A 144,179-nucleotide genomic window follows, 5' to 3' on the forward strand; every position below is an offset into this window, starting at 1 on the left:
CGACTTTTTGGCCTCAGAAAATGTGATAGAATGAGTCATACCCTTAAGGTTTTGAATTATCTCAGTATGGAAAACAGGAGATTCCTCTATGCCGCTGTCTTTTTCATGAAGATAATCATGACTAAGAATCCACCTTAACTCTATAATAAGATCACCTTTTTTCTGTGTAGCAGGGGGAAAATCTGCGAGACAGACGCACACACCCTCTCCTGAGGGGAAACAAGTGTGGGGATTCTCACTCTCCTGAGCTCGAGACCCACTAAAAACCCTAAACTGCTTCTCCATAGGTTCCGGACATTTTGCCTATTAACCAGTCGACTCTTATGGTTTCTGGACCCTCACACGATCATAGTCGTGTTGATAGTTGTATGCTGCCTATATCTTTTATAGGTTAAGCTCTTCTTTGGTTACTTTTTAAATCCTTAACTGATATCTCGGTCTTCGGTGGTAGGTTCTTGACCTTCTAGCTTCTTCTGTTTGATCGTAGTCGACTAATCTTCGTAGTTCCTCATTTGGATGTTGTTTGGCTTTGTCGAATATCCTTTCCGCCTTTCTCTTCATAAATTCTGTAACTGATTTCCATTCCAAGTCCTTGTAGATTTGTTTGTTCCTAACAAACCAGGGTACATCCATCGCTATTCTAAGGAGTTTATTCTCAGTTGCCTGTATTCTCTTTATGTGGGTCTTGGCTGCGATCCATATGTGAGTTGTGGTAGCGCGATAGTTTTAATCATCGTCAACCTGATGTTCTTATTCATATGACTCCTTCTGCCTATGAGTGGATAAAGTGTACTCATTGCGGCTTTTGTTTTATCAACTGCACATTTGATGTGGATTTTCCATGTTAGTCCTCTGTCAAGCTTCACTCCTAGGTATGTTGCTTAATTTTCCCATTCAACCTCTTCTGCATCAACTTCAAGGTTTTCTTCCATCTTCAATCTTCTCTTTTGCAGTAATATTGCTTGAGTCTTTCTTCCATTGATTTGGATTTTCCATTTGATGCACCATTAGAGTAATTCATCTATGGCTTCCTGCAGTCTCTGGTGTATGATCTCTGGGCGTCAATGTCTGAACGCTATTCCTGTATCATCTGCGTACAAGGTGAGCATATTTCTAGCATTCTTCGGGATATCATGAACGTATATTACGTAAAGCAGAGGTCCAAGTACCGATCCTTGAGACACTCCCGCTCCCAATTGTCTGATTTGAGAGGGTACTCCCTCTATCTTCACATAAAAGTTTCTTTTCCTCAGATAGTTCCTTATAATCTTGCACAGCTTGGTCGAATATCCTGCTTTTTTCATCTTGTAGATTAGGCCTTCATATAATACCATACTCTATCAAAAGCTCTCTCGATATCCATTAGAACTAATCCTGTGGCCTGTTTGGTGAGCATTCCTTCGGTGACGTATTCTATGAGCCGTGGCAATTGGTGGAATTATCTTCAACATTTCTGTTTCCTCATTCAGCCTTTTAGCGATAACCCTCTCGACGATTTTTGCTAGTGCTGATAGTAGGCTGATTGGTCTACAATTTTGAGGAAATTTCCGTTCCTTTCCAGGCTTGTTGAAGGTCACCGTACTGATCTTTATATTTTGAATATTCGCTTCAAGGGAACTCTTACTCCACCTTCATATTCTACTCAGTATTTCCGGAGATCTTATTCATATCACATAACATCTTGTATCAATCGTCTATCCGTGAACATCAGAGTTGTTTCAAGCTTGAGCCGTTTCAGAGTTTTGTTGTTCAGAAACACATTTTTGTTTTACTTTTATTGTCAGTCTGAAATGTAGCTATTGGGCTGGGCTATCGTTTGTGTTCGATGAATCTAGAGTTAGATTGAACAGTACACATTTATAGTGTGCTGGAGCTCGCCTTTTCACAATTCTAACTTTTTCTTGATATGTAGACAATCATGTGAATGAAGAACCCATTCTTATTACCACTATTTGTGAATGAGGATAGATCAGAGCACTATCCATCGACGTGTTGAATACAAATGACAACAAGCTACTAGATGGACACATTAAAAAGAACATAGATCTCGAGAAACAAACCAGAAGACAAAGGAAACTGAAAGATATCAAGACAACCCCTATAATCATTTCAGCTACTGGCTTGATTTGAAGAAACTTCAATTGGACTAAAATTTAGTTCTGCAGAAGCGCAACCACATCCAACTTCAGTTATTTTCATAGGTAACGAAGAAATCACACTTTTCCGGGAAATTCTAATCAGATTCAGGAAAATTTTGATAATTGGGTTGATGACTGGTTCTTTCACCTTACATTTTGAATTCAACTCAAGTTATCATTAGTAGTTTCGTAATGGAATCAAATAAGTTCAGAAACCCTCTGATTTCAAAATTTACGGCACTTATCGATCTAAAGAAACTAAACGACTCAGAAAAGTTCGCCTCGTCAACAGTAAATTTCCACTTGGAGGGAACGAATGGCCGAACTACCAGCGAAAAATAAACTTTCCACATTCTCCAAAGACCTTCGCACAAGAATATTTTTTGTTCATCTTTACGCCCTATTTCCCCCGGCCTCCCCCAAGACCCCCTTCTCGAAATCAGAAACTCTCGGGCGAGAAAATGGGCGATTGGAACTGTTAAGGTTATTTCCGCGAAAAGATTCGCTTATTGTCTTTTGCTCGTGTGATTTCATTCTTTTTCTTTTGTGCCGGAGCGCGGAACAACCGCAAGGAAAACATTCGGCCGCTGTGTGGGGTGCATAAGGGGGTGAAATACGGATATGGATGCGGGAAGGCGTTGATTCGTGACGGTTTGAATAACGATTCCGATTCGTACAAACGAACGTGGCGCGTTTCGTTGATGTTTTCATGTGTTTCAAACATGGAGCGCTGGAAGGGGCGGCAGGGCAATGGGGCGGCAATTGGGGTTACGTGGGGCATGGATTCGGGGTAGCGGGATGTTTGCTCGGCGAATTACCGATCCACGGGAGCGTGATCGGCGACATATTCGAATATGGGTGAAGTGCGGATTTTTTTGCGAGTACATTTCGCAGATAACAAGGCGCATGCTTGGAAAAGTTTGCTGCTTTTCATTCGAGCAAAGGAAGAACTGGGAAAATGGTGAAAATGTCGAACTCCAAGGGAGGAACCTCGATCCTACAAATTTCTTGGAGGGAGGACTGAGAAGTGCTCTGGCGACAACCAAAATAAAGGATGTCTCAACAGCTAGTTGTACAAAAAAGCTCAGAGATATATGGAATTTACAGTTGTAGAACGAAGTTTATGCTACGAACAGCTTGGCAATCCTACTCTCACCGACTGTTTCGGAGTAGGGGTGAAATTCTTAGTTGGGTAGCCGACGATGCTAAAATCATGGGACGCCTAAAAGTACCCGAAAAATTCTTAGCATTGTGTAAAAGCCTTCATACCTACAACAACGCTAGAATACAGCGTAATGGCTCTACAACCGACCATTTCTCAACCAACTCTGGAATAAAACAAGGCTGCGCGTTAAGGCCTTTACTCTTCAATAGTTTCGCCATAGCTGTCTCGATAATTGCTGACATGAGTATGCCTGTAAGAGGTGTTGGAATAAGATTCAGATTTGATGGAGGCCTATATAACCTGAAGCGCCTCAGAGCAAAAACCCGTTCAAAGTTTATCATGGAACTTCAATATGCAGACGACTGCGCACTTATCGCTAGCAGCCCAGAGGATCTACCGATAATACTGGACACCTATAAACATATATACGAAGCTTTAGGCCTTAGACTCAATATCGACAAAACCAAAATCCTGGTAAGTCCGCCAGAAAGCCTTCAAACACATATCAGCCTGGAGAATGAAACTCTAGAACAGGTCGAGCAGTTCAAATACTTGAAAAGCTTCATAAATACTTGGGCTAACCTAGACACGGAAATACAAAATCGTATCAATTCGGCACTACGAGCATTCTGGAAGCTAAAGGTCAGAGTTTTTCAAAATCACGACCTCAATCTGAAGACCAAGACAGCTGTTTACAAAGCAGTCGTCTTCCCAATGCTTCTTTACGGAAGCGAAAGCTGGACTCCCTACAGGCGACATATTAAACAGCTTGAACAAACGCAATAACGTCATCTAAGACAGATAATTATGATTTACTTTTGAGTAGAGACGGCTTGAATGGCTTGAAATATCGACGAGAGTGTCAATGCGTTGTGTTCACACACAAATTGTTGATTGGTATAGTTAAAGATTCCTGCATTCTTGGAAAGCTTAATTTTGCGGTACCTAGACTAGCCTCTAGAATCAAAAACACGTTTTATATGCCAACACCATGTACCAATTCATTAAAGTATTCACCCTCTATAATTTATGTCATACTGTTTCAAATATCAAGACGTACCTACTACTTTAGCCTACTTTGAATCACTTTTATTGTTTATTTATTTCTATGAATTGTAATTTTTTTACTCCTTGTTCTATAGTTGGGTGTAACCTGTTGAACATTGTAAATTGAATTAAATAATGCACATCAGATGGTTCCACAAAGTTTCGAATGCAGAAGTCTTGCAACGCGCGAGTTGTAGCGAGCAGTGGTCCTCCCAACGCTTCTTCATGGAAGCGAAAGCTAGACGCCCTACAGGTGACATATTAAACAGCTTGAACAAACGCAACAACATATGTGTATGGTTCCACAAAGTTTCGAATGCAGAAGTCTTGCAACGCGCGAGTTGTACAACAATTGAGACTCAAGTAACGAGGGCCCAACTCAGATGGAGCGGCCACATTCTGAGGATGCAGTACACAAGACTTCCCAAAATAGCTCTGTATGGCGAATTGACAGAGGGAGCTCAGAAACCAGGAGGCCAGTATAAGTGGTTTAAGGATATACTAGATCAATCCCTAAAATCAGTTAATGCCAATCATAACTGGGAACAACTAGCGTTAGACAGGTCACAGTGGAGGTCTATGGTGCACAGTTATAATAGAGACTCGAGAAGAATACAGCGGCGGCCTGATCTGGTTGTTGACTCTATCCATGCCCGGACTGTGGAAGGATCTGTAGGTCACGGTTGGGTCTCTTCAGTCACAGGAGGGCACACAGTTGCAATTTACCCTAAGGAATTATAAGTCTGTTCTTTTTTTATGTCTTTTTGTAGATTTATTCCCGGTAACGGGATACAGCAATGAATGAATGATGTTAAATCGGGTTTCACTCGAGCGTCGTGGAGACCTAGTGGATTTTGGAGATTATATGGTAGGAAGAAAAAAAGCTATATAAGGTAGCAAGACAAAAAATAGAAAATACACTAGCTATCAAAGTATCGTAGTACCGCAGAAGTTTTGGATGACTATTTCACCTTGAGCCGGCAATTACTTCTACTAATTTTCTTCCCTCATGGCTGATATCTCGAACCTCCCACGATTTTATCAATTCGAGCACGGATCCATAACGGAAATGAACGGATAATAACCTCTTAACTCGGACCGAAATTAATGCTGTTATTTCTTCCATGAAATAGACGCGTGAGCCAAATTTCACGCACTTCCGCTGCCCGGAAATTGAATTATTATATTTTTCCTCTTTCCCGAAACTTGGAAAAACTCTGAGGAGTTGAGCGATGCGGTATATTGTGATGGAACACCCCATGAATCAGGGATGATTTTCGTCATTTGTTGGCGGGAATATTCTGGGACAAGTGCGAACTTGACAGCTGCGCTTAAAATTCAGGAGTTATTTTCATACAGAAATGTCACGTGCGCCTCAGGTCATTTATAAGAGCAACATCCACAGTTGAATGAATGGAGCAGGAGGAAGAATTGCATAGTTATTTCAAAGTGCGAAGTGTAATATTCGAAAGATTCTTGACATTCTATGAGTAGGTATATTTTTCGACAAATGATTCATTGAAATTTGTTCTTCAAATTCGTAAATAGACGTTAGACAAACGCCCTTGGCTCACATAAAAAATTCAACAGAGCAATAAACCAAAAAAAATTAGTCCTGATCAAAATGAAAACCAGTGCTTGAATTTTAATAAAACGTTTCGTAGATTCTTGCAAGATTTGATCATGCTTAACGTACAGTGTGTCAATTTGAAAGAGTTTCGAAGATTTCTGAACCAATTTTTCATCTGTTCAACTATTAGGTTTCTTCTTTATAAAACTCCAAGGAATTTTGAAAATACCTTACTCGCTTAAGAAGGCCTGAAATTCTGCGAAGAAGAACCTTCAGTACATATGTCGATCCTTACAGAAATTCGAAAAGAAAAAACGTATTATTTCGCATTTTTGCGAAGAATATAAAGTAGACGTACCGTGCGAAGAGCATTCAACTTAACTGATATGTTCATCATCATCTTCAAGCATCTCCCCGACTCGTCCTATAAAAAAAGTAATGCCATCCTATTTCATCACTTTACGACCTAGCAATGCGAAGCCAGAAAGAACATAATATTCATTACACCATGCAGAAAGAAACATTATTTTTTGGAGACGAAATCTCGACATTATTCTGAATAACATCGTCAGCCGGTGAAATATTTTCATCGTTTAGGAGACTTGGGATGGAACGCAAGAAAGTGGGAAGAAGGTAAATAAAATAACTCGCATCCCCCAAGAGCCACCCTCATATCTCCAATGTTTAACCATGCTCTATACTCAAATTGTTCGCTTGTGTTTGCCTTGAGGTTTCGGTGGTGACAAGAGAACTTTTTCATCTCATACTGTATTTGGTCGGTTGATGGAAAATGAGGTATGGTTATTTGACATTCGAGTGGGAAGGTTTTTCGGCTGAAAAGGTGAGACCATTTATTGGAAAAGTCTCAAACGAAATCGCTTTTACTGCCAGTGAGAAGATATTGGAATCATTACTTTTCAGGATATTAAAGAACCTAGAGTTATAAAAATTGATGCGAAAAAAACCAAATAAAATGTACCTGATCACACACACAAACTCTCTTTCATGTTCAATACCATTTTGTTTTATAATTTGTTACTATTTTGCAGGTAGCTTCTTAATACTTTCATGGAAGTCTTTGTTCTTATTTACGGAAAACTCTTGTGATCATTTTTCACAATCTTCTCTTGATGTCAATTTATAACCACTCGTTCTATGAGTATAGATTTCACAAATATCTAAAATCAATATAAAATGTGCTCTGTTTTTCGATATCACTTTAGGATCGTACAAACTTTTCTAGTGTAGACAGCCTGTACGTAAAAGGTAATAATGTGTCGGGACAACAGAAACGTAATAAGCTGGCATATTTTCCCCCAGCGTCTGGAAGCCGTAACCCTCCATTAGGATATATCTCAGAATTATTCTTGATTAGCAATCCTCCGTGGTGTCTTCAGATCCGAAGCTTAATGGCCTGAGAAATGGACGAAGTATTTGTATTACCGACAAGTTATGCGAACTCCAAACGTATAATCTGAGATGAGGGAGCTTTTCCTTCGTTTTTCTCGAAAGACAAAACATATTTCCCACGAAAATTGTCCCCTGAAAATGGTAAGTTTCGAGAAAGTATAGTAATTGGGAAGGAAGATTTCTCATAGAGATATTTTCCAGAGGATGAATCTGGGGAGTTGGTTGCGAGTAGAAGACTGAAAGAAGCATATTGCTCGCTCCACTTCGAACCTTAGACGAGCACTCAGAAAAAAAAACTTCACCATTATTTTTCGAATGCATTCGTGTAATGTTCGCCAAACCAATGTGGCTATTACCGTACAGAGGACGTATGTGGAAAATAAAGTAGAAAATAAGGTGGATGAACATCGTGCTTTGATGTTGGTGCAACGTCAAAGCTTTGATGGAAATTTATTCTCCATTTGTTCGATTCCAAAACAAAACGGTAGAGGTAATCCTCGTTCAAGGTTTCGCAGATTTTACCGAACTGATGGATCAAACGAAAGTTGATCTGGGGTCCTGAAAAAAAATTATCTGAAAGGATTGTCTCTACGCGCTTTCGAAATTTCACGGGTTTTAAATGAAGCACACAGTTTCTGTTGAGTCATCACTATCGGATATTTTCCGTATCGGTCCACATATTCAGATACTGACAATTGGCACTGATTGAACAACAATGTTTGGATAATCTGATATGGATTTCTGAAGTTACACAGGTATAGCACAATGATATTCCAAAATGTTCCGGAAGATGAACAAACAGTAACATCACATAAATCTGTAAAAAAATTCAATGGAGCAGGAAATTACTCCTATTTTGATTTTAATTATTTGCACTTTCTATAACAGTTCCTTGCATAAAAAAATATTGCGTTACCATAGCAACGAACAATAACTCATTAGAAGTGTCAGTTTGAAGTTTGAGATCATAAATTAAAAGAAAGAAGATGTCCACCGAAATTGTGAAAAACGAAAAATTAGCCTATCGAGCCATCATCAAGTGCCTTTATTTAAAAGGGTTAAAAGGTAAGCAGATTTACGAAGATATTAATACCCTTGAATAATGCAAGCTTCAAAAGAGGTAAATTTTCCATTGAAGATGATGACCGATCGGGAAGGCCAGTTTCTATGTCAGTCCCCGAAAATATCGATACAGTTGATGACATGATTTTATCAGACCGTTGAATAGGGCTGAAACGGATATCTGAAGCACTGAATATTTCATACGATCGCGTTCATCATATAGTTCACGTCAATTTGGACATGAGAAGAATTGCTGCAAAATGGATCCCCAAATGTTTGAATGTTGACCAAAAGCGTGCAAGGATAGATGCATCGCGTTCGATCTGTGCTCGATTTGAAAACGATGTAGACTTCTTAAACCGAATTGTCACTATGGATGAGATTTGGGTACATTTCTACGTTCCAGAAACAAAGCAACAATCGCTGGAATGGCGACACTCTGGTTCTCCAAGACCTAAGAAGTTTCGTGTCCAAAAATCTGCTGGAAAAGTTCTTGCTTCAGTTTTTTGGGATTGCCATGGAGTAATCATGAATGAATTTTTTGGATAAGGGTAGAACAATAACCGGAGATTACTATTCGACATTACTTACCACTCTACGGAAAAAAATTAAAGAGAAAAGATGCGGAAAGCTATCCAAAAGTGTTTGTTTTTGCAGGACAACGCCCCTGCACACAAATCTCATGTTGCCATGCAAAAAATTCTTGATTGAGGGTTTGAATTACTAGAACACACCCCTTATTCACCAGATTTGGCTCTATCCGACTATCATCTTTTTTCTGAACTGAAAAAAAGTTTAAAAGGTCGTAAATTTTCATCCAACGAGGAGGTAATAAAAGCTGGTTTGCAGTGTGAAAGAAGAAACATTTTTTTTGAAACGTCTAGAGACGTTGCAGGTTTGATGTATTAAATGTATCCAATCAAGAAGAGAATATGTTGAGTAATAAAATATGTTGACATTGAAATTTTGTTTGGTTCTATAGTAGGTTAAGAATTTTTCAATATATCCTCGTATATCCCTACGTTTCCTAGAATTCTCTAACCAAACTTCACTATAAATAAATTCAGTAAATCAAAGACAAGTTTCTTTGTTGCAAATAAACTTGGACAAGTCGATTAATATTTCAAATTATACTCCTTTTGATGTGAATGAAGTAGGTGACCTCAATTCAGATCACCTTGATTCAAGAATCCAGAACTCAAATCCTGCACTCGCCATGCAAAATCCAATCGTCTTCCAAGAGTTCCTGTTTTCTTTAGCGAAAATTAATTTTTTTCTACGCTTAAGCAAACAAGTATATTAACTGTGCTCAGTATAAGCGGCACCATTTGCGAGATATCCTCGGCGATTCATTTAAATTAAAAGTTTTATATATACACTGGTTCACCCCTCCAGAATTAAGACTTCCAGACTATGTAAGCACTACGGAATGTGCCACGAACAACTGAATATTAAGATTCCTGTTCCAATTTCCGGAAATTAACTGTAACTTTAATACGTTCCTCGGAGCATATTGCACCGAAAGGACGAAATTTAAGGATAAAATGCAACTTGGTGAAGTTTGCAGGAAAAACAGACTCGAGTATGGATGTCAACTCAGACTTCTCGGGTGCAAAGTGTGAGTCTTGAAAGTTTGTTCCATCGGGATATTAATTCAATACACTGGGGGAGGAAATTCAGAGTAAAACACCACTCTCATCACACTACCAGAGGTCTTTCCAACAGATTTGATAAAATTCATACACGCTTCAGATGAAAATTAATTTGAGTTAATTCTTTCAATTGATAATGATTAGGATATGTGTATGATGATTACATATTAATGGTTGTATTCTGCTTTTCATCTGTAGATAAGTTACAAATGTGTAGCGTACGATCGATCTGTCTGTGTCCGGTTGACAGAGTCGTAAATAATGCAATTCTTGAAAGGTTCCTGTAACTATCTTCTTTACAGTGTTAGTTTTGAACTACTTATCGTGAATAGATACGGATTCCTGTAAGCTACAGATCACTAAAAACGTCCACAGAAATGCATAATTTTCCAGCAAGTTATGAAAAGTTACAGATTGACTCACAGATGAAAGCAGAATACCACCGTTAGTTAAATATGACGCTTATCTTTGACTCCTCAATTATTGAGTTATCTCTTGATTTATTTCTAATTTTATGGGATCAATTGGTGTGGAAAATACTGAAAATAGAATTTATTTAGCAGGCTGAATTGTTGATTATATGAAGGTCAACAGTTCACTAAGTTTCATATTGTGAACTGGAGGTCTAAAGATCCATCTCATCGAGAGAAAAAACCTCGGCTCCCCACTGAAATATATTTTTGGCCCCATTATGAATATGGCCCACATCCCCTTGTGACATTCAGAGTGGTTCATGAATTCAATTCAACTCTGCTATTCGGAGCTTAGAATGAATAATTCTATTTGGTCGCTTTCAAGTAAGATTGGTCACACCAGCAGTTTGTTGTTTTTCGCTCCATGCGGTTGGCACTATAATCATGAATATTCCCAGCCCAAATTCATTCTTTACGCAAGGCGCAACTTCTTTTGTGAATTATAATCTTATAGAAGGACGATCACTTTATTACAGGATCTAAGTTGCGCCCTGGTTGGATTTTCATTAAAACTGCGAGATTTCTCTCGCTTCATGGCTTTATGTTTGACTTATGCAGATATTTACTGAGAAGATTATGAGGGCTTTTGTTAGAGCAATGTTAACGGACATATCAGATGCCGACGAACCTTTTTCGCCAACAAGGGCGACCGGAACTTTATTGAAATTTACATCTAGAAGGGGTATAACAGCAGATTTTGTGAGATTTATGAATCTCGGAAGGAAGTTTTTGAAATTAACTCCACTATGAGTCAGATCGTAGTTAGTTAATTGTTGCTTCGTCGCTTCAAGATGATTTTCGTTTAATTTTCTGATTTTCCCGGCTGCCTGGACCATTTTTTATTGGCAAAAAAAGCCTAATTAAGGAAGGATAACGACTTGAAGATCATTCTGATTTTTTCCCTCATCAGTATTTTTTTCTTTCTTCTACACCATCTGACATTACTATTGAAAATGTTTTTAAGTAAGGAAACAGAATAACACTGCTCAAATTTGATAAGGATCACGTGCAAATTTTTCTTTATTCGTGGTTTTAGTTAAAAGCCATCTGGAACTTCTGTTATACAGGTTTTCTTCTGGGAAAAACTGATATTTGTTGCTAAACCTGCTTTTTTCTTGTTTGAGTGTATAAATTCGAAGTGAATTGAGAATAAGTAACGCTGGAATAATCAGCCAAATATACAGAGTGAGTCTTTGACTCGTAGAAATATCTTAACAGTAGATTCTTGAGGTCAAAAGAAACACTTTTTTCCTTTACCATTTTTTCCGAATCGGCTCGTCTTAAAAGAAACAGGCTGTGGAAAAACCATAAAAAATGTTATTTTCAGTTCTATCTCACAAACGGTTTTATCGAATGAAATGAATTACGGAATACAGTTTCTTATTGATTTGAAGAATCTTTTTCGAATACAAGATATCACTCACGTCTTCCAGGTTTCTCATCATGACCATTACGTACCATAAAAATGCCAAAAAGTAAAAGAACCCAACTCTTGAAACTAAGTTGGACGATATCTAATGAATATTTGAAAGTTTTGTAAAATAAAAGTATTTTCTCGTATGATACGCCGTTTTCGAGTAATTGGATTTTCAAAAATCAAAGAGTATGTGTGAAATTTGGAAAACTGGGTACTTTGGTTGAATACAACTATGTTTAACAGATCCACAGATGTGTAGGTATTTGAAACATTGCCTACGCTACGCCACTGCTAACGAATGTTGTTCTGTAAACTTATCTTGTCATTTCCAGCCAGTACGTCTTTATATCGTCTTGATGAAACTGAAATAATCTATTTGTAGTTCAACGATTTAATATTAATAGCCTATCTTTATGTCTTTTTGGAAAAACTCTTGTTCCTCATATTTTATTCTGTTTTTGTTGTGTCCCTGGTCTTTTTTGTTGCTATGATATATTTTTTCTTGTTATCTAGATTTCGTGGTTGAGTAGGTACTCAATTTTCAACGTTAAATTGTTCCAAATTCGCCAATTGGTGCGGAAAAAAGGCGACGGACAAGTCACGAAACAAACAACTTCAACTTTCCAATTTATTCCCGAGCAACTTTCATCGTATCCCATTTGCGACCCGACACATATGTTGACTCCTGATGAACATATCCTCGAGATAATCCGCTGGGTCCCGTGGGACCCCCTAGCCACAATGGCCATTCATCTGGCGCCCTGCGGAAGTACGACGTCGTGTCATAATTTGTCGAACTTTCCATAAAGTTTATTCCTAAACATTTCACCGCGGGCGAATTCCAACGTTTCCGCATAAATCATACTTGAAAAACCTTTTAGCGAGATGAGGAAGAATTGCCAACACTTCTCGTTTCACAATTTGGAAAACCGCGATGAATGAAGAGTCATTTCCTTTATTGAAGGCTGACACGACGCCAGTCGTACATGGGGCCGTCTGTATTCTGTATTATTGAATACGCCCAGGAATTTCAGATGAACGCGGGGTTGTTTCCGCTACATATGACCTCCGACTGGGGTGAGCAAGGGGAGAAGCTAGACTGGAAGGTCATCTCTCCGAATATGATTGTTGGATACATTTCGGATTCCTGAGTGAAAACTCATCAGTCTGAATGTGTTTTTAATCAGGAATTCAAAACGTGGGAAGGGATATACCAAGTGACATGGAAATGAGAACGACCAGTTAGAATATTTTAATAATTTTATCCCTCTGAAAGAGCCTTATAGTCTTTGTGAGCGCCCTTTCATAGAATCATGAAAAAGGCAATAACTTTCCAGCTATTTGACCATTTTCTCATTTCAATCTGACACTTTGCGTGGTGGGGCTGGCCGTGGAGTTGAAAATGGTACAAACAAAATTTCGAGAGTGCCAGATTTTTAGAAGATATGTTGATTGGGCCCAACGGAAGCTACTTGTCAAGAGACTGACAATTCGGACGTGACGCAAGGTCACAGTGATCCTTTGAAAATGCAAAAAAATCGTTACTTGTACATACTCGAGCATGTCAGATTTGTATACAGATGGTTAATCTCGATGTTGCAGACAAGTTGGCCCATTAACCTGACACTAATCAGAAGGGGTTTTCTTAATCTGACAGTTTAAAGATGATAACAAAGCATTTTTTTAGATTATCTCCCTTCCTGTAGCTCTAATCGTTTTTGTATTCATTATGAAAGTTGTATATAATAAAATTCTATACAACTTTTGTTTGAAGAAATTTTACATAGTCTTAACCGTTTTCGAGTTAGAGGGCGATAAGGGCGAGGAGCTTAGCTCACATGCGAAAGGCCAAGGTCAATGCAGAAACCCAGTCTAATGTACATTTATCGTCATATAACCCAAAAACGTTCAAACGTAGAAAAAATTGCTTCGGACAAAATTTGTGTAAAATGTTATGCTCTACAACTTTTATAATGAATGCAAAAACAATTTGAAGCCCAAGAGAGGAGATAATTCAAAAAAACAGATTTTTGTGACCTTTGAGGACAATTTTGATTGTTTTGGCTGGCTTAAACTGTCAGATTAAATTTGTCCCGTTATTTTTGAATCATCAGCGTCAAAATAAGAAAAAAAGCCACCTCGGTCGAGAATGTACACGTGACGTTATTTTTTTGCAAGTTTGGCGCCCTCTCACACATTTTCGTCACGCTTAAATTGTCAGAGTAAGAGAATGTATACTTTTCATGTAATTAACCACATTAGAGTCATTTGGGGTAACTGAGCGCAGTGGGTAAGTGTGCGCAGTGCGTATCTCGACTATGCAATGTATGAAAGAGGGGTTCATTTGGGTGAAGCAAGGGCGCAGAATCGCCATATTAGTTTTTCATTGGAGTGCGCTGTGCCACGTTTCTTTTACTTTTTATTTGCAATCAATCAAATTCACTAGTTATCTTGTTAATTTAGAGCATCTCTGCAAATTCTGCCAGGTCCAAGTTCCGAGTCCCTCAGTGTTAAACAATATTTTATTCGATCATGGGCATATTAATCTAAATATATAATAAAAAATTTTAGGTTCTCTTAGCTGCTCAACTCTATAAGAACGTCAATTCAAATTTTGGCTTACTGGGGAAAGTGTGCGCGGGTAAGTGTGCGCATAGATTCATTATATGGGCATTAGTTCAGAGAGGAATAAATTATGACATTGTGGATTTTCTTGGTTAAGACTCCTTCAATATTGTCCTATTCGTTCAGAAAAATATGAAGAGTCACCAACAGGGGAATGTATCAAGTGTTGTGTTCACCAAGAATTGTGGCACGAACAATAATGCACTGCTTGTAAAAAGGCGCTTCTGTATTGACAATAAACAGCATTTCTCTAATATTGTAACATTTTGATGATATTATTTTGTAATTTGTTTTGATTGTGTGGTTCACAAAGCACTGCGTTCACTTACCCCGTGAGTGTGCGCACACTTACCCGCAATACGGGGCATGTGAACGCACTCCGACTTTCTCTATTAAATTCTTTTTTGCGGAAAGAAAACGTTTTGTTTGTTTGCTTTTCGATGTTTTTTTATAGATTAGAAAATTCTCTATCTTATGAATATGTTTTAATTTTCCTAGCTTCAACATTTGAAACAGGGTATGGCTTGAAAGGCAAAAGTGCGCACAGTTGCCCCGAATGACTCTACATATATCTTAAATTAACACGCTCGATCATGTACAATTATCGTTTTTCTTTTACTATTCTTACAAGCTGTCCTAAACAATTCCCCCTATATACAGGTCTAATTTTTGGTAGAGGTACTCTGCAGGGTCCAAGGTATCTCCTCTTATATTAATCTTACACGCTCGAGTATTTACCCGAAGTTCTATTTCTCTTTTCTTCGTTCTCTATCTATCGCATTTAACCCAATATGTGGTGAATTATCTTTTTTTGCCTAAATTTGGGTCTCTATAGATTCACCAAACCGTTGAGTACTTTATGTAAAGAAATTCCCGGGATCAACTAAACGGTAGCACATACGGCCCTCTGTTCAACCGCAAGAAACTTCATCCAATATAAAAATCCGAATTCAATTTTGGTGTGAGGCAAGAAGTTTTTTCTTTTAAGGCGACGTTCGACAAATTCATGCAGTGCCATTATTATCGCCCGAAACGTTGTTGGATATTGAATTTGGGCGTCGTAACTTTCTTTTCTGTCGTGGCAAATCCATACAAGAATCGTTTCACCAATTTAATATGACTTTGCAATTCAAATGGGGAGCGAATAGAGCCCGATACAATTTTTCTCCGCGAATTTTTCACATCTCCTCGGCTACAAAATTGGTTTTCTTCCAAAGTCGGCGCTGGATTGATTGAAGGGGATATTACTTTCTTACCAGAAGCTATGAATTTAATGCCATCATGTCATAGTACGTCTCATGAAGGATTTATTCATGGTATCGGTTTATCTGATCGGGGGATGCCTCCCTTAAATTCAAGAATTTCGAATATAACGCAGGAACAAATCATATTTGAGACTTTAACTAGATGAAGCATAATATATGTTACATATCAGCCCAAACTAAAAGATTTACGTGATATTAATAGTTTTGATGGACAATTTTCAGAATAGGTACATTTTATAAGTTTAAGTGAAGTTAAAATACGTAAATATTACTCAGAAATCATATGGATAATATGTTTTTTTTTCTGTCGAAAAATACTTTTTCTCAAGGCGGAAAAATATTTTTCCTTGGATAAAACAATACTTTTGCTTGTGCTGAAGAAACGCTATATCTCGGGTTTGTCAAATACTTTTTCTTGGCTGGAAAACTATATTTTCCTAGGACTGACGAGGTCAAAAAATCGTTTTTTTAGGAAAAAAAATCAAAAGACATCCTAGTAACGATATTGCAGTTTTCAGCTTCAATTCATCCCCTCCAACAAATTCAGTCTGGAACATTCTCGAACGCTGCAAGATAAAAACTGAAAATGCATAACATTTCAAGTATCCCCAGGTTATGATTATCCCTACAAAATATAAACATGCATCGAATTTTATGCTCTCCGATGGCTTCACTCTTGAGCCACGAAATATCGTTTGCAGATACCATTCTCGTGAATACGAAACTTGTATTTATTCGATTCATATTCGTGTGACACGTGATATGAGAGGTCGATCATTTTCTTAAGAGATGTTTCGAGATGGTGAGACCCTACGGTACGTTTTCAATTTGAACTACCTAATGCTTGAAACGGTAGGTATTTTACCTACATAATTCACGATTAGATACACTTTTTAGTTGTTGACGCAAAAAATATAAATTAGGAGATTTGTTGGGTATTATTTCAGAAATTTCTTCAAAACATTTTGGAGATAAATCTATGTGTTATTGATGATATGTTTCGTGAAGCCTGCAAACTCCACCAGGTTGAACCTTTGATTTTTCAATTTTCCATTATGTGGTCGTTATAAAACAGTCTTGCTTACTGTTGCCATTTCACACAGGTTAACCTCAACCGTATACGAGGCTGTATTGATATCTAGTTAGCCTAGACCAGTTTCATGCATAAAAAATATTGCGTTACCATAGCAACGAACCAAAACTCATTAGAAGTGTCAGTGTGAAGTTTGAGGTCAAAAAAATCAACCACAGTTAGGCAATCAATTAAAAGAAAGAAGATGTCCAGTGAAAGTGTGAAAATCGAAAAACTGGAGTATCAAGCCATCATCCTGTATCATCACCTCTATTCAAATGGGTTAAGAGGTAAGCAAATATACGAAGATATGCTTGATAACCTTGTCCTTCGTATGCGACCGTGAATAATAGAACTGCAAGATTCAAAAGAGGTAAATTTTCCATTGAAGGTGATGACCGATCGGGAAGGCCAGTTTCTGTGTCAGTCCCCGAAAATATTGATGCAGTTCATGACATGCTTTTATCAGACCGTCGAATTGGGCTAAAAAGGATATCTGAAGCACTGAATATTTCATACGAACGCGTTCATCATAAAGTTCACGTCAATTTGGACATGAGAAAAATAGCTGCAAAATGGTCCCCAAATGTTTGAATGTTTACCAAAAGCGTGCAAGGGTGGAAGAATCGCGTTCGATCAGTGCTCGATTTGAAAACGATGTAGACTTCTTTAACCGAATTGTTACTATGGATGAGACTTGGGTACATTTCTACGATCCAGAAACAAAGCAAAAATCGATGGAAAGGCTACACTCTAGTTCTCCAAGACCTAAGAATGTGCTGGTAAAGTTCTTGCTTCAGTTTTTTGGGATTGCCATGGAGTAATCATGATTGATTTTTTGGATAAGGGTAGAACAATAACCGGAGATTACTATTCGACATTACTGACCACTCTATGGGAAAAATTAAAGAGAAAAGACGAGGAAAACTATCCAAAGCTGCTTTGTTTTTGCAGGACAACGCCCTTGCACACAAATCTCATGTTGCCATGCAAAAAAATTCGTGATTAAGGGTTTTGAATTACTAGAACACCACCCTTTTTCACCAGATTTGGCTCCACTCGACTATCATCTCTTTCCTAAACTGAAAAAAGTTTAAAAGGTCGTAAATTTTCTTCCAACGAGGAGGTAATAAAAGCTGTGGAGGTCTGGTTTGCAGAGCAAGAATTAACATTTTTGTAATGAAATATTTTGACATTGAAATTTTGTTTGCTTCTATAGTAGGCTAAGAATTTTTCAATATATCCTGGTATAGTTACCTAATTTTATGGGTAGGTACATCAATATATATTTCCATCCATGTATTATCAAAAATGTAAGCAAATTATCCACTTAATATTTTGAGCAGTGTAGGTATTTCCAAATTACTGCAATCAAGGGTATAAATTTGCAAGGAACTCTCGGTACAACCGCTAGAAAACTTTCCCGACATAATCGAAATATGATCAAAAAAACGTTCAGTTTAGTCCCGTTCTTCGAGTCATAACTTTGCCAAACAATGCGGATTTTCCTGCCCGAAGAATGGCCCCAGTTTTTGGGTATTTCCTTTTTCCCATTATCTGGGGCACTCAATGGATGAAACGAGTTCAGCATCTGAATACAAAGCCGGGGTTTTCATGAATGAATTTTTTCGGTTCGATCACTCAATATTGGTCGCTTGGGGTTATAAAAGTCTCTGGGTGATATATACAAGTTGGACGGATATATGCGTAGGGGTTTCTGATAAAGAAAGGTAGACTCCATATTTCTCCGCCCAGAAGTTGGGATGAATAAATAATTATGTCGTGAATATCACTGGAAAGCTTAACGGACCATTTATATGGAACTCTATTGAATCCTTTCCACTGTAATAGAAGAAAAGAGACCACAACAAAAGAAAAGCATCCGTTATAAATAATACACTTCATTTAATCACAGGAAAAATCTGTGACTACAGTCACACTACCCTGCAAAATTTTTTTTCCTACTTTATGAAGTAGCAAAAGGTATTCACATATATCGAATACCTTTTTGCTCGTGTTTCTTGGATTGTCTCTACCTATAACTTATGATAGTAACGTGTCGGTTTGTTCAAACGCGGGAACTTTTAAGGACTGTTATCGAAAGTCCATAAAAAAGGCGAAGGAGTTGGATCGCGTGTTTCTGTTGGATTATGAGGTTGTGAAATTCAGAAATGGAAAAACTTCTGGAGTCCGCAGCACTTTGTTCTTCTCAAGTATAGCAACAGGGACCCCTAAATTTTATATCTCGAAAACGCACGATATATTAGGAGCTACGCTCTTGGAAAAAGTAATTCTACTGGATTTTTATAATTTTGCTGAAATGACGCACGATGTGAAATTGATACGGAAACTTATGATAGCAGATTCCACTATAATTTGAACATTCTACTTATTTATAAGTACCGACTAGTTGAGAGATGGTCTTGTCTGTTAGTAGAATGAAAAACCTCTTGAAATACGAGGATGAATTGATATCTAGTTAGCCTAGATCAGTTTCATGCATAAAAAAATATTCCGTTATCATAGCAACGAACGATAACTCATTAGAAGTGTCATTGTGAAGTTTGAGGTCGAAAAAGTAAAACAGAGTTTCGCAATAAATTAAAAAAAAGAAGATGTCCACCGAAATTGTGCAAATCGAAAAATTGGAGTATCGAGTATCATCAAATACCTGTATTTGAAAGGGTTAAGAGGTAAGCAGATTTACGAAGATATGCTTTATACACTTCGTGATCAATGTTCTTCGTACGCGACGGTGAAAAATTGGACTGCAAGCTTCAAAACAGGTAATTTTTCCATTAAAGATGATGACCGATCGGGAAGGCCAGTTTCTGTGTCAGTCCCCAAAAATATCGATGCAGTTCATGACATGATTTTATCAGACCGTCGAATTGGGCTAAAACGGATATCTGAAGCACCGAATATTTTATACGAACGCGTTCATCATATAGTTCACGTCAATTTGGACATGAGAAAAATTGCTGCAAAATGGATCCCCAAATGTTTGAATGTTGACCAAAAGCGTGCAAGGGTAGAAGCATTGCGTTCGATCTGTGCTCGATTTGAAAACGATGTAGACTTCTTAAACCAAATTGTTACTATGGATAAGACTTGGGTACATTTCTACGATCCAGAAACAAAGCAAAAATTGATGGAATGGCGACACTCTGATTCTCCAAGACCTGAGAATCTGCTGGAAAAGTTCTTGCTTAGGTTTTTTGGGATTGCCATGGAGTAATCATGATTGATTTTTTGGATAAGGGTAGAACAATAACCGGAGATTACTATTCGACATTACTGACCACTCTACGGGAAAAAATTGAAGAGAAAAGACGCGGAAAGCTATCCAAAGGTGTTTTGTTTTTGCAGGACAACGCACTGAACACAAATCTCATGTAGCCATGCAAAAAATTCGTGATTTTGGGTTTGAATTACTAGAACGCCCCACTTATTCACCAGATTTGGCTCCATCCGAATATCATCTCCTTCCCCAACTGAAAAAAAGATTAAAAGGTCGTAAATTTTCTTCCAACGAGGAGGTAATAAAAACTTTGGAGGTCTGGTTTGCAGAGAAAGAAGAAACATTTTTTTGAAAGGTCTAGGGACGTTGCAGGTTCGCTGTTATAACTTTATCTAATTAAGAGGAGAATATGTTGAGTAATAACATATTTTGACATTGAATTTTTGTTTGGTTCTATAGTAGGCTAAGAATTTTTCAATATATCCTCGTACACTGTTCAACCCTTGATAGGAATCACGTAAAAATGTCTTTTTATTCGTGGCTTTTCGTTTACTGGAAAAAAGACTCTCTTGTTCTTTCGATTTCATCAACGAAACCCTAGAAAAGTGTTGTATACACCATGTTTCATAAAGGTATAATCTTAACTGTAGGAATTTAATGTAGAATTGAGGCAATAAATCCTTGTTTCTAGGGAGTATTGTTGGAATTGCCGCCGTTATGACCTGCAATCCTCACCTTCCCCATTTAAAATTCAAATTTCCAAAAAAAAATCACATGCAAACGAGAACCGATACGTTCCAAATCCTCCGACGATTTTATTCACGTTCTGCGAGATCCTCAACCATTTCGACGTCAAATTTTTTCCATCAATCCGGAATTATGCGATCGTCAATCCAATCGGGGCAAACGATACAGCCCTAAGCCCAATCGCGCTCAATCCAGAACGACCTTCATTGGGAGATTATATCAGTAATGTAACTCCGGAAAACGATTTATTAGAATTCCTGAATCGAATTCGGGATCGACCGCACGGACACCTCAGGCCACATCGATAATCTGGAGACTGGAACAGGGTCAAACCGGGGTGAAGCCATTAATTTCATGGCTCTGTCACTGTTCAGCTGTGCGAGGCGACGTGAAAGTAATTTGAGGGATATCCCGGACCATTCCTGCGCTCCCGACGCACATACCTATCCCTATTGCATAGCCATTTCCATCAACGAGCAGTTCCTTTATCACCGTGCTACGTTTCATGATATATGCCCCCCCATATTCGGTGACAATGAGAGTTATTTCGAATTATTTATCGCCGACAGGAATTTATATTCATATTGATACTTTGTGGGTTTATCGTGGCCGACGTTTAATATTTGACCATTTCTTCTCCTGCCATTTCGGCTGGCGTTTTTCGAATCTGAACCATAACACAACAAACAAGGGCACAGCATTGAATCCTACACTAAAAATGTTATACATTCGGGAGAACAACAATTGGTGTTTAAAACTGATACGACAAAACTGCAAGATTTTCGTTCTTGCTTACATGTTTCCCATAATGCCATAATAGAAGTCAGCTGCTAAAACATTTGCCATGGAAGTATCTATAGAAGAGTAAAAGGTCGGCCATGGACAGAGAAACCATCGTCTGGTAATATTTTGGTCGGCTACTAGATGAACAGCCCTTTTCTGTACAGAATCCAGACAGGCTAGCGGATTTGGTACTGCAGAACCCCCAAAAAGCTTTTATTGCCCTTTATACATTACGAGGATATATTAAAAAATTCTTAGCCTACTATAGAACCAAACAAAATTCCAATAACAAAATATTTTATTACTCTACAGTCTACATATTCTCCTCTTGATTGTATACACTTATTACCAGCAACGTCTCTAGACCTTTCAAAGAAAAATTTCATCTTGCTCTGCAAACCAGAACCAAACAAAATTTCAAAATATTTTAATACTCAACATATTCTCCTCTTAATTGGATACATTTATTACAGCGAACCTGCAACGTCTCTAGACCTTTCAAAAAAAATGTTTCTTCTTGCTCTGCGAACCAGGCCTCCACAGCTTTCATTACCTCCTCGTTGGAAGAAAATTTACTACCTTTTCAACTTTTTTTCAGTTGGGGAAAGAGGCGATAGTCGAATGAAGCCAAATCTGGTGAATAAGGGGGAAGTTCTAGTAATTCAAACCCTAAATCAAGAATTTTTTGCATGGCAACATGAGATTTGTGTGCAGGGGCATTGTCCTGCAAAAACAAAACACCTTTGGATAGCTGTCCGGGTCTTTTCTCTTTAATTTTTTCTCGTAGAGTGGTCAGTAATGTCAAATAGTAATCTCTGGATGTTGTTCTACCCTTATCAAAAAAATCAATCATGATTCTCCATGGCAATCCCAAAAAACTGAAGAAGAACTTTTCCAACAGATTTTTGGACACAAAACTCCTTAGGTCTTGGATAACCAAAGTGTCGCCATTCCATTCCATTTGCTTTGTTTCTGGATCGTAGAAATGTACCCAAGTCTCATCCATAGTCACAATTCGGTTTAAGAAGTATACATCGTTTTCAAATCGAGCACAGATCGAACGCGATGCTTCTACCCTTGCACGCTTTTGGTCAATTTTCAAACATTTGGGGATCCATTTTGCAGCCATTTTTCTCATGTCCAAATTGACGTGAACTATATGTTGAACGCGTTCGTATGAAATATTCGGTGCTTCAGATATCCGTTTTAGCCCAATTCGACGATCTGATAAAATCATGTCATGAACTGCATCGATATTTCGACATCTTCTTTATTTTAATTTATTGCGTAAAGCTGCATTCACAATCAATTCACGGGCCGAAGTGCACTTCGGCACGGAAGCTTAGCAGATGGCGTTCTCCGTTACCTTTCACAATGAAATTCAAGACAAAATTTCTTGCAAGTTGCAAACTATCACTTCGGCAAGGAATTTCGTGCCGGCTATAGATGATGCTGATGCTTATGTTTTGATCAGTTACATTTTTGATTCATTTGAGTATTTGGTTCCAAGATTATTGCGAATGGTAAATTTCGTGCCGAAGTGCACTTCGGCCCGCGAATTGATTGTGAATGCAGCTTTACTCTGGTTTACTTTTCTGACTTCAAACTTCACACTGACACTTCTAATGAGTTATTGTTCATTGCTATGGTAACGCAATATTTATTTTATGCATGGAACTGGTCTAGTCTAACAAGATATCAATACATCCTCGTATAACAGGTACGCTAAATATCCACTTCATTTTTTGACCAGTGTATTTTCCAAGTTGAAGAGTGCAAAATTGGCAGCGGATTCTGTGAATTTTGTTGGATAAACAGCGCAACTATCTTTTCCATCAGTTGAAACTCACGAGGTTTTGGACAATCTCAGTGATGATGTAATTCTGAAAAAAAATACCCAACAGCTCTCCGACAGGATGCTTCCGGGCTATCCATCCGTTGCTGATCTATCCGTTGAAAATCTCCCGGACTTAGTTGTTGTTTTTCCGTGGAGTTGAATCTCTTTTTAGTTGAATCGTTAGCTCTACCCTTGCTCTAGATACCTGACCAGGAAACCTTCGTTAATTAAAGGGGAAGTATATCAATCCTTCGGAGATTTCTCAGATTTTCTAAATTGTGGACCAAGCTCCGCCAATTTCATTAGGCCATCAATTCCACCGGACATTGTCGTACGAAAAATAAGGTGAAACGAATTAGGGGGAAATAATTGTCTCAGCAATTGGAGCAAAAGTCAACAAAGAGCAGAATGTTTTGAAGCTAAGCCCTTTAATTGCCAAATCCTTGGGAGTATATAACATGTAATCCTGCATGTTGGTTTCGAATGGATAAGGGCACCAGGCAGACTGATTGAATCTATAATTCACAGGACAGCGGGATTACTTCGAGTAAACACTTCCGGGGTTTTTTATCTTATTCTCTGCGACGGTTGCGTCCTTCCATTCATTCCGAGGACTGAAGAGATCCAGATATAGGATCAGAATGAAGGGAGATTCCCATAAAGAAAGTTCTGAATACCAGGTCAATGTGGGGGAATTCCATTGCCGAAAAACGATCAATTCATTCCCTATAGTATTGATAGTACCAACAATTGAAAAGGTGATTAATATTTTAGTCGAGCTTTTTCTTCACGTCCGTTTGTGAGAAAAACTGGAGAAACGTTTTCAAGGCAAACCTTGAAGGGACCGTCGTTTTGCAAACTATGTGTTCAGCTGTTTTTTTTTTGGATCCACAAAGCCTGAAGGTCGTCTCTATATCTTCCGAGGCGGTATTTGTATCGACATTGTTCCTTCTCTGGTCCTCAGCTTTTTTGGTGTATAAAAGTCTAGAAATGTCCCTTCTGGGGGTTGTTCTTCTGTTCACCTCCCATTGATGAACAATGGTTGACCATATTATCGGAGTGTTACCATGTAAATGGTAGTTTTAATATAAAATATACTCAGCAACTTCCTACACAGACGGCTTCTTCACAAAAAATTTGAAATGTCGAAGAAACAAGATCAATCAATCGAAGTAAATAGGTACTGAAAAAATAGCAGATATTTATATAATCGATGAAGATATAGGTCAAAAGTCCACTGAAAACTAAGCTTTGAATCCTCCAGCTATACAAGTAAAGATTCGTTCGGATTTTGTTGTACAAAGACGAAGGAGAGACAGCTTCACGTTATTTTGTTGAAGATATAGGTCAGATACCTACGGCGGAATCCATTTTCCTAATGGTACATATTTGCTGTAATGGATTAAGCCCCTCATTGTTATTATGAAAAATGAATCCAGGAAGCACGACCTTCTTTCTTTATACTTCCTATCGATTCTCTAGAAAAACAAACGTTCTTTGCTGTTCCCCACAGCAATCTAACTAAAATATTGGAGAATTTTCAATGGTGTATTTCAGTGTTGCCTAGAAGACGATTAAAGCTAGAGGTTTCCATCAAAAATTGTGGGGAATATTTTGTTTCGAGTTATAAAAAGTTCGTTGAAACTCCTGGGATTGAGTACTCAAATTGAAACAACAACAAGACTTTGCCTTCTGTATATTTGGGGCTGAAACACATGGGACACATGGGATCATTGATGGAATTTTCAGAATAAATCAAAAATTCAAATACAGCTCACCTCATCTAAGTCGTTTTTGTGTTCGAACAATAGTATATCATGAAATACAACTCATAAACATAAAAAATCTTAAAATTCCATCAATTTTCATGAGTTTATGAATAAAAAAAGAAGAAAAGGTGTCATAAAGATAGATTTTGAACGAAAGTCAAACTTCATTACAGCGTTCTCGAATTTTCCCCTAACTATTAGGAATATATGGTCAGCATACCCTATACATTCCAAGCCATAGCTTTTGTGGAGATGATCCCTAAGAAAAAATGGGAGTTTTCAATCCAATGCCCAATGATATGAAAAAAACTCTATTCCTGAATCTATTCACCAAAAAGAATAAACCGAAATATGCCTATAGACCAAATCAGGGCCTACAACACCGGAAAAACGGGTGAGGTCTGAAGCAATTTCGTCGTTCATCGGAGAGGGGTTGCACCGTTTCAACCCCACATGCTTACCCTTCATTTTCACGTCGACGAATGTAACTACCGTTTTTCCGAGTGAAAAAACATAGCCCAGTAAATCATCTCCCTGTAAATGTCGACAAAAAAACCTGCATGTATTTTTCACGTCAGATGTTACGAATGTTCATCAGATTTTTCGGGAGTCAAATGAACTCGTCAGAGGGCAAAAACAGAGGGAAAAATTCATCCGTTGGCCAGACATGCTCTTGCCTACGCCATCTCATCATCATGTGGAATATCTGGATTTTCACTCCGGTTCTCGGTTTTTCGAATAATATATTTGATCAGAGGAGCTTTGTGCAGTTGACGAGTTACTTTTTCGATTCAGAAGCTTCAGTTTCATTCTCAAAAGAATTTTTACAATCAAGCCAGACTATATGCTCAACGAAATTGCAATTTTTAATCATAAATGTTCTCTTTGGGAAAATAAGAACTTGATTTGAACAATCTCAGAATGTCTAATTGGTGAAGATGTTTATGAATTATACATTTAGAATTCAGTGGATCTGAGATTCACAAACGGAATTAATTAACAAGAGTAACCTCGGATATTACAGTAGCTATAAGTCAAAGGTCGAAGATGCAGAGAGTTGGACTTGAACCATTGTGGATTTGCATCATCTGACTCAATTTCTCTTGCACTACATTAACTCAACAATTTGAGTGAGTGTACTGCATAGTTTTCAACAAAACTTCCACAGAAACACACTGAAATAATCGTGATAAAAATTAGTAGTACCTAGATTTTATTTATATACATTCGCTCCTGGAATATATTTTCAATTCGCTAAGTGCGTTCATTTGGGAGCTTAACTGATTCAATTCTCATTGCATAAATATGCATATCAAAATACAGCATATACTGTTTCCGGTAGTCCTATGCATTTTGACATCGATATTTTAATAACTCCTCCAGTTGCGTTTCATTGTTAACCTATACGAAAATAATCATGAACAAAAAATCTGTTTTTTAACTCAACAATTGATCACGTATAAATTTTTTTTTAATGATGTCTGGAACATCTGTTTACGTGTGCTTTTTTGGGAAACACGATATTATTTTTTCATAAAAACTTGTCTCATCGCAAGTATGCCTCAAAGATTAGAATTGAGAAATACTAGCTTCACCAATGTATTCAATTTTCTCTTCATTTAATATTTGTTCCTCTAATATTCAAAACTATAAAGAAAATAAATGAATCAATGAAATTCTCAAACAAAACTATCACACGAAAGGAGTTCCAAGAACCTACTTTTCTTATTCTATTCTCCTTTTTCACTTAGAAACAAGAAATAGCTCCAAACATAATTCGAGAAGACATTCCATTTCCCCATTCGAATCCCTAATTGAGACTAATGTAAAAATTCATTTAAATTCTATTCGTATGATAATTAAAACCATCATTCCCTCTAATATTCCACCTCCTCATTTAAACAGAAATATATGGTACACCAAGACTTTTCCTTATCTGAAATTAGAGAGCTTACCACAAATAACTTCTGTCACACAAGGGTCCCTAATATTATCCGGCTAACTAATAATTAAATCTTCGTGTAGGAGTAGAGTCGACCAGAGAATTATCTAGGGGATAATAGATATTGGGAATTCTCGACTGCGTTGGTTTTTCTTGGATGGGATGAGAATAAATTGTTAATATAACTTGATGATAGCTTTGGAACGTTTAATTTGGACTTATTCCTTTATGAATGGAGATAATTGGTACAGGATCATATCTTTTTGGTCTTGTCGTCTTGTCCGTATGCATTTTTCTCCTTTTTTGAATTAACCTGTTCTGAGGAACAGTTTGGTGTTTCACTCTTGAGTTCAGATACCCACTGAAATGAAAATAGTATGTCATTAGGTAATCCAGTTCTTCATGAGAATATACAATTGACTTCTTTAAAACTCGCTAATGATCTTGTGAGTTGGAAATTATAGAGTCTTCCACAGAGTTGTAGAGTAACCCAGAGTCATAGACATAGAGACTATGTCTATATATCTATGCCCAGAGTGAAGTAAATTAATTTAATCTTTAGACCTTTTCGAATAGAAATAAATAGAGCTGAAAGAACAAGAAAGTTCCGAATTCCACCATACTATTTTCTTCGGTAAACAAGGATAATCTCCGATTTGAATGATCGCATTTGGGCGTTCCGAAGAACAAAAATAGTTCTGTGGAATCTTCTGCCTGAATAAATTGAACTTCCACTCCGTGTTTCCATGTCGGAAAGTTTGTTGAGACAATATTGGCGGAACTGGTAGCAGAACCGTAATTGGGAACGGATAAGAGGGTCGGTATTCAGTGTGAATTTTGTATTATCAGCTTGGCGTTATCGTTACTGTTGAGCGCCCTCCACTTGCACATTCATATTTATTGAAACAATAGACTTGAGTAGAGGAGTTTCCACGTTCGCTGCGGTTGTTCGAGAAAAAAATTATGTCGAGTACGGACTGAACAAGAAATATGACGATGTTAAGAATGCGGAGGGGTATCTTTCAACCCTGAATAAATTTGAAACCAAAGTACCTAGGTCTGAGCCTTGCCGGAGAGCATATCTCATGATACAAGCTCATTGAATACACTGCGCAACGCAAAAAAATTTACTCACATTATGGAAATCTCAAATTTATTCTACAACTGAAGGTGTTCTCAATGATAATTTTTTTATCAGAATTATGCATGCATATGTTATCCACTTTCAACGGTTTTCTTCAATACAGATGTTTTTTCCCAGCAGGAATAAAAAGAGATGATATTATCAGATTTTGAATGTATTGGCTCCATTCTAAAATCTGTTGTTCTCGATCAATTTTAGTGATCAATAGTTTTAATTTCGTTTGATTTTCTACACTCGATCGCTATGCAACGCAAAACACGCAATTTGACCCAAGAGGAATGTGCCCAAGCGGTAGTTTTGTGAGAAGAATGGTGGACATACACAAGAATTGCAGAAAGGTTTGGAGTTTCCCATACAAGTGTGTCCAGAATGTTGCAGCGATTCAGGTGAATGTCCGAAGACCAGGACAGGGTAGACCACGGGTAACAACTGCCATTCAAGAACGTTACTTGAGAGTTTCTTCGTTGAGACAACGGTTTGCAACCGCTCAAATTAGCACTCAGACAATAAGAAATCGCCTCAGAGAATATGATTTAAGGACACGTGTCGCGGCAAGAGGCCCAGCTCTTACCCCAGCCCATCGAAGGGCGCGTTTGGATTTTGCGAGAGAGCATATCCATTGGGAAGAGGCCGATTGGGAAAGAGTTCTCTTCACAGATGAGTCTAAATTCTGCCTCTACCATTATGATCGACGTTCCCTTGTATACAGACGTCCACATGAAAGATATGCTCAGTGCAATTTCCTGAATACTACTGGTTTCGGGGGAGGATCGATTATGGTATGGGGTGGAATATCTTTGACTGCTCGCACAGACCTAGTGGTCGTTGATAATGGAGCTATGAATGCTGATAAGTATATAAGGAACATTCTTGAAGAGCATGTAGTGCCATTTGCCCCATACATTGGTGAAAATTTCATTTTTATGGACGATAATGCCATCGTGCGCGCATCGTTCAGGAGTACCTTGAAGAGGTTGAAGTCTCTCGAATGGAATGGCCAGCAAGAAGTCCAGATCTCAATCCGATTGAGCAGGTTTGGGACAACCTCAATAGAAGGCTGAGAAGTTCGGAAAATCATCCAGCTACTCTTAATGACTTAGGAATCCAACTCGGAGAAATCTGGGAAGGATTAGATCAGAACATTTTAAGATCACTCATTTTGAGTATGAACCGTCGTTGCCGAGCTGTAATTAACGCAAGGGGTGGAAAAACCAAGTATTAAATCACTTATCAGCATTTCAGTATTTTGAAAATTGTTAATTTCTCTTCTTCCACATAAGATTCGGTGAAATCCTGAATTTTTCTTCCATTTAATGTGTCTTGTTTCGTTCAAAACCTTACCGAGAGAACATAAAAAATAAGTTATAAAGTCAATGTAGAGTTTACTTTCATTAAAATTGAAATTTTCAGAATGTGCGTTAATTTTTTTGCGCAGTGTATTTATCAGTTATGAAGGTGGTCAAATATACAAAAGTGCTGAGCGTACTTGCAGAAAAAAATATTATAATTGCCAGTTATACATAATGGTTTTAACAGACAGTTATACTCAAGTGCCAGTTCAAACTGAATCTATACAATGAGTAGTTGCCAGTTTGGCGCAAGTATTGGAGAAAAACTTATTTTTTTGGATAAAAACTTTGGAAAAACTTTGTAAATTCTTCTTGTCCTTCGAAACACTATTTGTTTCTTACGGTATGAGCTCAAGAGCCTTCCAATTTCAATAAACCATAAGTTACGAAATATGTTCTCTTCCCAACCCACAAAATAAAATTTTTTTAAAAAATACAATCATTGTGCTTTCGCCAATTTGCAACCATGCATTCGCCAATTTGCAACCACTGCATCCGCCAATTTGTAACCACTGCGTTCGTCAATTTGACACAGCAAATCCCAGAAAAATGATCATTTACTTGTTAGATGAATAAAATCAGAACAAAAGTGGTCATATCCGATTGTCAAATACGATTCCAAATTCTCGACTCCCTATTTTCGAGTACGGCCCTGCGTCATCTGAATAGTAGAAATAATTTCCTGGTTCGGTTTGCCCCGATTTCAATGCTACTCCGGAGTCGTGTTGTTGTTCCTGTTGAAAAACCACTTGACCAGCAAATCCTATTCAGTTTCCTCGAACGCGAAATCACACTAGGACCCACTGCCATCGCCGCCATGTTCGATCACTCTCAACACTTGAAGTTTGTTTATTTTAACGTCAACCCCTATCGCACCTGGGCCTTCATGAAATACGTTGTGGACAAACTTCGAACGGGTGTTCGCCAGTGGGAAACTTGGCGGTTTAACACTGGAAATGCATTGGGAAAATTTGGTTCTCTTGATTGTTTACGTTCGTAGAGGTGTGTACCTCCGTTTGCTGGTTGCCAACTTCGTGGAACGGATCGTATGAATGGGCTATAGATTTCGTCGATAACCTGTGGAGTTTTCAAGCGATTTTGTACGATACGTTTTTTTTCCATGTGATTTCCTGTATCAACTTTTGGATTATTCCCAATTAGTTTTAGAGGTGTGGTTTTCATAAGAACTTTGATAACGCTTCCAATTGTTTGGTTTAAAATAGGAAACTTAGATGCCTCAGGTGTTAAATTCACTTTTAGAAAAGGAAGAACATATACAGGATGACCCATTATCGTATTTTTTTTTAATTTGAGTCAATACAAATTAATTGTTTCCAACATCTTCCATATAATTCTTGAGGACCGTCAGAAACGGATTAACCCTAGCACTTGATGATGAGAAAATGTTTGTGGTTGAAGATATCGTCGAAATATGCCATATATACAGGGGGAGACTCGTAAAAATATTTTCACAGTAGATTCTTGAAGACAAAAGAGACACTTTTTTCTGAATTCACTCGGTTAAAAAGATACAGGCCGTTGAAAAACTATGAAAAATTGTTATTCTTATCTCATAAACGGTTTTATCGAATGAAATGAATTTCTAAATAGATATAGTTTTTCATTTTTTTGATGAATTTTTATGAACACAAGATATCACCCACTTCTTTCAGTTTTCTCATTATGACTATTACGTACCATAAAAATACCAAGAATTCAAAGAACCCAACTCTTGAAACTAAGTTGTACGCCATATAATGAATATTTGAATGTTTTGTGAAATAAGTGTTTTCCATATTTTCTCGTATAATGAGCCGTTTTAAAGTAATTCGATGTTCAAAAATTAAGAAGTATCTGTAAAATTAAAAAAATTGGGTACTTTGGCTGAATGCAACTCTGAAAGATCCACAGATGTGTGGTGTCATAGATTTAGCTTGTTATTCTGAAGTGAATTTTGTTTCTCCAGGTGTGGCATATAGGTTACTATGAAAATTAAAATGGCTATCTCTTTTCATCAGGACCCAATTGTAAAAAATGGTAAAAGAAAAAGTGTTTCTTTTGACCTGAAGAATCTACTGTTAAAATATTTGTACGAGTCAAAGACTCACCGTGTATATTTTATTAACAATTTTGCAATAAAAAGTTATACCGGTTCAACATCCAGAAAGTGCACCGTTTTCGAGGCACCAACAAGGATATATATACTTTTGTTTGCAGAATTAATAAGAAAATATAAATGGAGGAATTTCACCCATACCTTCAACCAATAAAACGTTTCTGACCATTAAGTGCTTGGGTTTTGGGTCCGTTCCTGGCGATCCTGAAGACTTATGGGAAAAGTGATGATAACAAATTATTACTGATATTTGAATTGACTCAAATTTCAACAATTACCAGAATTGGTTGTGTTGTTTGGAATTTATCACAAAAAACTGAATTATAGAAGGCACACCTGAGAAAGAGTCACATATCGGGACATCCTATATAAGGTCCTCTCAAGATATATTGTTGAATCCAGAAACTCTATACTTGCATTAAAATAATATCTAATAATCAATCAGACCCAGATGATGAAAGAATTAACGGAAGAATTCACCCGAAGATTGAGAAGGATAATGAGAACTGGTCTTAACAGCAAGAATCTGATAAAAGCGATTAACACCTACGCTTGCTCGGCGCTAAGCTATTCAGTTGGTATCATCTCTTGGACGACCACCAATTTAGCAGCTTTACAGAGAAAAATAAGGACTATGCTGACTAAACACAATAAACATCACCCCAAAAGCTCAATAGAACGGACAAAGCTGCCACGACATCTTGGGGGGTAGAGGAATTGTTGATTTGTCCAACCGTATGTCCCAGGAAATTAAAGGACTTCGAAAATATTTCCTGAGCAAGCCTGCTTCGTCAGAACTCCATCGAGTAGTTTGTGTTGCTAATAGTTCTACGCCGTTAAAGCTAGAACAGGACCACTTGGAAACCGTTGAACACTCTGCAGAAAGTAAAATGCAGAAACTGATTGGCAAACCTTAGCATGGAAGGCACCAGAACGAGGTCAACCATGATTACGTCGACATATCTGCGTCGAACTACTGGTTGACTTCCGGAAAGTTGTTTCCTAAGACAAAGGGCTTCATGCTCGCCATCCAGGATCAGGTGATTCCAACAAGCAATTATATGAAATATATCGCCAAGGATGCCTCAGTGGCGGACGATAGCTGTCGTTATGGCTGTGCAACACATGAAACTATCCAGCACATCACCGGGGGAAGTTCGCGGGCACGGAGTACAAAAATAGACATGATGCTGTTGCTAAGATTCTTCACCAAGAATTGGCACTAAAACAACTTGTAAGTTCAAAAAAGGTTCCTTATTACAATTACCATCCGGATGCTGTATTGGAAAATGAACATCACAAGCTCTACTGGGATCGCACGGTTCTCACAGACCGGAAAATAACTCACAATAGACCAGACCTCATATTGCTCAATAAGGATGAAGACAGAGCACTATTCATCGACGTGGCAATTCCAAATAATAACAATCTTCTAGATAGGCAAGGCACACTGAAAAAATTTCAAAATACAAAGATCTCGAGGAACAAACCAGAAGACAGTGGAAGCTGAAAGATATCAAGACCATCCCTATTGTCATTTCATCTACAGGCCTGATACCGAAGAAACTACTAGAGAATTTGAGGAAACTTAAGTTGGACGAAAATATCTATAGAGTCATGCAGAAGGCGGTACTGCTCGGAACTGCGAGAACTGTACGCAAGTACATGGGGAATGCAGAGGAACACCGTCTGCTCCGACAGGAAGTGCGGGTGGAGCAGGAATCCAACCTACAGCAGGGAGCCGAGGAGCGACCCGGACCCGACCACCACCACGAGCCCGAAAACCTGGAAAGGGCTCCAACAGAGCTTAATCCTTTTGATATCTGAGATATCTGGAATAAGTGAAAGCCGCAAGGCTAAAGTCATAGGATTATTTAGCATTTCTTGAAAACAATTGCTTAATTCAAAAGGCTCTACGTAATGCGTAGCAGTTAATCAGCTTGACAAGACCTAAGAAACATATCCCCAAATAGCGTGCCCCACTTATCCCCCAACTTCATTAAAAATAAAACGATTTCAATCTTTTCCCCCAACTTGTTGGCTTCCAGTCCTAATTCATCAATTTTCACATATCATAACAAAGTGTAACCGGGCAGGTCGTTCTCACAATTACTGTTAATTTAGTCGTCCAGAATCGGGAAGTAATTTTCCAACTTTTCCCAGCCCTTTCCATGTACTCGAACAACGGCAGCTAGTGTGGATCGATAAGTGGAATGCAAAGCCTCAGCTACAAAAAGGAAATTTGGTCACAACTTTCACCGGTATAACTCCATCGAACAATCCGGACGAAACGAGTTTTGATGTTACCCGTCGAGTTGATGACATGAAAAGCTATACAAACAATAATTTCAATATCGTCGAAATTTTTGCGTAATAGGTTTATGGATGGGGGGGCGGAATGAAATGCTTGGGGCCCGTGGGAGGAAAGTTGGAACCGTGCCATTCACGTTTTAATTTCTGCTGCGTTACCGGCATGAGCTGCACTTTGTGCGATGAAAAAATATTTTCTGTTTTAATCATACGGAAATATCGACAATAGAATGTTATTATGATTTTGTTGCGTCAGGATCACCTTTTTACTTCGTGATTTGCTGTAATGAAAAATATCGATTGCCCGAACAAATAATTTTTTCATTAAGTGGGTAAAATTCAGATGAAAAAATGATTATGAAACACCATGTAGTTATATCGTCCAATAGCCATATTCTGATGATGATAGTCTATGTCGAAACAATTCATGATTCACTCTTCGTATAATATGATAAGAAAAAATAATGAAATAAAGATTCATTAATATGAACCATAAACATTTATTACCATTGTTGTGAAATTTCAACTGTCGAATAAACTGGTATCTCTCATTGAGGCCCTCTGATTAATCCCATAAAACGTTGTGAATTCATCTTCATACCTTTCATTCCAAGTATTCAAATATTCCAAAATGCCTTGGCATTTAAACGCTTAGGGTTTTAGGGTATGAATTTTCCTACGAAATATCCGGCAATATTTTGTGGTCTCTATAATTCCATTACCCCACATGTGAGGTTTCAGGTATATTTATACTTTATACCGAAACCACCCTGTTGAGGAGTTCTTCAATTAACTGAAATGTTATGCAAGCATGGGTTAATTTGCTTTTCGTGTGAAACAAGTCGACAAACTCGACTTACAAATTAATGAACGCATGCACCGAAGTTGGAAATTGTTGTAGATGGGTGGAGAGGTAAACAGGTTACTTGATATTCAACAACGCTGCAAAGTGCCTACCAAAAAAAATCCATTACTTCTGAAATTAATTTCGAATCGACAAACTTCAGTTTCCTTTGAAAAATAAAGGGTTTTGGTCAATCTTTACAAATTCAACGATATCAAGATAGAATTTCTTCATATAACCACAGAAAAACAAAGAAAAAACGCCGATCTTACGATTTCACCGTTTCAAAAATGTGTTTTTCTCTATTCACTTCATCGTACACAAAAGCCTTCAACCTGAGAAGCCTTCTGTGTAGTATTCAACGGACTACTCAACTACTCTATGTTGAAATTCGTAGCATTCATTTTCTCTGAAATATTTCGTACATATGGAGGCTAGTGGTGTAATTATACGAGTCTTTCAGCGTAATCCGAATTCTCAATGAGGCCCCCTTTCAATTAAATCCTGAAATTGCAGAACTCGTCACCTCTATAGGATGTTTTCATGGCGATATTTTAATCCTGATTCATCAGTTCTGATGCGAGTCCCACTTTACAATTCAATCGGTCATTTGCGAATAGCAGATAGAGACAAATCAGCGAATGTTTCACCCTCATGTCAAGCCGATTCGTTTGTGAATTTTCAATTATTCGGCATCAAATCTGCATTTAATGAAGTGTCATAATCCTGGCACTCGGGAATTTCTATTCAGCATTTTCATTCAGGGTTTTTGTCAATGTGTTCCATCCCTTACCAGTCCAGCTGCGTAGAATTCTCCATATGAAAAACAATTGAAATTCTGGAATTCGAGAACACGACAGTTTTGGAATAAAATCAGTAAGGGTTTCTGTAGTTTGTAGTGAGCTCCTATTTTATATAGGCATTATATTTTGCAGAGAAAAGAGGGAAGTGGTCGGCCAGAGAGCAGAACCCCTGAGGTAATCAACAATGTTGAAAATGTGAAGACAGAAGCTACACGATCCTACGTTCTGGTTTTATCCCAACCGTCTGGAGTCCCTGTTGGCACATGTCACACGATTTTGAAAGATTTATTTCCATGTAGATCGACGCGTTATAAGGAAATTGCAGATCATGATTACGCCCCGTATAGGATGGCCTTCTGCCTGTAGTTTCTGAACCAATTCATTGATAACCTTAATCAATTTTTTTGTTTTGATAGAGCCTGGTTTCATCTTTTTAGATGTGGAGCAGCCAAAAACCAGAAAGGTATCACTTCATTCTCAAAAGATTGGAGTTTGGTGTGCTATCAATCAGACCTATTTTTTTCATGGACCTTCAACAGCAGAAACAGAAATTATCATGCTTTTCAAAACTGATTGAATTTGGATGAATGGTCCAATCTTTATTCACAACAGGATGAAGCCAGAGCTACTGTAAGGTAGGTTTTTCAGAATTGGCTCATTAGTATAATGAACAAATGCAACCTTTTTACATTATAGAATAATAATTACTTACATGAATCATTTGAGTGGTATTTCATGACTGGCAAATGTTTTACGAAATACATATTGGGAAATTTTTCACAATCAAAGAATAAATTCGAATTTGTATGTTTTCATCTATATCTCAGAGAAGAAATGTATTATAGGGCATACATTCAACATGCATTTAACAGAAAAAAGGTAACCAAGTTCTCATAACTAGGGTGAATCTACTCTTCAAAAAGACAAGCAATTGTGCTGCTAATCTATCCACACCTATTTCAAACTGAAAAATTGATGAAGATCCTTATGAAAAGTAGGTACTAGTATAATAATTGATGCATTTCGCAAAGTAGCTGATGGGCAATGGTAAAATAAAAGAAAACTCTGACAATGAGCGGAGAAGTATCTGCCATTTTGCAGCAAACTCCATACAAATTGAAGTGCCTCATTTGGCAATTAATACTAATGATAACTGACTTTTCTTCTGAACACTCATTTATCTCGAGTGTAAACCTTGACTTCAGAGTGTCGAGCACCAATTCACAAAAGCTCCACGCCCTTTCCCCTCGTGTCAAAAACTTATTCAACAAGACACCGACGGGGGAGAATATACATAAAATATTGCGTTACACTTGGAGGAAACACCGAGGGACTTTGTCCTTCCCCTCCGATGTTTTTCCCCATTGAGAAACGGGATAATTTAAATAAAACGCAAAAAAACGAATGATTTGTAAGGGTATTTTATGAATTGCGTTGGAGCTGAGTGTGATTACTTATCCCTTTATGTTCTTTGCTCCCCGAGAAGAAGGAGACACTTGACCTAAATTCTGGCGAGGGGTTTGAGTGAATATTTGGGTTATTTGCCGGCGTTCCCGAGGGACGAGGAAAATCGTAATGGGACCCTTTTTTTCACCGAATTCCATCACAGTATCAGACATTTGCGAGGAATCAACCAGACCGTCGTATCGACGATGTCCATTTCCGGAATACCCCGGAGCAATTGTCTTGCCTCGTGAGGAATGCGGGAGACATTGTGCTGCTGTTCGCCAACTAGAATTTTTGTCTTACGCTTAAGTTGCGAAAGGAATTTCATCTTGTTTGAAAGAATGCATTTTCATTAGGTTGTAACGAACTATATATATTCTTTTGAATGTCAGCAATACATTTTTAGTTATCAAACAATATAGCATATGTATGAGTTTTAGCAAAGGTTAGTGTAACGGGGTACCATACAATTTGGAGTATGATACAAGAACTTAGGGAAAAACCTCAGTAAAAAAACCCTGTCTCCCCGTGAGTAGTGTAGTGATGTCAAATTTGTTTACAGAATAAGCTTTTAATACTGAAGGGCTTCCTTTCCATTGATATGAAAATTTCTTTATCCTCTTCCCATTTCGAAATAATATCTGAAACAAAGGAACAGAGCAGAAAACGAGAAAAAGTGAAAAATAAAGCTTTCATCAAGACTTATACGAAGACTTGATGATGACTGAAGAAAAAAATAAATAATCATAGGTACATAACTTGTCCTTCAATTGAACTGGGAGGAATATCATCTCTGCGAAAAAAATCTTCTGCTGATCTTGATGGAGGATCACCCTCGTCGTTAGAAATGCCTTCAGTACTCAAATTAATAATAGCCACATCTTGCTTTTAACTGGGAGGGTTTTTCGACCAGGTCCAGTCTTCCAAGTGATGATTCTTCTGTTCTTCAGTTGTTCGAGGAACGGTACTGGACCCTTATGTTGGTGAATCATCTCCCATAGATATACCAGTGGTTATTCAGTAGAAAATTGAAAAAAACGAGAAAGAAATTCAAAAAACTTCTGACTCCCAGCGAAAGCTATAAATTTCATAGAATGTTTCGAGCTTCGTAACGTTATGTGAAGGTATTGTACTACATATAGTACATGCATACATGAGTCTTTGACTTTTAACAGTAGATTCTAAAGGTCAAAAGAAAACTTTTTTTTCTATATCATTTTTTTCCGAATCGGCTCGGTTTCAAAGATACAGGCTGTTGAAAATCATACAAAAATGTTATATTCAGTTCTATCTCACAAACGGTTTTATCGAATGAAATGAATTTCGGAATATTGTTTTCATTTATTTGACGAACCTTTTTCGAACACAAGATACCACCCACGCTTTTCAGTTTTCTCATTAGGACCATGACGTAACATGAAAATACCAAAAATTCAAAGAATCCAAATCTTGAAACTAAGTGGGACGCTTCCTAAGGAATATTTGAAAGTTTTGTAAAATAAAAGTATTCTTCATATTTTTTCGTATAATAGGTCGTTTTCGAGTAATTTGATCTTCAAAAATAAAAAAATATCTGTACTTTGGCTGAATGCAACTCTGTTTGAAAGATCCACAGATGTGTAATGTCATAGATTCAGCTTGTTATTCTGAAGGGAATTTTGTTTCTCCGGGGGTACATGGCACAGCTCATTATGAAAATTTAAACCTGCTATATCTTTTTATCAGGGCCAAATAGGAAAAAATGGTATAGGAAAAAAGTTTTTCTTTCGACCTCTTGACTCACCCTTTATGAGACCAGTCGGTTGGACATGGAATAATTTTCTCAAGTTTTTGTCAATATTTTTAACCAAGAAGACATAGCTATATATGAAGAAGATATTGCCATATCTTCTTGAATGTCAAGACGACTCTGCAAAATGCCAAACTTGTCTGCCAAAAAGCAAAGAAAAAGCATCAGGAAACACTATTTTGAATGGTATCTGCTCATTTTTAGTACCTATTCATACTATACACCATGAAAAAAAAATTTTGATAGCTTAGTTAACAAACATTTTAATTGATGAATAAACCTGCCCTTACTCTTGTAACTTGTAATTAATGAAAAAAACATATTTTTCTCTGGAATATATGCGAGTTTCAAGTTCTTTAGTCACAAGGAAGGACTTCATCATTGAGCTACCATTAGATTTTCTCTCGTAGTCACAGCAAGCCCAATTTTGAATCAACCGATTTCCAAAATTCCCTCACAGCAAATCATTATGCGAAATCAAAATTCCTCAACCTCAACCTCCTCAACCTCGGCTCCGTCAGTCCCTGATTCCGTTGTTGGAGCGCAACAGGTGAATTTCGGAGAGTCTAATCGTCGTAAACAATAATATTGCTCGTGTTCAGAATGACGAGGGGGTAGGTTTGCTGCGCCCTCTCCTCCAGACCTACCCCATCGAACTGAACCTTTGGCATTCATCGTTCACGCAATTTCTGCCTTGAACATGCGTATTGCCGGAATTTTTGGTGTTAATCGGCTCCACGCAACTGAGGGGAAATGTTATGTGACGATTTGAAATTTTGATATTTCCATTAAAAACGGAATAATTGGATCATGATGATGGGCGTCATTCACATATGGGTTGAATGGGGGTGCGAATAATGCTGTATAGATTCGAATAGACTCTATTAATGTCTCTGGGAACAGTGGCAGTACTATTCAGGAATATCGGAGGCAATTTTGAGTATAACACTCAATGGTGGAAATGAGATGGATACACAGAAGCATGAGTGAGATATGGAAAACGGTGAGACTTTGTAGTCCGATAGTAATAGTAAAAGTTCATTCATGCTGTAACACATACAAAAAATGCTACATACGTCAAACATAAACCGAAGAAAAAAGACACAATAATATTACTCTTGAAAATCAGAAAAATAACAAGAAAAGAATTGCTCCAATGAGTAAAAGCATTTTCGCAGTAATTATTTTTTTCACTGAAATTATTTCAAAGTCGTCGTCTCTTTGATTCGATGGTATTCGGAATAAATGTGCTTTCTTTGACATGTAGCTATATAGAATGATCATTCACATCTTGGTCTGTCCTATATTCATCCACATGAAACTTAACATATACCAAACATTATATAAAAGCATGATTAACACTACATAACATCGGATTCGAAACCATTGCAACCAAGGTTTTAAATGCATGAAAGTAAGATGAAACATACTGGAAAACGTTATCTCCAAGATAGTTTATTAACATTGTGGACACCCACGAACTTAACTGGTCCAGTTGAATCAATTCCCTCAATATCTCTCATATAAAAATACATAAACTCTGTTTGAGTTACATTTGAATTGAGCTGATTCCGAAATGACAGAAAATGCTTCTTTCATGCCATCCACTCAAAGTTCCTTAGGTTTTGCTTTTTTCGATACCGTTTAGTCATCGACGAAAAAGAAGTCACTAACTTTGTTTATAAAGTCTTTTATGTGAATAAAAAAACTTAAAATTTCAAGAACAGATCCCTGGGGTACACCACATTCAACATAAAACATTTCGGCCATGATTTGTTTCCTATCTGCAAGAAAGGAATCAGTAAGATCATTTGCACTTTAATTTAAACTTGTCGAGATACTTTTTTGTGGAGAGACAATCGAAAGCCTTGCTCAGGTTAGATAGAAAGCCAGGGCCGCATTTCATTTTTGTAGATCTTGAGGTCAAAGAAAATACTTTTTTCCCTTACCATTTTTTCCGAATCGGCTCGGTTTGAAAGATATAGGATGTTGAATAACCATAAAAAAATGTTACTTTTAGTTCTATCTCACAAACGGTTTCATCGAATAAAATGAATTTCGAAATTTTCAATTTATTTGAAAAATCTTTTTCGAACACAAGATATCACCCACGTCTTCCACTTTTCTCATTATGACGATCACGAACCATAAAAATACACGATATTCGCCAAATTGTGACTCGTGGGTAATTGTGACACTTACTTCTAAATAAAACTGCTCATTACCGTTATTACTAGATTAATGAAAACTTGAATTTATTTAGTTTTTGGTAGTTTATATTTTTTGTCCAAATAGATTAGCTTATTTTCAAAGAATGATTGGTGTTAATGAAATTCAATGTCACTCGATCACAATAAAACTACTACATATATAGAAACGCCTCTTTGGTGCAATTTTCTGGTCTTTGTGAAAGTGTGTCACAATTTTAATCCGCTGATGTCACATTTACACCTTTTGTAGTGCAAATGTGACAGCATAAACTTATTTGTGCAAAAGTCATAAGTCAGTTTAGAATTTCAAAACTGACTGTTAGAACATACTATAGTGATGCTCATCATAATGAACTCGTAGCTCTATGAAAGGTATAGTTTTCAACAATAATGAACTTGAATTTTGAAAAGAAAGAAATCGTGTCGCAATAAGGCCAATGTACTGTACCAGAAATTCAAAGAACCCAACTCTTGAAACTAAGTTCGATGCTATCTATTGAATGATTGAACGTTTTGTAAAATAAAAGTATTCCTCATATTTTTACGTATAATGCGCCGTTTTCGAGTAATTTTATGTTCAAAAATTAAAAATTATCTGTGAAATTTGAAAAATTGGGTATTTTGGCTGAATGCAACTCTGTTTAAAAAATCCACAGATGTGTAATGTCACAGATTTAGCTTGTTATTCTGATGCTGATTTTGTTTTTCCGGGGGTGACACAGCTTATTATGAAAACCTAAAATGGCTATATCTTTTTATCAGGGCCGAATCGGAAAAAATGGTAAAGGAAAAAAGTGTTCCTTTCGACCTCAAAAATCTACTGTTGAAGTATTTGTACCTCATCTGCCTCATAGCCCTCATATGACGAGCCGCCTCTGTTCTGTACCAGAATACAGATACCGCAACAAATAATGCATTGCATTGCGACATACGAGATCCCGTCCCAAAACCGAAAATGTATCCCTCAAACACGTGAAAGGCGAGAAACTCGCGTGAATCGTGCTCAACTGACCGAAAACCCGGAGGCTTTCAGCCAGAATCGACCCGAACAAAGGCACATTCTGACGCGGCGCTCGGCGCCTGGATCGAAACCGTCCTTTTTTCATATTGGATCTGCGAATTGTATTTCAGAGATTTCCCCGTCATCCCTCCACGTCGTACGAGACCGGTGGAATCGTCTTTCCGCTGTCGCCATCAGGATAAAACGGTCGGAAACGGCGTAAAATCGGGACGACCTAATGTCACTGCAGTTCGGAACTTCCTGCTTCTACATGTAATATCATTCGAACACTGTTAGTGTAATTGGATATGCTTTCGGGTGAAAGCTTTTTTCTTCCCAACGACCCGCAATCGTAATCTTCATCGGGATTACCTCCGGGCAATTACCCGGGAGATAACTTGGAACGTATCGCACACTTTGATTTCTGCAATTCTCCACCGATATCAATTTCATCTCTCCGGACGTGATGGACGTTAAAAACTCGTGGTCAAATGATTGCCTGTTTCTCCCCTTTCATTCAACACAGGTTTTCGTATTTTTCTATTGTCAGTATAAAGGTACATACGTGATTTATTGCCCATGATTTCACGTCTCCGTATTGTCAAAGTCACTGTACAGGATGGGCAAAATTGGTGATACCTGAACTACAACTTTTTAACCCAACGAGATAGAGAAAAATGAATGTACCATTCATGTCGTCTTTTTTCGAGAAAGTAATGTTGCCATCAACTACATTCCTCTATCTTCTTTTGTTTTTGAGTTATAGGCCAAACTTTAAATTTGGGCGATTTCAACTTTGGTCATTATCTCCGTTTCTGTTTGTTTTAGGATGTTGAAATGAAGACACAATACAGACACTTTCTTGATAGCAATCCAGTGGCCTACTATGATTTCTTCCTACAGGTTTATTTGCTGAGCTATAACATAAAGTTTTGTTTTTTCTTATGAAAACAGTAGTTCAAAATGACTTAGGAAGAATCGCCAGTTTTTTACCAAACATCGCCCTCAGTCTTTCTAGGTCATTTTAAACTACTGTTTTCATAAGAAAAAATACATCTTTATGTTATAGCTCAGCAAATATACCTGTTAGAAAAAATCATAGTACGCCACTAGATTGCTATGAAAAAAGTGTCTGTATAATGTTTTCATTTCAACAACCTAGCTTAAACAGAAACGGAGATTATGACCAAAGTGGAAATTCTATTTATAATTTTGGCCTATAACTCGAAAACAAAAGAAGATAGAGGAATGCAGTTGATGGCAATATTAGTTTCTCGAAAAAAGACGACCGTAATGTGCCACGCATTTTCCTCTATCTCGTTGGGTTGAAAAAGTTGTAATTCAGGTATCACCAATTTTGCCCACCCTGTACAAGAACATTATTTGTTATACAATACAAAAAATTTTTGCGATAAATAATTAGTAGGTAGTATGTCACTTATTATATTGATTGATATACCAGAAAGAATGCTTAGAAGGAAATAATCCTTGCTGAGAAGAAAAAAATGTATATTGTACAGGGTGGGCAAAATTCGTTGTCTACTGAGGAGATCTCCAAAACTATAAGAACTAGAGGAAACCGTTTGACAATTTCCGAGCTTTTTTTCAGAGAAACAACGAATGGTGAAAACCGTAACCTCATACGATTCTTCGTTTCTGAGTTATTAGCGAAAAATTAGATTTTTGACGAGTTCGAAAAGTTCTCATAACTTTTTTGTCTTTGAACTTACAGTTCTGAAACTTGAACCTTCTTAGGCACTTTTATACGTAGAATCTACTGTCATAAGATTTCATTCAAATATCAAATTCAATAAAAGTTTGCATTTAAAAAAACGAAAGTTCGCCTGATGTTTAAGTGCCTGTATAAGGTTCAAGTTTCAGATCTGTAACTTCAAAGACAAAAAGTTATGAGAACTTTTCGAAATCGTTAAAATCTCATTTTTTGCTGATAACTCAAAATCGAAGAATCGTAGGAGGCTACGGTGTTCACAATTTTTTGTTGCTCTGAAAAAGAGCTAGGAAATGTGTCATCCGTTTTCCTCTAGCTCTTATAGTTTTTGAGATCCCCTCAGTAGACAACGAATTTTGCCCACACTGTGCACTTTCCTCTTATGTTTTCGGAAAACTGATGATATTGGTAAGACCCACCGAAGTAGCAAGCTAGGACAGCGTCTGTCTAGAAATCACTCATTTGATAATAAAGCCAAAAATATTCATTGTTTTGAAGTGAAACATTTACTATAGTCTAGTTGTACTGATGGAAAGTCTAACTGACATGAACTCCATTTGTTCAACATTATGATTTTTTAATAATTATTATTCACATCTCCTTCTACATTGTTATTTATTTCAGCCTAAAGATCTGTTACCGGCGCATACGCCATTTTGCAACATCTCTTCCAGGGGACATAGATAACGTTCTTTGAATCTTCCTTGTCGATGTTGTCGTTGTGGTAAAATGCAAAACAATAGTTATCAATTCATGGCCCAACGAGCGTGGAAATCAATGCTTCTACAAATCAATCTGATTTTCATTAGGCTGTGTGGAAAATGAACACTCCCTGCCTTTAAGTCTAGTTTTATTTCTAGTCAAAATCGAACTAAAAATTTAGTAAACTAAATCAAATCGTTGTTTTAAGTCATCAGGAAAAGAGTTTTTTTCTCGGTTTCACTTCTTATCAAGGCTTTTTGATAAAATAGCTCACACTTGATCTGGTATCATAGCAGAACCTATTTCAACGATTATTTCTTCAAATTTGTCATCAATTTTATTACCACGATTCTCGATGCGATTGTTTCACCTTCAGTTGTAAAATGATCACCTTCATGTATTTCTAAGAGTTATTCTGTATTATATAAACTGCAACAAACTAAGTTCTTATTTTCTCAACTAATAAGTAGGTATATAACTTTGTTACAAAAATTGAGAACAGGCAGAACAGCCTATTGTTGAATATACCTACTTCACAAATCGTTAAATGAAGTCCAGTCAGTATATGGACAGAGGCTCTGGAACGGTACTGGTTTTCATCAACTCAAGTACGTTTATTCCGCTGGCAAAACACCCCCTTAGATGCGACTGAAATACTCCAAATCTCCTTGTGAATCCGACCTCAACCTGATTTGTTGAGAGATCTCCGGATGTCTCCACGAATGCCGATAGAAATTCATTTATTCAGGAGATGGATATAACAACCGAGTTCGCGGCTATAGCAGCACAAAATTGGGTGTATTCGAATTTTCTATTTTCCAATCTTCACAAATACGATTCGATAACCCAATCTGAATATCATTATTCACTCACTTTATATGTAAAACGGTAAGGTATTGTAGAACGTCGTATGGGATATACGTTGAGGAAAAATATATACTGTTATGAAACCATAGCATTCATTCTACAGTTCTTTCAATATTATGCCTGATAGATTGGATACCTACTCAATCCCATTGTTCATATAAGAATGTACCTAATACTATTGGCATAAAAAATTCAACAAGATCAAATTCATCCTCGTTATTCTGAAATATTGATATGATTTTTTTTAAGATTATCGAGGAGAAGAATGAACACTACCCACGAATATTACAAAACACAGTGACTAGTTTTCTATAAGTTTATATGCGGAGTTTTCACATTGGGTTTTTTATTTCCAGTGCTCCACAGCCAGAGCTGCAACAATATTAACTATTAAGAACATTGTTACAAATGGAATACACTATTACCTAGGTTGTGCAAGTTATATCTGTCCATATTTCATAGAGTGCCTGTAACAATCGCTCTCCTTTAACAATCTCAGACAATTTTCTCGAAAACTGAGCTGAAATACTGCGTAAATCGATAAAAAAAGATACAATAATAAAGGAAGATAGTGCTCATAGCTCTAATTTGGATCAGCACATGTAAAGGGTATAAAATTGAGAAGTGAAATTCGAAGGGATAATGATTCCTTTGATGAAACGTTTTGCGCTTTCTGCTTATGTGCTCTGACAACTACTGGTTCATCTTGTTTAATTGAGCGGGTAATATTTTGGTGATATAATGGCCACAATGAATCTTTGTATGGAACTCTTGTCAAGGGGCGTTTTCCACTTATTAGAGTGGCTGAAGCCCAGCTCTGAGTGAAAGACAAATTTGTTTCTTCCAACCAACTATTTCGGGGCACGAAAAAGTTGCTGACCGATGCAATCAACCGATTCGTCGACCAAGCATTCAAATAACCTATAGACAACGTCCCAACCAATATCCCAAGAAGTTATCGTCCCAAAACGTCGAAACATAACAAAAAAAAAGAAAGAGTATAAGTCTCCGAACTTATCAGTGTATTGTGTCGGAAACTTCAGAAGCTTAAGAAGTTATTTTATCGGGCTCTAACAGTTTGCCTTCTGCGAAACTTACTCAAACTGAATTCGATTCCAGCAATTTGATAAAACTGCCAAATAGACTGAAAGGTCGGGTTTCATGCAAACAGTTTTATTCGACTTCGGAATCGCTCCACGTTCCCTGTTTTCATCGTTAAAATGTAAGATGATATTTAAAGCTTTCGGGTGGCAGGGAGGGCAAGATGGGGGAGGTTGAAAGTCCCGGTGCTTTGGCGCTAATGATCCCCGGATCAGATGATGCTTCGAACTTTGTACTTGTTAAGTTGTGGAAAAATATTTTCACTTTGTCTGAAGTTGTACGAGAATTTATATGCATATAGGGAAATTGGAGTTTATCAATTTTTTTATAAGAACACTTTGAGGCATCCGATATTGTTGAATAATTCCGAAGTTATTAGCCCTAGTCTATATTTCATCTAGAGGTACCCAACTGTATCTTTCTAACTTTTTGAGTGGTTGCAACTGTGTATGTTATGGAAATAAAGTTTCCGTCTTTTTAAAAGATTGCCCCACAATAAAGGTAGGTATACCTACCGTATACACCTACCTTGTTGCATAAACAGCATAACAGCTCAAAATTAAAGTGTGTAATCGAGAGAGAACTTATTTTTTCGCACTTGAATCAAATTTTCAGTATTTCTGTTCATACCATACCTATATGTGGAAACGCGTATGTTTGCGTTTTACACAAACACAAAAAATGTGTTCCTCTATTCACTTCTTAGCTTTAATACAAAGAAATTAAAACAAACTCATTTCTTGTAGGGGTGTGATCAACTTAAGTTGAGTTACGAAGTTTAACTCAACAAGATGGTGTATCCTGCCTGTTCACAGATGAGTCCAGATTTCGTCTGTATGAGTCTGATAGGCGAATGTTGGTGTGGTTATTAATATATGGGTGTGGCGAGAACAGAGTCAACGGTATAATGAATTTCGATAATGGCTAAGTGTGCGCTTGGGGAGCCAGAATTGTCAACGATCGCATGAAAATGCATGGCACTCTCAAGAGAGTAAGAGCACTACGAAGAGCTAGATAAGAGAGGTGTAACAAAAGGAATCTTTCTAAAGCCTGTAGCCTGAAGAATCTTAATTTTATTCATTTCTCATCTGTGTTGCTTTTACAGTTTGACATTTTTTTCATCAGTCACCCAAACTTCCGATTGGATTTTTCTTTCTGGCCACTACTTGCCGTACCAGCGATATACAACACTATTCTTGAGTTAATCTAAGTCGAAAGTCATGATAAATGAAAATTCTTGCGATTAAATTCCATCTAATGCTGAATACATGGGCGTAGGCAGGTAGGGGCCTCTGTGGGCAATCCCCCTCGGAATTCACGGTGCTCCCACCTCAAAGACTGAAATCGGTATTATTTTGAATCAAACATTAAATCCCACTGAGCTTCCAAATCTTCTCCATAAAATATCCTGTGATGACTGAAGGAGCTGAAAAATCAGGAACAGAGCCCAATAGCCAATATTGAAATTATATCGATGTAAAATCTTGGCATCATGCTTGGTTGTGTAATGAATTGGCAAACCAGACTTTTCAAATTTATTTTCCTCAGGATATTGACGATTCATAATGTATCTGGATGTATTTCAATTTGGAACACATCCACCACAAGATGATAAATGAGACATAAATGTAGCTTAAGATGTACCTCAAATAAAAGAAACCAATAAAAAATAACAATATATTAACAACTTCTCTACATGCAATCTTACAAACATTAAAAAAATGCAAGTTTGTTCTATTACAAAAATATTCTCAGATCACTGAAATCGTTTGGCTAGAACAAAATCCTTTATGGTAATCAAAACATACCAAACACAAAGAGTCAATGAAATTCATACATGTATATTCGTGTTAAAGTGAGGAAAATGCTGCCACGAATATTGAACTTAACATAAACTCCCATATTTTGACCAAAATGTAATAAAAACTCTCGGTCAAGTTCTCAGTCACTGGGAGTCCTCTCAACACTCACTCTCATACATACTTTATTGTACGTAAACTAATGTCTTATTCGATGAAGGAAAATGAGATGAATTTCGCAGCGGAAGGATGAAATCACTTTACATCATTCCACCCATACCGCCCATACCTCCCATTCCACCTCCCATACCGGCAGGTACTGCTGGCTCTTCCTTTGGAATTTCTGTGATGACTGCTTCTGCAGTGGTTAGGAGGGATGCTACTCCCGAGGCATCGGTGATGGCTGTCCTCACAACCTGTAATAGTCAATCAGTTTTTAACTCTCTTCCATTCTCAATCTAAATAGTCTTTGAAGAAAAGCTCTAAAGCATGGTTGACGAATTATATCAAGACGTACCTTGGTAGGATCGATGATTCCCCTCTCAAACATGTTAACAAATTCATTGTTGAGAGCATCATATCCAATATCGCCTCCTTTCTGTTCAACTTCGACCACAATTTGTGTTGCATCCATGCCAGCATTCTTCGCAATAGTCATGCAGGGTACCCTCAAGGCACGTTTAACAATGGCAACACCTGCAAAATGGCGTCACTCTTAATTGAACAAAATGACCATTGCATTGATACTTCTCAAGAAATGCATTGTCAAAATAATTTTTCTCACAATTCTGACGTAAAAGAATCATGAACACCAATATTTCATACAATTTAGCACAAAATATGAGGCTTTTCTTTCAATAAAAACAAAATGAAGAAAGAGCCCTTCATGCATTTTCTACTAATAAATTAAAATAAGCTCCAGAACTACAATACTAAATAAATAAAGAAAAAAATTCACCAAGACCATAAATGTCATGAGTTTGATTGTCTCTCAAGTAATGTCAATCGGGAAAACCAAAAAACAAATAGAAAAGCATGAAATATCTTTAGTCATTGCATAGATTTGTGTGGTCTATGATAAATCTATGATTCAGTCACAGATTTTTTGACGTTTCTGACATAATTGACATTTGAAATTATATCCATTTCTGAATAATAATCGGAAGTATATACATACCATTAGCTTGATCGCTGTTTGATGTCTTAACAGAATCCAAGCTCTTGGCACATCTCAACAGGGCGGTTCCACCACCGGGTACAATGCCCTCTTCGACGGCAGCCCTTGTTGCGTTCAACGCGTCCGTCACACGATCCTTCTTCTCGTTAACTTCAACTTCGCTGCTACCTCCAACTTTCAAAACGGCAACTCCAGAAGCGAGTCTTGCCAATCTTTCTTGAAGTTTTTCCTTCTCGTATTCAGAAGTTGTATCCTCGATCTGATCCCTGATAGCCTCAGCGCGTCTGTCAATATCGTCTTTTTTGCCTTTACCTTTGAGAAGCAAAGTATCATCTTTGGTGATCACAATTTCTCCCACTTGACCCAAGTCAGCCAATTGAATGTCTTCTAGTTTGACTACGTTAGCTTCATCTCCAAAAACGATTCCACCAGTAGCGATTGCCATATCTTGCAGAGTTGCCTTGCGGTTGTCTCCAAAACCTGGGGCTTTAACTGCAGCTACTTGTAATCCAATTCTCAACCTGGATGCCAAAAAATAAGATCAAGCTCAAAAATGTTATTTTTTAGACATAGAAATCTAGTAAAGACTGAATTTAGATACCTGTTGACTACCAAAGTAGTTAAAGCTTCACCATCAACGTCTTCGGCAATGATGACCAATGGTTTTCTTTGAGCATTTGCCAACTCTAAGGCAGGAACAATGCTTTGAACTGAAGAGATTTTCTTTTCACTCAACAGCAAAAGAGCATCTTGGTATTCAACCTTTGCACCTACAAAAAGGGAGGATTCAAACCATATCCACATATAATTAACAATGATTATACAAACCTTTAGATGTGTTGACGAAATAAGGTGAAATGTATCCACGGTCAAATTTCATACCCTCGATAACCTCCAATTCATCACTGAGAGTCTTGCCATCTTTAACTGTGATGACACCCTCTTTTCCAACCCTCTTCATAGCATCAGAAATAAGAGATCCAATCGCGCTATCACCATTGGCGGAAATTGTAGCTACTTGACATATTTCTTCAGGAGTTGTGACTGGTCTAGACAGGGATTTGAGAGTTTCTGTAATTTTCTCCACAGCCAACATAATTCCTGCGAATAATGATTCCCATATAAATCTCATTACAACCTTTTTTTAAATTTACTATACCTTTCCTAACTTCAACAGGGTTTGCACCTTTGCCGATATTATCGAAACCATCCTTAGCAATAGATCTAGCTAGAACTGTAGCTGTAGTTGTGCCATCACCAGCTTTTTCATTTGTGTTATTTGCTACATCTTGAACCAAACGGGCACCGATATTTTGAATTTTATCCTTAAGTTCTACACCCTTGGCTACAGTGACGCCATCTTTTGTAATTTTAGGTGAACCCCAAGATTGTTCAATAATTACATTTCGACCCTAAAGAAACATAAACGTGAATAAGCCCCTTGTAAAAGTTAAATGACTTATAACTTGTAGGACTCCGTATATGTGATACCTCGGCACATAGATGAATATAGATGTAATATACTAACCTTTGGACCCATAGTAATAGCTACAGCATCGGCTAACACATCTACTCCTTGCAACATGAGAGCCCTTACTTCAGCACCAAACCTTACGTCTTTAGCATACCACCTCTGCACATTATTCAATCTATTAGCTTTAACCAAAGCGGTTGTTCTCAATGCTGCTGGTAAACGATACATCTGAAAGCAATATACACTTTTATTCAACTTATTATTTAGAAATACGACAGTTCTGACAGAAACGAGTCCCGCAGTCAACTTGATTGAATGGATTACTTCTAACCTAAAAGGGAAATCTTAAAACCTGAATTAATTAATCCACAAACCTTTTCAAACGATCAATAATTGGAATCTTAATCATATAAAGTGTATCGTTCTTAAGTTGGAAGCTTCGAAATGGAAATCTAAGCAGATCAAGTTTTATGGAACATGTGCTTCGAAAGATAAGCGGTTCATCGATTTTGTGACTTCGCACAAATCGAATAAGTATTATTAAAAATATACATACCTTTATTCTTGCGGGAAATTGGACTGGGAAGAACAGTAACAGTAGGATTAGTATTCGAATATGAAATAAATTCACTTGCCGGCTTGCACAAAATTAGTCTTGCCGCTAAAGATTACTGATTGGACAGATCAAGGATAACGTAACTCGCGCTGTCCCCGGTAAAGCAAGGAAACTTCTAGAATTTTCATATGGGGGAAAGCGAGCTTGATATGAGCGAGTGTGATAAGGATCGCGATATATTCAGAGCTCGCGCGCGCACGCACTCATGATAAAGCGCGGTTTTTGAAATGTACAATCATTATAATACTGCACAAAGATTATAGAGTTAACTCTATTATCTTTAATACTGCACTGATATGCCCATAGTAGTATATTCATTAATTTATATGAGATAGGTACGAATTGATTGATCAAATATAGAAAAAGTGAATACACAAGTATAAATTTAATATTTATTTCGATATTTGTACCATATCAGTTTTGGCAACCAGAGAAGTGGTTTCCTCTTCAAAGATGGATGGAAAATGTCATAATTAACCACTTGTAATTTAGTTAGGTATCCATCAATAGTGACAGCAGGTAAAAAAACTGGGGCACAATTATCAGGTAATTTATCTGATAAATGTCTAGCTTTTTGAAGATGCTCATATGCTCTACCAGCAACCTCAGATACACAACTATTCAATTTTTGACTAGAAACTCCATTCAATATACTTTGGTCACTGACTTTGTGTTTCACTAAGAGCTCTTGTGGTATCGATATAAAATTCAGTTTTCTGGCAATAATACAACCTCTGAAATGAAAATTTTCATTATTTTATAATTTTTCAAAGTATAAAAGAATACTAGCACCTCAATAAGTTCAATATGCCTTGTGCTTTCCCCAAATGTGAAGCCACAAGCTCAGATTGTGCATCCAGCATTCCACAGCCTTCTAGAATCAAGTAATATAAATTTGAAACAGTATTCTCTGAATATTTCTCCATTTCATCCAAGGTGATGAAGAAATTACGATTAAGATAATCATAACGACACTTGATCAAGTTTTTGAAGTACCTTTTCGAAAGTTTTGATCTATTAACTGCCTAAAACAACTGGAATTGAAATGTTTTACATAACAATCCAAGTACCGGAATATGATACCTTATAAATTTCTAAGGCTACTGGATGTTGAGGTATTTTTTTCACGTCGGTATTGAAACAAGCTTCTATTGTATCATCCCAAAATTGTAATCGAGCCTGACCTGTACTAACTTGACTCGTTTGTTCAGTTACCCTAGATAGTTCAACATTGAAGCTTCGGACAGCTAAAGCTGTTGATCTAGAGGTATTTTTCAGAAGAAGCACAGCCATGAAATTTTCATAATCGAACCTCCTGAAATTAATTAATTATAGAAGAGCATTTCGAAGGATGCTTACATCTTACTTTACTAGGTCTAAGCAATAATTAGATGAAGTGTTTGTGCTGTAATTACAAAAGGATGTTCCTACTCGAGTTATGCATGAGGTCCTAAAGATTTTATTCATTTCTGTTTGTTATAGTTGAATCGTTTCAACTAGGTCTATTTATATCATTGAACTCAATAAAGATTAATTATTCAGTTCAATGCATGTTCAATGATTTATAGGGGTAGGAATTTCTGACAGAGAAATTTAAGGTTAGATCAAAGAAATTGGATAGATAGAGGTTATGTTCATAGAAAAAATAATAATCGCGAAATTATGTGGCTTCGATGTCGTAGGTTAAAAGCCCAAGGACAGAAATATGTCCTTGAATGATCTCATTAAAGCCTACCGATCATTAGAACTAAAGAAAAACCTTCAGCATTTCCCTCATTTTCCACGATCGGACATGCGTGTAATTTTCCGTATGACAGAGTTGCCATCCTTAATCTTCTCCCTTGCATGTATATGTATATAATAATGGAAAATTGACACCATCTTCCTCGAGGAAGAAATGCTCCCGTGTTACTGTGAATTTTCTCCGAAAATTTTGAACATTCCGTAAATGTTGTGATAATTGTGATATAAAATGATAGGTTAAAATTAAATCGCGCTATTTTCACGTTTTCCGTACCTGAAATTGCTGTGGAAAATCATTGGAAGTTTTCCCAGCAGTGTTAATTATTCAATTATTTGAAGTCAGGTGAGTCGAGATTCTCTTCACCTTATGAAGCTTCATTTGAAAAACAGTATTTCCAAAAGAGAAAAGATCTGTAGTTTGAAAACTCATTTCATAAATATCTTCTTTAGATAAATACGAAAACACTTGAATTATTTCCTTCCTAAGCGATTTTGATTGATTCTGTTCATGTCAAAATATTTGTTCGATTCCAATGTTTCAATTATGTTTATCTTACTGTAAAAATTTCCTGAAAAAATATGAAATGAAACTTATGGTGGATGCGCTAAGCATTGACAATTATTACAGAGAAATGTTGATTACAAACAAATCTAAAACTACCATCTACCAAGATTCAGATGACAATTCAATGAATGAAAACGAAAATGATGCATCTGTCTAAAAGAATAAGAGGGGAATTTTTAAATACTTTTTATTTGTTTTGCAAATCATTTGATAATTTTCCAACGATATTTGTCCTGCTTTATATTTTTTTTTAATATTAATTGATAAGCACTTCAGGATAACAATATTGAGGAATTTTGAGAAAGGTATTTGAATCAAAACGCTAAAAGTACAATACAATAAGGTTTATGTATGAAAATAATGACTTGATATACCTAGTAAAACGTTAAACTTTCTTCATGCCCTTCATGTATTTTGAACTGATGGATTGATGAAGAAGAAATAAACTGGAATATTTCACTTCTAGTCAGATATTTCACCTAAGTGAAGCTATTCTTCCAACTTCTCCGTCAAAATTCAAAAGGATTTCAAATATCAGAACAAATGGCTGTTTATGCCTTCTCCAAATTTGATAGGAAAGAATGAAATTATCGTCGGAAAATATTGTCCAACATTTTATCTTCGAATTCTTCGACAAAAACTGGTCTGGTGTTTTAGAGGACCAATGGAGATTTCCTTGTGTGCCCATCAGAAATGGTACACTTAAATTTTGAATAGGTCAAATTCATATTACGGTTTTCTATTATTGTTTATTTTTATAAGCTTTTATCTCACTCAAATATGTCCTAACTATAAGGAAAAATGGACTCAACTGAAATAAACAGAAAAAATCATTCAGAAATAATTGTACAAAACTACTAAACCACGTTTACGACTCATCAGTTATGTCTGAGTAAACTTCTCACTCTTGAACAATTCTTTCTGACTTGGACACTTGGACTGCAAGTTGCAACTGTGAATGCAATCTAGTTGCAAAATGGCGCATGCTCTGGTTCTTTTCTCGAACAAATTTCGACTTTTGTTCCAGAGGACTATTCAACAAGTTAAAATCCAAAAAGAATGGGTAATAAAACATATTGATTTCTGTTATCACATCATGTGTGTTGGTCCAATCGGACACATCATAACCATGGCGACGTTGATGACGAAAAAATGTTTCCCTGGATCCGAAACTCCTTGACGACATGTTGCCTCATATTTTATGAAATAGATTCTGAAGATATTGCAAGAATTCAGAGCAGTTACGTTTCTTACCCGGAAAATAAAATAGAAAGTTTTTATAGAAAGAATTTCGATTTATAACCACTAAATCTAATTTCTTTCACTCTGATTTCTGAAAAGTATATCACATCCAGGAATAGATGAATGTTCGAAATTATCAATAATAGGAAGACTCAGTCTAGATGAGGAAAGCTGAGCCATAGACTAAAGAGCTTTTGTTTGCTTGTTCAAATTCACAACTAAGGGGGTCACCCATCCAACTACTGAACAAAACAACGCTGCTTGGTTCCTCAAAAATGAAAAACGATGTGTCACTCGGCCCACATTCCATTTTCAAAAATTCGAGAGAGTACATTTAGCATAGTAGGGAGTTAAAATAGACTCCTCCAAATAAATCTGGTAAAATCGCAGGCTATTGGAAAAATTAATGGTTTGAGCAATAATGAGGGACAACCTATTTCACAAAAGATCGAATATATGTCGAATTTTCAACGTTTTCCTGTGCTGTCAAAGGCATCCTGTAGTCTAGGGCGAACTTAATACTATCCCATCCCAACATCAAATCCACTTTCCATTATAATCAAGAAAGGCTTAGGGCTTATCAGGGCTTCATATTGCCGTGGAGTAGGTACATCAACCGAGCGTACTTGGAATAATTATTCGTCCCGTTTTCCGTCGTAACCTAATGAAATGATACACTCGTTCATATTTCGTAACGTTTTCCTTTGAATTGGGAGGATAAGCACCTTCGCCCTCTTGAAATGGAATATTTATGCCGAAAATGTTACTCAACAAACGATAGTGTCCTGGTAACCGGGTCTGGAGTAATTGAATGTAGAGAAACAGAAAGTGAGAGCTCAGGGTTAAATATTTCCCGCGGCGTTGCCGCTTTGTCCTGCCTTACTCGAATTACGAACTGGGATCATTTTCTTGTATCCTGATCCGGGATACTCTACTTCATTTTTTATCCAAGGATTTTTCTGGTGGAGTCAATTCCAAAGTAGCACCTTCTGCGAAATCATGATTTTCGATAGGCAGCAGCTTTCAAAGAGAAGTATACTATCAGATTCTCTCAAAATTCGAATCTTTTACTTGATAGCTTGTACATATCAAATTTGGAAAAAAATTACATAGATTCATTCAAATTTCATCACCAACTTTCAGCTAGATTTCTATAAATCAATGTGGCTAATATACAGACTGGCCCAGAATGAAGGGATAAGTCAGAAACACCTCTGAAAAAATTTTTCATATTTCATCAGTTTTTCCCAATGTATTTATAAAACCCTCATCTCCACGTGCAAATGAAATTATGAAATCAGTTTTTTTTATTCGTCGAATATACTCCTGTTGTGTTTACTTGTGTGTGGAGCACTTTCAAATTTGTATCAAAAACTTATTTTGTACAGTAAGCCTACGGACATTCCACCAAGAAATTTTATAACAGAAAATTTAAATCATTTTTCCGAAAAAATTTATAAATTTTCAATGTTGGCATGTTGGTATCTTTTCATTGTGAAAAGGTGAATTCAAATTTATTATTCTAAAACTTTGTTCAAAGCACCCTAAAAGGACTCAAAAGGTGAAATTACTGTGTAATTGCAAGGGGTAAAAAAAGTCACCTGTAAAATTTGTTTCGCAAGACTCTTTTTTCCTTATTCTTATTATACTATTGAAAAATAAATTTTTTATAGCCTGCTTCATTTTTAACCTATGAGGTCCCTTGTAACTTCTTGCTCAAATCAAAGTAACGGTTTTAGAAAAAACAAATTACGAACAGGTACATAGCGTGAGAACCATTCATTTACTTCACACTTTAATGTCACCTGACGTTTACATATTCTCACTCAACGAATTATGTATGTAGTGATACAAGCTAAGGGCCAAAACATGAACCTTCAAAATACCAGAACCTACTTTACGACAATTTTTTTTGAACGCTTGTTATTTCTTGATGCTGTCCGTATCAGAAACAAAAATGTTTTCAATGGTTTTCTCATGTTTTGGAAAAATAAATGGGGCGCCGAAAAATTCAGTCAGTAGTGCTAAAAAGCCTTTCCTGATTTGAGGAGGGATACAAATTTTGTTTCCGTCCGATTCCGAAGGTTCATCACAGAAAAAACTTGTTTTCAAAATAAAAAGTGTTAAAGTTAGATTTTTCTTCGTTTTTCTCTTATAGTATCTACACTTTAAAAGATATTCAACTGAAATTTCGCATAAATATCATAATCGATAGTTTACACCATGTGATATGCCAATTCTGATAGCAAATATACAGGGTGATATTTTTTCTGGAACACTGTGCCTTATTGTTTTCCTCCAGAACTTTTTTTTTGGTGAGTCACTGTTAATTTGAAGAAATGTGAAAAGGAGCTTTGTTGTTACACTAAATTTAGGGGTCTCTTGTAGTTTTGTCGTATCTTCTACCGATTTCGAGAAAAAAAAACAAACGAGTCTCTCGAAATCTTTTGGAGAATCAAAATTGTCATAAAAATTCAGTTAGCAAGCTGTGTGGTGAATAAATTCAGTGTTAGTTTTGACACATCCAATAGAGTACTCTAACGATTTGTCAAAATCAGCTGACCGTTCATTACCGTGTGGCACACAAAGCTTTTTATTATCAGTGTAAAGAGGCATTTATCAGAAAGTTATAGTCTAATCACTCTAATCTAACCTAGGGAAGAACCTTTTTATCCAAAAACATGCACAAAACACAATACTCCACCAAAACAGCATGCGAATCAATGGAGGGAAAAGCTTGTGTGTCCCACGACAGCCAACGCTTAGCTGATTTTGACAAATCGTTAGAGTTCCCTATTGAACTTGGTATTTCTAACGATGAATGTGTCTTCACAACCTGTTTTGATACCAATCCAAAAATTCCAACTTCCACCCTGCATCTCGAAAAGGAAACGTTTGCCATCCCATGTTTATGGGACTTTTTGTCTTAAAATTACTCAAGGAATCTCTCCTCTTCGTTTGCACCTCCAATTCAGGAACACTCTGTATTATTTTCCTGTTTTTCAAAAAAAAAAAACGAAAACGAATGAATTCCGTCCTCCCCCAACCCGGCAACAGCGCCTGGATGCGGGCACGCAGTGCGGAGCGGCGTCAGGAGCTGCGTTGTCATGGCGGCTCGCGGGGGCGGACGGGCGGGTGCAAAGCGAGTGCAAGGTGTCTGCGCGACGACTCGACGCCACTGCCGGCCCCCCGCCGCACCCCCGTCGTGTCTACCCACGAGGCAAGGGCCAAGGCTGTTCGGACCCCCAAGCAGCGAGGCAACAGTCGGAGAAACAGGATCAGGACATGCCGGTCACGTTTGCAGGACGAGGATGTACAGGTTTGATGTGAAAAAAGGGGATGCCGAGGGAAATTCCGCCAAGGAAATCTGGGTTAACTGAGATTGGGAGGGGGGTTGATGGTGAAAAAATTGTTGGGGGTAGTTTTGGGGTCCCTCTTATATAAATGATGGGATGGGAGAATCGGATTGATGTTGCACAACAGATTGATACATGATCCTCAAGCGGGAATGGAAGTTTTATTGGATCTATATCGATCGCATCAACAACCATAAAAAAAGCTTCGAATTTCATAGGAGGTTTAATTATTAACAAAATAATCACAATATCCTACCTCTCACACTCAAAAACAATTAAAACTAAGCTAGGCATGACCATGCTAGTTAACCAGCCTGTTTTTTTCTTGTGAAAATCAAAAAGTTCTTTGAGTTGAGTTCAATTTGCAATGATAACATTCTTCTTCAACATTCTTTCATCGTTTTTTTATTTAAAGTTTTCATTCATTCGTTTAAGTTGTTTTTTTGTCATTATCTTCAACCATAGGATAGATTTAATATAGTTTTATAATATTTTTTATATAATTCTGTGAGTACCTACTCACTGTGTTGGGTTGAAATGTCTGTATAGTATTTCTCAGTGAATAAATAAATAATATAAGCAACAGTAAAGAAGAATTTTACCCACGAAATAATCATAGTTAGGCTCCATATCTAAGAAAAACGCACAATTCCTTAAAATTTAACCATTAGGTATATTATTGGAAATTAGGCGATTTTCACAAAAAACACGTGATTTTATACTTGTTCAAAATCACTCATATCAAAATCAGTTCGTATTTCTTATCATAACAGCTATGCTCCCCACTTTGCAGTGCGAATTCAAAAAAAATCATCCATGAAATGAAAACAGCCTTGTGAAGAGAAGACATTCTTTATGACTACGCCATCCAAATGGTGTAAGGACTAATTGGACTCTTACTTCGTCCGTAGATAGATGAAGCCTATCTCACGTCTAACAGCGATCACATTTCATTGGGTAAATTTGCTGTGTTTTCAACTCGCAATATTTTGGGAACTATTAATTTACAATTGAAATTGAAGCATTAGAGCTTGTGCTTAAATGTCGAAGGTGATTATAAAATCCTTTTTCATATTCATAGGTACCTACATATTCAGTCAAAATACTCAAACAAATCAAGCACGATGATAAAAATGATTTTTTTCCTGAAAGTTATGCTGGGTTTATCCACCAATCTAATTGTTGGATAGGTGAATATCGTCAGTCTTAGACTGTGGCTGTTCCAGGAGTAATTTTGTGGAAAAGGATATAATATTATATTTGAAATTCTGTGTTTGTTGGAAACTGAAAATGTTTTCATTTCCTCAGCAGAAGGTCTATCAAATGCTCGATAGAACAATAAAACTTCAGTAATCCCCATCCTTGGAGTGCGTAAACAATGGAAATCACATAACTCACACTATCCCATCCCCTAAATCAGTCCTCTCTTCTGCCACACATCCAATCCATTAGCGAATTAGAAATCAACTAGCGCCGATTCAACAGAAGGATATATATTTCCGAATATGATATAAATTATTATTCCACCCTCTCAATCTACATACATAAATTTCCACGTCATCGACTAACTCGCTTACCACTCCTACCCAACTCGAGGCATCGCGTGAAAACCGAAATTTATATGGAGGTGCAATAACAGTTTTCCACCCTGTGGGAATTGTGGAAAGAGTGCCGATATTTACATAGGTGAAATTTCATTTTCGGGGTCTTTCACCTTGCTGAATGGCTTATTGATTCATATAGGCTCAATAGGGTGAACTAATTGGATAATATTTATTTTGAACGATTTTGGTGGAATGCTGCTCTTGTTTATTCGTGATTTGACGATGACATGAATGTTTTTCGATCTCATGACTAAGGAGTGAGAAAAAAATATTCACAATGAATTATATTTTTCCATCATGAAGGCTCCTTTCGGTTCTAGATAACTGTCCTCCTTCCATTGATTTGTTTACTCTTGAATCGAATTTCAATTTGAAATTTAAGGCTGGATTCCTTCTCCCTTCTCTGTGTGTATTTGTTTATTCGAAAATGTTCTCAAGTCGATAATAAATAATATTATATTTCGCGACCGGCGCATTCGCCATTTAGCACCCGACTAAAAACCTTGTAATGAGGAGGATATAAATAATCTCATTATTATTGTTAATGATATGAAATCTCAGAGATGAAAACTTCCTTAATAATTCTATTTATATGCTTATTCCCATTTGTTTCAGTTTCATATACTCCTATAAAGCGATTGAGGATAATGTTTTTTAAGAGGTTATTATTTACCATTGTAAATAGGTATACAAATGCAAATATCCGAATCATATACAATCATTGATTTATAATCGAACATTTCTGCTTGTGAACTGAGAAAAATAATAGCTTGCTCTAAAAAATAGCGTTACTGAGACACTATTACAATTATTTGTTAAGAAGAAAACTCTTGAGATGTATTCACTCTTCATTTATTGATGAACCACTATAACTAGGTATAATAATCTTCCTGGAAGAGTGAGAGAGAAGATTATAAAGAAATACATATATATTTGAACATTCAATTCATTTTCAAATACAGAAGAGAATTTTCATCAAAGTATGCTTAAAAATTAACACTGAAAATTCCGTGAAAAGATTTTGATCGGGAGGTTTTGTGTTCGATTATGTCAGTATTTTTGGTTTTATTCATGACCTCCTTCTCTACTTTTAAACCCATTGATCCTGCAAATAAATTATCACATGCTTCCTTATTTTTTTTTTGTTCCAGATATAATTTCGAGTTTCGAGATGAAAAAAAAAGGATTTTATTTCAATGAATATATACGCATATGTCAGCTATTTTTGTGAACAAAATCGATAGAAGTTACTAAATTTATACGAGAATACATAGCTTTTGATGGGATTTTTATCTCTTTGAAATACCATTCAAGTGGTGATGGACAATAAGTTATGGTAATTTCAGTGTTCGTCCTATTCGAATTTTGTGTTTAGCAGAAAAATGAATTGCCCTTTTGAACTATTTTAGAAGCTGCATTTGGTCTTCTTTCTCAATGTGGGGAGTGCTGTACTAAGAGATTACTGTAGATACTGTATTAATAGATTACTGTACTGTATTAAGATGTGACCTTCTATAATATATCGAGACTTCGGAGATACTGGAGATCAAACAGCTGGTCCTATAGTATAGTATACCAACTCTTCTATGTATTTGAGTTATTTGAAAAATATTATAAATATTACCTGACGAAATGATTGATTGTACGAATTATGAAATTAACAATGTAATACCATTGCTGCTAGGGAAACAACAATAAAGAAGTCTGCAAATACAAATATTGGAATTCAAATAAGTTCGGTACGTTTTTTTTATGGCCAAAAATATGTATTTATGTCAGAAAAAATCAGCAGATCTTCCAAGGTATTGTCCTTTGCGTGCTAATACTTTTTTCACCTCTCGGGCAATTTTCTGATTCCATCTCAAAAAAATGCGTCTTCTCTTGAGACAAATTATACTGTGCTCTGTTCTGCTCTTTACTTATGACTGAAAGTCATAGAATTTGATAATTAACTCCAACTGCTATGTCACAAAAGAGTATATGGACATTCTATTACAATATTATAAACGACTATCAGAAAAAATATATTCCATGCCATAGAAGTTTCTTTACAGTTGTACTCTTGAACTTAATGAACTTCTGACCATAACAAAGGGTCAATTTATTCAAGTCCAGTATAATCGGACGCTAGTGAGGATGCCCCCGCATCGTTTTCCCTTTCTAGAGACCCAAATATCCCCCACGACCTCCAAGATCCCATCTGAATAGTTGGAAATCGACAAATAGGACGTCGCAGTGTGGCGACCTCGAGCACGATAAAAATACGAATTGAAATCTGCATTGGATCGAGATCGCAATAATAGAGTTATTCGGGCCAGCATCCGAGCGGGCCCTGGCCGATGATTTGGAGTGTTCGAGACGGGGCTGGGGGAGAGCGGTTGGAGAACGCACACGCACACGTCAACGTGCACATGCTGCCTCCTGTGTCCTTAGGAGCGGCTAATGCCCGCTGATGCCCCCCTTGCCGTTCCCCCTCATAATTCCAAACTTTTCAGGGCCACTTGTGAGGAGCTGGTATTTGCAAACCTGCACTACGCGAGCTCTGTTTGACGAACGCATTGAATGAGCCGAAATCTAGGGATCTCTTCCTTGGTCCTGATAGAGGAGGAAGTTGTTGGGCGAGAGAATCTCGCGGTCATAGGCGTGTGAGCAGGGGACATCGAAGGAACAATTCAGAAATTCACTCAAGTCTTGATATTCGACTGTTAAACGTGACTTATGCCATTATCGCCAGTTAATTTTGGTGGTTTCAAAAAGGCTAAACGTCAAATCATCAATATTCTGTTCAAATTGTTTTGAATTTCGAACAAAATCTTGTTTTCACTGTGCTGGATATGTCAAATTATGTGTTAACTAAACAGCATTTTTCTGCTTTATTTGAAAGAAAAATGCAGCTGATACGCATCAAATACTTGTTGAATTTTATGGTGAAAATGCTCCAACTTATAAATAATGTAGGCAATGCTTTCGACGTTAAAAGAATGGTGATTTCAGCGTTGAAGACAAGACTCTCTCAATAAATGAGGCTTTTTTTCGAGATGGCTTTCTAAAATGCCTGAGGGATGAAAATTCTAGTAACCAGCGATGGACAATACTGTTCATAAGTTTTGTTCTAAAATAAATGCATTTTTTACCATAAAAACCCACCAAACTAATTTTTGGTTGAAGATCTGATGATTACTTACTTGATAATTGTTTGATTCGTATTTTTCTATAGAATTTTCCATGCTCATAAGTGAAAATTTGATAGAAAAAAGCTTCATCTCTATCCCTCTGAAATCATGTATGGATGGCTACCAGATTCAGGCTTTCTGGTACAAAAATTAAAACAGTGTATTTTTCACAGTTTGGCTGCTTTTTACCATCAAGATTCTCAAAGGTTTCCGATGAATAAGTCTGGATTAGTCATCAAGAAGCTACTTAAATATTGAAGGCCCCTTTCGATAACTACGCCCATGTTCAGTTCTATGAAAGTGGGCCCCCTTTGACCAGGTATTTTTTATGATTTTGCCTAGATTAAGGAAAACCGGCTCACGCATAACTGGCAGGTGCGATTGGCAGTTATTAGCCATGAGATATGGAGGAGATAACGTCTCTAGGCAGTAATAAAATTCAGCGAGAACTTTTTTTTGAGCATCGATGATGAAAGCACTGCTCCTGAAAATACTTTCGTTATAGAAGATGTGACTGCTCCTTCTATTATTTGAGAAGCAATTCGACATAGGTACAAGTTGCTTGAACCTCAAGAGTAGATAGTTCATCTTATTCATCTTATTAGAAGAATTAATTTCTGAGTGCATAAGACATTGTGGGAGACAAACAATAATAATTTTTTTCCTACAGTTGGATTTTCTTAGAGTTTGATCATTTAATAACCTACCTAACCTTAAGAAATATGTATAAAAAAAAATTTCAACAAATTATACTTGGTACAGGGTTAGAACTATTTAGCACTACAGGGATATCGGAAACCGTTAGAAATACAGGGTAGCTTAAATAACAAAAAAGTTGTGTTATTCAAGGATGAGTGGGTAGGTGTAAACAGTTCCCAAATATCTCTGATATTTCCTGAGATATCCCGAAAAAACTGAAAATTAAGATTATCATTTTTTCTTCATAACTCATTTGTTTTTGGAGATAACTACACGAAATTCGGTATGTAGTCATAATTCTATATAGAGACTATACTGGTGTACTAATTTTTGTAATTTGAGCCACCTTTTATTTTTAACGGTTTTCGATTTTCCTATAGTCAGCCTCTAAATAGTTCTAACCCTGTATATTCATCAATACTGTTAGCCATCTCCCCGAGAAGTGTCTCTTGAGGATCTAAACTATGAAAAACTTTTTCGAAAATCACGAAAAAATAATTCAATATACGGTGAATGAACAAAAGACTTAATTAACGATAAGAAAGTATAGTACATTAAAAGTTATGACCGTCAATTGAAAGCTTCCAGCTTTTCCAGCAAACCCACCAATTCTACCCTTTCAATTTCGAATTACAACAAAAATCAACCCCTCCGTCCGGCATGTCCCCGCCAGATAACAAAACACCGGATCAGGGTCAATGACAACGCAGGATCCGCGTAGGCTGGGCATTGAAAATCGATAGAGGTGAAATTATAACGGGAGAAATGGAGCCTGCCATTAATTCGAAGGCACCAAAACAACCCCGGGTGACGTTTCCATTAAAACTTTGTCGAAAATCAAATTTTACGGATACAAACACGGTTTGCAGGGACTTATTAGATTCGGGGTAGGCATATTCCGAAATTTGTAGGTGAAATTGATCAAACACACTTTCTCAAAGGGGGCCCGGGAAACTTTCAATTAATTGCTCATATGGAAAGCGCGCGTGGCCTTGTGCACCTGAATCTGACGTCGCCCTGATTATATGGGAATTTGAAGTATACTGGGCTGTACACTAAAGCGTCTCGCTTTAGTTTTTCTGGAATTCTCCTAGAAAACTGAAAACTACACTCTTCTGAAGATGAGTCAGTCTGTTCCAGCTATAAAACACCTACAACTTTTTTAAAAACCTTTTAAATTGAATTGAAATTGATGAAAGGTCCAATACAGTTATTTTCAAAAAGCTAAGCCAGAGCCAGAGCGCACACAGCTTAAGAAGCCTAAGCTACTAGCTACTGCTAGTATCTTTCCATACAAAACTGTGATATACGAGGATGTATTGATATCTAATTAGCCTAGACCAGTTCCATGCATAAAAACAATTTTGCGTTACCATAGCAACGAACAATACCTCATTAGAAGTGTCAGTGTGAAGTTTGAGGTCAAAAAAGTAAACCAGAGTTACGCAATAAATTAAAAGAAAGAATATGTCCACCGAAATTTTGAAAATCGAAAAATTGGAGTATCGAGCCATCATCAAGTACCTGTATTAAGGGTTAAGAGGTAAGCAGATTTACGAAGATATGCTTAATACCTTTGGTGATTAATGTCCTTCGTATGCGACCGTGAAAATTTGGACTGCAAGCTTCAACAGAGGTAAATTTTCCATTGAAAATGTTGACCGATCGGGAAGGCCAGTTTCTGTGTCAGTCCTCGAAAATATCGATGTAGTTGATGACACGATTTTATCAGACCGTCGAATTTGGCTAAAACGGATATCTGAAGCACTGAATATTTCATACGAACACGTTCATCATATATTTCACGTCAATTTGGACATGAGAAAAATTGCTGCAAAATGGATTCCCAAATGTTTGAATGTTGACCAAAAGCGTGCAAGGGTAGAAGCATCGCGTTCGATCTATGCTCGATTTGAAAACGATGTAGACCGAATTGTTACTATGGACAGGCCCGGATCTAGGGGGGGGCAAGCGGGGCGCTTGCCCCGGGCGCCAGCCCAAGGGGGCGCCAAAATCAACCAGAGGTTAAAATTTTTTTACTTTTGATTTTCTCGGAAAAAATTAATTTCCTAGTGCCAAAATGGAAAGTGTAGAATGGAAACATGATAAACCATCAATATGCCTAAAATCTTTAAAATCAATGAGGGATCAATTAACTGCATATTATTCAGTCATCTACGAATGACCGCCACACTTGGGTGAAATAGGTTGAAAGATCTGATATAATATATAATAATATGTTCACACTGCGTCCAGCAGTAATTTCTTTGCCTGTTGACTCATCGCCTTCTCATCTGGAACTAAGGGCCAAAATTTCCGATTTTCTATAGACCATAACTTAAAAACTAATCCTTTCAGCATAATTCTATTTGCATATTCGTAATCTATGCCTTAGTAAAAACACCAATTTTGGTGGAAATCAGTAAGATTGAAATTTTTTCAAATTTTCCATAGATGTAGGTACAGAGTTTTTCACCATAATTTGAGCCCCCCTTTAACTTTGTAACTAAGAGAGGTACAAAAAAATGTTTTATACAAAAATTTCACGAAATTGAGTGTTTTAAAATGTTTTCACAAAATGAAATATATACAGAGTGGGCGATTTTTTGAAGAATATTTTTGGTCTCCGATCAAAACCGAATTCATTCTGTACACTAATTCGAGGGCGTAGAACACGAATATGCAAACAGATATTTAAAAAAAAAATCATTTTTCATGTTATGGTCGATGGAAAATCGGAAATTTTGGACCTTCGCGGAAAAATTCATAAAATCTGAACTGTTCGTGATAGATGAATGAAGTGTGGTTTTTTATATTCGCAAAGAACCAATTCATCACAAAGAAAAACAGCATATGACTAGTGCCTTTTTTCTAGCTGCTACAGCTCTTCAAAGTTGACCAATATTTCCGAAATTTTGCACTAAAAGTGATTTATTCCTCAAAATACTGATCCTCCAAAAATCTAATTGCATATTCGTGATCTACGATCTTGAATTAATATGTAAAATGATCCGGGTCGACATATGTAGCTAAAAAAATAAATTTTTGTTCGGAATAATTTCGTTCATGAAGCGCGGGTAAAAACGATAGACGAGGGCGGGTTGTAAACGACATTCTTGTAAATACAAACTTTTTTATTTTTCGAACGATTGCAACTATTATAATTCGAGGTCGTAGATTACGAATATGCAATTTTTGGGAGTATTTTGGGAAAAGAATAACTTTTAAGGGAATAATGAGAAAAAATATGTTTTGATGGAACAATGGGAAGAAAATAAGAGTGATTCTTTTCCCAAAGTACTCATCTTAGGAAAAATCTAATTGCATAATCTATACGACCTCGAACTAGTGAAAAAAATAGCTCGGGTTGAAAGCGATGACGAATATGCAATTAGATTTTTCCTACGAACCTTAGAAGGGGGGGGGGGGGGGGGGGGCGCCATCATGAATTTTTGCCCCGGTCAGAAAAAATCGTAGATCCGGGCCTGCTATGGATGAAACTTGGGTACATTTCTACGATCCAGAAACAAAGCAACAATCGATGGAATGGCGACACTCTTTTTCTCCAAGACCTAAGATGTTTCGTGTCCAAAAATCTGCTGGAAAAGTTCTTGCTTCAGTTTTTTGGGTTTGCCATAGAGTAATCATTATTGATTTTTTGGATAGGGTAGGGTAGGGTAGAACAATAACCGGAGATTACTATTCGACATTACTGACCACTCTACGGGAATAAATTAGAGAGAAAAGACGCGGAAAGCTATACAAAGGTGTTTTGATTTTGCAGGATAATGCTCCTGCACACAAATCTCATGTTGCCATGCAAAAAATTCGTGATTTGGGGTTTGAAATACTAGAGCATCCCCTTTATTCACCAGATTTGGCTCCATCCGAATATCATCTCCTTTCCTCAATTGAAAAAAAGTTTAAAAAGTTGTAAATTTTCTTTCAACGAGGAGGTAATAAAAGCTGTGAAGGTCTGGTTTGCAGAGCAAGAAGAAACATTTTTTTTTTGTGAAAGTTCTAGAGACGTTGCAGATTCGCTGTAATGAATGTATTCAATTAAGAGGAGAATATGTTGAGTAAGAAAATATTCTGACATTGAAATTTTGTTTGGTTCTATAGTAGGCTAAGAATTTTTCAATATATCCTCGTATCTAAATGAAGGTTGATGTCATCAATGTTTATTTCTCATTTTCGTTTTGGAAACATGAACTGAATCAAGGAATGAAATACGTTCACACACAGAACATCGACATTCAAAATTCATAGCCAACTTGACTAGGAATTTTTTTGAACGACGTTAATTATGAGGTGAAGCAAGATTCATCCAAAATAAGGACCTGAATGTGAAACTTTGACGTCTGAAATAGATTTCGTGATTGAAAGAATAGAGGAAATATCGATTCATTGCAACCTTCTTGATATCGGTGATATTTCTGACCTTGCATAGGCTTCGAAACCCATCCGGACAAACAATAAAATAACGATCGAATCGAGAGTTTATCTGCTGAAAGCGAATCATGATTGGACGTCAAAACTCTATATCAGTTTCGGTTAACCCATACACACTCAAGAGCGTTCGACATTGACTTTGTTGCCAGAACTCCGTATCGATATGGCCACAAATATTTTTCGTGAAAATAAAAACAATCTCAGTTATTTGTTTATCGGAGCGCCGGAAAATTACGAGTTGTTATTAGAAAATAATCTACTTATGAATCGTAAATTGAGTGCCTAATCGTTGTTATCTCAGACAATGGTCGACTGGTGGATTTTGTTTGTATAACTCGATCTCACAAGTTGAATTCAATATTTAGATTAGAGGAAGTGTGAGATGTTAATGACATTCAACTTGCATATGACTCGTCCGAAAAACAAATCCCCTGAAAATTCAATAAACAGTTAAATACCAAGAAAATCAATATTATCGTCACCTGAGACTACAACCTAGAGTCTAGACCACTCTACTGTTTGATCATTATAGAAGTCATTGAATGGGAACTCTACGTTCATGAGAAAAATAAAAAATACTCACTATGTATTTCCTATTATCCCTATGTGGTTTATAAAGCCCTTTAAATTTGATCTTACGAATGAGGCTAATATTTCAGTCAGGAATACTACAATATATTCGCCAAATTCTGAATTCTACCTCATCTTACTTGATCCAATTCCGAAGAGAATATATTATGTTTTGACGAAAAAATGTAAGTTTACGTCTGATATAAATTTGCATACTCAAGGTTCCATTGCCAGAAATATAGAGTGTCCCAATATAAATAGTTCCTTTCGTAAACAGTCTAGCCTGCATTGCCAAGCGACATTTTATTTTTAAAAATGTATGCTTCCCCAAAACTTATTTCCGATAAGTTTTCGTCTAGGGTATATTCAGAGAGAATTTGTTGAAATATCAAATATATAGATACATACGTGTATTATATCATGTCCCAGCATTTACTAATGGAAGATATAATGAATATACACGTACAGATTCAAATATGAAAATTGAAATTCTTATTTTAAGTATTACTATCCAACTTTTTCCACAGAAAGAAAGATTCCTTCCAAAGATTAGTTACCTATTACTATTTGAGTGGTTTCTGATGGCTTTCGTATACATATTTCTGCTTCGAAGGAACCATACACCCTGTCTATACCAACGTGAACTTTTTAGGTTTGTTAGTTCTTGTCATGTGCCGAATAATGAAATGAAACCATAAAAATTCTGTCGGCATGCAAGCCGAAAAAACTAATCAATATCGGGATGGATTCTAGTTCATCATTCCAGAATTTCATGCCGTATCATCGTGCTAGGAGGCATGTAGGTATTTATTGCAATTCGATTGGATTAATCGTTTCAACCATTAGAGAACCCCTCCTGATGGCGGGAGTATCGATTCTGGGCTTATAATTTCTAATAATTTATGAGTACAAAATGAATGGATAGGGAATTGTTCCTGAAATTCAGGAGATAGAGAATCAATCGACCAGGGAGCATAAACTAGGGTGGTGGGAGTTCTTTATGGGTTTTGTTACAACGGAACAACTGGTGTAAAACTGAGACCATTGAAAAGGTGGTGAAATAATGAGAGAGAAAACTTTCGAATATGTAACACTTTTCACTAAAAAATAAAATTTTTAATTTTTCCATTTTTCAACTTTCAAGTTAGGTCAGCTTTCGAATAGTTTTTCTTTCAGGATAATAATCGTAGATCTTAATGTGGTACATATTCTGATAGAGCCATACTTCTAGTAATAAATCTGAGAAGTTCCTTCACCTCAGCGCAACCGTTCGGTCTTGACGAATTATCAAGTGAAAGTTGCAATTTTTGAAATATGCCCTTTCCAAGATGAAAATCTCAACGAAGGGAGATAGGCTTTCGAAACTCCTCGCAATATATTCAGCGTGTTCGAAAACTTATATTTTCATACAAAAATTTCAGATATCTGGCCCTGTTTTGGAGAAAATAATTTTTTTTGTTTTTCCACTTTTCATTTTCGAGTTGACTTCAAAGAGCTCTCTGGAGTGCAATTCTCTATTGAATTATCAACTGTTTGGTTTTCTAGAATCTTAAAAACAAATTCTATGCACTCGATATCCTAAGACAGTAATAGAATATCCTGATTTTCAGACAGAGTAGAAAATAGGTCATTTTAAGGGGGTCAAACCCCTTGCTCATTTTTGACCCAAAAAATCTAGATTTTCGAAATTGAGTTTTTGCCTTTGGGTGGAAGCCTTGGCAATGCTGATTATAAAACCGGAAATCCCAATTGGATCAGACGAATATAACAGGAGATATAGCAGATTGAAAATTGCAATTTTTGAAAAATGTCATTTCCAAGATGAAAATCTAGAAGAAGGGAGATAGGCTTTTGAAATTGCTCGCAATAGATTCAGCGTGTTCGAAAACCTATATTTTCATACGGAAATTTCAAATATCTGGCGCAGTTTAGGAGAAAATAATTTTTTTTGTTTTTCCACTTTTCATTTTCGAGTTGACTTCGAAGAGCTCTCTGGAGTGCAATTCTCTATTGAAGCATCAACTGTTTGGTTTTCTAGAATCTTCAAAACAAATTCTATGCATTCCATATTCTGAGACAGTAGTAGAACATCCTGATTTTCAGACAGAGTAGAAAATAGGTCATTTTAAGGGGGTCTAACCCCTTGCTCATTTTTGACCCAAAAAATCAAGATTTTCGAAATCGAGTTTTTATGCTAGGGTGGAAGCCTTGGCAATGCTGATTATAAAACCGGAAATCCTAATTGAATCAGACGAATATAACAGGAGATATCTCAGTTTGAAAATTGCAATTTTCGAAAAATGCGATTTCGAAGACGAAAATCTAAACGAAGGAGTATAGGCTTTCGGAATTACTCGCAATAGATTCAGCATGTTCGAAAACCTATATTTTCATATCAAACTCTCAAATATCTGAGACTGTTCACGAGCCTTTGAAGGGCTCACTGGAGTGAAATTGCCAATAAAATCATCAACAGGTTTTTTCGAATCTACAGAACAACTCTTTTATGCATATCCTAGTATAGTAATAGAGCACCCTGACTTTCAGACAGGGGAACAAATAGGTCATTTTAGGGTGGTTTAACACTTTGCTTGTTTTTAACCCAAAAAATCGAGATTTTCGAAAGCAAAAGATGACAAATTACCTTTTAACCTTTTAAAATATCTTCTTCCAATGTTTTTGGTTGGAAAACCCTCCAACGCTAAATGGGGGGAATTATCGTCCATAGACGAATGGTTGTTATTGATAAAAACATAATCAGAGACTAGAAAAAAAGAGAAAAAAATAGGAAAAAAGAAAAGAGAGAAGAGAAAGAAGAAGTTATAAATGAAAATAAAATAACTTTGACTGAAAAAAGAAGTCCAATCAAAGTGTTTACTTCTATTTTACCCAAATTCAGGGTGGTATGATTTCGTGGATTTCCCCCGTATAAAAATTGTGCGAATAGATGAACGCATCGCGTCCCACCGCGACAGCCGACCGCGCAACGTAACCTTGCTGATGCTAGATACGACGTGCACCAGTGCGGGCTTACGTAATGGGGCCTATGCGAATCTGGCCCACCCGGTGCCCCCCTGCCCCCCCAAAATTATTTGGCAACTCGCTGCCGGTCGAAACATTATTTTTTCCTGGTTGCCAGAAATAGCGGCCGCTTAGAACTATTGCAATTAGCTGGCGAGTGTGCGAATGATTTTGAATTGTAACTTTTTTTTTCTGCTTTTTCGCTGCGCTACGAAACCACTGCGGGCTACGCAGATCGACGTCAGTTCCTTTTATGCGTTTCATACGATTTCGCGACAAATGAGTGAAGAATGGAAATGAGAGGTGAGTCGAATATATTTTATTAAATTTTTTTAAAGTTCCTAGAGGATAACTGGATGAGTTTCAGACGTGTAGCTGAAATATAGCAACCTATTTTAATTTTTATTTAAGAAAATACTCAGTTTGATGAATAAATGGGTCAAGAGCAATTTAAATTCCTGAATTTTCAAATATAACCATTGAGTATTAAATCATTAAATGGGGGTTTAACACTCAATGATACAACTAAGAATTATATAGTTTCCTGTATGGTATTCTGGAGGCTCACTCTCTTGAAAACGACAAATTATCTCACATATTGAGTATTTTTCATTCTCATCATCATTCCTTTACATTGAAATGCATATTCAATCAAAATACTATCAGATTCAGCAGTAACCTTATGAAATTTATCTTATGACAGTTATTGTAAAACTGAATCTTATTGTGACTTCGTAGATACACAATTATTATTTTTAGTTACTCATTTTTCATTTCAAACGTCGAAAAATGCTAGTGACAACTGATAAAGAATAAAGTAGAAAAGCAGCCTCATGAATTCTTTTAATTGTAACCGAAGCTAAAAACACCTGTCTCTAGCTTTTTACCCTAACAAATATTCATTAAAATGCTCATTAGTTATTCAACCAAATGTTTCAATGGGGTTAAAAATGAATGAGACATGTTACCATATTTATTTTCTCTTTTTTATTATCGACTGAGAACCTAAAAGAGTTGTTGGTGTTCCCCTATAATTGCAAGGGCTAGAAAATGCCACTCCTTAAATTTGTTTCACAAGAAACGTTCCTCATTCATATCATACCATTAAAAAATTGATTTCTGATAGCTTCATTCATTTTGAGTTGAGGTTCCTTATCATTCCTTGCTAAAAGTCCCATGTTTTGAAAAAAAACCTTGTCTTCGAACTTAAATTTAGCCATTAGGTGGATATCAAGCTGATTTTATAAGGGAGCACTATAAACATTTTATTTGATTGCCTTCTTGCTCCCACAGAATGTCTGCCTTTTTCTTTGAGAAGAACTTCGTCATAAATTTATTCATTTACACTATTTATATTCAGCTTAAAAAAAAGTGATAGAAAACACTGTTATTTTTCACTCTTCTCCAAATAATAAACTTCTTGTTCTTCACACCTTATGTAGTTCATCATACAATGTGCAACATTGGAATTCTCTTATTCTTCATTGAAGATATAATTAGGTATCTACATATGGATATCCATAATTGAGAAAAACTCATTTTTGTGAAAATCATATAATCTGTTTCAAATTTAAATGCAGATATTTCATCCAGATTTATTCATGATTTCAAGCGTAGGATTTTCGAATGAATACGAAATATGATAACCTAACGAACGTTAAAGTATTGCTTTGGCTGTATCATTCATTTACGACTTTCTTCAGATTACTTTTCTTGTGCAAAATGGCGAAGGCGCTAAAGGAGCTTACCATCTTGAGACCGAATATTTCATTTCATTCATTTCCATGAATGGAATAACTTCAGAACCTCATGAAAACCTTCAATTAATCACTATTTAACCTGTAGTTTGACCGCAAAATGTCGTAATTTTATAATACCGTCCATTCATAAGGAAACACTGATAAGATCTAATGAATTCCCAGTTATTCAGATTTCTGAATCCCCAATTACGAAAATAATCAGTGAAAATACCAACATAAAATATGTAACATGTGGTTTAGTCATATCAAACTTCACAGCATAAGTGCATTTTTGTTTTAACTTTTCAAGAATGCATTCATCCATTGTTTTCTATTATCTATACAATGGAAGCTTGAACGAAGATATTACAGGGTATTGTATTCAATATTATAAATATCTTTCGATATTGATGGTTGTCTTTGAATGCAACAGTATGAAAAATAACTGAATATGAACGACAACTGTAATTCAGCAAATATTCATAATGCGAAAAATAAGTAAAGATAGGTTCAATTGTACTGGAGTCTAAAGTTCGAAAGTTCGAAAATTTTCGTATAATCGATATGACAAAACGAAAGTGGAATATGCTCCAGCCAACTCGCTGTAGTTGACTGACTGATTCCCATTTCAAAGTCGTTTTTGAGTTCGTTGCATTCTCGAATCTGACGATTTCAATATTTTCCGCTATCTCTTATCGGGATCATTTGAGCAAATATCTCGAATTTTGTTTTCCGTATTCATAATTTTTCGTGTGATAACCCAAGACTACAATTATGTAGATAATCGGTCAATTCATGTCTGTTGCATCATGGACAGGTCGTTGATATTTCAATGTTCGAGAGATGTTTACGACAATTCTTTCTTGATATTCTCGCAATTTCTAACAGTTGACGTCTGAATGATTCCTGATCAAATGATCCATGAAATGGTATACAATATTGAATATAATTTATTTTTGAACACAATGAAAATAACGGCTTTAGGCTCTATGGAGAATGAGACAATTTCAACTCCTAAATCTGCAACAATATCAAAATCATCGACAGAATAATTTTTAAAGACCTCTTAGCTGATACTCTAACCTGGCATCTTGCAAATTAGAGGTGATGGCCAAAATGAAAGTTCATCGTCCAAGAAGAATCTATTATCTTATTATTCTCCATTCTCCCCCACCAGATCTGCTATTATGTTGGGAAGTGAGGAACTCTTGATTCAGACTAAGTTTAATGTTATTGCAGGACAATGCACTTAATGATACAAGGTCAGAAAAAAGCTGCAACGTCTATCTTTTTCTATAACTAGGCACAAATTCGGTGCGGTGTTACGTTAGCAATGTCTTTGTTTCCGGGTGGGCAACCAGAGGCGTGCATAGGGTATTTTACGAATGACTCGACAAAAAATGACAATTTGAATAGTTCCATCACCATTTGAGAACTAGAATTCGTAGGCTTATCTGAGAAAACTTACATCATGGATCATTTTCGAGTATAGTTATCTGTTTTACTGGTGTCTTCTAGAAGTTTTCTTCCAAGCAATTTGATTGAAATGACGTGGATAAGAAACATTGAGTTCGACCTATAGAAATAATTCGATAATGTGATACTAATAAGACTTATTATGCTGATGGGGTTTTGGGGGAATAAGCATTCTAGTGATATTTAATTATTTAAGATTTAATTTCTTTTTGTCTTCCAATTCAGTGGAAATTATGAGAAAAAACTGGTTATTGAGAAGCATTGCCTGTTAAAAACCAAGAGAATCGATATAAAAAGGGCGACACAATACCGAAAACTTTGCTATAAAAAATTAGGCACTATCCATCTCCAAATAGCATCATTCCAGAATAATCTGTGCTTTTGCCAGATCCCAATGAAGCGACATCCATTTGGCGATAATAGACGAGTTCAATGTTTCTTTGCTCCTACACACCTCATAGACATTCAGAGCCTGCCTGCATAAATTGACATAAGATTACATATATGAGAACCTACTGCGTAGAATTCAATGTTGAATGACCTGGCAATATGTAAAGCCAATAATTTGGCATGCGAATAGAGCAACTCCCACCACATAGTCTCTATTCCGACCAGTCTAGCGCAAATTATTCCTAGATGTTTGTGCAGGACAATGCACTTATAGATTCAAGGTTAAGAAAGAGCTGCAGCAACAAGTTTTTCTCTCTCTATTAGCACTTCCGAAATTGGTCAAATACCAACTAGTTTTTCGTGGAGGGGGCGTTCACTTGGTTCTATAATTGGAGTCACTGATCCATAAGATTCACGCTTGCAGCTCTTGGGAGCAATTTTTTATCGGGAAGATTATGGGCATAATTTCACGAAGAATTATCGGTTGTGAAGTAGTCCTCCGAGTCTATCTATGAATTTGAATAAAGTCACTGGAGTTAGTGAAGGAGTGATGGAGATATTTTCTACGCTACGATTGATTTTTGCATTCAAGTTCACATTAAACATGTTCATCTTTAAAGAAGTTTTCATTCTAAGAAGTTACAACAAACTGATGCTGAACTGCTTTTTTACCTGCAATTCACATTTGATCGTCATGAAATACGTTTTTGAAAGTTGCTTGTAATCTGTTTATCACGAATGAAGTGAGTGATCAATACTGGGTGTTCTATCCATTGTGCCACTCAGTATACAGGTTGAGTCTTTGACTTGTACATATATTTTTACAGAACCTTCCTGAGGTTGAAAGAAACACTTATTTTCCTTACAATTTCTTCGAATTCTTTTCGGTTGAAAAGATACAGACTGTTGAAAATCCATGGAAAAAATTTAATTTTGAGTTGTATCTCACAAACCATTCCATGAAATGGAATGATTTTCGGAATATGGTTTGTTATCGACATTATGAATCATCTCTGAACACAAATTTCCACCCACATCTTCCAGTTTCCTCAGTATTTTCACATTTCATACGGAAAAATCTACTGAATAACAAAGTTGTTCACATTAAGTGTTCCAAACATACAGTTCTCATTTTCTTTTTTCAGAACTCTCTCCTGCTATATATCACAGAAATTCAAAATTCCTCTTGAATCACACAGCATCCATGAAACCTCTGGGACCAACATCCCTCTCTGCTCCCATAATACAACAATAAAAGAGCCATTCTCAGGCGTCCAGCGCATTCTTTTATTTCCTTCGTGGTAACAATCTAGTCATACTTCACACGTGGTCTTTCAACCGTGAAGTTCAAGGCCTTATCGTGCCAATGCATCTACGCCACTGTCTTCTGGCAGTGTTTAGAACCGGCAGATCGAATGATTAATAACTCGGCGTTCGAAAATTTCAAGTTTGCATTCAATAGTGATTATGTTTTATGTAATCGCTAAGGTTAATGTTCAGCTCAAGGTTCAGCTCCAACTTTGCAAGCTCCAAGCAGCCAAATTCATTGCAAATTATACATGTTAACGCTCTGGGTGAACTTCATGAGTAATTTGAGGATGACTCGTTCTATATTTGGATGGGGCACTCGGAGAGTTAGATGAGCATCAGGAAAAATAAGGAACAAAAATTTCAATTCATTTTCTAAAACAAGGTGTCCGAAAATTTGCTCACAGATTCTCAAGACAAAATTAAAAGACTTCACCAGTGGGCCTCATCTCAAGGAGATACAGCCCCCCTAAAAATGAATTTGGTAAACAGGAGTTTTATTTGAACCCCCTTGACACACTTTTTACAGGGCCATAATGTCTCTGGAAGCACTAAATTTTAACGACGTATGTATTTGACTCCCTTGAAAATTGTTGAACCGTTAGAAAGCCAAATTTTTCTTGTCTCATGAACTCAAGTAAAAATGTGATTGCCAAGTAGAGTTTCAAACTAATCTTGAAGTGCGTTAGAATTTTTAACATAAATCTAGCCTTTTATGAATAATTGCAGAGGAAATGAAAATTGATAGAGCTTTCTGAGGGTTCAATATCAATATCATCAAGGATATATATCAAGGAATTCAAATAAGCGTTTAATGTTCATCGACTCCAAAGATATTGTGGCCCAGTAAAAAGTATCTTAATATTTAATGAGACAGTTTTCAATATAATGTGACATTCTGCTCCCAATAGAGTTTGCCAAATATTCAACAGAGCAATTTATCTCAACCTGGTATTATCTATACATAAGGTCTATAATTATAACAACGGTTTCATCAACTAGTTCGATATGAATTAATGATCCTCTCGAACGCCTTCTTCAGCAATGCATTGACCTAATCTGCAAAATTCACATCTCCAAAAAATTTATTCCGTCTCCATTCAAACTGATAAGTTGACTGCCTAATTTATGTATCGTAAGATTATATTGGATGTTTTCGAGTTATCTTATTTAATTATAACCATCATCTACACATCTTTGGAAAAATAAAAGATAACTCGCCAAATTGCGTTTGTTGCAATGAAGTTCAAGAAACTCTAATCGCCTACAAGGTTCACACGTGTAGATAAAAATGCCTCGCCAAAATATGATAGTTGATAAGGACAAATCTTCATAATTTGAGTTAAGAGGCTTGTTTGCATAATAAGTAATGCAAATGAGGTTGCCTTACTTCATTGAGAATTTCTGCACATAAATTATACAAGCATACTGTGGGAATAATCAATATGCTTGGTGTAGGTAACACAAAAGGCTATGTCTTCGGGAATAGTTAATGTATTGGCTTCAGGCCCTCATATTAATGACGCTCATTATCAACATTAGATGGTGACTGAATTATCCGGTTCTAGGAAAAGAAATAAATCAGAAGCCAACGATCTAAGTGACTTTTATGACGATGGTTTGAAGTAGGTGTCAAAATAGGGGTAGGTGAAGATTATTACTCTTATTCTCCAAGGTACCAAGCTCAGAACTTGATTGATATTCATTGCAAAGTGTAGAGAATTTCCTCAATTGTTGTAGTCTTGAATATTTTCAGAACTATGTTGAAACTGATACGCCAGTAGATACTGAACATGCTCGCTTTTTTCAACTTTTGTATACTAAAATCGAGTTTGCTGTTGGTCTTATTTTTCCAAAAGTTCTATTCCAAGATTATGATGCATGTGATCGTGAAACAATGAAACTACAAACTTGACCCCCTCGATCTCAATTTCAGATTCATCGACGCTTACATACCGTACGATTCGCCAAAACAATTGTTAATTAAAGTGATATAGATTCATTTATAACATCGAACCAACCTTGAACTAGCTGTAGCAGCAAAAAACATTCTTCAATTTCATAAGCATTACCACATGCATTATTATGGCGCAAATGTAATGAAGTTGATGTCTAGTATAATATCGTAAATTGGTTCAGTTATGGGCGGCTCTCTTTTGAGTATTGGTCACGGGATGTTTGCACGATGATATTCAGCTTTTGCTGAGAGGAATCGCATTCTTATTTATGTTGTTCGTGTACTCTCTACGGACGTGTGGGTTTTGATGAATATTAGCTTAGCCTTCTGGCCTTTTGCTAAGTTCATCATCTGCATCATGGATTTCATCATGAATGAAATATATTTCGAATGAGCCTTATCAATTTGGGCAAGGCTCGGTCATCATATGTTTGACCAATTAAAGCTTTTGGTATTACTTAATGATTTCAGATATAACCACGTATTTCTTAGGCTAAGTTTGTGAATGTCCAAACAATTGAGTTTTCCATAAAATCATCAGTATTATCCAGCTTTACTTCTTCATATTAGGCAGGTTATTCGGTACAGCTCAAGAAATACTAGACGATAGGGTCCACAATCTTGAAAGTAGATAACCCAACATACACTTCTGTCGAATAATCCATGTTTGTTGTGGAGTATTATATGGAGGTTCAAATTCAGTTACTCATCAGGACCCACATTTTCCTTGTAGGGATAATTGATATAGTTAATTACAATCACATTACAAATGTATCTATATGACGAATTGAGTTGATTCTCAGAATTTTCAAATAGTTCCTCGGAAGATTGTTTAAACGATCAGTATGAATTCACTGGACCAAATAACCATGAGGCGTTCACCTACTTCTCTTTCATACAAAAATTGATGAATTATAACAATGTTTTCACCTGTCTAGTGTTTCACGCTCAAATGCCAATGACGTCTTTCCTCTAGGAAATAGTTCAAATTCTCCTACTTAGAATTAAAGAGCAAAGAATATTGCTCAACCTAGACGTAGACTTAATTTCGATGTTCATACTGTTGCATTAAATATAACGTACAGTTTTTGATTAGACGTTCATTGCATCACGTTTACGAACAGTGCAGGATTTAGGAAAAAGCTTGGGGTCCTAACCTTTCATGTTTTCACAACAATATATCGGATACTTATGACATGTTTCGTGAGGTTTAATAGTAAGCCTTCGTATATTGCGACTTTCAATAGAAATTCTCCTGATTTCAGTAAAGACAATCAAGCCTGAATCCAGCCCTGTTCGCAAATATCCTTTTTCCTGCAATATGTAAACACTGCGCAAAAAAATTAACGCACATTATGGAAATCTCAAATTTATTCTACAACTGAAGGTGTTCTCAATGATAATTATTTTTATCAGAATTATGCATACATATGTTATCCACTTTCAACGGTTTTCTTCAATACAGGAATTCTCGATCAATTCTAGTGATCAATAGTTTTTCTTTCGTTTGATTTTCTACACTCGATCGCTATGCAACGCGAAACACGCAATTTGACCCAAGAGGAATGTGCCCAAGCGGTAGTTTTGCGAGAAGAAGGGTGGGCATACACAAGAATTGCAGAAAGGTTTGGAGTTTCCCATACAAGTGTGTCCAGAATGTTACAGCGATTCAGGGAGACAGGTATGAATGTCCGAAGACCAGGACAGGGCAGACCACGGGTAACAACTGCCATTTAAGAACGTTACTTGAGAGTTTCTTCGTTGAGACAACGGTTTGCAACCGCTCGCCTCCTTCAGCTTGAGCAAACTCATGAGGTGCAAATTAGCACTCAGACAATAAGAAATCGCCTCAGAGAATATGATTTAAGGCCTCGTGTCGCGGCAAGAGGCCCAGCTCTTACCCCAGCCCATCGAAGGGCGCGTTTAGATTTTGCGAGAGAGCATATCCATTGGGAGGAGGCCGATTGGGAAAGAGTTCTCTTCACAGATGAGTCTAGATTCTGCCTCTACCATTGTGATCGACGTTCCCTTGTATACAGACGTCCACATGAAAGATATGCTCAGTGCAATTTCCTGAATACTACTGGTTTCGGGGGAGGATCGATTATGGTATGGGGTGGAATATCTTTGACTGCTCGCACAGACCTAGTGGTCGTTGATAATGGAGCTATGAATGCTGATAAGTATATAAGGAACATTCTTGAAGAGCATGTAGTGCCATTTGCCCCATACATTGGTGAAAATTTCATTTTTATGGACGATAATGCCAGAACCCATCGTGCGCGCATCGTTCAGGAGTACCTTGAAGAGGTTGATGTCTCTCGAATGGAATGGCCAGCAAGAAGTCCAGAACTCAATCCGATTGGGCAGGTTTGGGACAACCTCAATAGAAGGCTGAGAAGTTCAGAAAATCATCCAGCTACTCTTAATGACTTAGGAATCCAACTCGGAGAAATCTGGGAAGGATTAGATCAGAACATTTTAATATCACTCATTTTGAGTATGAACCGTCGTTGCCGAGCTGTAATTAACGCAAGGGGTGGAAATACCAAGTATTAAATCACTTATCAGCATTTCAGTATTTTGAAAATTGTTCATTTCTCTTCTTTCACATAAGATTCGGTGAAATCCTGAATTTTTCTTCCATTTAATGTGTCTTGTTTCGTTCAAAACCTTCCCGAGAGAACATAAAAAATAAGTTATAAAGTCAATGTAAAGTTAACTTTAAACATTAAAATTGAGATTTTCAGAATGTGCGTTAATTTTTTTGCGCAGTGTATAATATATTGTAGTTTCATATGTTCTTTGCAATGAAACTCCATGCTTGCAAAACCTAATTTCTACATCAACAGAAAGAATGACAAAGATAATTCATCAAATTCCTCAAGTGATAAATTAATACTAACAATAGAAACACTCACTTCAACAACTACCAATATTTATTTGTGATTTTTTCACCATCAAAGGGTGCTGAGTATCGGTTTCCTATATCAGGAATTCCATTAAATACGAAAAACTTTGTTCGGTATACTCAATCGATAAATGATAATTTTCGTATTCCGCCGACTTCCCATTCACCAGTTCCCTTTACTTATGCAACACGCAAATAATTACGGAAAACTCGGGAAACCCTCTAGGGGAACTCTCAAGGTCGCATTTTAAACGTGTTTTCTGTCTTCGAAAGAGTCGAGCAGGCCGCTGAAAAAGATAAATCACTTTCCTTACAAGCGAAAGTATCCACAGGATCCCCCTCCCCATTATACCCTCGTTTCTTTCCTTCCTATTTGGGTCAACTCTTGCATTCGACCGAAAGAAACCTATTTGCATGCCCATTGTTATCCCTTGCTGCTTCAATTTCGGGAATTATATTCCCCATATTGGGGAGCTTGTATATGTACGGGGTGGTTAAACTTGCGATATTTCGCGAATTGTTTTCGTACGAGGAAGACGATGAAGTATCTCAGAGTCAGTGAAATTGGTTCGATTTCTGATGGTGCACAAAAGGTTTTTGTGGTGGAATACGCTTTCAAGAGATCATTATAGGGGTGGCGCTTGTGGAACAAGGTGAAAATGAACCACTACTCTCTGCTTCCTCTTCTCATTTTCATTTTAAAATAATCCATTATCTGATATTATTTTCGCTTCACCGGAAGAATAGTTCTTCTTTCTTGGCTTTGAAAAATACAGTTTCTTTGACGTGAAAATATAATCTATTTTTACAGAAGGTTTTTCTCCTCAAACTTTTTTGATAATCCTCCTCGATTGAAAAAATGCTATCGTGTCATAGGAATTTTTCGATAAGTAGGTATGGGTTTGAATACCCTATTTCAAATTGTTATAAAAAGATCTATTTGTGTACGTATAATAATGAATAAATTAGATTTAGATTACATTTCTACACTAACCTGCAACAATCAGAGCTAAACACGATTTAAATTATTCTTTTCCTCTTTCAAATTTTTTGAACAGTTTTTTTTCAACCTTTCTTTTATTAGAGCCTAATAAATTGATTGAATATTTTGAAGTGTTGTCGAAAACATGTCTTTTACGTAGGCAATGAAATGAAAGTACGGTTCAATTATGAATTTTCATTAATTTTTCAATTTGTATTTATATTTCAGGATATTCATCAATTAAAACCCTACGAAAAAGGAATGTTTAGATAACAATTCAAGAACATCAAACACTTCTTAATCCAAAGTGTCTCATTGACCTCAAATACATAAATAATGCGAACATTCGAATTCTATACCTAAGTTCAACCATTTCATACCTATTAAAGGAGTTTATGAAAAACCCTATCAATGACTAAATCATCGCCAGCAAAATGACAAAAGGTTTATACATGTCTGGCAGAAAAAGTTAGGGTTGGCATTCAAAAAATTCCACCCCTGGTAGAGGTTGCATGATAAACTACTCAATTATTCAGGGTGCTTCCAAAAAGTGCTGAAGTTTTAAGGGTGTGATTCCTGGGAGAAAATTGAAGACGGTGTTTCATGTAAACTGAAGCTCTAAGGCAGTTCCTCGAAAAGTTAACGCTGAAGAGTTGAAGAAATGGCATTTTATGGATATGTTCCACCAATGTGAAAATTAAACTTTTTTTCGCATAGTTCACACTGAACGAAGTTACACAAAAAGTACAAGTGTTTCGCTATTACTGGGGTGTATTCAGTAATAAAAATTGAAAAGCCATTAGGCTTATACACCTGAAGATGCTGTTTCGATTACGAAACAAGTGGAGTGGTATAATATATGGGGTTTGAAACCTTTTAAAGTCAAGTTCATGTAAAGTAGCACATAAAATTGTTCCTGAATAGTCCTGATAAAATGCAATTGAATGATTCGATGATGCCTCTCGAAAATGATGGAAATTGCATTTAACACACTATTACCTGAAAGTATATTCATGTTACGCATATCATTAAATTAACGTTTTGAGCTCTTGTAGCAGCCATAAAAAATAACGTTCGATTTATGCACCAATAAATTGGTCGATACTTGATACTATAAACTGGATGAATGTGCCAATAAAATGAATTTCTGCTGAAGGAAATTTGAGCTGAGGTGGTGCCCTACCTACTGTCCATTATTATGGTTGAAATAGGCTCATCTTGAAGTCGAATTTTCGTCTATTTGTTAGTGAATTCTATATTTCATATTTCTAAATCATTGATGATCCAATACACGAATATTCCAATTGAGAAATTTCATTTCTTACTCCAGCTATGTCGGATGATGATGTGTCGCCAAATTCTGCTCCAAATTATTATTATTTTCAGTATAATTTCATCTACATACACTTACCTACTCTTATCCCATCGTTTCTGATACTCATCTAAATTTTTCTAAGACGTCACTGCCTGACCTTGTCATATTTCGATACCTGCAACTATAACAAATAAACTGTTATTCCTTGATCCACGTTGAAATGTGGTTAAGATTTCCTGTCGATACTTTAAAAATAGTTCACCCAGAAATAGTTTTTGTTTCTCTGCGTAAAACAGTGTTTTTCTTCCGATATTATGGAATGAACCACATAGTTTTGAGGCATTTCAGCCTCAGGAAGAAGCACCCAAAGATAAAGGTTCTAGCAGAAACTGACGAGAACAGATTTCCACTTATATATGCGAAACGCTTTGGAAAAATTTGATCTCCAAGCTGGGAATGGGCTAGAATGTGATCTCAGATTCCCATAGATAGATGGAATACAAGAAATGCTTCCTCTATCAAAATGAAGTACGAACCTTGTACAGTTGTTGTAATATCTTTGGTTGGTACGAATTAATATACTAGCCAACCATAGTAAGACCGCCATTTTGCATAACAAATTGACGTAATATATACTTCACAATGCGAACATCGATTCAGAAACCACCGAAATAGATATTGAGTTAAGTAATACACGTATGAGGAGTGAGATCCTCGCTTATAATTGGGTTATAGGCAACGGAAATGCTTTTAGTGATCTCTATTCACTCACCGAAATATAGTTGGTCTTCTAGCTTGTCCACAAGATTTCGTAAGGTTGACATGTATTTTTATAAGCTGCGGTTAGTATGCAATTTGTAACCTAGATAATGAAATTATGCAATTTCTCGGTTTTTCCATAGGAATGTCAGTTTGAAGACTCCTCTCATCGACGTCATCTTCGATACTGACATTTATTAAAGCACTTAATACACTATTAACGGTCTTAAGTGTACACTGAAGCACTGAAGACTATCGCAAACATGCGGTTACTGAAAAGCCTGTCTATTCAAAAGGTGTAACTTTTTGATGATTGTTTGGGGTAGGAGGAACCACATTTGTGGGTTTTTCGGATATATCCAAACGAATTTCACATTTTTCTTCGGCCAAGCAATGGACTTCACAAATATTACATAATATTATTGTGACATTTCCGCAACAGGAGGTCTGGTGTACAAAATATTCGAATACACACCCAAACGAATCAACATTGGTCGTTCACGACGTCATAGGTCTATTTGAACTTTTCTTCTCAGTATCTAATTGGCTCAGCATCTTATTATAATGCTCTGGTTTTCGTTTCTATGATCAAGCCTTCGTCGATTCTCTGACTGCGTCCTTGCTCGAACGTTGCGATAAAACTCACATAACTTGGGGAGATTTTGTAATTTCCTAATGGAACAAACGACCGTCGTTGATATTTTGAATGCGAATTATTGGGTCAAGGCGGCGTGTGTGCTCCTGATAGAAGATGCAACAGAACGCCGAAAGTAGCACACGAAGAATAGAGCGACAGAGATAACGAAGGCAGCGGCTGCGAAGCTTGCAACTATTGATTCTTCCCTCTATTTACACAGAAGAAAGTTTAGGCGGTGCAGCCTAGAATCTGTGTCAAATCGGACTTTCTATTTCTGCGTCTTGCGATCCAAGACAACGGTGAAATTGCTCCTCCTGAAACGTTGCAACGCACACTTAGCATATTAGTCGGATTCTTATTTGAATGCAACTGCTGAGCGTGCCACAAAGACTAGTTGGTACGTAGAAGCGTTTGTCAGCGTTTTAGCGATGCGGAGTTTGTCGTCACCGAAAATATGCATCGTAAATCAACGAATAATTGCTTTGCATGACTAGAATCGGTGGGCGTTCAATGATTGTATTAAATCCATCCTTCTTGTTCCTAGAAATGAGCGACTTGGCATTCGTACTAAAGATTTTGGTTAGCGAATAAGATAATGTCAACCGAAGCGTCGAAATGATCAGATTGGTTGAATTTTTTTTCTTTCGAAAGAGGAGAATCAGTCAGTAGTTTCATCCTCCTCACCCAGTATTCAATAATCATAAATCGAATCAATATTTTGGAAAGATTGATAATCTTTGGTAACTCTATCGCTGAAACATTTATCGATAGATTATTTCTACTTCTACTCGTCCTCTATTTTCTCCCAAATTCTGAATTAGGATTCAATATCTCTATAATTTGCAGATAATTTTAATATGACAACAATCCAAAAAGCTCTCTTGACATTTTACCTGGATATTTGTACAGCAGGAGCTAAGAATAACGTTCAGACACAGAATATCAACCCTCAAAATGCCATAGCCTAGCTGACGACGAATTTTTTTGAACGCATGTTATTCAGGGTGGATCGTATAAATATTTCAACACTAGATTCTTGAGGTCAAAAGAAACACTGTTTTCCTTTAGCATTTTCTTCGAATCATCTCGATTTGAAAGATACAGGCTGTTGAAAAACCATAAAAATAAGTTATTTTTAGTTCTATCTCACAAATGGTTTTATCGAATGGATTGAATTTCGGAATATAGTTTTTCATTTATTCGATGAATCTTTTTCGAACACAAGATATCACCCACGTCTTCCAGTTTTCTCATTATGACCATTACGTACCATGAAAATACCAAAAATTTAAAGAACCCAACTCTTGAGACTAAGTTGAATGCTATCTGTTGAATGTTTGAACGTTTTGTAAAATGAAAGTATTCTTCATATTTTCTCGTATAATGCGCCGTTTTTGAGTAATTTGATGTTCAAAAATTAAAAAGTACCTGTGAAATTTGAAAAATTGGGTACTTTGGCTGAATACAACTCTGGTTAGAAGATCCACAGATGTGTAGTGTCACAGATTTAGCTAGTTATTCTGAAGGTAATTCTGTATTTCGAGGGGTGGAACAGCTCATCATGAAAACTTAAAATGGCTGTTTCTTTTTATTTGTGTTTGTGTTTCTTTTTACCTCAAAAATCTAGTGTTGAAATATTTGTAGGAGTCAAAGATTCACCCTTAATGTGTAGCAATGTACAGGATGGGAAAAATTCGTTGTCTACTGAGAGGATCTCGAGAACAATAGCAGCTACTTTAATTTTTTTAAATGCAAACTTTTATTGAATTTGTTATTTTTGAATTGGAGAAAAATCTTTTGTCCGTAGATTCTACGTATTAAAGTGCTTAAGAAGGTTCAAGTTTCAGATCTGTAACTTCAAAGACAAAAAAGTTATGAGAACTTTTCGGAATTGTCAAAATCTCAATTTTTGTTAATAACTCGAAATCTAAAAATGATAGGCCAATTCTGTTTTCAGATTTGGATTAGTCATGAAAAATGAGATCGCGAATGTTTTCTTCTAGATGCTATAGTTCTCGAGATCCCCTCAGTAGACAACGAATTTTGCCCACCCTGTACCTAATACAAGATTCTATAAAATACCGAAAATGCTCCAAGGGGCCGTACTTAAGTGTTACGTCGAGCATTTCAGGAATATTCGAACAAAGCAAGCGGCGTTTTCGCGAAGTTATAAAATAATTTCTTATTGTTATTCACGAGAAGAATCAGAAAATTGATGTCGAAAACCTCAACCTTTGGCACGTCCATCCGCGCCAGTTATTCCACTCCTGAACCGCGTTCAAGGAGCATCTATAGGAAATAAAATTCTCTTGCCGTAGGAATAATAAATAGGAGGCCCCCTACAACACAACAGAGCGGAATTCCATTCTTAATGAATGAACCATCGAATTTCTGGTCCTTTTCGCCATACTAGTTCTATAGGCTGTACCCTCGAGTCTCTTCGTTGATCTCAAGGTCTTCGGCCAACACGTGTATGGTCTTTTCAACACATGCACATATCGCATAATTAAAATTCGAAATAGATGGCTTAGAAACTCGCGGTCCCACATTAGCATACGCAAACTATGGTCATATCTCATAGATTTTATAGCGCGATGTATTCACGTTGTCTTGTTCATTCAATGTGAAATGTTGAGTAGAGTAATTTTCTTTATTTCGTGATGCAGTGTAGTATGTCCTAACTAGGATTCAAAGATACATTCAATATGAGTGTGTAGGTATACAGTTTGTTCCGAAACACAACAAAACCAAACGAATGAAAAAACTTTTCAATATATCGCCTTACTTACCAACATCGAGGACTGAAAAGAAGGAAATGCCTGATTTTCATAGCCCAATAAGAATTTTTTTTTGTTTTCTTTGAGACATACCTTTAAGATGCCAAAAAGTCCATGCAAATAGAAAAACTGTTTCCCCACATACATACAGCGAGTTTGGTGAAAATGCGGCAAAAATTCAAACGTTATTCCTTGGCTTATTCTAAGAATATTTTGTTCATTCATGATTTTGGAAAAACTACTTTATTTCAAAGATGAAGGGAGAAAAAAATTTGTGACAACCATTTTCGATATTTATGTTCGATCGCCAATAATGAGAAGATTGACTACTTGCCATTTTTGAAATTTATTGTAGATTCAGCAAGTTAACATGTACAAGCTGTCCCAAATTCTAGCTGTCCAGTGGGAGAACATCGGAAACTAGAAAAGCTACAGCTAAACCGATAAAATACCTCCGACCTTTTTTCCGAGAAACAAAGAATGGTGAAAACCGCAGCCTCCTATGAGGATTCGTTTTTGAGTTGTTAGCAAAAATTGAGATTCTGACGATTTCGAAAAGTTCTCATAATTCTTTGTCTTTGAAGTTACAGATCTGAAACTTGAACCTTCTGCAGGCACTTTCATTCGTAGAATCTGCTGACAAACGATTTTTTTCCAATTCAAAAATAGCAAACTCAATAAAAGTTTGCATTGAAAAAAGTTGGCCTGATATTTCGAAATTTTTTGCGCTCGTCAGTGGATACTACGTAAAAAGTGCCTGTACAAGGTTCAAGTTTCAGATCTGTAACTCGTTATATTTTCACGTAATCTTAAAAGCACAATGATTTGAAATTCGAAAAAGAAATGAAAAGACCATTTCATTTTTGTATAATGATTGGATAAAACATGATTTCATAGCTTAATGTCGTGAAAATCCCATTTCCTTTATTTCATTTTGATTTCAGAGAAATGCTTGACTACAAAATCTTTAACCTGAATACGTTAGAAGTTACTATCGAATAGTTTTCGTGTGTGATTAATCTTAATGGTGAACTAGAATGGAATAATTAAATCAAGTTCACGAGTATGAATAAATCTGGCTCAGTCAGGAAGTATCAAACTCCAAATGTTATTGTACCCCCAAATAACATGAAATCCACATGCAAGTTTCCTGTATATATTGCTACATTTTTGCCACAAAAAAAACTTCGACCCAGTGTGCGTAGAGAGCTAAAAGCTGATTATATCGATGATTTTTTTCAAACTAACGCAACAAGTAAAGAAATTGCTTAATCATACCACTCAGAAAAATAGTCCATGAATAAGTTCTCCAGAAATTTGCTGCGACATAGCTATCACTCGAAATAAGGCATCGAAAACATATTTCGATCAATTCCTATTTTGTAACAAAACTAATTATTATTAGTCTAGAAAATGACCAAATACAGAAAATATCCATGAACTTCCACCTTTAATTTCTGATTGTAGATAAAGACTCACATCAGTGTTATTGGCTTTTATAATATTCATGAATGAACTACAAGGATTATCTTTTTTTGATATACATGATGACGTACTGAACTTGAAGTAAATCTCTTGCTAAAGGAGTACGTCTTACTTCAATCGGCATTATGACGAGTTAAAATGCAAACACTGTAGTTTTATTGACTTTATTTCAATACGTATTTAAATACTCAAATACTGCTTGAATAATTGTAGGTTGTATACCCTATGTCTTCGCAGTAGAGCTTTGAGTTTTCCTAAGTAAAAAAACTGATAATTATAGACGTATAATTTTATACAAACGATAATTCACAGATATGATGAATATGAAGATAGAAAGATAAGTATGCTTGATCCATCAATTCTGATGGATCAAGCTTTCGATTTGAAATCAGTGACATCTGTAGTTCCACTCCTGCTGAACTTATCCAATTGATCCCCAAAAATAACCATCAATTGATTGTCACATGAAAAAATTTAATCAGACTATAAGGACAAAAAAATCCTGCTGGAGAAAGATCAATTTATTCCTGCTGAGTATCCTCTCCTTTGCACTATTCCACGAACAGGCGATTGAAATACATATCTTGTTTTTATCTACTGATTCTTCCAAATATATAGTGTTTTCTTGGAAATAAAATGCTTGAAGTCACTCCTGCTGATACAATAGACCTAACCCATCACCCTGAGAGTTGACAAATTCAAATTCTCATTCAACAAGATCTAGATGACGGTTTCAGAAACTCAATTAATCTAGCTGAAAAATCGCTCCGTAGTTTTTCACATTCCTGCTGAGCCTAATATCTTCCCCCTCTGTCAACCAACTGACAAGCAATTAATATTTTCATGAGGTGGGACTCAATTGATCCTTCCCTCTCAAGATGCCTCGCCGATCCAGCGAAAACGAGCCTCTCCTGCTGTTTTTCCACTCCTGCCACTTCCTCCACTCCTGCTGAACCTTCTTTTCGCCCCCGAGTCGACTGACTGACAGCGAATTGACATTTTTATCAGCTGTTACTTTCTGCCACTAGCCCCAATCTTACGGCAGCGCGTCGGCGAAGGCGTCCTGCCACCGCCAACTTGATTTTCGACGTCCGTCGTGGTGCGCTGGCAACTATGCGTGCATATGCGTATTGCACTGGCATTGAACAAAACGCACAGATAGTGAGCGTGTTCGCAGTGTCGAAATCTCGCAAACTAGTCGTGGTTGCGAACGGGAGGTGTGCGAGTGTGTCTGTGCTTGTATCGTTGGCGGATTGAAGCGCGCACAGCCGAGTTGCGTGCAGCAGGAATTGAATCCTCTCAGCAGGGACCAGAACCGCCTTAACATGCCCTCTATTCGAATTTTGTGATAACTGGATTAGCCGCATATGTCTTTTGGAGGGTTTCAATTGAAGTAAGTTCGTAAATGAGGCTTTTATCACCTGTTTTATCCCTTTGTTTGTTACGCGTTCCTTTCTATTCGGTCAAGTTTTAGCGACAAGGTTATACCATAGCGCGGTGCAAGCTAACGTAGAGTGAGACGGAGAAGCTCATGCGCCTGCTGGCCTTGCGCTTTGAGGCCGCTAGGAGTGCGTAACATAGGCCAGCACGAGGCTTGCAGGACCGGCGTTACTTTCAAATATCAGGAAGCGAACAGTGCCACCATCAAGTTACTTCTGAATTTGGCAATTTGCTTCTATTGTGATTCAACTTCCATTATATTCTTTGGTCCTTTTTGAGTTTCCCAACTTGTAGTTTTTTCCATAATCTAGTTGTGCTTCAACTCCTCCAATGAAGCAAGGATATGGATGAACCTTTCCTCAAAGTTTCATATAGGTACATGTGTCGATTCTGAAAAACAATTAAACGCACTGGTTTATAATTCCTCAGGAGTTTTCTCCATACTATTTTTTGTTGTTTGTGACTAACATTTCTAGATCGATATCCCCATCAAATTTCATTTTCATACCCAGTTATTTCTGGAAAAACCTGGTTAGCAGATGGATCACTTTTTAAATTTATTTTTGGTAGCCAACTTTTGAACCAAATATTATAGAGCTACCTCTAGTTTTCGGGAAATATTTTGTAAGCCTATCGGCTGATGAATGAAAAGGTGGTTATAGTTTTTCCTTCATTAGTGGCAATGATTCAACTCAAAATTGCGTACGTTTGCTAGGGCATGGTGGATTATTTGGGTTTGTACGCCGTTCAGATCTCGATAAAAGATGTAATCGCCGACATATTTTTTTCAGGTGTCTCAATTTCACTCCCATCATCTCGAATTTGGGAGTTCATACTGCAGGACGGATGTCGGTTATCTTATATTGTCCTTGATATAACCGAATTCCAATTTGAACAGTTCTAAGCCTAGTCAATAGACGAATGCGGAGTCACTCAATCGAATATCGCCGTTTGAATTATGCAAATTGAACTAGGAACTACGATTAAGGAATAAAAATAGATAATTATCTCACAGCCTAGATATACAACGAACTGACCTCCAAATTTAACGCACAATTGAAACTTTATCGCGTTTGGGAGTTCTGAAACTACAATAAGGCGATAGATTGCCACTTGAAGTTTTTATGCATATGTTTCTATTGTTGAAACTCAAGGAACATCTATTGTTTATCGATAATTCGCTAAATAACAAGTATAGTTAGTAGATCAACCTTCGAAATGTTTTCATATTTCAAGTGGATCTAATACACTTGGGGATAACCAGAAGATGGGCAAGTGCCAGCACAAATTTTACGTTATTTTGCCAAGACCAAAAATCTTTCTTGATTTTTGATGAGTCCTGGCTCGATTTTTGTGAAAATTTCATAAGTGGAAACCGTTTTATATCGAAGGAACGATATAAGAGAAGAGATTATAAGGAGGATCATCTTTTCGCTATGCAAATACGATACGATTGGAAAGAAGAAGCCCACTCGCTTAAAAAAAACATACGTCAATTGTCTAGCCGAAATTCAACACATCCAATCTATAACTAGTCACACAATTGTAGACGTAGTTTACAAGATTGTTGCACTGCCTTAGCCTAACAGCATTGCCCTAGTATATAAAGCTTATTCCGATCATTTCTGAAAATAAGAGTATCAGAAACGCGAGCAATTAATTTGGGAGTAGTTTTAAGAGTACTTGAGCATTGCTATTTTGATGCCTAGAGTTTCAGTAACAAGCAATTGGAGGACAAGACCCGTTGGTTATTGCCATAGTCTACATTATTAACGTTTATATCTGAATCTTCTGGAATGTTAACTTTGTCGCACACCTCATCCCAAATATTATTCGTGACTCCCAAGATCAACATAAACATCGAAATTCTTGAGAGAATATGAAATTGAGCTTTCGGCATCCTTTTGCGGTTTGATATACAAACGATGCGTTTGAATTGAAAAACAGACTGAATATTCAATGTAAATTAGACGTTTCATCTCCTACGTTTCACATATGATTACAAAAGCGGATGTCATTCCAAATAGTTAAATGAATGTGGACGTCAATGAAAATCTTATTCATCGAATGGATTGAATTCGGTATTCAAAAATATCTCATTAATATTTTGTGGGTTCGAAACCCATCCTCGTATCGTGGAACAGATTCTTTGGATAGTTGGGTCACTGAGGAAAGACTTATAGCAGTATGATACAACAACATGAACCTCAAATAATCTTCTCTGTTGAAAATGTACTCAAAATTAGTGAGAGAAAAAATTCAATGATTCTCTTGCTTTTACTTGTTCCTTCATACGTGTAAAATCTTCATTAACTTTGTGTTCGCTCATTAAAATTTACACATGGCTTTGAAACTCCTAGTGAATTACTCAAGGAAGAATGCTTTGAACTAAATTATATTATTTATAAACACGTTTTCAAGATAACGAATCATATTTCAGTGAGATATGGGTGAAATCGAATTCACATCCTTTTACACAGAAATTTAATCAAATTTTTCGCTGTTATCATTTCCAAAATGCCGATAAAATTCACAATTTCCACTACAATCGTTCTATAATTCGGTCACAATTACGTAAGGTTTAATACTGCTAATCCTCATTATTCTAACACAATTTCAAACTATAAAAGTATGAATTTCTCTTCCATACTTCTCAGAAATTATAGTTATTAATAGATGGATCGAAAGAGGTTAAGATCAAAGCTTGGCTGACTAGCTTCTTCAAATTTTGCAGACACATACACGATGTCTCTCTGCGTAATAAATCCTGAGCTGATTTAATTAACCCAGGAATATATTTTCTAGTGGAGACATTGCTTTGGAAGCACTTTCGCTTTTGTTTGGCGTCCAACCAAAATTGGCAGCGATTCTGTCCAAGGCTTGTATTCAATTCGGTTAAATATTTTCATTCGACGCATATACAGGGTAAGTCTTCGACTCGTACAAATACACTGCGCAAAAAAATTAACGCACATTCTGAAAATCTCAATTTAAATGAAAGTTAACTCTACATTGACTTTAAAACATATTTTTTATGTTCTCTCGGGAAGGTTTTGGACGAAACAAGACACATTAAATGGAAGAAAAAGTCAGGATTTCACCGAATCTTATGTGAAAGAAGAGAAATGAACAATTTTCAAAATACTGAAATGCTGATAAGTGATTTAATACTTGGTATTTCCACCCCTTGCGTTAATTACAGCTCGGCAACGACGGTTCATACTCAAAATGAGTGATCTTAAAATGTTCTGATCTAATCCTTCCCAGATTTCTCCGAGTTGGATTCCGAAGTCATTAAGAGTAGCTGGATGATTTTCTGAACTTCTCAGCCTCGTTCTCAGCCTTCTCTTGAGGTTGTCCCAAACCTGCTCAATCGGATTGAGATCTGGACTTTTTGCTGGCCATTCCATTCGAGAGACTTCAACCTCTTCAAGGTACTCCTGAACGATGCGCGCACGATGGGTTCTGGCATTAAGGTCCATAAAAATGAAATTTTCACCAATGTATGGGGCAAATGGCACTACATGCTCTTCAAGAATGTTCCTATATACTTATCAGCATTCATAGCTCCATTATCAACGACCACTAGGTCTGTGCGAGCAGTCAAAGATATTCCACCCCATACCATAATCGATCCTCCCCCGAAACCAGTAGTATTCAGGAAATTGCACTGAGCATATCTTTCATGTGGACGTCTGTATACAAGGGAACGTCGATCACAATGGTAGGAGCAGAATCTTGACTCATCTGTGAAGAGAACTCTTTCCCAATCGGCCTCTTCCCAATGGATATGCTCTCTCGCAAAACCCAAACGCTGGGGTAAGAGCTGGGCCTCTTGCCACGACACGAGGCCTTAAATCATATTCTCCAAGGCGATTTCTTATTGTCTGAGTGCTAATTTGCACCTCATGAGTTTGCTCAAGCTGAATTTGAAGGAGGCGAGCGGTTGCAAACCGTTGTCTCAACGAAGAAACTCTCAAGTAACGTTCTTGAATGGCAGTTGCTACCCGTGGTCTACCCTGTTCTGGTCTTCGGACATTCATACCTGTCTCTCTGAATCGCTGCAACATTCTGGACACACTTGTATGAGAAACTCCAAACCTTTCTGCAATTCTTGTGTATGTCCACCCTTCTTCTCGCAAAACTACCGCTTGGGCATATTTCTCTTGGGTCAAATTGCGTGTTTCGCGTTGCATAGCGATCGAGTGCAGAAAATCAAACGAAAGAAATTATTGATCACTAGAATTGATCGAGAATTCCTGCTGAAAAACTATTATTACTACATTCGATAAAACCGTTTGTGAGAGAACTAACATTTTTTATGGTTTTTCAACAGCCCGTATCTTTTAAACCGAGCCGATTCGAAAAAAATGGTAAAGGCAAAAAGTGTTTCTTTTGACCTCGAAAATCTACTGTTAAAATATATGTACGAGTCAAAGACTCACTCTGTATATATTTTGGTTTCGTTGGAGGCTTAAAATCACTCCTTATTTTTCATTCACACCTTGTTTGATAACAGGCATTATTAGGAACGATTATATTCAAACCTTAATTCTTCATATAGTTAAACTTTCGAGTCCACAGTTCATCAAACCCCTGACCTAAATCTGCACGGAACCGAGTGTCCCAAACACCCTAAATCCCTCATGATGAAACCATCGAGCTTCAATAAAATCCCCCGATTTATAGTTTTATTTTCGCCGACCCTGGCGTAGACGATAGTCGAAAACTACCCACGACTATATTGAAAAATCCTAGCCTAGTCCTGCTGTGCAATAAAACGAGCGTTAACCTCCTGGCAGGACTCCAGCGTTTGCGGAATATTCGCGACTAGGATAATATAAACATAAATATGAGCCCCCTGAAATAGTTTTCCGCGTTTTTTGCAATGGGATGGAACGGGCAGCGAGAGCGAAAGTTCAACCTGCAAATAGATAGCGTAGTCACGAGAAGGTTCATTTGCCCTTCTGGATCGATTCTCGGGACAGAGAAAAAATTGTGAGTTATCGTGCTGTTTGTCGGTCTATGGAGTGGAGAATCCGATTGATTCCTATCTTCCCGATCTGCCAGGATGTAGTTTTGTGAGTTCAGGAGGTTCACTGCCCTATTGTGAGAAACGAATTCACTTCGCTGTACGTGGGATGTTCACAAATATTTTTCCGAAAATACCACTTTTTTGGTCATTTTATGATGTTGAAGTTTGACTCCACACAGCTCACTTTTTGTCCGATCGTGATGCGCCCAAATAAATTGGTCAAGTAGGCTATGGAAGTTCGAAATTCTATGACTGATTACTTCATATTCCCAAAACTGAAATATGTAAATATTGCTGGCATTAAACAATATCATCGTCATGTTTCATGGAGAGGTTATTTTATTAAGGCCCGGTACTTTCACGTGCGAATTACTAAATTTATTCGATAGATAAGTATTATTCTTAGGCCCGGTACTTTCACGTGCGAATAAATAAATTCATTCGCATTTATTAAGTCTTATTCGTAAGATTAGTAAAAATGCAGTCTTTTCAATTTCAGATAGTGTTATTCATCGAATAAATCTGTCTTTGAAACTTAATTAGAAGAGTTTATTTGTCATAGATCGAATGTCGGTACGTCATTATTGGTTGAATAATATTTATTCGAAGGTGAAAGTACCGGGCCTTAGGATAAGTAAAAATGCAGTCTTTTCAGTTTCAGATAGTGTTATTCATTGAATAAATCTGTCATTGAAACTCATAGACATATAGACATGTCTGTGTCTATGTCTATGTTGAAACTTAATAATAAGAGTTTATTTGTCATAGATCGAATGTCGGTACGTCATTATTGGTTGAATTTTTTAGATTCTTAAGTATGGTTATTCTTTGTATGATTTTCACGAAATATTTGCTTCCTAGTTGGAATTATGACAATTTATACAATGCGATGTCTTATTTTACATTAATCAATGAAAAGTAGTATACCGTGTTTTCATAGAATTGTTATTCGTCAAATAATTTCATGTGAAAACACCGAAATAATGTATCCTTCAGTTAGGAAATTATTTGACAGATACTTATTGACATAGAAAGGTGAAAGTACCGGGCCTTAGCATTTCTTCTATCTTGGTAGTTATTCACCATTCTAAAAATGACAGATGAGGGCTTTTTAGACACTGTTTTTCTCAGGAACGCAATGCACAACATCAGATATGTCTCATGAAACTGGTTCCGGAAAAAACCTTCAATGTTATTTTTTAAGTTAGAGCAAATTCTTGAAATGGAAACAAAAATTAATTGAAAAACAAACTTCAACTCCCTTTTTCATTCTAGCCATTCAGTTCAATTAGGGATATTCATCAAGTTTGGGCCACATAGTTCAGCATTTTTTTCTTTGGGGATTGTGTGATAAAATGGGAGACAATAGTCACCAAAATACGTCTTTATAAGCCTTATACATCATTAGCTAATAGTTCTGATTCAATAGCTGTCAAGCAATCAATATTGATTGCTTCACTATTTATTTGGAGGAACGAAGTCCATACTCAAAGATTTTCACAAACGGTATTTGTAGATTCAATGTCATTGAAGTGAACAATATATTTTGTATCTGTTTTGATCATAAAAATAGACCTTTCGTTTCTAGATTATAATCGATTTTCTTCCATATCTAGTGAATAGATGTGAATTTCGTCATATATCAATAGAGCAAAATTTGTAAGTGTTTCCTAGTCAGATACGAAATGAGTGTTTCATAATAGGAAAACGTTTCTTTTCTATGTTAATCCCTGAGAATAATACCTTTGAGAATCTACCGACCATACAGCGATAATTCTCGAACATAATTGATTTTCTCTCGTAAGCCCTACTGTGTGGCCCTGGGGTTTGAAAAAATTATACACCATCGTATCCATCTACTTATAGCCATATTGTAGTAGTCGGTGTGATGAATTGATAATTATCGCCCATTATTCAAAACAACGCTATCACCTGTTTGCCTGAATTACTGTCTTTAATCGAATGGATAAAAAAGACATTGCATAACATGAAAAAACAAGCAATTAAATAACAATGAAAATTTTTCTTCTTCTTTGTTAAAAACTCCAACCTTTTTGATAATGAAAACTTAGTTCCAGGACTGTTTTAGCTTCGGGAATGGCAATTTCGATTTCCACTGCTATTTTATGACGTGAACCATCTGAGAGTTCAATATTTTGCATTCAATTCGAATAGACTTTGATTTCTAATTGAATGGTAAGAGTTTCCGAGGTTTCTAAACGGTATTGACCACTTTGAAAACAATGGAGTTGCAAAGACTAAAAGTACATAAAGGCATGCATTTGAATGACTTGGAATTCATTAGCTACTGTGGAGTTGAAATATTCTAGAAAAGTTACTATGTTGAAAAATAATATGGGAGTTTGAATCTTGTGTAATGATGAAGTCTTTACAATTTTCAGCTGTGAAAATCATTCTATTCACGCATCGTGGGAGAGTAATTATTCAAATATAATCAGGATATAAGAAAATACAGAATAATTAAAAAATTGATTCCCGGATATTTCGGATATACATATACATCAATTAATGATAACCTCGACGTATTCAAAATATTCAAAAAATATATATCTAAGGTCTTACCTGCTGAGTGGATATACATGGTGAGTCTTTGACTCGTACAAATAAGTTAATAGTAAATTCTTTACCATTTTTTCCTAATCGGCTCGGTTTAAAAGATGCAGGCTGTTGAAAAACCATGAAAAATTTTATTTTTAGTTCTACCTCACAAACGGTTCCATCGAATGAAATGATTATTTTTTCATTTATTTGATAAATCTTTTTCGAACACAATAAGATATAATACATAATTCTCATTATGGCCATTACGTCCACAAAAATACCAAAAATTCAAAGACCCTAACTCTTGAAACTAAGTGGGACACTTTCTTATGAATATTCGTTTTGTAAAATAAAAGTATTCTTTATATTTTCTGGTAGCGCTATTCGACTAATTTGATGAATAAGAGTACTTTGGCTGAATACAACTCTGTTCAAAAGATTGTGGATCATTTGAACAGAGATGTATAGTTGTTTTATTTTACAAAAAGATCTAATATTCATCAGATAACCTCCAACATAGTTCCAAGAGTTGGGTTCTTCGAATTTTTGGTATTTTTATCGTACGTAATGATCATAATGGAAGACGTGGGTGATATTTTGTGTTTGGAAAAGATTAATCAAATAAATGAAAAACTATATTCTGAAATTCATTTCATTGTACAAGATCATTTGTGAGATAGTACTAAAAATAACATATTTTATGGTTTTTCAACAGCCTGTATCTTTTGAATCGAGCTGATTCGAAAAATATTAAAAGAGAAAAGTGTTTTTTTTACCTCAAGAATCTACTGTTAAAATATTCGTTAGAGCCTGTATACAGCAGGATTTACCAGCAAAACCGATGGAATCCATTTATTTTTCAATCATTGTACAGTGCTAGTTTCTAACTTGGAATCAAAGATAGTGTTTATGTTGTGAGTATGCTCAGAGAGGTCGAGTAGTACCTATTCAAAAATACGCTGTATTTAAGAATTGTCATACAAAAATTAGAATACGACGTCATCCATGACGACATATTTCAAATTTGGGACACGCTGTATAACATATTCCTGCATCGAAAAGAACGCAATTTGAAGTAGTAATTGACCGGTCTGAGTACACAACAACAAGAAAACTTTCTTTGATTCACTGAACTTTTTCAAATCCAAAGTGTATATTGTGCTTCTTTCTATAATGAATTCCGAATTTAACGCACATTTTTCTACGACAGCGTTCTATATATTAGAACATAGATACATGGAATGGACATTCAGTGCTACAAATGAATGTTTTGTAGGACCTACATTCGATGTTTCTCTGTCTAGCGCGACACTAAGGCAGTGGCATTCAATTGAAAAACTTACATACTTCCTATTTATCCGTTCGGAAAATTTATGTGACACTGATGTCCAAATCAACTGTCTCAAATGTGATTGGCGACACTAAGCAACTAACTCACTTCAGTCTTTGGAATGTTTATTTTCCATTCTATGTATCTATGTTAGAACATAGATACAGAACTTAGAAGTTCTATATCGAATATTCTAAATAATAATGCAATGACGACAATGACCTCACAAACCAGTTCAACAATTCAACGTGTCGTCGATCCCAGGAACCTGAATAGTTTCCATCCCTCAGCAGGACGACCTTTTCAGGACTTCTTCACAAAAGCCAAGCTCTACACGGGAAGTCCTACGTCCCTTCGGAAGGTCCCAACCCATAGATTATTCGCAATTCGTCCCAGTCTTACACATGCACCCCGAATGACTCAACCCCTTCCAAAAGTCGTGTTCCCCGTGCGTCCTGCATTGCCTTTCAGTTCCTGCAACCCGACAGGAGTACACGCAACGCTAAGGTGCATTGTGTTGCCAGGAAAATCAATAACACTAACAAAGAAGAATGATTGGAAAATGCAGCTCGTGGAAATAGGACGGAATGTTGCGTTTCGCCCTGCATCCTATGGTAATGAAGATGGAAAAGGGGTGCTTTTCGTGTTCTCGTTCTTCCTCAGTCGTAGCGGCTTGTTTTTGCTGCTGAGTCTGTGATTTTTCGTGCGCGTTCGACTGGAAGATTGGTTGAAATGTAAAGTTTACGTTTTACCGGAGTGTTGGTTCTTTTGGAAGGATCTTTTTTAGGGTGTGTTGGTGTCCTTGTTCAGTTTGAGGTTGGAGAGGTATGATGTGTGACCCATTAATTTTTCAGTTCAATTTTATATATGTTGAATTTCACCAACAGTTTCTATTGCGCCCATATCAAATCGTTATTGTCATGGGGACTTCTTTCGATTGTAAAGTCATAAATATGGGGTCACTTTTGAGAAAGGTGGCGACACTTTGCAATTATTGAATGGAAAATTAGGTCATTTCGAGGGTATGCAATTTTTATATGAGAAAATTGGAATTGTTTTCAAGCACGCGTTCATATGAATGCTATAAAACCTTGATTCAACATTTTGTCGAACGTATCATTTGTATTCTCCTGATTCACCCAGATACCAAAATGGTACCTCGCAGAATCTCTTCGCACCAATTGATGTTTTAGTGCTACCGTTTAAGCTGATACTGTTTGGACTAGAAAATATCTTCTCTAAACCTGCGATCCTAGGAAAAGCCACAGATATGGACATAACATCAGTGTATTATATTACCACATACATGCTTTGGCGAAGATGCTATATTGAGTAGATTGATACTTGGTTTTATCAACAACACTTTCTCAATGACTACCCAAGGAGAGGCACAGTGGTCTCTAATCTGATGATTTTAGGGGCTATTCTCTTCAATTCAATTTTGAGAGATACCTATTTAAAAAAACATTCATATATCAATTAAGAATTATTATTGATCAGTTGCTTATACATGAGATTACCCATTATTTCTGCTAACAGTTTTTTTTAGTTTGGTTAATGATTATTTCCAAGAATTCAATAGTTTTCAGCATAATGGTGAAATGAAAAAAATGTGATATGTATCTCATACATTTTTTCATTGAATTCAAGTCAAGTGGAAAATCTTCAGTAGTAATAAGCGTAACAGACCACAGTTTTTCTGATGGAAAGAATTGTAACAATCGAATTCAGTATCTGAAATAATGGGTAAAGAATATCGATACATTGAAATTATATTCGAGAAAGCATCGGAGAATTGATAACATTCAAACAGAAAGCTCCCAAAGGAACAAATTAAAGTGTATCCTCTATTTCTCGAGTCATTATTCGATGTGTCAAAATGGAGATTTTCCTTCGAGGTGGTTCGAAAGAAGACCTTGAAAAAGTGGTAAAATCTTGCGTGTTCGGGAAAGATATCTCAGGTCAGTGCTGAAGTTATCACGGGTAAACTCCAGTAGCTTGTTAAAAATTGCCAAACTTTCTGAAAGCAACATGGAAGGCTTACTGTTTTGGATTCGGAACTCTTTGTTGTTTTTGGCATTTTTGCTCAAAACATCCTGCTTCACATATGCTGACAGATTCAATAATGAATGTATATCTTTATATGATAATGTAATTCGAAGTCAGAAATGGAATTCAAACTTTTGTTGTGAAAATTTTTCCTCATTTTTCTGAAAAATTGTTTGGAACTTGTGTGAGAGAGTTGGGTACTTTTTTAATGGCTTCATAAAGATAATGATCGAATTATTTGTTCAATTTGTTATCTTGGATTGATTCGACAAGAAAGATATAAAAAAAATCAATTGGGAAATCGTCAACATGTTTTAAGGGAGACATCAATTTCGTATAACAAACATTGTAATATATCTATGCATATATCCTGTCCTGTGTTGTGCGTACTTCCTTAACTTTTTGTGTATCTGAAGCTTAAGTGGTGAAGTGTAAAATATATGAACCTACATTCTAAAGTAATTAATGCATTCTTGAAAAATATCAGAGGACAATGGTCTACGTAAAATTCTCCTCAATCAGGCTTGTTTCAATCGATGGACCTTTTGTTTTCTTTTTAATTTGTGCATAAATATTTTCTATTTTCAAGAGTTCATATTCACTGCCCTAAAATCTCATCTTGTTACCGAAAAAGAGCTAAAAAATTAGCGCCTTAAACTGAATCCAGCCCAATTGATATTCGGACATTTTATGAAATCACGGAGTATCATCCAAAAGGGTTAGCCGTGATTGATATATCCCCCCCATCCAACCCCGTCCAGTTTTCAATTCCTGCAGGCTCACGTTCGAATTCCTGCAACGCAAAACGGGACACGCAACGCCGTAGGTGCAGTGTGCTGCCAGCAAAATCAATAATTTCCACAAAGGATTTGGACGCATGTTAATGAACGTGTCATATATGCCGCATCGAAGTCGACATGGCAGAGGGCACAATTTGCGACGTTGAATTCGAGATCTAACCCAGTTGGTGCAATCTCAGCAGGATGCAGGAATACTTTGGTCCTGCTATTCCTGCTGAGGTTAGAAAAGTTGGGAGGATGAAAGGGGGATTCCGAGGGACAATCGATATGGATGGGTAGATTTTATGGAACGTCATTCATTAACGGTGTAATGGCTGCCACTGAAAAATTGATTATCTTGGAATTACTAGGGGAAACCCTTAATTACAGGGAATCATTGTTTTTTATGGATTCTGGGAGATTCATACGAATTGGGGAAAACCTTTTATTATACGTAGATTATAATACATAATACTAGCTTCTACTGAGGCCTTTTTTGTTCCCGCAAAATACTTCGATTTCGATTACTATAATTGTCTGAAATTATGATAATTCCTCAATTGAACAAAAATGCATAATTATCGAGAAAAAGCTTTGAAAAATACTTTGGGTGGAGTGACATTCATTTTCTACAAAAAAATAATGGTCCTGAAATTTCCTCGTTTTGAGATATACAAAGTTAATCAAAAAGAAAAGTTCAGCATTAACCTGCAGAAACTAGAATTCAGAATTTTCCATATTTGTTAATATGAAGCCACATAGCCACAAAAGATTAACCCATTACATCTTATGAAACTACCTACATGTTTTGAGGAAAATTAGGAAACGACAACACATGTTGAATTGGAGCATAATCTAATATGGGTCAAAGATGTAAGTTAGATTTATTTTAACCGGTCAGGAAATGATGCAAAAGAAGCAATGCGGTTCCTCTATCTCGTTGATAAGTCTATTTTGGGGCGATATCGTATCTATAACTTCATACCAACTATAATACCTCTATCGTAATCAGATTAGTTCGTACGTTTTTTTATCAATTATTGACTTTCGTGCCTGAAAAAATGACAATGTTTTTGATCCGACAAACCATAAAACAGGCTGGAAAATAAAGAATGTTTTTGTTGGAAACACACACGATTTGAGACTCCTTATTGTAATTAACTACTGAAAAAAATTAAGGGAGCAAATTACAAATTTTCAAGTGATTTCAACAGGTTGTCCGATAGCTCGAGTGGCTCATCAAGGTCTTAAAAAAAATTGAGCTAAACGAACAAGCTGTCTGACCCATATAGAGGCTGGGACAAAAATTTCGACCGTAGACCGCAGCACAAAAATTTGGAAATTTTTTTTGTGGGTGGTATTCTTGAGATCACTCAAAAACAGCTCTAGCTAGGAATGTGAAACTTCAGATACAAAAACTGGACAATTGGAGCTATAGTTTTCCTTGCTAAAATCTGCTGTACTTTTTCTTAGGGTTACACCCTATGGAAAATCACTCAAAATTTTTTTTAGTGCCTGAACGAATTTGGGATTATGGATTGGGAAGAGCAGCTAGATAGGGTATTGAATAAGCTGTCTTGCAAATGAACAAAATCTGTATAATTATTTGAAAGTGATTCGACTCGGTTTTAATGAAATTCATATGAATTATTCCCGTATTCTCAAGTCACTTCTGGATTAAGAAATACCATTGATAATCTATTCTATCATAGTGTTTTCTAATTGACTTTCTTTTGTTACAGCTCATAATTATTTCCATTCCGGTGTTGAGATGGAAACTCAGCAGCAACAGTTTTGCCTGAAATGGAATAGCTTTGGGACGAATCTTGCCACATCTTTCGGTAATCTCTTCAAATCTGAGAATTTGGCGGATGTGACATTATTCTGTGATGGTAAGTCAACATTTGTTTCACTGCGCCTCAAACCTATCCCTCAGATCTGTTATAGCGGAAATGATGGTTTTCCATGGATTATCATTAAGTGTGATTCACTTGTTTGAGCCTCTTTTCAACTGAATAAAAATTATTTGTGCCTGTGGAGACCAGTTTCAATAATTGAATCATATTGAAGGATTTTTCGAAATTGAGTTCTGATCTTGACGGTAATCCTTTGTTTAAAAAAAAATTGTTCCTACCAACATGGATCTGAGAAACAAGAAATTTAAAGCATATCCTATACTGTGTTGAAGGAAAATTGAAAATCATACACAATTTTTTGAGCAAGATCATCATATCGCTGCACTTGAATCCGAAGAACCATCAATCAACCTCAGAGTTGAGTTCGGAGGTTTCCCATGAGCCATACCTCGAATTAAAGAACTCACGAAAGTACCCACGAAAATATGCAACGTGCCATAGAAATGCGGACGGTACTATTATGGTCGTAATATGAATGTAAAGTACAGTTAGAAGCAGCGATGCAAGAAGAAATGCACCGCAACTAGGCTGACGTTGAAAGTCAGCAGAAGAATAGCAATTTGGTAACTGTATCTCGCATAATAACAATTATTTTTAATGAGGCATATTCGGAACGATTCTATCTGGATATATCTTCTAATGGACTTCCATTTCTACCGATGATGGTTAGGCGATCGGCCAGATTCCAATCTAGCCGTTGAGTAATTTCATTTACTGGTCATAACTATGGGAGGCTGCATCCAGTCCATTATCGGAGTATGGCGGATATGTTATTTGTTTTCTCACCTATTCATTCTCTTCTTGCGTTCGGATGATGACCCGAATACAGAGAGGTTTTTGATGGCCTATAGTTGCTTTCTCGACATAATTGAGATATCTGAAAATACACAGAATCCCTCACGACTTGATGAGTTTTTATGGATCGTGGTACCTACTAATAAGCTCAGTTCTTTTAAAATTTAGACGCAAAAGTTTGTCAATAATGTTTTCTTCACCTGATTAATTAACAGATCAACATATCGATAAAGGTACCACAAACCCTGAGTGAAATCAAACCCCGATTCTAATGGTTCAAATCAAACACTACAGAGTTTCATAATTGCATGTTTGCTATTGATGAATCATTAAACATCTTCAATGACACCTCACGAATTTTAAATGAAGAGTTCGCACTGGTTTGGGTCTATCAACTGCTCTGAGATCATCGTTCGAATCTCTGTGCTACCTTGGACAGGGGCGTATCAAGGAGAATTTGGATTATTAGTCGACTCGATGAATTTTTTTATCGTCACGATCATTTTATGGGAAATGGGTACCTATTTTTAATGTAATTCAAGATATAGGAACATATTCATTAATAATTAAAATATTCTACTGTAGGATTATTCCATCTTCATCATTTATTTTTGATTGAAGAGAATAAAAAAAGAAATCCATGTAAAGCATTGAAAAATCTTCCACTGGTTTGAGAGGGATAAATGCCCCTTCAAAATGACTTCACAAAAGTGGTAAAGAAAGGTGCATATTATTATCAATCAGATCACTCAGTATTTTATTTCGATTATGCCTATCATAATGAAAATTTCATTTAACTATTTAAAAAAAATCAGCACAATTCAGTGTGTGAAACTATGGTAAAATAACTCCAATTTCAGTTTTTTCACATAGGAAAGTTGATCTCGTTGAAATTCTTCAAAATATAATGGAATTATAACTTATTGGCTTGTATTTTTCCTTTGAATTGAGAGCATGAAGATTGGATATACAGGGTGAGTCTTTGACTCGTACGAATATTTCAACAGTAGATTCTTGAAGTCAAAAGAAACTCTTTTTTTCCATACCATTTTTTCCGAATCGGCTCCGTTTAAAAGATACAGGCTGTTGGAAAACCATAGAAAATTTTTTTTTTCAGTTCTATCTCACAAACGGTTTTATCGAATGAAATGAATTTCGGAACGTAGTTTTTCTTTTATTTGATGAATCTTTTTCGATTAAAAGATATCACCCATGTCTTCTAGTTTTCTCATTATGACCATTACGTACCATGAAAATACCAAAAATGCAAAGAACCCAACTCTTGAAACTAAGTTGGACGCTATATAATGAATATTTGAACGTTATGAGAAATAAAAGTATTCCTTATATTTTTTCGTATAATGCGCCGTTTTCGAGTAATTCCATGTTCAAAAATAAAAAATATCTGCGAAATTCGGGTAATTTGGTTTAATACAACTCTGTTTAAAAGATCCACAGATGTGAAGTGCCATAGATTTAGCTTATTATTCTGATAGGAATTTTGTTCCTCTAGGGTTCTCATAGCTCACTATGAAAATTTAAAATGCCTATATCTTTTAATCAAAGCCGAATCGGAAAAAATGGTATAGGAAAAAAGTGTATATTTTGACCTCAAGAATCTACTGTTAAAATATTTGTACGAGATGATTTTTATATAATTCAAGTATCGAATAGGGGAAAATTCACAAACCTCTAGATTTTCATTATCGGAGGTTTTAAGGATGATATTTTAAAGCTTTGAAAACTCTACTTGGGTTACTGTATCTTTCTTGGAAGGCAAGTTAGACGGAGTTCTACTCATTTGAAAACTCCCTCTATATGCTCCTAATTTTCGATCACCTATTTGAATCACCTCGTATAGGAGGGAGAATTATCCGATTATGGATCCAAGAAGGAACTCATCAAACTCCTCTCACAAGTAAAACATTAAACTGATGACTATTCATTTATGAATCAAACCGAAGTAGTTCCGAACCCAATTTCGATTAAACTCCCATCATCGGCAGCAGAAATTATTAGTTTAATCCCACTTCAGAGACACACACGCTTGGCTCGAAACAACCTGAGAAAGAAATTACCGTGGTGCGTCTTCATTAGAACCGGTATCAAAACTCGCAGAGCGATATAGTTCGCTCTATTAGAGTTTCAAATTATCTGGCAGCTCGCTCTCACTCAGAAGACCCACTGCCTCCTTGATTATATTCTCACATATTACGCGTTTCTTGTTTGCCCTGCAAAGAAGCGAGATTGGGGTTTCGGCAAACTCAATTTTGTACCTTCCCCTGCCTGCTGCTTTGTATTTGATAATTTAACAATTAAAGGCTGTTGGCGGAGGTGATCTCGACGCAAGGGCCGATCTGTAGTGTGCACTGTATCCGTGGGTGATCGATTTTCTGCCTGATCTTCTGGGGTTACGTGTGAGCTCGCACAGGTGGGAGAGGTGCTTAGCCTTAGGTATTCCCCAAGGCGGTATACTGCGCTGATAATGGCAGTCAAACCTTGATGATAATTGGGAATCAGCAGAGCTTTATTATGCTGTCATGGGGTTAACAATCCGGGTGAAAGCAGCCTATACGGTTTCCAATTTGAATTGATTCCATCACGAGTGGAACTTGAACGCAAGTTCAAGGTTCATCACTTGAATAATTCAGGGCGTTTTCATAAGTCAACAAAATAAACCATTTCACCATAAGTCGCCTGCATAAAACCCCCCAATTCCAATGCGTTTCCATAAGAAAAAAGATGTTGGTTTGCCTTTTAAAGGGGCGAATATTAAATAGATAAACCTATGCTTGATGAACATCCCAATTCTATCATCAATAGACTCCTGCGCCATATACATTTGCTATTGTGAACTATACAGGGTGCGTCTCTGACTCAGTGACTCGTACCAATATTTTAACAGTAGATTCTTCAGGTCAAAAGAAACAATTTTTTCCTTTACCATTTTTTCCGAATTTGCTCGGTTTAAAAGATACAGGCTGTTGAAAACCCATCTCTCTGTCTCACAAACGGTTTTATGAAATGAGATGAATTTCGGAATATAATCTTCCATTTATTTGATCAATTTCTTTAGACCACAAGAAATCACCCACGTCTTATCTCATTATGACCATTACTTACCATAAAAATACCAAAAATTCAAAGAACCCAACTCTTGAAACTAAGTTGGACGCTATCTATTGAATATTTGAGCGTTTTGTAAAATAAAAGTAATTTTCATATTTTCTCGTATAATGCGCCGTTTTCGATTAATTTGATTTTCAAAAATATCTGTGAAATTCGAAAAATTTGGTGCTTTGACCGGATGCATTTCTTTTTAAAAGACTCATAGATGTGTTGAGTTACAGATTTAGCTATAGGAAAAAAGTGTTTGTTTTGACCTCAAGAATTTACTGTTAAAATATTTGTACGAGTCAAATACTCACCCTGTATAGAATATAGATGGATGGAATTACAATTAAACAACAGTATGATTGGAATCAAGTCATTTTCTCCGAATAGGAAGATTTCCTCAATCAAAATGAACGATGACGAATTCGAAATAAAACGAATTGAAAAACGTAAGACTGTCTTGCCTGTTCAAAAAATTTTCCTAGAAGAGAACAATGAAAAATTACATATCCGCCTTATAATTTTGATATTACTCAACGATATTGCCTTTTCATTACTTATCCTCAGTTTCAATCGATAACATTCAAAGATATTTTAATCAATGCAGTTTGACGTAATGCTTGTGAATAATGTCATAGGCGAATTCCTATGCACTTCCAATTCAGCACAATTAGGACAATTGGTTTGACCTAATTTGTACCGGGCTCTACTTATACTAGTTGCCCCAGTACCACATATGTTATGAAAAATACTCTCATCCGATATATAAATTTTTGTAATTCACATTTGTGATATACGATATTTGAAATTATAAAAAAAATTTTTATTAATTTTCTAACATTCTTGTTTATATAAATGAATATTTTTATGGAAAACGGCAATGTTTAATTTGACTCTCTTTTTGTTTCAGGGGTTACATTCAGAGCACACAAGCTCATCTTAGCAGCATGCAGTAAGCACCTAGCTGATCTGTTCGAAACAGCTCCAGCGATGCTGCATCAGAATCTGTTGGTGATACTGGACGGTACATCTGCCTCCAACATGTCAGCTCTTCTGGAATTCATGTACAAGGGAGAAGTACATGTCTCTCAAGACGCGCTTTCGAGTTTCCTCAAAGCTGCTGAGTGCCTTCAGGTGAGGAAAATTATTTTCACAACCTCTATAGTCGTCCTGGTTTGGCAAATATCGACAAACTCTTGGCAGACAGGAATTTTCAATGGGACTGACGTCATCAATTTGAACACAATTGTTCTATAAGGGTCCAATCTTCCTGATCGAATGATTAAATACAGTTTCGTATAAAGAAATCCTGGTACTCGGTTTCAAACTCCTTTTCTTCTTTTCAGGTCAAAGGTCTCAGTATCGAACACGAGAAATTAGCAGTAGCCCAAGGGCATCCAAACATGGATACCACCCTGGATTCCACGATACCACGGAAGCGTCTGAATATCCTGAAAGAAGAAATGGATAGTCAGAATAGTCACCAACAACAGCAGCAGCAACAACAACAGCAACAGCAGCAACAACAGCAACCTCAGTCAAGTCCGTCCCCTAGCTATTCACCTGCGATGTCACCATACATGCAGCCACCCCACCATTACAGGCAATACGACCAGAGAATACCATCGAGCGGTTCGGCATTCGACAATTTGAATAACATCAAGAGATCCCAGAGGAGTCCACCAATCGAGCAGGCTCTCCAGGACAGGGCGTCTGTTCTGAGAGACGGGAGCAAGTCTGGAAGGCCTGGATCGCCGGGACCCTTGTCATTGGCGTACAGACCGTCGCCGACTTCCTCCTGTCCTTTTCCCAACCAGCCAAACCAGGAGGCAGACGCCCCTCCGGAAAATAGATTCGATCCAGATCCTGCCACTGCACTGATTTGTCCGGAAAGCGACAGTGCCAATATGTGCCAGGATCCTGGCTGTCCAGAAGGTAAGAGAAGAGTCAAATCAAGGCTTCACACTTCTTGGCATAAGGTTCACTCGTATATACATTTATACGTATGAAAACAATTTCTCACTAAGCCAGAATATGGGTCCTGCAAAAAATATTTAGTGGTTGTTTTCAATGAAGATTTATTAGAATTTTTCTCAGCAACAGATGTTTGTAATACAGGGTACGACAGAGCTGATTGACGAGTTTCAAGGGACTAAAAATGGTAAAAGTTGGACAAAAACGGTTCCATTTATTCGAATCAGTAGTAAATGTAGCACTGATACACCGATGTAGTCGATTTCGACCCTGAGGAACACAAAGAGCTCTTCCTCGCCTACCTGCCCCTAGCACAACCCCAGCAGTGACCCTACGAAAGTCGTCAATAGGCTCTGCGGCACCCTGCATTAACTTCTTTGAGTTTTCTTCAAAATCTAATGCAGAAATGTCTTAACATTCATTGATTCATATCCTTCGGAGGCTGTAGAACCTGAATATCATCATCTTTGTTTCAGATTTAAGAATGAGAATGGACCCTACGATAAAACTGGAAAGGGAAGAACCTGCAAGTAGTACTGGTGGAAATGGTAACGGTAATTGTGGTAATAATACGGTTTCATCGAATAATGCCAATGGCTCCTTGGGAAATATGTCGAACTACAGTCATGATATGGATAAAAGCGATTTGATACCCACATCTCTCTGGAATACTGTAGCTGCAAAAGTAAACAAGGCGGGCTCCGTCAATACACCGGATGGTAAGCATGACTAAATAATAATCAACGAAGAAAATGGATCAAAAAACACGTAACGAAACTATAGTCTATTTATTTTAGCAATAACTTGAAGTTACTTGTGATTATTGAACATTTTCTACGAGTTAAACACTTTCTATGGCAATCACATATGTACCATAATAAAAACAGTACCTATCACAATGCTAGATATTTATACAGGGGTTTTTCGTGATCCTCTAATATGTTTCCTTAATAGGGACAGTCCATATTTAGACACATCGTTTCTGTTGCTTCTTCTGGTTGAAGTATTCGTTTACAGTGAGTTATTTCTTGCAGGAAAAAAGTTGAAGTGCCCTTTTTGTGAAAGATTATATGGTTACGAAACGAATCTGAGGGCCCATATTAGGCAGAGGCATCAGGGAATACGAGTACCATGTCCATTTTGTTCGCGTACATTCACCCGAAACAATACGGTAAGAAGACACATAGCTCGGGAACATAAAACCGAATTAAGCCTTAAGGCTTTCCAAAATCAACAACACCCGCAGCAGCAGCCGCCGGTGCACAACCACGTCCCATAATAAGGTACCTGATGTTGGCATCAGTTTCTGAGCTAGACGGTATAATCAGAGATCTGATGTACATATAATATATATTATATATTCTCTTTTACCGTCAAACTCGGATTTATAACTCTTATCTGTGTTGTTATAACTTTGAAAATATGATATGTGTCATTTTTATACTTTAGTTAGGATGTACGGTTACAAAATTGGACTTGAAAGGATTCAACATTACGAGCTGGTCTTGTTCTGTTTTCAGCGTCATTAGATGATGTTTCTATTTGTTAATTCACTCAGGTTGTTGAAGTTATACTCTGCTGCTCACTTTTACCCCTTTATCTTCCTCAAACTCACACAATATCAGCGCATTTAGTCAATAAGGATAAATTAATTATCCCTTTACCCAGTCAGAACTGACAGTTTAGGATTTAAACAATTCCATTCTTCCAATTACTCCTATATATTTCCACTTCGAACTTAAATGGTCTTTGAACTATAAAAACTCTCTTGTTCACTTCAATACCTACACTTTTATCAAACCTGTCAGTTTGTCTGTGGAGAAGGTTGTCCTCCAGTGACTCAGGTACTATTAGTTTTACAACAAATGAACTGCCATTAACTACCTCAAGGCAATTGTGACCAGCAGAAGCTAGAATACTTGTTTATTTTGTTATCTACAATAGACTATATTTTGTTGTACTTATATATTTTTTCTAAATACTTTTTTTAATGTTCGTTTTCGAGTGAAATTGCCAGAAACCGAAAAACCAGATCACTTCTGGCAAATGTGATTGAAAATTCCATCAACTACCTCATAGTTTCAGGACGCTGCCTCATTATTTTACCATATGTATATTCAACTAGTCATTTAGTGTGCAACATGTTTAACTTCCTTAGAGTTTAGTTGATTGCTCAGGTATATTTAATTCATACTCAGGCGAAACAAATACAAAACAGCTCAGGTGAATCGGGTTCACGAAAATTATCTTTTAAGTTTTTATCACTTACTGAACATGAATTTTATAAGTTGCCAGGCAACTCTGAAATATTTACATATATCTGTGTTTGATTTTTCCGCTCAAATACAGTTCATAGAATAGGAGGGGTTGGCTATTTTAAGGAATTTCACCCCGTATTTTTTTATAGAACCCTGAACGTATTTCCAAGTTTTTTAAGTTTTTTCCTGGATTAATTTGAACCTTGAAACAAAAAATATTACGGTTTTATCTTCCCCATAAAAAGCTGATAAATACACAATATACAGTTAAATTTTCCTCACTACACTACAAGTATTTATATAAGTTCCATAATAGAAGCTCCTAGTCAAACCTAGCTACCTCAGTAATACAGTATTCCTAAAGGTTCCCTAAGGACTTTTATATTATAATAATAATATTCATTTTATCATCCAAATATTCTCTACCTCAGTAACATGACAATTCAACGTTATAGTTTTTATTTACTTTATCGAAACTAGATTAGGTTCTTAATACAGGTTTTTGTAAACGAAGTACAAAACGAATATATATGTGACAGATTAATAATATACTACCTCCAATAGATTACCACATATGTTCAATATATTGTCCAATACTTGAAATTCGCAGTTTCAAAATGTATCTACCTCATTTTTACCTTTTCTACCTTTACAATGGAAGGGATCCTTTTTCTTTTAATATGTTTATTATATTTTCTTGTCGGATACAATTGTTTTATATCTGTATTTGTTGGGTTTGTTCTTAGTGTGATTGCGGCATTTTTATGTATGAAATATTGGAAGCAAATTGTAATTATATTTATTGAAGGTATCTTCCAATATTACATACGTTTAGGTTGAATGAATATGCTTAGACCATTTTGCAAATGAAACAGAGATAATTTCAGGGAGTTGTTGAAATAATTTCCCGCATTAAGAAAGCCAATAAAATTGTCGGAAATTCTTCAGGCCAACTAAAATATGACCTCTGAGAATGTTTCAATATCTAGAGGTATTATTTCCACAGTATTTCAAGCGTTGTGGTCTTTTCTTGTCCTTTTATTGGAAATCTAGTATTACTTTTGAGTTTGTAAATAGTTCTGGATTTTTTTTTTATTGTTGTGTCTTTCAACCGGGAGATTATTTCAGCGACATAAAGTATTTTGTTATAACGGGTATTTTAATATTATAAATAATGTGCTTACGCATCAGGGTTCGAAGAAATAACCTTAGGTTTGATATATTCATGTTAAGTTTTTAATTAAGCTAGTTTTTAAAACTAAATGAATTAAGAGTTGAATAGTTCATCATAGTTAGTTCCGAAGTTTCTGTTACTACTTAGGTACATATTTTCGAAATTGCAATATGTTTATGCTGGGATGAATTCTGAAGAAAAAGTGTTATGCTGGGAGTCGAACGAAGCTAATTTTGGATGGACGCTGATCGGATTTACTGGGTGTTCTAGTTTTCTAAATGTTGGTGATCTTACATGTACCTTCTACATGTCTTCTGCACTGCATCAAGCTAAGCCTTTTGTCAATTCATGTCAGGAATCAGCTGGACTTGGCCCGATCTCAAATTCGCGTGCACCTAAAATCGCTATAGTGATTCAGGAATTTGAGATGGGGTAGAATCCAGCGGTTTTTATGCCCAGTTGTCTCGATATGTTGAAAATCAGCTAAGTGGCAATGCAATGTTACTGCATGAAATAAATGTATATTATTCGTGAAATGGATGAAATATTGAATAACTTGTTGGGGCGTTGCATGTTCCTCATTTTGAGTATACTTTCCCGGAGTTATCGTGCTTGAAAAATCTCAAAACTTACCCACAACACTTTCAGTAATACAAGGTGTTACCAAAGAAGTACGAAAGGCTTCAGTGGGTCATACCTTGACGAGAATTACAGGGGGTCTTTCATGTAAACTGAGCTTATGCTTGAAATCTCCAAACTCATTTTTGTGTCAATGAATTTCACCGATATTATTGCTTCCCTTTCGATAATTTTCAATTAATTTTTGGAATTTCCATCATGGATTCTTCGATTGATTTAAGCCTAGAAAACTTTATAACCATGGATTTTATATTGTTGTTGTTAAATGTCGAAGTTGGGGGTTTGCAGTTTTGAGAATTTTCATGAATACCTACCTAACCTCGATTTCAGTGTGCAAAATGTCTTGGATGTACGGTAAAATGGAAAAAAGCATTTGGAAGCATTGCATAAATTTATGTATATAAAATCAAATAAAAGTATAACGTCTCGAATAATATCTACACTTCATATTCTTTGTCTGTTACTGTTTCGTGAAATGATTTTGATGTAACAGTACAAATTATATACTAATCTACCTCAGAAGTTGGTGTAGCTCACTGCCCTTCTCTATGAAGTACAAATAATGTATTCTGGAAAGGATTCTATTGTTTATGCTTACCTAGGTGTATTAACTCAGGATGAACAAGTACAAAACGAACTTCATAATTATATATACACAAATGTAATTCAGGGAAATTTGGAATCTCGTTAATTCTTATAATAATTTAAATAAGTTGTTGCTAATACATACTTACATAATAATTAGACCTTCTAGGTAAGAAACCAGATGTGTCATAGGTTAAAGGAATAATGCCAGCAATGCCTTATATTTTTTAAAGGACAAACTCTACAATTTTCATTCGAGAAATTCAGTAGAGACTCTAAATTACTATTTTCGATCAGAATATATATATTGTGAATATGGAACCTGAGATATTGATCAACGAATAGAAAAATATTCGTTTCATTTTTGGTTTATTGAACTTCATCTATTTCTTCTCGATTTTCGATATAATTTCTCGATGTGGCTGATGGTGCCAAAATCCCAGATTCCCCATATTGATTCTTGTATTTCTGTTTCTTTTCGTTGATCAAAACTCAGTTTCAAATTCGGATCAGATGAAAATCGTCATTGTCAAACGATTCCTTTAAAAAATGGCATAGTACTCAAGTATTGACGTTGAAGATTCACATAATTCGTATCGGTTGATACTTGATTACCACCTGAATTCAGTAATAATTAAATTTTAAAATCAAGCTGTGACATTCACATTGTAATTATTATAGCATTCATCCCTTCGTTATGTAGCAGATAACGTTACATTGTCACACTGTTCAACCAATTCACCAAATCATCGGTGAATTAAAGAGTATCAACCTGTTGATATTCTTTGATCATCCATGCAGAATTCTCACTATATTATGTATATGATACCATCACAAAATTCCACTCCGAGAGTTTTTGGAGTATAAATATTGAAAACCTACATATTGTATATAAGTGAACGCAAATAAATGATTATGTATTCATGTTCTGTTTTACCTTATTAATTTTAATAAACAATTTGTCGTTTCTTCATTGCTTCATTTCGTACCCCTTCTACAAATATTTGCTAATATTCTATGAAATACAGAATGGGATCAGATGTAGCCTCATCCATTTCTTCTTGAAAATGATGAAGATTTCACGTTTTGCGTGAGTATGAATGTTTTGACGGTTGCTTCGAGATCGCTGTACTTCTCAGATTTATCCATAGACTTATTACCCCAAACCAAAATTTTAATATGTCTATGGATTTATCACTAAAAGAATTGCTTCTTCGGAATGTGCATCATTTTCCGATCTGAGATGATTTTTCTGGAAGATACGCGAAATATAATCTTTAAACTGTCATTAGTTTATTGCCAATATTTGTCATTTTCTTCCTAAGATAAAAAAATAACTGTATAGTATGGAATATTAATATTAGGCAGGTAGACAGAGCAAAACAGTTTTTGTCCATATTCAAAGTTGTAGACCATCAAATTTGCTAAAATTTGTAGATATATATCAACTTTGCCTTAAGCCAATATTAACCAACTTACAGATCAAATTTGGAGGGGTTTTCTCAAAATGGCAAAAATTGGCCAAAAACGAAAGTTGTTCCTTTGAAAATCAGGGATCAAATGATCACTGACTTTATTCCACCACAAAACAATCCGAGACTGACCTGAGAAACTTGTACGAACATGCCTCATTACCAGATGCCAATGAATAGATGATAATTTATAGTTAGAGGTCCAAACATTGGATATTTGCCAATTTGAAGCTCATCGGCTTAGGTTTGATAAAATATAGTTTATGGATACAAAATTTTAAACAATTTTATACTCTACAACTTCGAAAATGATATTTATGGTCCAAAAACACTTCGTTCAGTTGTTTTGAGAGAAAAACCAGAAAACTTCGGTGGTTTTTCGGCCGTTATCAAATTGGAAAACTTGTCAGTCATCCCACAGCAATGTTGAACTACCTGTCCAAATTTTTCTAGGTACTATGACAAGAAACCTTCTGGATTAGTATAACTACTACCTCAGACGCAAGTTCTGTTGTTTTTTTCGAATGTTGGAGAGCGACCCCACACGTATGTGCATCGCGTAATAAATCTGAGTGTTCGCATCACTGTCATCATTCAGGGTGTCAACCTTTTTCCTTCCCGTAATTATTTCACTTCTGCATGTCGATCAGAGACTTAAAGGATCCATTATCAAATGAGGTCGTCATTAGCTCCCTTTCACATGTAAATTAAGGTTCTCGGTTACTCATCGTGCATGTACCAACTATATAATATTTACATGTTGTTTCTCCCGGATTAGCACTGTACAGAGTTTCAATGAGCACTTTCTCTCTGGTTGCACCGCCGTGGAAAATCCGAGGGGTGAAAGAGTCTGACAACCCTTTGGGGCTAGCGTCGGGCGTTACTTTTTGTATGGACGCAGACTGATTAATAGCTTAACGTACTTTCAACTATTTAACTTGGAATAATGCTCCATGACATTTTGATGATGTGTATTGTGATGAGCAGGAAGAATGGATGTGCTTGTTACAGGGTATCTCTTGTTCGGTTCAACTGAAGTTTTTCTGATCCTGGAGTGGATGATTTCTGGGATTAAACTGTGAAATTGGCTGTTCCACCGACATTTAGGGTTGGTGACTTACGAAACGATGGATGATATCGTACCTAGAGTTTCACTTTGAGCCTACTGGATTGAGTTAATACTGAATATCCATTTCGTTCAATATTCGACATATTTGTTAGAATTTTGTCAATTTATGTGGCCGATGCTTGATGAAAATCTGTGATCAACCACTTGAAGAAACTAAATTTACGTAATTTTTGCCACTGCATGTGTTTCACTGAAACAATAGCTTCTTCAGGAAGAAGACAGCAAAGTTCGTCAACAAGAAGTTATAGTAAAATAGAGAAGAACGATAGTGAAGTTGAAATAGAAACTCATGATTTTATCGAGAGTTAGCAACTGAATAGTTTACTTGATTGTGGTACTTCGATTGATAACAAAATCTTAGGAAAGAGTTAAATAAAAATTAAAAAAATTATTTCCCCATAATGTCAAAGAGAGTTGGGATTAAGTTATATTAAAAAATTAAGGTTAAATTCGAGAAAAATAAACTAAGAGGCAAATGAAGTGCTGCGGCTAAAAAATTGCCTAAGTTTGACTAGCTCTCTAACTTCGTGACCAATTTGATAATGCTGGATTTTTATCTCAAGATGTAGAGCATTAAGCTTTGTCTGTATGTCGAAATGTATGTCAAAAATACCCTGGGTTAGTATTTTTTCTCGATCCTTTTTTTTTGGACAGGGAGTAAGTGTAAGACAGCCAAGAATTTTCGATTTTTCGCAAAAAATTCCAGAATAGTAGAGGTATTGGAATGTGTTTGTCACTTTTCGGATACATTGTGTAGCAGTTTTATGAAATCATTAGTAGTCTTCTTAGAACAGAGAAGGAGAGGTTAATACATAATTAACTAGTGTTTTTCTGAATGAATCTAATCACTAAATTCAGCTTCTATTGGTGAATCTGAACTATAACTATAAAAAACGTCCCGTTCAAAGATAAGCTGAGTTTTCAAACGCAACCTTCAATCTCCACAGCCTACTCGACTGTGAATTTCAATGAACGCTCCTTATATTTAGTCCAAATGTGTTCCCTAGAGAAATTGCACGCCGATCCACAAATGACACACTTTCAAGTGTCGCAGCTCCTAAATTAATCCAAATAAAAACATATCATCCAATAAAGAACAACCCACTCTGAAGTATCACTTTTTTAGGCCTCTAATATTCCGCAAAGCTTCCACGGGGCGTAAAAGCGTCATATCATGATACTTCACCCTACACGTGCCGTGGCATATCATCTTATTACCAGCACGCGACGCAGCGCGTGTCGCTTGTAACGAAGCAAATTACTGCTAAAACCGTATCACACCTCCGCTAGGAGTGGGTATTGATATCAATTACGTCCTTCAGCGATTCCTCCCACAGGAGAATTGTTAAACATGGGCTTGAACAGATACTGGTGTTGAAAAAAGCGTGAAAAAATTCGGGGGTGTTATGTTATACGAGCTGAGTGGTTGGGAATATTTAACGCCCTCGTGAAGAATAACAGTGATTGAACATTATAAATGGTGTAAGGAAATGAAAAAACATTTTCTCATGAGAACAGATGTGCCTTATTTTCACAAAGATCATCCTCAGTTTTAGGCACTCCATCATACTAAAATTTCAGTTATAATCTCAATTTTCGAAGGTACAACATTTATTATCACTTGTCTAAGGCTTTGAGCAATGAAGCTGTAGACTGTATAGAAGAAAATAAGAAGGTTTTATAGTGTACAAGAATTTTTTCGTTTTAGTTATTTTCTTTTTACGTTTTAGCTCTTCTTTTTATGTTTGAAAGCATGAAAGTGTGAATTGAATTTTAATTTCAACGTATAATTATTCAAAAATAGTGAATCTAAATCACCTAAGAGAACAACACTGAATGTAACAAAAAACAATACTTTTTGTGAGAGATTGAACCTATATACATTGTAAAAAGTGGTCAGTTAATTCTATGAAGTACTGCATTCTAATAGCAAAGTACAATATTTTTTTTTTAAGTTCAACATTATCACTAGTAAGTGAAACTCTTTTCAGAAAATACTAGAAGTGATTTCAGTTGAAAAGTTAATGAATTTTGGTTATTAGTTTCAAGATTTGAGTGGCATAACCCTAAAACAGTGTCTTTTCCTAATACTGATATGAATACGAGTATAATGAAAAGTTTACACTTGTTAACCTTTTGACCCTAGTCTTGAAGCAACTTGTATTGTAATAAAAATTTTATATTGTTGTTATTCCCAACAATTTCTTATTTCCACGAATCTAACCGTCTAATTCCGTTCTCTATTCGAAGTATACTTTCTGCATATCGAAATGAGTATGAAAATTCCACCTCATTTTACATCAAAAGGACCAAAGTGAACCCCCAGATCCAAAAGAGCTTACTCCACAATTTCTAAATTCCCGAATTCGCAACAGCTTCATTCGACTAGAAAATCAGCCGCAGATGCGCCAAAAAACGCAGAAATTACGTAAAAAACTCATATCAAAAGAGTGCAAATCTAGCGTGGTGTGTTTACACCTCCCTTACAAAGGAAACAACTAGATAATATCTTCCGGTGGACAATTGGCGACAATGCTGAGCGTACACGCCTGAAAACATCTTCACACCTGAGTATTGTCGGGTTATGTCATCTGAACTAATCTGAATTTGTGGGGAGCGCATAGAGGTGTTCCTATAGGGGTTGATGGTTGAGGGAATGGATTGAATATAAATTCATGGTTGGAATGGAAATGGCTAGACTTTTTTCTCAAAAGGCAGTTTATTTTCAAACCCTGTATATCGCTTGAGAGGCATTTGCGTCTAGGATCTATGTTTATAAAAAGGTTGAATGATGAAATGAACCAGAAATCATCTACTTCAAATTTCATCCAGTCTTGATTGAACAGATATATGCAGATCACTAAGTTGTATATATCTGCACAAGCAATTTTTTTCATTTGAAGATTGAGAAACTACATATGCTGGCTAATTTCTGTATTTAACTAGAAATGTTGGGAACTAGTGTTCCTTCGCGAATCAGTAATATCAAAAATATCTGGGCAAATTTTCAGGTAGCTGAAGTTACATGAGATTGGTTTTCATGGAACTTTTTGTGGAGAGAACCACAGCTAAACAGTTCTAAAAGAAAGACACTGCAGTGCATGTTTTTGGGAGCCAATAAGGTGGACCGAATGTTCTTCTGCAAAACCCAATGGTCATCTGACGAAACACTAACCCTTACCCATCTCCAAAACAAATAAAATGCCGTCTTATTTACTTAGAACAAATTGTCAATTAGAACTGAATAAACACCTAATGCTAATTATTTATTCATGAAGATTTTAGTCAAGTATGTGTTTGATCTGGGGCAAATGGGTTTGGTCCATGCAGTAATCCCTCTCTGGTTACGTGAAACCTAAAGCACCAGTCCATAAGGACCAATGTTCGATGCCCCGAACACAATGAAATCCCCTATCGAGACCAATAGTAGTTATTTGCTCCCTTCGAATAATTAAATTTCCTATGTGCTCGATTTTCAGGCCATCTGTCCCTTTTTTCATTCATATGAAAATATAAGGTTACCGGTTTGCCTTCACTTTGAAATGTGGAGATGAAATATAGGTATAAGAGATCAATCGATGTATGGGCGTTATGGATGAAGGTTTCGTGTCATTTTGCATTTTGTTCGCTGTATTTCGAGTGGAAGAATAACTGATTGAGTACCCATATACGACCAGATCAGTCCAAACGGCATATTTATTCGACCAGTTTTAGAAATTCTTCATTCGAAACCCCAACACCGAGCAGGATGATAAATTGATGAAGGTTGGCTAGAAATTATAGTGAGGAAAGAAAAACGAAAAAATAAAATCACTAGATCCACAGTAAAATTTCCCATAAAGGACTAGGAGGAAGAAAAATTTGGACAGCGTACGAAACTTTCAAAAAGACAGTAAAGACACAAAAATTAAAAAATTCTGCTCCTTAAATTAAGAGTTAACTTATAACTACGAATATTAAAGTAACCGGATAACTCTGAACTTCTGACTCAATCGAAATTTGAAAATTCCCAGTTGCAACTCGAAATTTCTCAGTGGCTTCACAGCAAAATTGCAAGCTATTGAAAAATTCTTAGCCTACTATAGAACCAAACAAAATTTCAATGTCAAAATATTTTGTTACTCAACATATTCTCCTCTTAATTGGATACTTTTAAAACCTCCTCGTTGGAAGAAAATTTACGACGTTTTAAACTCTATTCTTTTCAGTTGAAGAAAGAGATGATAGTCGGATGGAGCAAAATCTGGTGAATAAGGGGGGTGTTCTAGTAATTCAAACCCTAAATAACGAATTTTTTTAATGGCAACATGAGATTTGTGTGCAGGGGCTGCAAAGCAAAATACCTTTGGATAGCTTTCCGCGTCTTTTCTCTTTAGTTTTTTCCCATAGAGTGGTCAGTACCCAAGAATTGTCGTTCGATGTATCTCCATCTTCAGTGACTGATTTAACGTCTTTTCTCAGATACAAACGCTAATCCTTTTCTTCCACCATAGCACCTACAAAATTGAACAGAAATATGGAGATTCCATACGAAGAAAAGGAAGAATTAATCAGCTTTATGGTTATGGAAGCAATTTGTACATTTGCCCTTATCAGCACACATTGATCAATCAGCTTCAGCTAGTTTGTATTCAGTAGCCGATATAAATCATTATGAGTAAATACTAAGAACAGCCCTGCGAGGCGACGTTAGGGGTGCTCAACTAGGCTTGGACCACAAGCCGGTGTAATTCTCCCCATTGTCTTGGATCAGGCATGGGGGCCCCTTGTCGCCAGTAAAAACCGTTTATCCCCGTCCGATTCAAACGGAGTGAAAGCCAGCTTAAGCTAGTATGGTGGAAAATCTTTTGAATATTTATGCCCATTTCATTATCGAGGAAAAAATGTGTCGGATAAACTGACACGGCATTATATGGTATTGGGAATTGAAATTACCGCAATATGGGGCAAAATCGTTTCAATCATGCGATTAGCTGTCAGAAACAGAAAAGCAGCTTTCAGCAAAGTTCGCCTAAATTCTACCATTGTCCACTATGCGGAAAATTGTTGCTATATCTGTTATGATCCTTTAAGAACCTATTCAAATGAACAAGTACTAAAGACAAGTTCAAAAATATTGATTGAACGTTAAATGGTTCATATTATGGATTTTTTTTTCGAAAGTGTCAATATGACCAAAAATTTATTGTGAAAATTTCGTTTTATTGTCTGCAAGGAGTCTGATATAAGCTACGAAATTATATACTTCTTCGTATTGTTCCAATACTTCTTGTTCGGCAACATTGATTTGAAAAATCAGCTTCTGCAGAAAAATTTTCCATAAACAATTTCGAATTTATTCCTTATAAAACCTGTTTCACAGGTTGGAAGAGAAATCCCACAATAATTTCCAAGAAAAATTAAAAAATCATTCATATTCATCTTTCCATTTCAATATATCTTAAATTTCTTGGATTTCCATTGAAATACTGATGATAATGATAAAAATACTAACAGATAAATGAAATGATGTGAAGTGTAGGAACTAGATTGAAGTGTTTTTATATGGATCAAACGTTTAAAGAGCTGAAATAAGTAATAAAAATGATGTTGTTTAATTCAGAAGAATATTTTCATATGATCTATATTAATTTACATATTATTTTTGATTCAAATTTTTTAAGTTTTCAGCAAATTTACATAGTGCCTTCTTCGTGGACTTGCAGAAGCAAATCAAAATAACGAAACACTATGCGGAAATATACATACAGTAGTGTTTGATTCTCAGAAAATAAATTCTATTCGCTTGAAAGAATTGAGGAACATCGATGGTGAAAATTAAATTTTCTTCTAGGAATTTTCTTTCTTTTGATTCTGTTCATGTTCAAGTGAATTTTATTTCATGAAAGAATAATTACACTGAAATAAGTACTAGTACTTAGAGAAACAAAAATGTTCCAATATATTTTCAAAAGAATAAACAAAATAAAAACATAAATGGAAGGCTTTACTGAGATTATCATTAGGTGAAATATTAAACTAAATATAAATTTATCAGTCAACTATTCCTATAAAAAGATTCCTTTACCAAAATGAAAATATCCTTCCTTTCTTGAAGCAGTTCAAAATGCTGATGAATTGTTATGCATACACTCAAAGAAAAAACGTTTTTCATCAAGATATGTGTGGTAATATTCCAAAGCTGACTTAAGCCCACAAAAGAAAAAAATTCACATCCTTTCTCTCTTCCTATGGTAACATATAACACCTATTGTCCGCATTCGTCCATTACAGGGCGATTAAAGTATTATTTCACGGTTGGGTTAGGATGTTTTAAGATCGAAGGAGATTAGATACTTTTGTGTATTGCATCAGATATTCATGTATCAGGTACGTCGATCAATATTAGGGACGCTACGTTAGAAAGCAAAAGGACTGCAGGAAAAAGGATAAGCTGGATTAACACATATATTCTGCGAGGGAATTATTTTCTTGGTTTTACATTCAATACTAATAGGTATCACCTACTATCTAGCTTTGCCTGAGTTCATGATAAGTTTATTGATCACTTTGAATTTCATCTATTTGGCACTGATTTTCCAATGAAATATATCTACTTTTTGAACCTGATAGTTCAATGTGGTGATTTATTCAGTGAGCATTTTATGTAGTTGGTAAAAGAGCTGAAATCTCTTTATAGGAAAAGTAATTGGGTTAGCATCGTTTTATCGATTCTTTCAAGAACATCTTGAGTGGATAAACCAATCACATCATAAATGTTCTTCTCTGTGATGTTTTTTTTTTCGAAACATAACGAGAAAATTATTATCGTCAGCATTTCAAATCTGACAAATGAGTCCTTTGGAATAGAATGAATTATCTAGATTAATCTCATGATAGAATAGAGTGCCAATAAACTGAATTTATATAATTTCCTCAAGCGCAAATAAACTATCGTAAATTTGAAAACATTTCTCCATTTTTTTAATTAGGAATTGAAAGTAATTTATTCGGTTGCAATCCTGAATATTGAATGATCATCATTTTTTGGATACCTATGCACAAACATGGAATAGCTATTCATTTATCCAGAGATCTCATAAAAATTTTCAAAAATTCAAATTTTTACATGTATAAGAATCTATAATATAAGTATCCTTCATTTATCATAAATTTCTCTTAATTCAATTCTGCAAGTAATATGTTTTTTCAAGAAGAGTACTGTAAAGGGCACAAACCACTAAAAATTAATTAATACTGCACAACGAAAGGCAACAAACGTTTGCTCTTTTTATCTTTTGTTATCGACAGACAGGTTGAAATAACAAGTGATCTGTAAATAATTATTTCAACCAGAACAAACAAGACTGGTTACCAATATTAACAAAAAAATCTGGGTGGAACTACCAATCAATTGGATTATGCACGTGCTTGTGTGGTTTTTGTGTTCGATATGAAATTTTTGTTTATTCGTTACATGTATATTTGTGTCAATAAGTTGACAGTTATATTCAAATCAGAAAATTCATATACTGCTTTCATTTACAGAGGATTAAGTCATCAATCACTCCCAATAAGGGGGTGCGACAAGGTATGATTGGATAATACTGCAACAAGGACGGTATGAAGAGTACATTCGAAAATTAATTTTTGGGATGAGTTAATTAAACAGAATTAATTCCTGTTAACAATTATTTACTAGGTTATTATTACATATGGATCCAAATGGCAAGTTCAATCTTTAGGAAATTTTTCGAAGGTCAACTTTTGGGTCGCTTATCTCACAGAAAAATCATCACAGAATGGAAAGTGATGCATATTCCAAAGAAGCAATTTTTCTTGTAATAAATCTGAGAACTACAGCCATCTCCAAGCAACCGTTCGGTCTTGACGAATTTTTAACTGACCCCATCTTTTTCGGGATTTTTCGTAGGTCAACTTTCGAGTTGCTTATCTCTCAGGAAAACTATCGTAGATCCGAATGTTATACATATTCTGAAAGGGCAACTCTTCTTGTAATAAATCTCAAGATTTCATCCATCTCGGTGCAACTGTTGCAGTCTTGACGAATTTTTAACTGGCCCCATCTTTTTCGGGATTTTTCGGTCAACTTTTGAAACGCGTATCTCCCAGAAGAATCATCGTAAATCTGACTGTGATACATATTCTAAAAGAGCAACTTTTTTAGTATTGAATCTAGAAATTTCATATTCATATTTTCCAAAAAAAACTGGTTCTATATGGAAGATAGGGTTGCCTTTCCAAACAATAGGCTTTTATGTGATTTAACAAATTAGAAACTTGTGATCAACCATAGCGTAAGAGATCTCTAGAGGCACCTGGTCTCCTGAAAAACCCTTCTGTCAAAATTTACGCCCATAAACCTCCTATACACGGCACTTACCCCTCAACATGAGATTTCGCCGTGTAAAAAAGTATAAATCAGCATCGGCATGAAATCAAAGGGTTATCGAGCAAAAGCTATAGACGATATTGATTTGTCACACGAAAAAAAGTAATGTGATGAAAAATTTCCGATATTTATTGGTCCCTATACCATTTTGACGGTAACACATGGCGTTCGTCACGGAAATTCCATGAAACCCTGGAGGAATAAGGGATGTGTTCTTTAGGAGCGTGTAATTTGACATAAAGTGGAAATAGGTGGAAACTAATAAATTTAAGGTAAAGGGTGCTTTTTGTCGTCCTATGGAGTCTGCATGTTGTTCAATCTCCACTAGGTAAAAAGGTTTATGATATTGAGTATCAAGTTTATGTATAATGAAAATGATATTATGAATATTCAATAGTTTGTTAGATTTGTGGAATGAAATGCTAATGTTAGATCCCAAAAACCTATGTTTTGGTTTACTTCCGTTGAATATCCTCAGTGATATGAAATCACTTCCAGTCAGAATTTAACAAAATAATCAGTTTTTGGGTTTTGGGAGGATTAAAATGACAGAGCTCAAGCTCTCCCTTTTGTTGCATCTTAGGAAAGAGATTAATATGTATTTTTTCAATATTTCGACTTCTTCTTCACAAATTTTCGTTGAATACTTAATATAACGTGCGTCCAAAGAGACTATGGAATTTTGAAGGTTGTTGTTCAGTGTTTGAATGTATTTTTCTCTCTCGAATTACTTTGTGATACCATAATGAAAATGTGAAAATACTGATATAACGTTTACCTGTATCAGAGACAACAACAGTTGCTAGTTCTCGCTATATATCGTGATTTTTTCTATGGAAAGGCACCTTTTCAGAAATTCCTAGCAAATTCAATAATGATTTCTTTCAAAATTCAAGAAGCATTTCTTTCAATGGGCTGGATTTCAAGAATCCATCAATCTTAGTCTGTTGGAAAATTTTTGGTTTATAATTATCATAATTCAAATACATAAATCTTGAATGAATCGAGGTATTCTTTTTTTTGTACTTGTAAATATAGATTTCAGTAATATGAATAAATCACAGTAAGAATTTCAATATATTCAATTCTCTATGATGAAATTGCACATGATTGAGGAAAATCCAAAACTTACAACTAATCTAAATAAACTGAATTACAATTACATCACATTATATGATTTTAATTAGAATAATTCAGTGTTCTCTTTAATTGAAGAAGTTGCTAGAAATATACTGCTCTCTTCTACAAACACTACTCACATCTTCTTCAGACAGATTTAAAAACGTTTTTTAAAATGAAATGATCATCTTTGATTAGTTAGAATGCTTCATTTATTCTCCTCTTCCTTTGGTCCTTATAATTTACTGATAATTTCAATACAACAAGTAAAGATAACTGACAGATTACCTGAAAAATGGTACAGCAGAAGCCAAGAATTATGTTCAGACTTAGAATATTTAATTTTTTGAACGCACGTTTTTGAAGTCATAGTCCTTCTGAATATGAATTTAGGTAGATCCAAAAGCTATAGTGTAAATAGAAGACATCTCCATAAAATCCCGAACCAGACACCAAAAATCCCAACATTTTAAAGGAATTATTTCTTAATGAGCAATTTGCATTACCTACTTTCCATATCTGGAATTCACTAATCTACAAAACGAAGAACCACAATTCCTCATCTTTTGTCTTCAAACATTGAAAATAAATGGAAAACCAAATGCCATCAGAAACTTATAACGAAGAAGTGACCAGGAAGTTATAAGACTCATAAAGAAAATTGTTTATGCCACAGGACAAGGATTTGGGGGCTGCAACAGGCACTCACAAGTACCCCGTATTCCGGGGGAATAGGGTAGTAGCTAGTGGCCAATGACGTACTTCCTACTATGCCCTGAACGTTCAGTTAAACGGTAGAGGGGTGGGCCAGCTATAAAATCAAACACCCTTTATATTCATTTAGTTGATATTTTATTCCATTCTTAGCGGTTGGCTTGACGGGTGAGCTAACATTGCGCGAAAATATTAATGCGAGATGATGATGTAGTGATAAATGATTGATGCAAATTAGTGTTTAGTGTTTTAACTCGAGAAAAATTTCTTGGAATCCTGCTCTGGAGGAAAAGGATATACGACGAGACAAATTAGGAAATTAGGTACGTTCCCAAACACGAAAAGTTCGCGAATTAACTGAAGCGACTACAATTTTATTTTATTTTTAATAATAATAATTATTCGATCTACATTCTGGGGAACAATTATTTTTTTAGTGACAAGTATTAGGGTATCTATCTCATGCATGCTTTTTCTTCAGAAATTAAGTGTTATTGGCAAACTACTTTATCCTAAACAATTTTCTTGAAGACCAGTCCTCATTTCCAATTCTTTCGATAAATAATTCATCCAAAAGTTTTGGTGCAAACTAGCTATCGTTTAATGAGGAGAAGTAGAGAGATAATTTATGTCCTTTAGACCAATAATTCTGGATTTAGCATTACAGTCAAAAAATACGTTCAGTATCTCATTATCTCCTTTATACCCCTGAATTTCACACCCAAAAATAGTCTTCTCTTTTGATCTCTTTCGGTCATACGACAATCACCGAATCTTTAACACTGGAGTCCTATGATATCCGAAATCTCATAGTGCTACTCTTTTGGCTATAAACACTTTTTACTGGGTCACAATGTATTTGGAACTACTAAATATAAATCGCGTATTTCAATTTTTTCAAAATTCTTGAACCGTTAGAAAGCCCATTCATTTGAAGAACTCTCTTGGGAAAATCTCAATGAAACCATTTCGATATTCATATGGAATTCATGCATTCATTCGCATTTTTAGAATTTTCTCAGAAATCATGCGTTTCATAAAAAAATGCAGAAGACAAGACATCAGCTTCCTAACGGCTACAATTTTCAAGGAATTCAAATACCTACACTGTTAATGTTTAGTGGTTCCAAAGATATTGTGGCCCAGTAAAAAGTGTTTTGAGGAAGTCTCATCGACAAAGTAGGAAGTATTATGAGATTTTGAATATATGTACCAAATTCAGCGATTTTTATATAACCGTATGCTAAGAGAAGAAGAAGAATATTTTTAGGGAAAAATTTCAAAATGCTGTACCTCTGAGAGACTCCACCTCCTGGCAAAAATGAATAATATCTATAAGGTCTCTTAATTCCGCGTCGAGAATATATGACCAAATTTTTTAATCTAGGGACACCCTGCATTTTGTTGTCCTCACAAATTTGTGTCTAATATTCAATTCAAGATATTCATCATATACTGCACTCAATTATCTTCGAACATGAACCATATGATTTCGGAGGAAAATGCATCTCAAACATTAAGTTTCAGTTAGTTTATTCCACATTATATCAAAAGAATTCTCTCTAACAATTTTTGTTGTTGCAGGATGTTTAGAACAACATTCGATACATGCGAGGACAGCATCGATTCTGGCTTCGAACTGTCATTCAAATCCGAGACTACAGCAACGCCATCAACTTCAGAATACTACGACGACAAAAGCGACTACTTCGAATACGACTGCGAATTGTCCACCCCTACCAAGAAAGAACCTACCTTGGGACAAGAATTCCAATACACGCCCACCAAAAAACAACCCGGAATAAACCAAGCGCTCTACGATCATTTCAACAGTGCTTTCCAAGGAGCCCTTGTAGAACCAAAACGTAGAATCATCTATCAGAACCATGTGTCAGGTGATGATCAGACACACCATTTCGAAACTCCTGAAGAATCTACATTTATCAGCGATTTATATGGAGGAAACGCTATCACGTCTACGCCCACCAAGGAAGGTAGGCCGAAAAAGAGGTACGCCACTGGAAGAAACAGAGTCTCGAGAGCGAGAAGTCCCACCCAAGTACAAAAACTGAAGAGAGTTCGAAGATTGAAAGCCAACGATCGAGAACGCAACCGTATGCACATGTTGAACGAGGCTTTGGACAAACTGCGCTGCGTCTTGCCCACCTTCCCTGAAGATACCAAGTTGACGAAGATCGAAACGTTGAGATTCGCCCACAACTACATTTACGCCCTTACAGAGACTTTGAATGACTTCGACAAGTATAACTGTGGTTCACAGGAGAATGTGATTGTAAACGTAGGCAATGTGCAAGTGTCCATCAGCAAACATGGAAATTCTATAACATCGAGGGACTTCACAGGTCAAAGTTTATCTCATGCAGTTGTAACCAGTGGAAGTATCATGAACGCAAGTTTCATGCAGGACTATAATGAGGCCAACCGATTTGATGCAGAAACTTGCGCTAGAAATTATAATAATAATTGTAATTATGAAAGTAATACTTTTTACAACAGCAACTTTAATTACCCTGGAAATATGATGTATTAGTGCCTTGACTGATTGGAAAACCACAACCCAAATAGACCAAAATTTTTTCTTTTTTCTTTTCAAATTACGCCATTTTACCAAAGGAATGTTGCAATCCATAGTTTTCATTTTACGAGTCAAAATAAAGAACTGCCTTCTAGTCATCTCTATATGTGATTGAATATCGATAATTTTATTTTTATATTTTACATTTTTTTATATTGTACAGATATTATAGTGAAACTATTTTTTGAAATAAATGAATATGTTGAAAGAGTATATTTCTCTGACACCCAAAAAAAAACCAGTTGATTAAATAGACAAAAAGAGGAAGACTTTGACGTGAATACTCAATCGTCATTTTTCCAGATAACTATTATATTTTGTCTAGACCCATCTTTATTAGGTGCCTCCTAATGCCCTGTAAAGAATCAAGTATGCCAAGGTCCAGATACACAGATACTTCTATGATCTCAAGATCTCGCAGTGTTGAAATTTTAAGAAGAAAGAATATCTAATCAAATCTGTTTTTGCAATTTTTTAATTTTTTAACAAGAACAAGAAGAAAGCAACATACTATTTATAATTGGTAATATTTTATTGTTCAGCAGAACCATAACAGTGGAACTACTGATCTAAATTGTAAAATCATCAAATCTTATCATAATGTGGATTATTTCTCTTGGTCCACCACAAATCTCAATGACAATCCATTCCGGTATGTGGTCCTGTTTGCCCACCCATCAAAATCTCCCAAAAACAAACAAAACAACCATGAATAACCGAGTGCATAATGTGTACTCAAATTTTTATAAGCGTTAAAAATCTTACTGTTAAATCACAATTTGCTTAACAGGTGCGCCGCACTGGTATCCACCCCTCGCACATAAACATGCAGGGGCGCTCTGACACAACCCCCTCGAACACGAAACAGTAGTTGATGCGTTTGACTCGGGCCACTAGAAAAACGTAACATCTGAAGTAGTGAGCGCTTGCAAATGTACAAGAATAGTTGCTGTACAGTACAGCCCTGCCTTTTATGTCAGTCAGTGGTTTCCCTAGGTATGTTATATACAGAGGTGGAATACGAAGGGTTGTTCTGAAGAATAAACGACTGCCTTGTTTACTTTAATCCGACAAAAAAATAAAAAATGCTGAATCATTTTTCATGAGCTTGACTGCTCTGTTTCATTTGGAATGAGAAGTAAATTACATCAACTTTTTAGCTTTAGTCTCCATAGGTCCATAGCGTAAAACTAAGGAGTTGAAAGACAGTCAGCTTAGAAAACTATAAGAGCAAAGAGTTCACCATCCTTTAACAATATCTTAATATAAAAAATGCAATAAAATACGAGTTTGTGCTCTAGGGACCTTAAGGAGATTGTTTTCTTTAATCGTCAAAACCGAAAGGCTGCATCGAGCTCCATGAAATGTTCAGGTTCATAACTAGAAGAGTTGCTCTATCAGAATATGTATCACATTTCCATCTACGGTTACTTTTATTGAGAGAAAAACCACGCGAAAACTGACTATCGAAAAATTTCTAAAAAGATGGAATCACTTAAATAATCGTCAAGATCGAACGGCTACATCGGGCTCCATGAAATTTTCAGGTTCATAACTAGAAAAGTTGCTCTTTCAGAATATGTATCACATTTCCATCTACGGGTACTTTTATTGAGAGAAAAACCAGTCGAAAACTGACTATCGAAAAATTTCCAAAAAGATGGAATCAATGAAATGATCGTCAAGACTGAAGGGCTCCATGAAATTTACAGATTTATTACTAGAACAGTTGCTCTTTCAGAATATGGAATCTAAATGAGGATTCTGTTGGAGATACTTCAATGATTTGGGTGCCCCAAACCATTTAAGAAAAAAATATCCTTTGCCATACACTTAGTTTATGATCCAGTGGGCAATTGTGGTTTGTCAGTACCATCACCATACCATACTGCACCCAACGATAAATCATTGAATAAAACATTAAATATTTACACAGAACATCCAATCCGCCAATCTCATAACCGGAGGCATTGAAACAAACAATGATCCATACACCGGTTCCTCTCAAATCGCCCACGGCTATGTGTTCACCTATTGTGGCACTGATCCGGCCCTGCGCCCATCCCTTCGCGAGGCAGTTAGGGGTTGATACGGCCGACTGATCAAGGCAAGGCAGCTGCCCGTGCGTCGAGACTACTTGGGGCAGTGGGCCATTGCTTTGATTTATATCGCAGGTTGTCTTGCAGTTGGGTTTTGATTTGCCTGCATGAAATCGGCTATGAATGCACATGCAGTTACGCTCGTTTGGGAGAATGGAGAGTCTTTGTTGGGAGCAGCGGACGTAATTACTTGCGAATTTCGCAGATTTTGGGTAAAAATGTCACGCATGTTTGTACGGTGGTACAGGCGTAGGGATTGGTGATTTCTTCATTGTAGGTAAACAAGAGAGAATATGCGTACCCATAACAAGTAGCAAGGCGTTCAATCTTGTTTCAGATATCGAAATGATGTGGTGGGTGAAGGAAATCAACGAAAAAATTTAATGAAATAACAGCCAGACGTATAAATTCCTTCCTCAAGTACCCACCCTGTAAATATCGAAAAACAATATGTAATAAACTTATATATCGAGACCTTAAGTGATTCAATAAATCCTCAAATAGTTATTTATGTACCAAAACGAAAAACTGTCTATTATAGTCGAGTCTGTAAATTGATAGATATTTAAGCAGGCCAGACAATACAGGGTGAGTTTTTGACTCGTACAAATATTTTAACAATAAATTCTTGAGGTCAAAAGAAACACTATTAGCCTCTACCATTTTTTCAGGATCGGCTCCGTTTGAAAGGTACAGGCTGTTAAAAAACCATCAGAAAATGTTATTGACCTATGCCTATTTCGTACCATTAAAATATCAAACATTCAAAGAACCCAACCCTTGAAACTAAGTTGGACGTTATCTAATGAATACTTCAACGTTTTGTAAAATGAAAGTATTCTTCGTATTTTCTCGTATAGTGCGCATAGTAATTTATGTTCAAAAATTGAGAAGTATCTGAGAATTTTAAATAATTGGGTACTTTGGATGAATAAAAACTTGTTTAAAAGATCCACAGATGTGTAGTGTCACCAATTTAGTTAGTTATTAGAAATAAGTTAAAGAATTAATTTGACAACAGCAAATGACAATTATTGTGTAGGGCAATTATGTTTTCATCAAATTATGTATTCTCCGCTCTATCTATCTATAGAGATAGATACCAATAGCATAATAGGTATTAGTATCTTAGTGACGAACAGCTAGACGAAATGAGTTTGCGGACGAAAAGGACTTGCCTTCGAAAATAGTTCATTTTATATTGAAAAATAAGTAAAAAATGTCATTTTCAGTTCAGATGGACGAAAAATGTATTCTCAAAAAAATGCGTTCATCTTGCTCTGAAAAATATTTGTACTATATTCAAACTATCTCAAATTTTCTTCTGTTGGGGTTCTTCGTTGGAAGTTTGCAGCTTGCCATCCAATTTTTCACGGTTAAATATGAAGGATATACTTGGGTGTTAAGCATATCTCATACCTTTGTGAATCAGCTAATACCCTTGTATCCCAAAAAAGGTGAATATTTCTTTCTTCGCGAACTATTGATGTTTTCAAAAAAGGAATCATCTCCTTTGTACAAAGTGAATGTAAATTTCCATCTACTGTTACTTTAATTGAAAGAAAAACCACTGGAAAACTGACTATCGAAAAATTTCCAAAAAGATGGAATCACTTAAATAATCGTCAAGACCGATGGGCTGCATCGATCTCCATATAATTTTCAGATTTTTAACTAGAAGAGTTGCTCTTTCAGAATATGTATCACATTTCCATCTACGGTTATTTTTATTGAGAGAAAAACTAATCTAACGGTGACTATCGAAAAATTTCATGTACTTGAGTGTTAAGCATATCTCATATCTTTGTGAATCAGCTAACACCCTTGTATCTCAAAGAAGGTGAATATTTGTTTCTTCACGAACTATTCATGTGTTCGATCAAGGAATCATCTCCTTAGTACAAAACGAATGTACGAAAAAAGTTGGAAAATCATTGAAAATCAAAATCCGTAAACTTCCGGCAAATTTGAGCTCAGTGTCTCCTCAAAATTGCGAAGGGTTACGACAAGACAACACCACCAAGTTAGTAAACTGTATCTGGGTGTTAATTTCGATTAGTTCGAGAAATAATGCCTGTAAATATCGCGGAAAGCTGACGCTTGTGTTGTATGAAAGGAAAGCGTGCTCTGCTGGAAAATTATAGATCAAGAGCGACCTCTATTGGCCCAAGTTTTCATATCTGGAAAATCAATATAATGGTCCCTTCACGTCCGGATACCGACAAGGGTATCGATTTGTTTTCACTGACAATGAATAAACAACAGAATGACGGTGTCAATGAAGTCTACGGATACATATAGTGAGACTTAACAACTATAGTACGGCAATGACAGCTGGTTCTGATGTTGGGGGCCTTCTGCATGATGACAGACCCAATCTGCTTCATGTCAGCCCGGGACAAAACCTTTCTTGGCCTAGTGAAGACAAGAATCTAACTTATATACCCCCAGGTAAGTTATATCTGTCCATGCTAAATAATTAATATTAACGCTTTTGTTCTCGAAACAACACAAATAAAATTACATATTATATTCAAAATAAAGAGAACAAATTTTGGGAAGAGAACCTCAAAATGAAAAATGTATCCATTATAAAGCAACAAGTTGTTCGCCTGTATTGTCCACATATCGTGAAGAGTGAAAGATCAGTAAGAAAGCATCAATTTCTTTATTGTTGTTTATATTATTTATTATATTATCGAATCTTTCAAATCTGTTGCTCTGGTGGAATCGATCAAATCATTTATTTTCTCGAAAATGGCAACCTAGTATTTGCTGTGGAAACGTTTGAAAAATCTTATTTTTTTACATCCAATCAATCAGATTAACACCTCAAAATTTTTTCCTTTCTAAACTCTGGCAAAAAACATACTTCGTTCTTCTTTTCATAAACATTAACACACAATACAGAGGTCTTAACAAACAGAAGAGTTTTGTCCTGTTTGAAATTTTTGGTTTTGAATAGAATTCATAAATTTTCACAAAAATTACCAAAAGTTCTTGCACTCTTTTATGAAGAATCTTGACTAATTTTGATATTATGATTCGATAAAAAACTATCGATTGGATCACAATGAAATTAGTATAATTTTTCTCTTATAACTTTTTTAATCAATTAATGAGAATTTTCTGTTGTTTTCGAATTAAGGCACTTGGTGGCCTTGGTGTGATTACTGGGAGAACCCACAGCATATCCTATATCAATTGGCCAATATTTGTTTTGTACTCGGATACTCCTCCACTTGCTCAAAGAAGGGAGTTTTGTTTATGCACTGCTGGCTAATATTAGGTAAGGAAATTGATTTTCTCTCCAACATGCGAATATTCTCACGAAAACATTATCCATCATAAAATGCTCAAATTTTTAAAGGACCAATGATTATTTCTCAGCTGTGTGGGTTCAAAAAAAGTCAGTCCCTGACTTGCTATGAATATTTGCATGATGGTATTGAAAGATATGCTCTTCTTGGCATATTTTCAGGTCTTATGTTATTCTCCGCGTGGGCATGGAACATTATATGCGCCCCTGACGTTTTCACTTGGAATTTTGCATTTATGCTCATGAACGTAGCCCAAGTTTTTCACATACTTTATCAGATAAGGCCGGTCAAATTTGATCCAGAGCTTGAAGAAGTTTACCATGCCTTATTCGAACCGTTCAAGGTAAAACATTGACACGGGGTATTCGGGTTGATGAAATCATTATTTTTCAGTTGAATAGGTTACAGTTCAAGAGGATGGTTAGCATAGATTTTGCTCAGATAATGTCATTACATGCTGGAGAGGCTTACGCCGTTCAAAACCTCACAAGAACGGATAGGTTAGGTCTACTTCTCTCCGGAAAGGTTAGTTTCCAACCAACGGTATCAATATATTCTTCTAAAAAAAGTGACCAAAATAGAAAAACAGGTAGCTTCTCGAATGTGACAGACTTCTATATCATTTCTGCCTCAAATGGTCAATATGTACTCAACATTTCATTCTCACTTCGAAGAATTAACACATGGATTTTTCAGTGCAATGTCCTTTCTGATAATCAGTTTCTACATCCTATTCTTCCATGTGAATTCTTAGATTCACCTGAATTCGAATCGAGTAGGAATACAGTTGATGACAAATTCAAGGTATGCCTATATTATTCTCAATACTTTTCATCAAGAGATTGAGTCCTACATAAGAACATTTTGATGAAGAATTTTAACTGTATTTTATTTTTTGATTAACTTTTATTTCCCCCATTTTCTTCTTCAAAGTTTTTTTTGAAAAATGTTGATAATACAACATTACCAAAGTGATATCGAAGTTATAGCTAATCGAACTTACTCAATTTTTTAGCTGTATCACTTCATTTGCTGTTTAGTTTATTCACGTCTCTTTTGAATCATTTCAAAATATGTATTGTCAAATATTGTTTTCACTTAATCTATTTTTTTATATGCTACAATATTTTTTGTAGGAGTTTTGTAGGACCTACAGGAGGAGCACTGACAAATTATTAATATTTTTCTAGGTGTCCATAGTAGCAGCCAGTACCTGCCGATACCTATATTGGCAAAGGTCTGCATTAGAATATCTTTTCGTAAAGGATACCTACATTGCAACAGTCCTCACCACCCTAATTGCTAGGGATATTACGACCAAGCTGTATGCCATGAATAATAAAATAGTAACAGCTAAAGGATCTCATCTTGATATCCGCCTCCCCAGCATAACTTCCTCTTTAACCTCCAGTGGTGAATATAGATCGCCTATTAGAATGAAAAACGCTAATGGAGGTTGGTATGAACTGCTTCAACTTTTGAAATTATACCCATTAGAGTTACGTTCTTCATTGAGAATCCTAATGACCAATAGTATTGAAATTCTGCTTTTATTCCTATAATTATCTTCATTCTCAGGCGTTTGTTCGATGTCTCCTGGGCCCATGTTCAACAAGAACAAGCCAAACGACAGATACGGGGGTAGAAGAGATAACAGCTGTTCGACACAAAACGACCAAGCAGAGATGGAGCCCCTAACTGAACTGCCCTCCAACGAGGAGGATCTAACATCTAACGATCTGGAGAGTTGGCTAGAAACAAGTTCCAAGTACCACAGTTGTGAATTAGTTGAAGGAGATTAAAGGTTTTTAAGTGCAAACAGAATGTTTTTGATTGTCCTTCCAAGTATTGAAACCCTACTTGATTCCTACTTGATTTCTATTATAGGGAAGCCTGTTTTTCGACATTAAAAATGGCAACGATAAAGTCCTTCTTTCTGAACACTTGTACAGGATGTGAGCGTATAAAGCAGCCAAAATTTCCATTTTTCGGAGATAATTTGGGAAAAATAAAGAGCCTTACAAAGATTTTAATGCTGAGTGGATTTTTTGGATTCTTCCATAGTAGAGCATTGTGTCCAACAAGAAGGGATTAAAAAAACAGCGCCACTGAGATACGCACAAAGGGGAATAGTTGGGTTTTATTACGGGAAAAATTTTTCCGAATTTTAATATTGGAAACTATGCACAAATATATGGAAAAATTCGTTTTCTGCATACACCGTCGTTAAAATTTAGATTAGAAAGACGATTTCAGCATGGAAAGTTCCTGAAAGGTAAGTTGATGGCCACAGGAAACACCTTGACGTAGATTAATATACAATGTTGAAAGTTCCTCAGTCTGGATCACGCTATACCTAAAATATGCAATTCGGTGCCTCCCACAAGATTCTTCATGGTCTGTTTCGACTATCCGATAAAACTGCAATTAACATGAAATCTCAAACCGTGATATACCATTTGCGAAGTTTTCCAAGTTGCAAACAGCATTTCAACGCAAACTTGTGCTGTCTGAATCGCTGATTTGAATAAATGGGTCAGTTTATAAATAGAGGCTTGGAGTGAAGCATGGACTCATTTGAATACCATAATGAATTTAAGCCTGTGGGTGAAGTTTAAGGAATAAAAAGGTCATCGAGTATTACGTCGAACAATTATTCTGATGGCAATCAGCAACTTTGTAGGCATGCCTTTCGTGCGTGAAAAAATTCCCTTGGGTTCACTTTAGAATTTCGAATATAATAAGGGTCCAAGTGGAGGTGAGTGAATGACCAAATCATGCTGATTTCAGCAGGAAGTTGCTCCTTGGTGGTACAGGATGATTCGAAACGAACGGGTAATTCAGAAACTGATACTGTACGTAGGCAGTTATATGACGATTAAGCCAAAGTTGAGAGAATATTCTTATGAGCTCAGTTTATTTGTTATTATGTTTATTTGTTTCCCCCTACCTTCATCATCATTTTTCACAAAATTTCATAAGAATCGAAAGTTCCATCAACACATATGAGATAGGTGGAGTAGAAACAGCTGTTAAAATGAGATCATTGAAGTCCGAAACTTAGGATGGAAATCCTTACATTCTAACATCAGGAGATTGTGGAAGAAGAACTCTCACCTCTGCTATAATATTATTTTGCAAAAGATCCTGATTTATTCGTATGGCTTTCGGTTATTGGCAAATGTATTTAGGTCATAAGAATTGTATGACTAGTTTTCGAGATACAGGTTGTCAAAAATGAAAAGTGAAGCTTTGGAATCATTTTTTTCACAATTTCGAGAATTGACAAAACGCCCAGGAATAAGACTTCTCAATGATTATACAATGTCACGGTAATTTTTCTGCATTACCTATAATTTTTCATTTTCTACTATACAGGGTGTCTGTAAACAAATGCAAACTACCCCTGCAAATATGTTGCAGGGGTAGTTAAATTTTTTTCGAAATCGACCTCCCTTCCAAGATACAGACTTTGGAAGGCGATGACAAGTTGACAGTTTTTAATTTCACGGGTTCTAAAAAACACTGAGTTATAAAACTATACGTAATATAAAGCACTAACTAGATGTTACTCACACAATTTTTTCATAACTTTACTATTAGGGGTTGAAAATGACAACATGTATTTCAGAGGGAGGTAGTCATTCTATGGAACACTTATACGATGAAATGGAATAACAGAGATCAGAACTGCTTGTAAGTTTTTATTTATTCCGAGAAAAGTATCGACTGTATCGAAATTTTGCAGGAGACTTTTTTTCTCCAGAATTGAATGGGAAACCATAAGAGAATTTTATTTTTCGAGAGTCTATCCCACGAAAACAATTTTTGAAGGAAAATCATAAGGGAACGTTATTCTCAACCCCTAATAATAAAGTTATGAGATCTAAAAAAATTGTGTGAGTAACATCTACTTAGTGCTTCATATAATGTATAGTTTCATGGCTCAGTGTTTTTTAAAACCCGTAAAAAAATTTTAAAACTGCAACTTGTCATCGCCTTCCAAAGGCTGTATCTTGGAAGGGAGGTCGATTTCGAGAAAAAATTATAGGATCATCTCCCTAGGTCCTTCACAATTGTTCACAGACACCCTATACAGGGTGTCCCAAAACTAGTGAATCAAACGTCACACCACGATAGAGTAGACCAAATATTATCGAATGACACCAACATTTGTTCAACGAAAATGTACCGTTTCCAAAATAATCAGAATTTTATTAAAATACCTAAAGTTACCGATTATTGAACTATTTTTCTCAATCACAGGGCCAGTTTGTGAAAAAGGATATCGATTTTAAATCATATTGAACTAAGATTATTGTTTTATCTCCCTAATTGAAATTATTTTAAGTAGTTAATCGATAACCTAAGTAAATGTAAATTAAAACAATTGTTTTTCCTACATGATTTTTATTACTAAGACAAAAACCCCCTCCATAGGGGTGATAATATGGGAGAAAAACGCTATCCTTAATCACAAATTGGCCTCGTGATTGAAAAAATAGTTCGGCAACTTTAGGTTAGGTTTTTTCAGAAACGGTACATTTTCGCTCAACTTCTGTTGGTGTCATTTGATACTATTTGATCTACTCCATCGTGGTGTGACGTTTGATTCACTAGTTTTGGGACATCCTGTATAAGTGATGAACTTATAACATCACTTTTCATTTTCTCACAAAAGAGCTAAGACTTCGAGATTTGCTCGGTCTTTAGAAGTTAATCCTCTGTCCGAATAAAAATAATTAAATTCCAGGCGTATTATTGTCAATTCGGATCTTCAATCCGTCATTAAAACTATCGATTTCGCGCAAAAGTATACAATGGGGTAGTTGACCAGTCTGAGTGAGTCACGTGAAAATCGATGGAAATCGTCTACTGTGTATATGGGGCGCAGTAGAACGGGGCGTGGCATAGAGGTTACACCGAGGTTTTCTTCCATTCCCCGTAAACATCTCGGCGGCCGGAACATGTTTCGTGATTCGGGAAACTCATCAGTGCGAGCACTAGCCAGTTTCGGTTCCGACTTCTACGAATGCATTTAGTACAGGGATATCCGAACGATGAAATTCAATAAGGAGTGAGTAACCTCAAAATTGTAACAGCTTGTGTGTTGTTGTCGCGGATTGAACAATATTGATAATCTATGCGAGTGCATCGCGTGTCATTGAAAGATTAACGAACTACGAAGTAACTTTCATTATCATTTTGGATCGCATTATGACTAGTATTGTCGTGAAATTGTGGGATGGAAAGATTGAAGAACTTTGAGGTTATACTCAACTTTCTGTATTAAGTGCAATAATTGACTCGATAAGAATAACCTTTCGAACATTTCGTCATATCCTGGTACATCCAAGAATTAATTTTAGATGTTCAAACTTATGTCAAAAATAAAAGTATCTAGATTTATTAAAATTTGTCCAGAAAAATAGAAATTCTCGGAAAAATCCAAGTGAAGTTTTATATGAAACGAAAGATTCTTGAAGCTTCATGGAAATTCAAAACAATATGGTCTTGAAAAAACACAATTTCTCCGGAAGTTAAGCAGTGGAAACAAATAATTAAATCTTGTTCTCGATATTCTCAAGAGCCTACAATGAGAGCAAAATATCCCAACGCTCTTAAATTCAATTTCATCCCAGTTTTGCTCCAATTGAAGCATAAAAATCATCCAATTCAATTCCATATTGAAAATCTTGCTGGTTGCAGAATGGCGAAAGCACTGAGCGAAAATGTTGGAACAGTGAATGGGGAATGGGGCAGAAATTAAATCATGAAAATCCCAGAACAGAAGATGTTTAAATCTGAATATCATGGAGTTACGTGAAAACTAACAGTTCATTCAGAAAAGTCCGAATATCAAACCAATGAAGCTGATTCTACAAGAAGTAGGTACCTACTCCTATGATTTCATACTTCTGATTCTCAAAAACAAATGCTCAAATGCTTCATAAAATTCAGAGGATGCTGATTCACTGACACAAAGCAAATTGGAAAATTTTAAGTGCCCACGTGTTTACGACTATCTCCGTACTATTATCTCCTTCAATATTACTTCAAGGAACATAAAAATTAATGCGAGTTTTATCAAAAATCTAGTTTCTCTGTTTTATGGTCGTTGGATTCGAGCTGAAATTAATTGTTGTTGAGTTTTAGGGTTCTTTTCCATCGATACGAAGGATCACAATCTATTTTTCCTTCTGAATTCTTATTTTGAGAATGGAATGCAATTGATTTTCCTCAAATACCTAGAAATGAATAAGTACTTTAGATGCTGTTCCAAACCAAAAAATTAGGGATGTATTTATCTCGAATTTAGTAATATGATATATTTTGATTACTCAGTATTTCTATCATAAATTATTGGAATAATAACAAGAACTTGATTGAGTCCTTGCATATATTAAAAAATTGAAAATAAGATAGTGATTACCGATGTGTATCTGATAGAAAATAGAAAAATATGTCCAATAATCATTGTAATCGAAAGTAATTCAGGGTGAATGGATAAAAAATGAAAATAAATTCAGACAAAATTTTGTTGCAATGCTTAACTGACGCATTCGCCATTTTGCAACTACATGAATCCTTCAAAAACAGGATTGCTGATATCGTATATCAGTTGAGAATAATAATAAAATATCATATTGTGTCAATCATATTTGATGTGTTAACGATAAGTTCGAAGGAAATTGGCTTAGAGTATATTTTTTGTGTGAAGAATCAAGAATGAATAGGGAAATTTAAGACGTTTCTAGATAATTTACTCTAATCGATCATTTTCGATTTTGATCACAGATAGCCTAAATAATTCTAACCTATCAAACCACTAGGATGAAACCCATCAATGATTAAATAATTTTTGATAGAATCACCAACTGGTATTCCAGTAGGAAGAATTTCTTCCAATTAATATCCATTGATTCACGTTCAAACAGAGAACTAAATAAATTCTTTTTCTGTTTCATACAACTCCACAACAAATTAATTTGGTAATCCATCATAGTGAGCTATCTACAGTAACGATAACACAATATGAGAAAGCTCACGAGTTCACTTTAATGTAGAAACGAACTAGAATGCTTGAGCTCATGATATTGATCTGTTCGTGAAAGAATCATTGAGTCATTGAGATTGAACTTATGAAGCCCTCCGAAAGTGGAGTTTAGGGGTAAAAAGTAAAAAAATGAAATTTCCATTTCTTCAATTTCAGCATCAAAAGAACATCATTAGATATGTATATGCCAGTTGCGCCAATTAATTTAAATTTAGTGAATTCACTGTTCAACTATGAATATGAAAATTCATTCAGAAATTGGAGGAAAAAATCCTATTTAAAGAATTCGAAACCACTTTATTAACATGTAACTTAGATACAATAATTTCAATGTCAATAAATAGAGGCATAGTTATTTCAATAATGGAAAATATAAATATGTATATCGTGGCATGCATGGTATGAAATCAAAAATATCAAACCACTCATTTGGAGCACTTCCATTACATTACTCACATATGCGATGATTATCAGATTTAGTGGTCGCGTGAGTAGGTACCTACAAGGAAAATTAGCCCTCAAATAAGATTGCATACGTGCCCGGTATAAAACGAAAAATAATTCACTTGAAGAAGAACCAATTGTGGTTTCTGATTGAGCAGGGTCTAAAACTGAATATTAAGGAAATGAATTATTGCGAACTTTTTTCTTTCAAATGTCTTTGAAACGGTTTCGACGCATATTTTGGGGGTGATTTTGAGACATTGGGGCAACTAATTTCATATCACCTCTTATTATAATGTAACAACAGATTTCGAATACGAGTTCAAATAAGCGAG

General features: G+C 36.1%; 5 protein-coding genes across 7 annotated transcripts in view; 3 read left to right on the forward strand and 2 right to left on the reverse strand.

Moving 5' to 3' along the window:
* Positions 1 to 48,288: 48,288 nt before the first annotated feature.
* Positions 48,289 to 51,804, reverse strand: LOC123311267 (heat shock protein 60A-like). The gene is made up of 8 exons (XM_044895131.1): positions 51,633 to 51,804; positions 51,130 to 51,308; positions 50,761 to 51,013; positions 50,430 to 50,702; positions 50,203 to 50,371; positions 49,602 to 50,122; positions 48,942 to 49,120; positions 48,289 to 48,840 (listed from the first exon to the last, which is right to left on the reverse strand). The coding sequence occupies exons 2-8, from the start codon at positions 51,301 to 51,303 to the stop codon at positions 48,685 to 48,687; spliced, it is 1,725 nt and encodes a 574-aa protein (XP_044751066.1). The 5' UTR covers positions 51,304 to 51,308; positions 51,633 to 51,804; the 3' UTR covers positions 48,289 to 48,684.
* Positions 51,805 to 52,069: 265 nt separating this feature from the next.
* LOC123311268 (NADH dehydrogenase (ubiquinone) complex I, assembly factor 6) lies at positions 52,070 to 53,283 on the reverse strand. Its single transcript, XM_044895132.1, has 4 exons — positions 53,058 to 53,283; positions 52,775 to 53,006; positions 52,484 to 52,716; positions 52,070 to 52,425 (listed from the first exon to the last, which is right to left on the reverse strand). Exons 1-4 carry the CDS (start codon positions 53,156 to 53,158, stop codon positions 52,077 to 52,079), a joined length of 915 nt encoding a protein of 304 aa, XP_044751067.1. The 5' UTR covers positions 53,159 to 53,283; the 3' UTR covers positions 52,070 to 52,076.
* A 221-nt stretch (positions 53,284 to 53,504) lies between these two features.
* LOC123311007 (zinc finger protein chinmo-like) lies at positions 53,505 to 116,469 on the forward strand. Of its 3 annotated transcripts, none has more exons than XM_044894753.1 (6): positions 53,505 to 53,777; positions 104,790 to 104,939; positions 109,783 to 110,006; positions 110,219 to 110,807; positions 111,323 to 111,565; positions 111,881 to 116,469. In XM_044894753.1, the coding sequence occupies exons 2-6, from the start codon at positions 104,819 to 104,821 to the stop codon at positions 112,123 to 112,125; spliced, it is 1,422 nt and encodes a 473-aa protein (XP_044750688.1). In that variant the 5' UTR covers positions 53,505 to 53,777; positions 104,790 to 104,818; the 3' UTR covers positions 112,126 to 116,469. The 3 variants fall into 3 exon arrangements, with proteins under 3 accessions (XP_044750688.1, XP_044750686.1, XP_044750687.1); XM_044894751.1 differs by lacking the exon at positions 53,505 to 53,777 and adding an exon at positions 72,197 to 72,419; XM_044894752.1 differs by lacking the exon at positions 53,505 to 53,777 and adding an exon at positions 91,058 to 91,245.
* Positions 116,470 to 128,489: 12,020 nt separating this feature from the next.
* Positions 128,490 to 131,079, forward strand: LOC123312175 (basic helix-loop-helix neural transcription factor TAP). Its single transcript, XM_044896437.1, has 2 exons — positions 128,490 to 128,651; positions 129,913 to 131,079. The coding sequence occupies exon 2, from the start codon at positions 129,914 to 129,916 to the stop codon at positions 130,877 to 130,879; it is 966 nt and encodes a 321-aa protein (XP_044752372.1). The 5' UTR covers positions 128,490 to 128,651; position 129,913; the 3' UTR covers positions 130,880 to 131,079.
* Positions 131,080 to 135,248: 4,169 nt separating this feature from the next.
* LOC123310818 overlaps positions 135,249 to 144,179 on the forward strand; it is a 20,337-nt gene continuing 11,406 nt past the window's right edge. The window contains exons 1-8 of the mRNA XM_044894488.1: positions 135,249 to 135,474; positions 136,172 to 136,312; positions 136,505 to 136,686; positions 136,737 to 136,868; positions 137,040 to 137,147; positions 137,534 to 137,798; positions 137,922 to 138,142; positions 138,600 to 138,618. Coding sequence (XP_044750423.1) covers positions 135,351 to 135,474; positions 136,172 to 136,312; positions 136,505 to 136,686; positions 136,737 to 136,868; positions 137,040 to 137,147; positions 137,534 to 137,798; positions 137,922 to 138,142; positions 138,600 to 138,618 — 1,192 coding nt within the window. The 5' untranslated portion in view covers positions 135,249 to 135,350. The remainder of the gene's footprint in view (positions 135,475 to 136,171; positions 136,313 to 136,504; positions 136,687 to 136,736; positions 136,869 to 137,039; positions 137,148 to 137,533; positions 137,799 to 137,921; positions 138,143 to 138,599; positions 138,619 to 144,179) is intronic.

This window comes from Coccinella septempunctata, chromosome 4, assembly GCF_907165205.1.
Source record: "Coccinella septempunctata chromosome 4, icCocSept1.1, whole genome shotgun sequence".
NCBI classification, from domain to species: domain Eukaryota; kingdom Metazoa; phylum Arthropoda; class Insecta; order Coleoptera; family Coccinellidae; genus Coccinella; species Coccinella septempunctata.

Coding starts and splice junctions, on each gene's coding strand:
- LOC123311267 (XM_044895131.1), bottom strand. CDS start 51,303: ATGTATCGTTTACCAGCAGCATTGAGAACAACCGCTTTGGTTAAAGCT. Junction 51,014..51,129: donor CTATTACTATGGGTCCAAAG/GTTAGTATATTA, acceptor ATGTTTCTTTAG/GGTCGAAATGTAATTATTGA. Junction 48,841..48,941: donor GAATCATCGATCCTACCAAG/GTACGTCTTGAT, acceptor TGACTATTACAG/GTTGTGAGGACAGCCATCAC.
- LOC123311268 (XM_044895132.1), bottom strand. CDS start 53,158: ATGAATAAAATCTTTAGGACCTCATGCATAACTCGAGTAGGAACATCC. Junction 52,717..52,774: donor TAGCCTTAGAAATTTATAAG/GTATCATATTCC, acceptor CAGTTGTTTTAG/GCAGTTAATAGATCAAAACT. Junction 52,426..52,483: donor GGCATATTGAACTTATTGAG/GTGCTAGTATTC, acceptor TTTTCATTTCAG/AGGTTGTATTATTGCCAGAA.
- LOC123311007 (XM_044894751.1), top strand. Junction 110,007..110,218: donor AAGCTGCTGAGTGCCTTCAG/GTGAGGAAAATT, acceptor TCTTCTTTTCAG/GTCAAAGGTCTCAGTATCGA. Junction 110,808..111,322: donor GGATCCTGGCTGTCCAGAAG/GTAAGAGAAGAG, acceptor TCTTTGTTTCAG/ATTTAAGAATGAGAATGGAC.
- LOC123312175 (XM_044896437.1), top strand. CDS start 129,914: ATGTTTAGAACAACATTCGATACATGCGAGGACAGCATCGATTCTGGC.